The sequence below is a fragment of the Bos indicus genome, chromosome 19 (assembly GCF_029378745.1).
Source record: "Bos indicus isolate NIAB-ARS_2022 breed Sahiwal x Tharparkar chromosome 19, NIAB-ARS_B.indTharparkar_mat_pri_1.0, whole genome shotgun sequence".
Classification (NCBI taxonomy): domain Eukaryota; kingdom Metazoa; phylum Chordata; class Mammalia; order Artiodactyla; family Bovidae; genus Bos; species Bos indicus.
Genome location: NC_091778.1, coordinates 36,169,600 through 36,309,464, shown reverse-complemented (window position 1 = coordinate 36,309,464; position 139,865 = coordinate 36,169,600). Strand labels below are relative to the sequence as shown.

At 55.2% G+C, this 139,865-nt stretch overlaps 1 protein-coding gene across 13 annotated transcripts; it reads left to right on the top strand.

Moving 5' to 3' along the window:
- The first annotated feature begins 45,853 nt into the window (after positions 1-45,853).
- Positions 45,854-138,803, top strand: MPRIP (myosin phosphatase Rho interacting protein). Of its 13 annotated transcripts, none has more exons than XM_070773234.1 (26): positions 45,854-46,256; positions 68,598-68,675; positions 70,882-70,947; positions 92,117-92,268; positions 98,721-98,805; positions 102,415-102,628; positions 103,649-103,865; positions 103,953-104,219; positions 107,269-107,410; positions 108,207-108,311; positions 109,619-109,675; positions 110,670-110,738; positions 112,805-112,894; positions 114,519-114,628; positions 116,678-117,215; positions 118,388-118,504; positions 120,903-124,553; positions 126,999-127,146; positions 127,665-127,782; positions 128,695-128,854; positions 129,567-129,686; positions 129,970-130,056; positions 130,490-130,652; positions 131,352-131,437; positions 131,797-131,858; positions 134,543-138,803. In XM_070773234.1, exons 1-25 carry the CDS (start codon positions 46,134-46,136, stop codon positions 131,827-131,829), a joined length of 6,996 nt encoding a protein of 2,331 aa, XP_070629335.1. In that variant the 5' UTR covers positions 45,854-46,133; the 3' UTR covers positions 131,830-131,858; positions 134,543-138,803. The 13 variants fall into 13 exon arrangements, 11 of the variants coding, with proteins under 11 accessions (XP_070629335.1, XP_070629334.1, XP_070629333.1 ...); XM_070773233.1 differs by having other exon boundaries at positions 131,797-131,862; XM_070773232.1 differs by lacking the exon at positions 131,797-131,858 and having other exon boundaries at positions 103,956-104,219.
- The last annotated feature ends 1,062 nt before the right edge of the window (positions 138,804-139,865 follow it).

Sequence of the window (139,865 nt, the reverse complement as noted above, 5' to 3'; positions counted from 1 at the left end):
TTCGGTGACTATCACCATCCTACTCACTCCCTGTGGTGATGGGCAACCTTCCTCATTCCTCTGTGTCTCTTTCTGTGCAGGACAGGGTTGTTTAGATTTTTTGGCAACCTCACATGTGAGAAGTGTATGTTGTGGCTTTAATTTCCCGACTGCCGGTGAGGCTATGCACACATGCTCAGTGGCCATTGAGACAAGGCCTGTGGTCACTCAGGGGGAAGGAGGGGGCCTGGGGAGTGCACCTGGGCCCCTGAGGCCAGAGCAGATGCTGTGTTAGTGACCAGGGGAGCCCTTGGAGCCACCGTTAGGTGGGCCTGTGGAGGTAGTGTGCTTATTATCCTTATTATTATCAGCTCCTAAGGCTCTCACTTTTCTATTAATAATAGCACTTGCCACCCATGACTGGCTCACCATGCATCAGGCACTTCACCTAGTCAGACCTTATTTGATCCACTTGGAAATGCTTGTATTTATTATTCTGTTTTGCTGAAGAGGACACAGAGGGTCAGAGAGGTGCACCCACCTGCCTAAGGTCACAGAACTGGTAAGTGCTGCCTCCAGCCCCAAACCTTTCCCTCCACATGGCCCCTTCCACCTGCCCAACACTCCAAGAGGGGAGAAAATGGCTCGAGCTTTGTTTCCCCTCCCCTGGGCAGTGAGCAGAGAAATGGTTTGTAAATGAAAAAGTCCAGCCTTACAAATAGTTCCCAGCTTTCTAAACAGGATTTCTGGGTCAGAAGACAGAAGGCTGTCCAGTGCCCCTCCTCAGGGCAGCTCAGGAAGGAGAGGGGGGTGGTCTCCCAGTTTCTTGTAGTTTTGGGGCAGGTTATAGCCAGGTGGGGGGACAGTGCAAGGCTCCAGACACTGGTAGTGTCTCGGGTTTGGAAGCAGGAGGAACCGCTCTTCCCACTCCCTCCTGGCCCCTCCCGGCCCCTCCCCAGCCCTCTGTTTCACATGTAGTGTTGGGGGAGGGACGTTTCCAGGCACCCCCTTGACCCCCAGCAGCAGGGCTCCAGGAGCAGGTGCCTCCGCTCAGGTCCTGGGTGGGAAGGGAGGCTGGGAGGGGCAGCAGAGCGGGGACTGGCCCTCAGCCCAGCGGTGACCTCTGAGCACAGTACGCACATGTCGAGTGAATAAAGGAAGGACAAGAAGGCTGAAAATTAAGAGCAAACGATGCTTACGCGTTTGCCTCCTTCTGGTTCAGCTGGGTGGAGGGAGAGGAAGGAGACCAGCGAAGCGGGTCCTTGGTGAGAAGGTGATACCCGGCTCCACGAGTAGAGGTGGTGCCTCAGCAAGGACCTGTCCATGGTTCCAGAACTGGGGAGAAGCACGAAGCTGCACCGGAACTGGACGAGGTCCTCCTCAAGCTGCCCTGGCGTCCTGGGTCTCCTTCCTGCCTCCCAGTCTTTGTTGATTCTGGGCTCTGGTGCTGAAGGTGACACAGAGCTCCAGCGTCTGACTCCTTGGCACCTGGGCTGATGGTTTCTGGCCCTCAGAAGCCCAGGGCCATTCCCTCCCGTCGGGTCACCTCATCCCAGGCTCGTTTTGCCTGATCTTGACCTTGGTGAGAAGCCCTTGGGGACCATCTGTGCCTGTTGGTGTGGCCCCCACTCTGCCTGTGTTGTGTGTGTTGCTGTGGGTCACCCACTGCGTCCTCAGGCTGATGGATGTTGGGAAGTTCAGTTCAGGGTTATTACAAACAGCTGTGCAAACGTTCCTTTGCTGCAGAGCTTACCTGGGAGTGAAATCTCGAGCTCCGGGGAGGCCTAAGTCCTTGGCCCTGTCCCCAGTGAGGACGGCATTGCACAGACAGCCAGGCCCTGCTTCGAGCCAATGCATCCCTTCTCTGAGCCTCAGTCTCCTAGTCTGTAAAGTGAACGATGAAGACAGGTGAAATGAAGATCTTAAGCTCTTCCCCAGGAATGACCCTCCCTTCCTTTGAATCCACAGGGAAGCCGCTGGGGCCCAGTGGGCTGCGGGGGGGGCGGCGCATCAGGTGTGGGTTTCACTTGTCCCAGGAGGATGAGCCCAGAATCTTTCTTCCAGGAATGACACTGCTGGGGTCAGGATGCTCTGCATCCCAGAGTTCACACTCCCACTCCCTCAGGGGACTTTATGAGCCAACTTCCCACCCACCATCCTCTCAGGTGATGGGGACTGCTTCTGGGCCCACAGCAGAAGGGCACAGGGCCCTGCCCCCAATCTCCGCCACCCCATCCGGGGCCCCTCCTGGTTCAGGGTGGCTGACACCCAGGGCGGGGCAAAGCCAGCACCTACTCCCTCTCCACGAGGCTGTCCGCCTGGGTTAGTGGTGCCAGGAGACCCTCCTGGGAACCACGCTAGGGAGAGAAGCAGAAATGGCACACCTGTGTCACAAGCACATCTGTGTCACAACCACCCCTCACACCTATGTCACAACCACACATTTCACAACCACGCCCCACACCTGTGTCACCCTGGCCCACCAGTTGGCACTTCTCTGCCTGCAAACCCTTTAGTGTCTCACCGGCCACGTCCTGTAGTGGCTCAGGGCCCTTGCACACGCTGTTCCTTCTGCTGGAAACATTCTTCCCTCCCTCCCTATGCCTGCCTGATGCCCAACTTCCTTTGTGCATCAGCTCCACCATTGGCACGGGAGACCTCTCCCGGCCAACAGAGCTCGGGCGCACCCTTAGTCTCCGGCCCCGGCCCCACTCGGCCTCCTGTTTCAGCCCTGAGATGTCATCTCCTGTGTCCTTGGAAGGGACCTGGGCTGGTCCACCTGTGTCCTGGGGGAGCAGTGGGAGGAGACACTCCGGAAATGCCTGTCCAGTGGCCCCACATCTGATTCAGGAAGAAGGGGGACGTGGAGAAGGAGGAGACTTGCCCCAGATCCCCGTGAGCAGGAGCCCTGGTCTTGTCACCAATAGAACCACCACTCCTGAGCCCTCGCCGAGCAGACTGCTGGGTGCTGAGTGGGGATCCAGGGGATGGCACAGCCAGTGGTCAGCCTGCTGCTGCATATACAGCACTCGTGGGCTCCAACTCCCCACTTCCCTCCACACCCCCATCCGTTGAAAGTGCAGGGGTCCCTTCAAGGTGATTTTGAGACAACCACTCTGGCCTCTGGCCCCGCCTCCTCCAAGCCACTTCCCTTTCACCTGGCCTGGCCAGGTGGCTTCCACACTGGCCATTCCCGCCCATGCCAGTGACCCCGCCTGGGACCAGTGCAACCGACAGCCCAGGACACAGCTTCGTCCTTCTCTGCCCAGAACCCTCTGCCTGGGAGACCGAATCCCTCCTTCTCAGAGCCCACCACCCCAGACCCAGGCTCCCTCCCAGGCCTTTGCCTGTGGGGTTCCCTTAGCCTGGAAAGCCCTTTGCCGGGTACCTGCTCGGGTGACCCATTGGCTCCTGCAAGGCTCTGTGTGAACCTCACTCCTCCGTGAGGACAGCCCTGACCATGTCTGGCTCATGGCACAGGCCCCACATGGCCACTTTCATTCCAGTGAAATCGGGTCACAGTGAAGCCAGAGAGCAGCCCAGATGGTGCAGAAGAAAAGGCTGCAGACGGCTGCCCTGGAGGGGCAGGGAGCTGGGGAGGCAGGCAGCCCCCGTCTGCCCTGATGCAGACCCCAGGACCCCAGACTGTGCACGGCCCTGGCCCTGCTCCCCTGTGGCTCAGCCTCGCCCACTGGGAGCACAGGGGTGGGGGTGGGCGGGGGAGAGGTCCCAGATCCAAGAAAACCCATCCTGTTCCTGCTCTTGACGGGTAGCCCTGCCCCCCAGGAGGAGTCCCAGGCTCTGTGTGTGACCTCAGCCCAGGCTCTCCGTATCCTGGGCCTGTTTTCTTTCCATCAAAACCAGGGGAGGAGATGGCGTGGTCCCACTGCAGGCCCTCTGATTTGAGCAGCTATAAATACCACGCTTGGCGCTTATCTGCTAGGAAATCTGCCTGTGGAACCCGCCCGGCCTTCCAACGTGCGTGTCATTCTGAGCATTGACCACCGCACCTGCGCTGGCTGCACCCCAGACCAAGAGCAAGGTCACTGGGGCCCCCCTTCCTCTGTGGAGGGACTAGGGTTTCACATGGAGCAGCCGAGACCCAAAAATAGCAGCTGGCCACTCACAGGCCAACCGCCCAGGCCCCAAAAAGGAAGTGAGAGAAAGGTGGGCACTTTTGTTCTTTGTACAGAAGAGAAGTGTTTCGGAGGACCCGCCAGGGCCCTGCCCCCGCCCCGCCCCCCACTGGTTCTTTCTGGGTGGTTGGCTCCAGCTGTGATGCCCCAGCCACGAATGAAAAGACAGAAGTACAGAGTCATGCTCGCAAGGGCCAGGGCTGAGGCTGGACCCCGGACTCTGTCCTCTGTCACTCTGTGGATTGCAGGGGTTCAAGGGGGTCGTGCTGACAGAACTGTGTAAAGAAAACCGCATGGTGGAGCTTGGCTGGCCATCCAGTGGTGAGGATTCAGCGCGTCCACCGCAGAGGGCCTGAGTTCTATCCCTGGTCAGGGAACTGAGATCCTGGAAACTGCATGGCTGGGCCAAAAAAGGAAAAGGAAGCCCCATGGGGTCCTCCTGGTGACCCTCCAGGAGGCAACTCGGTAAATTCCTTTGTGAGGTGCCTTCATTTGTAGGTCAAAATAGTCATCGTACACAGAGTGAGACACAACTGAGTGTGCACACACACATGCACGTGTGCATACTCACAGAGACACGTGCATACACACAGACACATGCACAGGCACACACACAGATGTGCACACACACACACACACCTTCTTGGGTAGAACTAGCCAGGGTAATGCAGATTCAGACCTCCTGGTGATCTTGGAGGAGCTTCTGCACAACCCCCTCCCTGAGAACAATGGTCCCTGCAAGGACGTTCGAAAGCAGAGACTGGGGGAGGGTGGGGGGTGCAGCTCTGGCCAGCCCTGCCCACATTCATTCAGCTTCTTGTTTTGGCTGCTCCAGCTCTATGTCCCCATCTGTCCATCTCCTGCCCAGACTCTGCCTGAGGCAGCAACAGGGACCTGGGACGTGACACATCCTGGCAGTGGGATGCTGCACAGCAGGAGGAAGACGTAGATCGTGTGTGTCACCTGGGGTCTGAAGAAAAGTGGTTTAATTGGTGTGAATGTTAACACAGACCCCAAATAATATGCAGTGCACTTACACCCAGGGGTACACTGCAAAAGCTGGACTGAAAATGCAGAAACCAAACTACAAGAAAGGTTACCTCCAGGATGGGACAAGGCACCGCTGGGCTTGTTCAGAGAAAGTGGGTCAGAAAAATATGGAGCAGACACAACCAGTTGGAAACAAGGCCCCTCTGGGGATTTCGTCAATTATTTCTTGCATGGCTCTGAATATTAAAACCTTCTGGGCATTTGTTCAACTGTTTATTTTTTTTTTCTTTTATGGCGTTTTTGGTGTCGTGTCTGAAGTCTTTGCTTAACTAAGATTTTCTCATATATTTTTCTAGAAGTTTTGTACTTTTAGGTTTTACATCAAGGTCCGTGTTCCCTTTTGTGTTGATTTTTGTATACAGTGTATTAGCAATATTTTGTATTAAATTTGTTTATTTACTTGTTTACAGTAGGTCCTTGCTGATTATCTATTTTAAATATAGCAGTGTGTACATGTCAATCCTGAGCTCCCAATCTATCCCTCCACCTATTAACTTTTATGTATAAATCCAAGTTCTTCCTTTTTTATTTTTTGCATACAGACTTCAATTGTTCCAGCACCATTTGTTGAAACACTAGCCTTTATTCGCTAAGTTTCCTTTGCACCTTTGTTGAAATTCACTTGTCCAGACCCGTGGGTCTATTTCTAAACTTTCTGTTCTGTATTATTGCCCTAATTGTCTGCTGGACACCAATGCCACACTCTCCTTTTCACTGTAGCTTTAAACCGGCTAGTGTACGTTCTCCAACTTTGCTATTTTTCAGAGTTATTTTGAATATTCTAGGTTCTTTGCATATCCATATGAGTAGGATACATACACATGTACGTATTTTTCAATTCTATTGGTTCTCCTTCTCTGGAGAATATTGACTAATACACCCAGTGTCTGGCACACAGGAGGCCATAAATGCTTGCTGAATGAATTAATAAGCTTCTCTGTTTGTTCATCCCCATACCCATTAGAACAGTAAATGTGGGTGTGCATTTGTCCGGTTTAAGACCAGGAACCCACAGACAATGCTGTCCAGGGGTTCAGCTCACTCGCTGGTCTAAACGTTCTGCCTTCGTGCCCCTTCACCTGCGGCTCTGGGCCAGCTTCCCTCGGAACTGCACCACTGCTACATGGGGTGATTATGAAACCGTAAAACCACAGGAGATCCATTTATTTTACGAGGCAGCTCTCAGGAGCCATCTACGAGCTTTGCAGGTAGGAGGGTTTTGTTTTTGAAAACTGAAATTACAGAATGAGAGCCTAAAGAGGTGAGAGAGAGAGAGAGAACTTCACTATTTGGGTTCAAATTAGCAACCTGAGTATTCTGGGCTCCTGCTAGGAAAGGCGGGTGCTGTCTGGGAGGAGTGCCTGCAGGGCCGTGGGCTTCCTCCTAACCAGGCCCCCGTGGTCCTGGCACGAGAGGAGCAGCGGCAGGGAGACCAGACATCTAAGGGGCCACAGAGAGCAGGGCTCGTGGGCTAGCAGAGTGATGATGTTACTGGGATGGGAAGACCTGCTGCCTGCTGGGGCAGGGTGATGAGCTGACCCCAGAGGATCTCAGGCCCTGCTGCTGGGCAGAGCCACGGAGGGGAGCCACCAGGTGGGGCAGCACACGAAGGTGACCAGCGTCAGCACAGCCCCTAAAGTCTTGTGAAATTTACACTTCAATTCCAATTAAGTCAAGTTAAAAATTCAGCATCTCAGTTTCCTGATGTGCTGGACACCAAGTGGCTGGTGGCTGTACTCAGACTGATACAGACAGTCCATCTCCAACCACACGAGTCCCTGTGGACAGATGGTGCTCGGGGCTGCCTGTGTCTCCCCCCAGTTCTTTTCACATCCTTGGCTCCCGTGCTGCCCACCCCCAAAGGGTTGGGACTCCCCAGTTGTCTGAGAATGTCTCTCTTCCATCCTCGGGTAGAAGAAGGTGATCTGGTCTCCAATGGCTGGGGCCCGGAGCCAGGTTATCTGGCTTCTAAACTTTTGATTGAGGTACAATTTACCATTTTAGCCATTTTCAAGTGTGCATATCCGTGGCGTTCAGCACGCTCACCTGCGGTGCTCCTGTCCCCTGAGTCTGGTTCCAGAATGTTCTGTCACCTCGGGAGGAGACCCGAGGTGTCTGTCACCACCTGTGCACCCCTCCCACTCGCCGCAGCCCCCAGCAATCATAAGTCTGCTTTCTGTCTCTGTTACCTTGTCATATAAACAGAGCCATGCAATACGTGATTGTCAAATCTGGCTTCTCTCCTTAGGATGAAGTTTTAAGGTTTATTTATGTTGTAGTACTCTTGCCTGGAAAACCCCATGGACAGAGGAGCCTGGTAGGCTGCAGTCCATGGGGTCACTAAGAGTCAGCCACGACTGAGCAACTTCACTTTCCCTTTTCACTTTCATGCATTGGAGAAGGAAATGGCAACCCACTCCAGTGTTCTTGTCTGGAGAATCCCAGGGACGGAGGAGCCTGGTGGGCTGCCATCTCTGGGGTCGCACAGAGTCAGACACTACTGAAGCGATGCAGCAGCAGCAGCAGCAGGAGGAGGAATCAGTACTTCATTCCTTTTTATGACTGAATAATATTCCAGTGTTCGTTCTGACCACATTTGTGTACCCATTCATCAGTTGATTGGCGTTTAGGGGTTTCCACCTTTCGGCCACTCTGGATAATGCTGCTGTGAACACCTCGTATGAGTATTTGTTTTCAGTCCTTTTGGGTGTATACCTAGGAGTGGAAATGTGGGGTCATGTGGTAATTCTGTTTCACTTTTTGGAAAACTGTCAAACTATTTCCACAGTAGCTGTACCATTTTACATTCCTATCAGCAATGGAAGAGTTCTCATTTTTCCACATTCTTGCCAACACTTACTATTTTTCCTTCAAAAGCAAACTCTATCTTAGTGGGTGTGATATTTCATTGTGGTTTCAACTTGACTCCTTAATGACATTACACACATTTTCGTATGTTCACGTGCTTGTTGGCCATTTGTATATTCTAGGGGAAATCTCCAGTCAGGTCCTACACCCATTTTAAAAATTGGGTTATTTGCCTTTTTGTTATTGACTTGTAGGAGTTCTTTTTGTATTCTGATCGGAGGCTTCCATGATGGCTCAGTGGTAAAAGAATCTGCCTGCAATGTAGGAGACTCAGGAGACCTGGGTTCGATCCCTGGGTTGGGAAGATCCCCTGGAGAAGGAAATAGCAACCCGCTCCAGTATTCTTGCCCGGAGAATCCCATGGACAGAGGAGACTGGCGGGCTACAGCCCCCAGGGTCACAAAGAATCGGACACAACTAAGCACGCACATGAGACTTTTGCAGATATCTTTTTCTACTCCGGATTGTTTTGGCTGTTCAGGGTCCCTTGCAATTCCATATACATTTTAGGACCAGCTTTTCTATTTCTTAAAAAAAAAAAAAAAAGCCATTGGGATTTGAATCTATTTATTTGCTTTGGGTAGTATTGCATCTTAACAATATGAAGTCTTCCAATCTGTAAACACAAGATGTCTTTCTGTGTATTTATATCATCTTTCATTTCTTTCAGCAATATTTTGTAGTTTTCAGTGTACAAGTCTTTTACCTTCTTGGTTAAATTTATTCCAAAGTATTATTCTTTTGAATGTCATTGTGAGTAGAATTATTTTCTTAATTTCCTTTTTGGATTGCTCGTTGCTAGTGTATAGAAATACAGCTGATTTTTGTATGTTGATCCTATACCTGGCAACTTTGCTAAATTCAGTGATTAGCACTAATAGTTACTCGGTGGATTCTTTGAATTCTCTGTATGTAAGGTCACATCAGGGACTTCCCTAGTAGCTTAGTGGTAAAGCACCTGCCTGCCAATGCCGGAGACCTGGGTTCAACCCCTGGGTTGGGAAGATCCTCTGGAGGAGGAAATGGCAACCCACTCCAGTATTCTTGGCTGGGAAGTCCCATGGACAGAGGAGCCTGGGGGGCTACAGTCCATGGGGTCACAAAGAGTCAAATGCAACTGAGTGATTAGACAATAGCAACAACCAAGGGCATGTCATCTGGGGACAGAGATACTTCACTTCTTCCTTTCCAGTTTGGGTGATTTTTGTTTGTTTGTTTCTTTCTTTCTTTTTTTGTCTAATTGCTCTGGCAAGGATTCCACCACTAAGCTGAACAGCTGTGGTGAGGGCAGGCATTCTCATCTTGCTCCTGTCTTAGGGGGAAGCATTCAGTCTTTTCTGCTGAGTATGATGTCCTTTACACACTGAGGATGTTTCCTCTCTTCCCATTTTGGTGAGTGTCTTATCCTAAGGGGCGCTGGCTTTTGTAAATGTGTTTTCTGTATCAGTTGAGATGACCATATGGCTTTTTCCCTTTGTTCTATTAATGTGATGTATTACATTGATTGATTGGGTAGCTCTGATTTTCTAAGACAAGCTGAATCTTTATTCTTTTATTCTTTTTTCCTCTTTCTTTAAAACGTTGACATGAATTTAAAAAATTTGCATGGGGCAAATCAGGCTCAATGGACATGAGTTTGAGCAAGCTCGGGGAGATGGTGAAGGACAGGGAAGCCTGGCATGCTACAGTCCATGGTGTCGCAAAGAGTCAGAAATGACTGAGTGACTGAACAATAGCAACAAATCAGATTCAGCTGGGAGACAAAATGGCTCTGCGGCTACCAGTTTGAAATCTCTCATCAAAAAACTTAAAAATTATTTTTCCCTTTGACTTAGGAATTCCACTTCCAAGGCCCATCCAGAAGAGGTGATCCGAAATACAGGCAAAGTTTTAAGCCTACACTTGAGTGTCATTTTTTAAAAAAGTATTAAAATTTTGGGGTGTGCTGGGTCTTCACTGCTGCACACATGCTTTCCCTAGTTGCGGTGCATGGGCTTCTCATTGGGTGGCCTCTCTTGCTACAGCTAGAAAGTGCATGGGCTTTACTAGTTGTGGCCCCGAGGCACGTGGGATATTCCTGGACCAGGGATCAAACCCATGTGCCCTGCATGGGCAAGTGGATTCCTAACCACTGGACCACCAGGGAGGTCCTTGAGTGTCATTTTTAAAGCCTTAAGTTGGAAAGTTCCTGAACACCAGCAGTGGAGGTCTCAGGGTGCCATGTTCACCAGGGAACCAGGGTTTTGCCGCCACTTTATGGGGGTTTTAATAAGGACAGAGGGCCAGCGACAGACACGGGTGAGTGATATTAATGGTTGTTGTTCTGTGTAACCAGAATTGTCATCTACTTTGAATAAAAGGTTTTTTTTTTCCTTCTTATGACAAGAAGCAGAGGGCTTGCCCAAGGCCTTCCTGCTGGCCAGGTTCAGCTGCTCAGCAATAGGTCACACCCTGCCCATTTCCCAAATGTGGCACAATGTGCTGATGTAACCTTTCTTTTTAGCACTTTCTGCATTTGATTCGCTTTTGAAAACATTTTAATCTCAGGAGCATGCTTCCATTTTGCTGCTTATGTGGTCCACACCCATTTGCTGGCTGGTCATATACAGTAAATGCTTGGGCAGAAATCTGTTCCCCTGCCCCAGGCCTCCCTAACTGCCAAAGCACTGGGGGCAAAGCCATCTTGAACATGGTTTTTGACATTGCTGGCTGGCAGGGTCAAGAATTAAAAAAACATCCAGGACAACAGTGTTCCTTCTGTTTTGCTTTCAACTATTTGAACTATAGCCATTCACTGAGCCATGTGGGTAAAGGCTGAGATTTGCTTTATGAAACGTGCCACACCATGGAGATCTGATAGTTCTTTCTGTAGGTTCATCTTGTGAATCCTGAATTGCATCTGAAATAGTCTAGGTCTAATGGCATGCCACTCCAGTACTCTTGCCTGGAAAATCCCATGGACGGAGGAGCCTGGTGGGCTGCAGTCCATGGGGTCGCTAAGAGTTGGAAAGGACTGAGCGACTTCACTTTCACTTTTCTGCATTGGAGAAGGAAATGGCAACCCATTCCAGTGTTCTTGCTTGGAGAATCCCAGGGACTGGGGAGCCTGGTGGGCTGCCGTCTATGGGGTTGCACAGAGTCAGACACGACTGAAGTGACTTAGCAGCAGAAGCAGCAGCAGGCATCCATGAGGGTGCCTTAGTAAGAGGGGAAAAAAAAATTTTGTTGCAGTTTGAATACCCACCTGGGGCTGGTCCCATTCCTGCCGCATAAGAATGGTGGAGGACTGGGGAGTTCCCTGGCGGTCCAGCGCTTAGAACTCTGTGCTTCCAGTACCAGAGGGCCCAGGGTTCTATTCCAGCTGGGGGAACTAAGATCCTACAAGCCACGAGGCACAGTCAATTTTAAAAAAGGATGAGGCTGTGACTCCCCTTCCCAGAGCTGGGCGTGGTGAGGCAAGTCCAGTGCAGACCCCCCTACAGCCGAGGTGGCCAGCTCGGAGGACAGTGGCTGGTCCCGGCGGTCGGGGAAGGTTGCCGGGAGGAGGAAACATCAGAGGCTGTAATGAGTTCACTAGCGTGCACTCAAATTCACATTCCCAGGCCGGTGATGTGGGATGGAAATGGGGTCTTGGTAGACATGATCCGGGTAGGGTAAGCCCGTACTGGAGGACGGAGCAGAGATGGGGCCCAGGGGCCCGCCGCCCCCGCGAGCGGGGTTTGAGGGGCTAGGAACGACCCCGGCCGGGCTATCAGAGGGGGCTCTGGGCTCGGACTTGGAAGATAAAGCATGGTTGCTGTCATCCCAGGGCGCGGAGACTCGCCGGCAGCCGGAGGAAGCCCCGCCCGGCCCGCGCAGCGCCCTCCCAGCCGACAGGTGGCGCCCGTCCGCTCGGCGGCCGCACAGCCGGGCGTGGCCTCAGGGGCAGCTGTGGCAGGAGGGCAGCGTTTGCGGGCAGGGCGTGCGCGGTGCTGGCCCGGCCAGGCTTCCCTGATGCTGAGGCTTGACTCAAGCCTCCTACCTGATCCGCCTGCGGCGGTCTGCTCCGGGGGCCTAACCAGCCCCCCGTCCTCCTCCCTCAGGGCCGGCCCCCGAAGGACTCGGGCTCGGAAAGGAGCGCGGAGTCTGGATTTGGGCCAAGTCAGGCCCAGCGCACCCCCACACTCCCAGACTCAGTTTCCCTCCGAAACGCCTGCTTTGCGCACCTGCCCTGCACCGAGGCGGGCAAACACGCAGAGACGCACTCCGCCCACAGACCAGGCAGGCACCCAGCAGAGGCGCCTCCCCGAATGATCGTGGTGTTTTTGTCGTGGAGGGAGGGGCGGGGTTGTTGTGTTAGTATTTTTGTTATGGTTGAGTACTCTTAACAGTAGCATTTACCATTTAATCATTTTAAAGTGTGCAGCTGGGTGGCGTTGTGTTCACGTTGTTGTGCAGCCGTCACCACCCTCCACCTCCAGAAATTGTTCATCTTCTCAAACTGAAACTGTCCCCATTAAGCCCTCGCTCCCCACCCCTTCTCCAGCCCCTGGGAACCACCTCCTGTGGCTATGGATTGGGACTCTGGGTGTCTTATGTAAGTGGGTCATGCAGCCGGGTATAAGTCCTTTTGTGTCTGGCGTGTTTCACTCACCATAATGTCTTCAGCTTCATCCACGTTGGAAAAAGGGTCGGCATCTCCTCTTTTTCTAAAGCTGAGTAATGCGCCATCGCAGGTATGGACCACACTTGGTTCGTCTGTGGATAGACTTTGGCTGCTTCCACCTCTTGGTTACTGTGAATTGTGCTGCTCTGAATACTTGTGCACAAGTATGTGTGGGAGGCACCTGATCCCCACCCTCCACCCCCGACCGGGGCCTGTTTCTTAAGGACCTCCCCATAAGTGTGTATGCCCCCCATGGCAGAACAAGCCCCCTCACTGGCATCAGAAGTGGCCTGTTTGCAACGTGACACCCACACCTGGGCATAGCCAGGAGTGCATGCCCAGATGTGAGCCTGATCCACCCTGCAGGTGTCCAGCTGGGCCGAGGAGCCGGGAGAGGCAAGTTTCTGAAACAGAACCACCTCCGCCTCCCACTCTCCTTCCCAAAAAAGCACTGCATTCAAATATCTTCTCCAAAAAAAAGACAAAGAATCTTGTCACCTTGAAATCTCATCACTTACGATCCTAAAATCATGCACACGTAATATTTATGTAACTGTGTTCACATGACACATAAAGGTTTTGGAGCTGCCTGGTGCCTTCAAGGGCAGAGGAGGAGGAAGAAGTGGGAGGAATTGCTGTGCCTGGTCTGTCCACAGCTCAGCAATCCAAGACCAGCTTGGGGACAGGTGGTGACCGCTGGGTGGTCACACTGCCTGGGCTTCTGCTCTCACGGACCTGCAGGATTTTCACTGCCCCCTGGAAGCAAAGCCAGACCAGTAGAGAGGCGGGTGTTGGCTCAGGACAGAGACAAGCTTTCAAATGATTAGAGGAGTGACCTTGAGAGGTGGTGAGTCTCCTGTCCCCAGAGGTATGCAAGTAGATATTAAAAGACCATTTGTGAGGGATACCATAACAAGCAGGTGTGTGGGGGTGGTGGGGAGGAGTTCTTGGAGAACCTGGGTGGCCCAGGAGTGCTGATGCTCCTGAGGGAACAGTGTTCGCCAGGCTGCCTGGACTACACAGTCTCAGGGGGCAGTGTCCAGGAGAAGCTTCATGCAGACACCAGAGCAGACAGCAGCACTAGCTCCTGGGTGTGGGCCTGCATGGAGGGCCGTTCATGGCATGTCCTCTGGGCAGGAGGGCTGTGTTAGGAGCCCAGCTGTCTGGGTCCAGCTCCTCTGTGAGGCAGGAGGGGACCCAGGTGGAGGAAGTTGCCACGGAGGCAACAGTGAGCCTTTCCCGTGGCCAAGAAGGAAACTGCAGATGCTCCTTATTGAACCATCACCACCACCGTCATCATCCCTGTGGGAGTCTGTTGTGGGCCAAGTACCAAAGTAACTCGTCAAATCCTCCCAAGCCCTCCATTCTAAGGCAATGGAGGCCCAGAGAGGTTTAGTAACTTGCCTAAGGTCACACAGCCAATCAGTGGTAAAATCTAGTGAAGCTGGGATTTGTGGAGGCTCCAACTCTGTGACCTGTGCACAAGTCAACTACCTGCAGCCCCTACCTCCACTGTGATGGGACCCACAAGCCCTCCAAGCCTGCTGCCAGGGGCACCTTCTTGACTATGGGCTGCGTCAGTGGTGAGTCACCTCCTTCCTCCCAGAGAAGCTGGTTAACCCTGGATTCAGCCGGCAGACTAGCCCATCTCCTCCTGGAGCCGCTTGGCGGGCCTGGTCACCCGCCTTTCTGTGTGCCCATTCTTCAGGAGGCCCTGAGTTTACACACCCTGGTGCTGTGGTCATGTCTTAGATTGACTGCTTTCTGGTGACGACATGGGGGCCAGTGACCAGGTGAATCTGAGACTCATCCTGGGAGGAACACCTGGGCCAGGCACTCCACCCCTGTCTGGAGGGCCAGGCATCCCCATCTGGAGGGCTAGCTCAGGCTTTGCACACAGCTGGCCTAAGCAAGGGAGGAACGCATGTGCTGGCATAACCTGGGGCTTTGGTGACGTTCAGGGCAGGACAGCGTCTCAGCTCTGACATCTGAACAGGCTCTGTCCCTTCCTTGGGCCTCTGTTTCCTGCCCAGACCTCTCGGGGTGCTGCAGATGCTGTGGACACTTGCCTACACCTGTTGGGTCCCTTTCAACAGACCCATGCACCCCCTGAACTGCCCATGTGTGCCCCCGCCTCACAGGGCTCACTCCTGCACCCTGGCCTGGCCTCCCCAGGCAGAGCTTGTGGGTGACCCTTCTCCAGCCCATCCCAAGGGCCCCAGCTAGTGACCCATGAGAGCCAGACCCTATCTACTTCCCCGAGATGGAATTTGTGCCCTGAGCCTCCTGCAGCATCTGGCTGGGGTGGGGCTTCTCCCCAACAAACCACTCATATCAACAATTGTTGGTGTTGGGGACTGCTTCCAGAACCAGCCACAGACTCTGGCATAAATCCCCCCACAGAGCTCAGGCCCACCTGACCTGACCCCATAAGACAGCAGCTCTCATCACTCATCTTGGAAAGCACCCATGATTATGGATGATAAACCCTGTTCTCAAGGAGAGGTGAGACTGTGTGCATTCCCGAGGGGCTCTGTTTGCCTCCCTTGAAGGAGGAGGACAAACCATGTTGGCAAGGCCCATTCAGAATACTTCTCTTCAGGAATCAGACTTATTTGATTCTAGGAATGGCTGGCACTGGAGAGCCCTTGTCCCTCAATATCCCAAATAAGGCAGAAGGAAACAGGGCTTGGATGTTGAGCAGGAGCCTGCTTGTCACCTGCCTAATGTCTCATCTCCCCTTCTCCCAAGACGACCAGGTGAGCAGCTAAGACCACCTTTCCACCTCCCTAGCAAGCAGGATCGGAGAAGGCAATGGCACCCCACTCCAGTACTCTTGCCTGGAAAATCCATGGACAGAGGAGCCTGGTAGGCTGCAGTCCATGGGGTCGCTAAGCGTCGGAACGACTGAGCGACTTCACTTTCACTTTTCACTTTCATGCATTGGAGAAGGAAATGGCAACCCACTCCAGTGTTCTTGCCTGGAGAATCCCAGGGACGGGGAAGCCTGGTGGGCTGCTGTCTCTGGGGTCGCACAGAGTCGGACACGACTGAAGCGACTTAGCAGCAGCAGCAGCAGCAGCAGCAAGCAGGATGGAGAAGGCAATGGCACCCCACTCCACTACTCTTGCCTGGAAAATCCCATGGACGGAGGAGCCTGGCGGGCTACAGTCCATGGGGTCGCAAAGAGTTGGACAGGACTGAAGCAACTTAGCACACACGCATATGTGCACCGCTTGTTTTCTTCCCTTTTCTCCCTGCTTGGAACATATACATGATGTCTGGCACTCCAGAGGCCATTTCGTGACCTTGAAAAGGGACCAAATTCTAAATATGCAGAGCAGAAAGGATAGGGGATTCCTGATGATGCTCTGATTTTGGTGTTGACCATCTGGTGATGTCCGTGTGTAGAGTCTTCTCTTGTGTTGTTGGAAGAGGGTGTTTGCTATGACCAGTTCAGTTTCTTGGCAAAACTCTATTAGTCTTCGCCCTGCTTCATTCCATATTCCAAGGCCAAGTTTGCCTGTCACTCCAGATATTTCTTGACTTCCTACTTTTGCATTCCAGTCCCCTATAATGAAAAGGACATCTTTTTTGGGTGTTAGTTCTAAAAGGTCTTGTAGGTCTTCATAGGACCGTTCAACTTCAGCTTCTTCAGCATTACTGGTTGGGGCATAGACTTGGATTACTGTGATATTGAATGGTTTGCCTTGGAAACGAACAGAGATCATTCTGTCATTTTTGAGATTGCATCCAAGTACTGTATTTCGGACTCTTTTGTTGACCATGATGGCCACTCCATTTCTTCTGAGGGATTCCTGCCCACAGTAGTAGATATAATGGTCATCCGAGTTAAATTCACCCATTCCAGTCCATTTTAGTTTGCTGATTCCTAGAATGTCGACATTCAGTCTTGCCATCTCCTGTTTGACCACTTCCAATTTGCCTTGATTCATGGACCTGACATTCCAGGTTTCCTATGCAATATTGCTCTTTACAGCATCGGACCTTGATTCTATACAGTCAACAAAAACAAGACCAGGAGCTGACTGTGGCTGAGATCATGAACTCCTTATTGCCAAATTCAGACTTAAATTGAAGAAAGTAGGGAAAACCACTAGACCATTCAGGTATGACCTAAATCAAATCCCTTATGATTATACAGTGGAAGTGAGAAATAGATTTAAGGGCCTAAATCTGATAGATAGAGTGCCTGATGAACTATGGAATGAGGTTCATGACATTGTACAGGAGACAGGGATCAAGACCATCCCCATGGAAAAGAAATGCAAAAAAGCAAAATGGCTGTCTGGGGAGGCCTTACAAATAACTGTGAAAAGAAGAGAAGCAAAAAGCAAAGGAGCAAAGGAAAGATATAAGCATCTGAATGCAGAGTTCCAAAGAATAGCAAGAAGAGATAAGAAAGCCTTCCTCAGAGATCAATGCAAAGAAATAGAGGAAAACAACAGAATGGGAAAGACTAGAGATCTCTTCAAGAAAATTAGAGATACGAAGGGAACATTTCATGCAAAGATGGGCTCAATAAAGGACAGAAATGGTACGGACCTAACAGAAGCAGAAGATATTAAGAAGAGGTGGCAAGAATACACAGAAGAACTGTACAAAAAAGATTTTCACAACCCAGATAATCACGATGGTGTGATCATTGACCTAGAGCCAGACATCCTGGAATGTGAAGTCAAGTGGGCCTTAGAAAGCATCACTATGAACAAAGTTAGTGGAGGTGATGGAATTCCAGTAGAGCTATTTCAAATCCTGAAAGATGATGCTGTGAAGGTGCTGCACTCAATATGCCAGCAAATTTGGAAAACTCAGCAGTGGCCACAGGACTGGAAAAGGTCAGTTTTCATTCCAATCCCAAAGAAAGGCAATGCCAAAGAATGCTCAAACTACTGCACAATTGCACTCATCTCACATGCTAGTAAAGTAATGCTCAAAATTCTCCAAGCCAGGCTTCAGCAATATGTGAACCATGAACTTCCTGATGTTCAAGCTGGTTTTAGAAAAGGCAGAGGAACCAGAGATCAAATTGCCAACATCCACTGGATCATGGAAAAAGCAAGAGAGTTTCAGAAAAACATCTATTTCTGCTTTATTGACTGTGCCAAAGCCTTTGACTGTGTAGATCACGATAAACTGTGGAAAATTCTGAAAGAGATGGGAATACCAGACCACCTGATCTGCCTCTTGAGAAATCTGTATGCAGGTCAGGAAGCAACAGTTAGAACTGGATATGGAACAACAGACTGGTTCCAAATAGGAAAAGGAATACGTCAAGGCTGTATATTGTCACCCTGCTTGTTTAACTTCTGTGCAGAGTACATCATGAGAAACGCTGGACTGGAAGAAACATAAGCTGGAATCAAGATTGCTGGGAGAAATATCAATAACCTCAGATATGCAGATGACACCACCCTTATGGCAGAAAGTAAAGAGGAACTAAAAAGCCTCTTGATGAAAGTGAAAGTGGAGAGTGAAAAAGTTGGCTTAAAGCTCAACATTCAGAAAATGAAGATCATGGCATCCAGTCCCATCACTTCATGGGAAATAGATGGGGAAACAGTGGAAACAGGGTCAGACTTTATTTTTGGGGGCTCGAAAATCACTGCAGATGGTGACTTCAGCCATTAAATTAAAAGATGCTTACTCCTTGGAAGGAAAGTTATGACCAACCTAGATAGCATATTCAAAAGCAGAGACATTACTTTGCCAACAAAGGTCCGTCTAGTCAAGGCTATGGTTTTTCCTGTGGTCATGAATGGATGTGAGAGTTGGACTGTGAAGAAGGCTGAGCGCCGAAGAATTGATGCCTTTGAACTGTGGTGTTGGAGAAGACTCTTGAGAGTCCCTTAGACTGCAAGGAGATCCAACCAGTCCATTCTGAAGGAGATCAGCTCTGGGATTTCTTTGGAAGGAATGATGCTAAAGCTGAAACTCCAGTACTTTGGCCACCTCATGCGAAGAGTTGACTCATTGGAAAAGACTGTGATGCTGGGAGGGATTGGGGGCAGGAGGAGAAGGGGACGACAGAGGATGAGATGGCTGGATGGCATCACTGACTTGATGGACGTGAGTCTGAGTGAACTCCGGGAATTGGTGATGGACAGGGAGACCTGGCGTGCTGCGATTCATGAGGTTGCAAAGAGTCGGACACGACTGAGCGACTGAACTGAACTGATGATGCTCTAGAATTATCACATCTGTCCTGGGAATACCTGAATTCTTGGACCTGTGAGAATAGACCTCTATTTTATCTAAGCCACTGTTTCCCAGGTCTCTTCTGCTGCTAAGTCGCTTCAGTCGTGTCCTACTCTGTGCGACCCCATAGATGGCAGCCCATTAGGCTCCCCCATCCCTGGGATTCTCCAGGCAAGAGTACTGGAGTGGGGTGCCATTTCCTTCTCCAATGCATGAAAGTGAAAAGTGAAAGTGAAGTCACTTAGTCGTGTCTGACTCTTAGTGACCCCATGGACTGCAGCCTACGAGGCTCCTCTGTCCATGGGATTTCCCAGGCAAGAGTACTGGAGTGGGGTGCCATTGCCTTCTCCGAGGTCTCTGCTACTTGTAGTTAAATACCGTTCCTAACTAGTACAGATGTTACCACTGGTCTACAGTTTTGGTCCAGAGTGAAACAGGATTCTCTCTTCCTGACCTTCCTTCAACAGGCTCACCTGGTCCTGCTCACAGAGGCTTGATGACAAGAAGCAGGTAGCCCTTTAGATCCCTGAGAAAACTATGCCAGTCCTGGGACCCAGGCCTGCTGAAGACAATCAGAGAAGTCCATCCTCTGGCCTAGGACCAGAGTGGAGACAGGCAACACCCATGAGGGGGAGGGCAGCTCCTGGTTCTGCACAGGGAAGGGGGAACCGGAAGTGGACACAGTCCAGTCTCCGTCTGTGGGCCCTTCATCTAATGAATGGCCATGACAGAGAATCAAAGTGCCAGAGCAGCATGGTTCCTTAAATCGGGGAAAACCCTGGAAACAACTGAACATCCATGAGCAGTAAAATGGGTACATTGTGTGTCTTCAGCTGGGGGTGCTATGCCACTGAATGCCTGCTGCTGCTGGGGGAGACACGTGTGTGACACAGGTGTGACATCCAAGAGGAGATGCCGGATATGGTTGGTTCAGCTGCGTGATTTTATTCTCAGCGTGAAGTTCAAAACCAGGCAAAACCCATCTGGCGGTGGGACACCAGGAAGGCCGTGACCCTGGGGAAAGCAGCACGTGGGGCAAGGAGACTCTGGGTGCCAATGAGGTTCTGGTTCTTATCTGGGCTTTGGTCTCACAGGCATGTTCACTTTTTAAGGTTTGTTGAGCTGTGTACTTACAATCTGTGCATGTGTCTGTGTGGGTTGAATTTATGAAGAATAGGCAGTGATGGGCCCAGAGGAGGGTGGTGACCTGGTTTGGCAGATGTAGCAGAAATCAGGCTTAGCACGTAGTGAGGTCTCCATAAGTGGCGTCACAACTCTGTGGAACTTCTGATGTGAAGGGCTGGGTGTTCCCTTGCAGGTGGGTCAGCTTTGAAAAGGGCTTCACTCAAGAGTGACCATCCCTGTGGCATTTGGGGTGCTGGACCAGTGCAGGATGGTGGAGCCACCTTGACCCCCCCCCCAAGCTGCACCGGGGCCCTTTCCCAGCCCCCACTTGAGAGGCCTAGCTTGCTTCTGGGTCCTGCGGCAGAAGCAGGTGCTTAGTATGCACTCAGCACCCCACACCCCACCTGGCTGCAATGCACAGGTTAGGTCTCTTCAAGATAATACCCTAAACTAGTTGTTACCATTGCAGTCAGAGTGTTAGTCAGGGTTCTTTTGCTTGCAAGTGAAGAAAATCAACTCAAACTGGCTTAACAAGTGAGCCAGGAAGAGGAGGAGGGAGAGGGGAAGGGGAGAGGGAGGAGAGGGGAGGAGTCTACATAGATCCACTGTATAGCTCATAGCTGCTGTGGGCTTTCTCATCTTGTGAACGTACTATCATTCAATGATCCTTCGTTGACAGAAATCTGAATTGTGACCAACGTAACCAGGGGCCGTGTGCGTGGACCTGTGCACACCAGGGCGAACACTCCCCTGGGCTTCTCCTCATGGGGGCAGGGCCTTGGATGAAGGAGCGCATGTGTGCAGATTCCCTAACCTTGTGGGTGTCCCCCCTACCCCACCCCAGCCCCTGCTGTGCAGCTTTGCCCCCGCGATGCTCTTGCCCCCAGGGCTTTCTCCGCATGTCCTCGGCCACTGTAAGTTTGTGCTGACCTGACGGGCCCGTGGCGTCTGGTCCTGTTTCCTGCCTGTCTGCCCCAGGGTCACGTGTGGGACACATATGAAGCTTGGGATACCTGGGCATGTCACCTCTTGGTGTCCTTTTCCAGATCGCTATCTGTTTGCCTTTTTCTTGCTGATTTGTGTGGCTTTTTTACACGGTGGACGGTAGCTCTCCATCTGTTCTGTGGGGATGGTAGTGCTCCACCTATTCTGGTTGATGGGTTACGTTTCCTCAGCTGGTTGTCTCACTTGCAGCCCTGCTGATGGGGGTTTGCGTGTTTGTTTTGTCTTGTGCTCGGCGTTTGGAGGCATTTCCTCCTGTGCTTGTGTAATCATATTTGTCATTCCTCCTCTCTGTCCTTTCTGGTTTCTGTCTTAGGGATCCCCCACTCTCAGCCTCCCTCTGCAGACCACCTGCCCACTCCCTAGGCTGACACAGCCTCTGTCCCGTCTCTGGTCCTTCATGGAAAGCCAGAAGGCCATCCTCCTCCCTGCCTGGCATAACCCTGCCCTGGATCCTAACCGCCCTCCCGTTCACCTCTCTGTCCCATCCTGGCCCACCATCTAACTTTTCGTCTCTCTGGAGCCTTGGAGTGCAGCCTGCTTACCCTTCCCTGATCTGACACAGTGCTCCCACACCTGTGCATCGACACCCTGCCCAGTCCAGGCCAGGGTCTGCACACAAGGTCAGTCTTTCTCCAGAAGGGAATCAACTGGTTGGTCGTCCAGAGGATTCCGGAACGATCTAGAATCATTGTCTGTGGCTTTGCCCCAGGTCAGCCCTGCTGGTGCCTACTTCTGCCTTCTCAGCCCAACCTCAGCCTCCCCCACCCCTCCATCATGTCTGCCGTGATGGGGCACTTCACCTGCAGACCAGGCTTGTCAGACAGGCGTCCAGCCCTCCTGCAGCAGGCTCTCCTCCCCTGCTGGCCAGTGGCGGGGGCATGAGGGCATGAACGGCCTGAATAGTATCTCCACAGACAGAGCAGCTGTAGGGAAAAAGGTCGCTGTCAGCAAACCCCATCCTGGGCTCCAGGTGCCCAGGTCGGGGCTGCCTTGGCCGGAGCATCTATTTCCCTCCGTGCCCTCTGTGGGCTCCAGAAGACCCTGCCCTGCAGGTGGCAGGAAGGGGGCCCCCCACCACCGCAGACAGCTTGGTCTTCACTTTCGCCTCCTGTTTTCATTGGCAAAGGGCCCAGCCGACGTGACTGGAAGCCGCTCTCGGGTGCGCTGGCATGTGGCTGGTTCCCATTGCTCGGCAGTCTGCTGGGGTCGGCGCACATTTCTGCAGCACCCGCTGTGTTTTCTTGGTTCAGTTGGGGGGTTTGGACTGGGGCTGCAGCCTTGAGCAAAGATGGCACTTTGGACCCTCCCAGAAGTGGACAAGACAAGCTAGATTCACAAGAATCGTTGGGGGACCTCCTGTGGTGAGTGGGGCGGGGCCTGAGAAGGCACGGGGAGGGGCTTGAGCAGGCAGTGGGAGGGACATGAGCAGGCAAGGGCGGGTCCTGAGCAGGCGGGGGAGGGGCTTGAGCAGGTTGGGGAGGGGCTTGAGCAGGTTGGGGAGGGGCTTGAACAAGCAGTTAGAGGCTCTGGCCCACGGAGGAGTCCTTGGGCCCTGCAGCTGGAGGCTGTCACCTGACTGCACGTCTTGTGACAGTCTCTGGAAAGGCTGTTGGGCAGCGCTCCCCCACGGCTGCTGTCACAGGGAGATGGGAGGCAGCTGACATCTTCCCAGGGTGCAGGGAGCAGCTGGTGCCAGCGTCTGCAAGAAAGGAAACACCCCTCCTCCTGTCCTCTCTGGTGGTAAGGACAGGGACGTAGTTGTGAACCATCTCTAGTCTTGTGGGCGAGGGAAACGCCCCAGGGTGGCCAGACAGGAGCCGGGGACCCAGCTTTACGAAGCTGAGCCTCGCGCCAGCCCCTATCGGTGGACTCCGTCTGTTTAAGCCGCTGGTGTGAGGTGCAGCCGAACCTGGTTCCTAAACATAGGTGTCCCAGTCTTCTTGGCCACAGCCGGAGTCTGTGCAGCAAACAGTGGCTGGAGACCTGCACAGGCCCCAGCCCTCAGCGCGGAAGCTTAACTACGGGAGGGAGGGCGAACTACGGGAGGGAGGGCGAGGGAGGAACTCTTCTGGGGCACGTGACGCCTTTTTCTATGTGTAAAATACATATAACACATGTACCACTTTAACCATGGTGTTTAGTTCAGTGGCTTTATGTCCATTCACATTGTCCAACCATCACCACCATCATCTCCAGAACTTATTCATCTTCCCAAACTGAATCTCTGAAACCCTCACTCCCCACCCCTCCCCCAGCCCCTGGGACCCACCTTCCACTTCCTGTCTCCATGGACTGGAAACTCTAGCAACCCCCTAAGAATGGAATCATGCTGTGTTTGTCCTTCAGTGTCTGGTTTATTTCACTAATGTCCTCACAGTTCATGCATGTCCTCGCAGGTGTCAGAGTTTCTGTCCTTTTTAAGGCTGAATAATATTCCATTGTGTGGATGGACCATATTATGTCATCTATTCATATGTCGATGGCACTTGGGTAGTTTCTTACTTCACTTATTTAATTTTTTGGCTGCTCCACATAGCATGTGGGATCTTAGTTCCCCTACCAAGGTTTGAACCCACGCCCTCTGGAGTGGAAGCTGGAGCCTTAACCACTGGACCACCAGGGAAGTCCCAACTCTTGGGTGGTTTGTCTTTGGCTGAATGATGCTGCTGTGAACATGGTGTACAAGTATCTCTTTGAGTCCCTGTGTTCAGTTCATTTGGGTATATTTATACCTGTATGTCGGAGTCCATGGGGTCATGAAGAGTCAGACACAACTGAGCGACTTCACTTTCACTTTTCACTTTCATGCACTGGAGAAGGAAATGGCAACCCACTCCAGTGTTCTTGCCTGGAGAATCCCAGGGACGGGGGAGCCTGGTGGGCTGCCGTCTATGGGGTCACACAGAATTGGACACGACTGAAACGACTTAGCAGCAGCAGCATACCTGTAAGTAGAATTACTATCTAACAGGTTAATTATGCATATGACATTATAACTTGTTTTCAACTTACTTGGAACCTCACTCCTAACAAGGCTAGTCCCTCCCAATCCAGCTGGGAGGTGGTCAGTCCGGTTGTCCAGAGCTCTGGGCTCCATGGCCCAGGAGGCCTGAGGCGTGTGGCTTGGGACCAAGGCTGATGGCAGTCCCTTGGCCCTGTCTTCAGAGCTGGGGGTCTTGGTGTGGGGCCCCCTTACAAACACTTCTCCTGTGATGCTGCAGGTGCCAACAGGTATATCCCCCAGGAAGTCCAGTTACAGCTCTCCAGAGGCCGCCACCAACCACCCCACCCTGGGCTCCTCCAGGTGGAGGACAGCTCCTCGGGAGTGAGGGGCAGGCTGGGAAGATGGGGTGCCAGGTACCAGGCCTCCCCTCCCAAGTCACAGGGAGAGCACAGGCTGAGCCCAAAGGGCCCATCTCCCTCCCAGGGCCTCGCCTGGCTCCCAGTGCACCCTGCCCCTGTGAGGGGCTCTCTCTGGGGGTGAAGCCCCTGCTGACTCCCCGCCCAAGACGGGGAGAGACACAGGCGGGCAGAAAAGGGCTGGGGTCATCCTCAGGCAGGATCCCTGACTGCCGGCTGGGAGGCTGCTCCCAGAGGAAGTTGCGAAATCTCCCTCGGGACTAATTTGGGTTTTGGTTCGGGGCCAAGCAGGCCTCTCTTTATGACTCTGGGAATGTTCCCGGCGGTAGACATTCCTCCCGTGACGTGGCTTCATGAACACTAGACTCCTGGCCTCCTGCCCTTCCTGGGGGACTGCATGCTCTGCTTCCCCGAAAAGAGGAGGAACCGCCAGCAAGAGGATCAGCCCCTCCGGTACGGGTGATGTCACATCGCAGGGCTCTTGGCAGGGGGTCTGGTCCCAAGCCCTCTTCTTGGTGGCTCCCTCAGTGCTGGCAGAGGAGGGGCCTCAGGCTGGCAGAGCCAGGCTGGACCCCGGGGGCACGGCACCCTGGCCTCCCTGTGTTGTTCCTGCTTTTCCCGGACCTGCCCTCACCTGCATCCTCACGACCAGCACATGGTGATGAGAAGAAGCTGTGACAGACGGAGGAAAGCAGGCCAAGGATACAGACAGCATAGAGAAAGAAAAGACCAAAAATGGGTGCACTCCACTTGGGGGAAACAGGGAGGCCCACCTGGGGCGTGCTGGACTGGCTTGGGTCTTAATAGTTTACCACGAACCCGCAGTCAGGAAGTGGGGAGGACAGGTGCCCTGAGCGGCCGGTGTGGTGGTGGTTCACCCTTTCTGGAATGCTGGGATGCCACCAGGCGGGACCTGCCAAGTGCCTTTAAAAGCCAGCAGTATCTCCCACCCCACCCCGGCCTCCCACCTTAGAATCTCCCCAAAGAGGCTGAGCAGAGATGTGGCAGAGGTGAACGGACAAAGTTGTTTAGAAAGGTGACAAAAGAAAGAGCTAAGTCTGCTACTGAGAGCTACTCAGAGTGGTGTTTTGGAAGGAGTTTTTATTACACAGGAAAACGCTCATGATATAATGTTACACGAAGAGGCCGGCGTACCCAGTTGTGCGTCTTCAGGGAAGGAGGCCAGGTGATGGCTTGTCACCTGGGCTGTGAGCGGTAAAGGGGGCATCTCCCCAAGGACTGAGGGACCCGGTCCAGGGCCTTTAAAATTTCTGTTCTGGAATAATTCTAAACCTACAGAAAATTTCTGAGAGTAAAGAAAGAACTTCCAGGATACCATTCGCCTCGCATCACTGTGATCAGCGCCTCATCACGTTTGTTCTCTCATCATGCTTTGCGATCACATGGGGAGTAATGTGATGCTACGCTGTGTGTGTCATATGTAAGAGTTAAACAGAGCGGCGTATCACGTATGCACGTTTACTGAGGTGTTCTTCGAGCCACTCAACGGTCAACTGCACACCTCAGGCCCTTCACTGTGAAGACTTCCAGGTGATCCCTTGGGGTCCTGAGATCAAGGGCGTTCTCTTCTCAAGGGCAGTGATAGAATTCACAAAATTAACGCAAATAGACCTGGTATATGGTCCACTTCAAACTTTGTCACCAGCCCAATAACAGTCTTTATAACCCTTTCCCCCACCCTACCCCCACAAACCAGGGCCACGTCTATTTCACTTCCTTTAATGCTGAAAATGGCTCTCTGCCTTCCTTCGTTTTCCATGACGGTACAGAGTTACTTTATACAACGTCCGTCACTTTGGGTCTGTCACTTTTGGGTCAATCACTTTTCTGGTGATTAGATTCACGCGTGCACTTTGGGAACGTGGTGGCAGAGACCCCTCAGGCATCTCAGGAGCCTGAGCTAGAGGCTGGGTGTCCTTGCTTGCAGGAAAAACCCTTGCACGAGTGTCTGGGGGTCTGGCAGGTCAGGGAACCCAGGTGCCCTCAGTGGGGGCCTGCCCACCAGTGCAGCCCACCTGGGCTCCTTCCCTCCCCTTCCCTGCCTCCTTTCCCCAATCATCTATCCTGATCCCTTCCACCCAAGCCGCCTGCCCTCAGAACCCATCTCAGGCTAGGGTACCCCCAGCCACGGAGCTCGTGCAAGAGCCCTGATGCTCTCCCACCCGCCGTGGCCGGCCATGAGGTGTAACTGGACATTCTCAATCTGTAAATTCCACACAGTCCTGACCTGCCCTTGTGCTCATTTCTGGTCCCCTGCCCTGGGGGGCTGGCCTGTGGGAGGCATCTGGTGGGTGCTGCTGGAGTGTGGTTCCTGAACAGAAGGCAGGAGAGGGGGGCCTGAGGGACAAAGCACCTTTCCCCAAGTGACCTGGCCACAGTTTGGAAGGGCTGAGTGCCATCCACAGCAATCCTGCCAAACCGGCTGGAACCTGTCTGGCTGCACGCAGGGCCCCTGAGACTTGAGTCTCCCCACTCGGGGGCAGGTGGCGTCAGACAGGCCCCCAGAGGCATTCCCAGTGCTGGGCCCCTCCCTGGACAGAGCCCACTCCAGACCTGCCTGGGGCCACACCCTGTGATGGTCCAGCTCTTTTATATATAAACCCAGATGGACTGCAGAACTCGCTGGTCATCACTGAACACATCCAGTGTGCTGGACACCAGGCTGGGCAGTGGGCTCTCACGGGACTTCAGCCTCCTAGGGGAACTGGGCCTGAGCGAGTGCTCTCAAAATTCCAGTGCTGGGCAGGGAATGAGTGGGCGGCTCTGAGGGCTGAGGACAGCAGGGCAGATGTGGGGGCAGATGGAGGGTGGCTTGGCTTGCAAAGATGAGTTCAAGCAGGGCAACCGCAAGTGCAAAGGCCCCGAGGCTGGAGACCCCAGAGGGAAGCCAGAGGGGCAGCAGGTTGGGCAAGGCTGGGATCATGGTTGCTGATCAGGAGAGATTCTGGGTAGGCTGAGAGGGCCCTCCCAGGGTGGTGACAGGAAGACAGCCAGAACTGAATCTGTGTTTCTGATCAAGTCCTGTTCAGTCAGGACTCCACCAGAAGGTGCACGGGGAGCCGGGCTGTGACCGACCTCAAGACACAGGCCCTGGGATGGGTGTGGGACCTCTGCCCACTTTACACTCCAGGTAACTGAGGCTCAGAGATGGGAGGGAATTTCCCAGGCTCCCCAGCGGCACCCTGTGGAGCCCCTGACACCAGGCTGTTCTCCCCCCATGCCCTGACGTCCTCTTGTGGCCAGTGCTTCTGTCCCCTAAGAGGGAGGAGACCAAAGAGGGAGGGGTTTCCCGCATGAGCTCCGGCCTGCAGCCCCGCTCCACCTCTTCGTGTTCTCACAACTCGTTTTGCTCTATGTACTGCCCTCACTGCCCAGGAAGCAATAACACGCAAGGACAGGGGACTGAGTGGGTCATGGGGCTAACGGGCAGAGGTGAAGGAATGGACTCAGGCACCCTTCTCTGCTCATCAAGGCCTGACCCTACTTACAGAGGCCAGCCCACATGACCTTGGGTCTGAACTCACCTCCTGCTGCTGTCTCCTGTGGGGCTGCCTGACAGGCTCCGGGCTCCCAACTGGAACCAGAGGATACGTAGAGATCCTTCCAGCAGGTCTGGGCAAGCAGGGCCTGAACGCTGGCCAGTGGCTGCTGCCCCCCTCACCTGTCAGCTCCACGGGGTACCTCCCACTGAGGCCTCTGCCAGGCTACTGGGCTTCCTCGGGGCTTCTGTCATGACCCCTGGAGCTGGCACGCGAGCTCAAGGCCTCTCTCAGTAAGGAAGTTCTGTCCTCTCCAGCCTCAGTTTCCCCTGCAGTGAAGGGTGGGAAGGGTCTGGAGAGGCGGGAACAGATTCCCAGAGTCCCGGGACCGCCCACGCCCTTTGTCCCAGGATCCTGAGAAAGGCCAGGCTGATAAGGCTGTGGGTGGCCAGATGACAACATTCTTGGGACTCCAATGAGGTGGGAGGGGCCCAGGGGGCCACAGCCTGGGCCCCCGCCGGCCAGGGCGCCGCCTTCCTGGCATTTCAGCAATGCGGAGGCGCTGGCCACAGCAGGCAGCCTCAGTCTTAGGAAGGTTGAGAGTTCGAGGGCAGAATGCCCTTATGTGGGAGGGAGGCAGGGCTCCCCCAGACTCTCCGGAAAAGCACTACTGTACCTTCTCCCTGGAGGGAGGACCGCTCAGCCTGTCTGGGGGTGGGGTGCAGCACAGCACTGCCCCCTTCCCCACTACCTTCAGCCCAGCCTCACCCCTAGGCCTCCAGCTGCATTTCAGCCCATGCCTAAAATTCCACCCTCAAGGTACAGTTCTTGCCAGGTGAGGCATCACCTTGGGTGAAAAATGTAGATTTCCTGGCCATAAAATGTGAGCCGGACGGATCCAAATGTTTTCGAGGAAACTGGCTACATGCTACATGCATGCGTGCTAAGTCACTTTAATCGTGTCCGACTCTTTGTGACCCCGTGGACTGTAGCCCACCAAGCTCCTCTATCCATGGGATTCTCCCAGCAAGAATAGTGGAGTGGGTTGCCATTTCCTCCTCCAGGGGATCTTCTCGACCCAGGGATCAAACCTGCATCTCTCGTGACTTCTGCCTAGGCAGGCAGGTTCTTTACCACTAGCACCACCAGGATGGAATCCAAACGGTTTCGAGGAAACCAGCTACTCTGCCAATGCCCAGAGAAAGCTGCTGCAAACAAGCAGGCCCAACAGATGGAGTTGGTCCAGGCCCAAGGCTGCCTTGCCCAAGGGGGATCCTGAAGGCCTTTCCCATGGGTTAGGGGAGTAGGGACCCCAGATCAGTTAAGGGGAGTCCCAAGGCACCTGCACTGGTGTCTTGAGATATGGGTGTGGGGGAAACGGGAGTGCTTAGTGCCCCTGCTTGCCATGGGACCTGTGCTGTCTTTACTCCACTGAGCACCATCTTTTCGTGGGGTCATGTGGTTCTCCTCTTAGAGCTGCTGAGAGGAGAGGTGTGAAGGTGGAGCCAGGGCCAGGCGTACCCCGGGTACTTAGTAAACACTGGTGACCCGACAGATTGCACATGGTCCCCAGACACATTTGACCTCCCAACCTTTTTCTGCGGGGCGTGCCCAGTGGTGCCTGGCAGTGGGAAGACCCCCCTTGTGAGAGGTGAGCTCCCTATTGGTACGTGAGGCAGGTCACCAGAGTCTGGAGGGAATGGGCCTCCAGTGGAGGAGGAGGAGGCTGTAATGGCTGGGGACCCAGGCGGGAGGCCCTGGGAGCCTGGTGGGCCCCTTCCCACAGGACCAGGTTCAGGAAACATCCATACTTCCTGCGAGCATGGCCCAGACGTGGCCGGCAGGGCTCCTGGCGGGGCTGTTAAGTAGCATCCCTGAGGCCCGGTCGGGAGGGAAGCAGGAAGCCAAGGTTCAGAAATCCTTTTTCATTTCCCTTAATGTTAGACCATCTTTTCTTTAGTATATTAGCAACCATCATCCCTCATCAATGCTCAGAGACTCATTCTCTGCCTCTTCTGATATATATATAATATATATATTATATAATATATATGTTTAAGCATATCGGTTGTTGTTTAGTTGTCATGTTATGTTTCTCTGTGACCCCATGGACTACAGCACACCAGGTTTCCCTGTCCATCACCAACTCCCAGAGCTTGCTCAAACTCATGTCCATCGAGTCAGTGATGCCATCCAACCATCTCATCTTCTGTTGCCCCCTTCTCCTCCTGCCCTTTCCCAGAATCAGGGTCTTTTCCAATGAGTCGGCTCTTTGTATCTGTATACTGGTTAACACTAAAAATTATGATATCTTTCAGACATCCAGAAAAATGTAAAGAACATAACAAATATCCACGTTTTCACCTCTTGAACTTAACAAATGTGAGCATTTTCCCGTGTTTCAGGTCTTCTTTCAAAACAAAATTGGACTACACGTCAGATGTTGTAGACAAATGAAACGTGGTCCATCGTATAAGGGAAAATTGTTCAGCCTTGAAAAGAAGCACTGACACACACTACAATGTGGATGATACTGATCTCATTACACTAAGTTAGAGAAGCTGGTCATAGAAGGTCACACAGTACATGCTTCCACATACATGAAGTATCCAGAGCAGGCAAATCCGTAGAGACAGAAAGCAGAACAGTAGTTTCCAGGGATGAGAAGTGGGGAGAATGAGGGTCCAGGGTTTCTGTTTGGGGTGAAGAAAAATGCTGTAAATTTCTATCAGAGTGAGAGGTGCACAAGTCCATGAATAGAATGAAGAGCCCCAAATTGCACATTTAAAAAAATAATCCTATTTAGTTAGTTTTGGCTGCACTGGGTTTTCATTGCTGCTCAGGCTGTCTATAGTTGTGGCGAGCTAGAGGGCTACTCTTCACTGCAGTGCTCAGGCTTACCGTTGGGCTGGCTTCTCTTGTTATGGAGCGTGGGTGCACAGCTTCAGTAGTTATGGCTCCCAGACTCTAGAGCACAGGCTCAGTAGTTGTGACACACAGGCTTAGTTGCCCCGAGGCAAGTGGGATCTTCCTGGATCAAGGATTGAACCTGTGTCTCCTGCGTTGGCAGGCGAATTCTTTACCACTGAACCACGAGGGAAGCCTGGATTGTACGTTAAAAAAAATTCTTCGTTTATTTATTTAACTGGGTCTTGGTTGGAGCATGTGGTATCTATTTTCCTGATCAAGGATGGAACCCAAGCCCCCTGCACTGGGAGTGCAGTCTTATCCACTGGACCACCAGGGAAGTCCCTAAAGTATGTTTTAAATGAGTGAATTCTGTGATGTGTGAGTTACACCTCTGTAAAGACATGCGTTAGTCTGCCAGGGCTCTGGACAAAGCCCCACAGGCTGGGCAACTTCAACGCTGGGACCTCCTGCCTCCCGGAGCCCACGCAGGACTGGTCCTGCTGCAGCTGCGATGGGAGGAGCCGCCCTGTGCTGCAGATGGTTGTCTTCTTCCCTCGATGCCTGTTTCTGTGTCCAAATATCCTCCTTTTAAGGAGACCTGTAATGTTGGGTCAGGGCCCTGCCCTCATGACCTCATTGTAACCCCAAGCCCCTGTGAAGACCCCATCTCCAGGGAAGGAGACAGTATCATTCTTTCAGGCATGTGGTCATTGATGCAGAGACCCTGAGGGCTCCAGCCAGAAGAACGCACTTGACACATCCACGGTCACTGGAGTCCAGAGCTGCAGCATCTCTCTGCCCCCTACCCCGACCCCCAGGGACTCTGCCTCGTGCCCTGTGTTCCCAGCACTAAGCTCGAGAAGAGCCTGAGGACCCTCGACAGCCACAAAGCCTCAGACACTGGAGCAGAGCACAGGCCAGAAGTGTGAGGACAGAGAAGGAAAACCAAAACCCAGCCTCAGAGACCATCAGGGAAAGCCGCTTGGCCTCAGCCTCATTCGCTGGTGGGGAGCAAGGTCCCAAGCCCGGTGGGACCAGAGGTGGGTGTTGGGGTGCCTAGGGCGGGCGGGGTCAGCAGCAGTGCCTGGGGCTCCTCTTCGCCAAGGGTGTTCTAGAAGCGCCCTGCCCTGGAGGCGGTGCTCATTTGTATCTGGCTCTTTGCGACCCCATGGACTATAGCCCGCCAGGCTCCTCTGTCCATGAAATTTTCCAGGCAAGATACTAGAGCGGGTTGCCATTCTCTTTTCCAGGGGATCTTCCCAACCCAGGGATCAACCCCCCGTCTCTTGCGTCTCTTGCCTGGGCAGGTGGATTCTTTATCACTGAATCACCTGGGAAACACTGGGAGATATCCAACTCTATCCCCTGGGTGGGTGCATTCCATCTCCCCGAGGCCAGGACCAACCACTCATCCTGCTGAGAGCTAGCCACCGTGGCCACCAGTGAACTTGGGGCCAGGAGGGCAGCTGGGTCCTGGCTGAGGCCACAGAGAGGCTCCCTGTGCCCTGCAGGACCTTCTTGAAAGTCTGCATGCGTGTCAGGCTGTCCTGGAGGCCAGTGCCATCCTCGCCCTTCTGGTGCCCACCCCCTGGCCAGTGGTGGCTCTTTTCAGTGGGTTAAAAGCAGACTCTGAGAAGAGCATCTGGGGACAAGATTGGAACGGGGATGCTGGAGATCCTCCCACAGACTCACGCCCTCAGTGGCACCAACTGCCAGCCCATCTGTCTGCTCCTTTCATGGTGACAGGCATGGAGGGACATCAGCTGGGACAGCTCGAGGAGCCGGCCCAGGGTCCTGGCTGAGGCCGTCATGAGCTGTGCAACTTCGGGAAGTCACGTCCTGTTGGAGGAAGGAGCCGGCCTGTCAGCCCCCAGGGAGAGGCTAAGTCGGCCCCAGCACGTCCGCTCCGTCCGCTCCGCCTGCCTGGCCCAGCCCAGCCCAGCCCCACGTCCGCACGCGGAGCGCTGATGGAGCGCGTGTGAAATAACTGTCTCACAGCCCCTGGTGTCAGTCTTCCCTTGCTGATGACAACCAGCCACTGGACCTTCCTCCAGGCCAGGCCTCCCTGTTCAAGCTTTATGCCTGGCCCACCCTGCAGAGGCCTTCCCAGGTGGTAAAAGAATGCCTGCCAATGATGGGGAAGATCCCCTGGAGGAGGGCATGGCAACCCACTCCAGTATTCTTGCCTGGGAAATTCCATGGACAGAGGAGCCTGGTGGGCTACAGTCCATGGGGTCGCAAAGAGCTGGACATGAGTGAATGCTAAACGGCAAACAGCAGCAGCCGCCCTGTGAGACCCCAGGAGGGGATCCTGCCCGCCAGAGGCGGTGGCCCAGCCGGGGAGGGACGGTGTCTCCGAGGCCACCCACTTGAAGGAGCGGCAGGATTGACACCAGGCTGCAGAGCTGGTGTTTCTTTTTTCAGGGTTACCCATTTTAAAAAATTGTGTAGATCTGGCGTTGTGTAGTTCAGTGAGCATGTGGGCACACACGTGTGGCTCCTGATGGGGACCTGGCTTCGTCTCTGAGGTCCTTCCTTGCTGTTCATTCCTCAGGTTTTATCATGACCGCTGTCTTTGCAGGGGGAGGATATGAGACCTCTGAGGGAGGGAGCGGGAGATCACAGCCAGAGAGAGCTGGGACCACACACCAACCCCACCCCCACCCCGACCCGTGTGCTCCAGGCAGGATCTGGGGACCCTGTAATGCTGAGAGATGTCTGGTGGGGGCTGTGTAGGCGGAGTCCTGGCTCCCTGCCCCCTAGTTCTGCAAATGGGGTGAGTGCTCCCAGCCTCTGCTTCACCGTCTGCAGAATGGGCGTGATGGGGTCGGGAGGTCTAGACAAGTCAGGGCAGATGTAACACAGGCTTCCGCCAGGATATAACACATACTGTGTTTTACTCCTATTATAAAGTCTCGACATGTGGTCGAAAGGTCAGATAGTGCCGGTCCTCATTCCTGGAGGTGCTCGGGCTATCATGGGTGGGGGTGGGGAAGCCCTCCGCCAGTGCCTCCCCGGCCCCTGGACAGATGGACAGCCTCCACCTCCGGGTGGGGCCGGGAAGGAATCCTGGCTGATCGCTGACAATGAGCTGCATTCTTCTGAGAGGCTGCCCAGTTCATGGTCCACCCCACTAACTGATGTAAGCCCAGGGCGTGGCCAAGCACACCCAGGGGCAGGTCTGCAGCCTGGTGCCCTGACCATGACCCGGGGATCCGCACGCGCACCCACGCCTTGGGCTGCCAGGCAGCCTAGCGACAGCCACCACAGGCAGGACTTCCAGTTGCACCTCCTTCATGAACTGCAGAGTTCCCACGCTGAACCACAGGCCAGCAGCCTGGAGAGGTCACACCTGAGTCTGACCGGTCATTGGGCAAGGTGAGAGTGGATGCCTGTGGCTGAGCTGCGCCTGGGAAGTGTGCCCACAGCCGCACCAGTCACTGGCCTGTGACCCACCAGGCCTCTCCAGTTCGGGCCAGACCGAACACCCCTCTCCTCCATCTCATCCAGGACCACAGTGGGGTGGCCGGTGGTGGTGGGCTCTGCTCTCCTGAGCTGTCTATTCATTCCAGGAGACTCTGAAGCCTCCCACAGGCCAAGCAGTTTCAGAAGGAAACTCGGGGGTGGGGGGGATTTGTGCAGAAGGAAACAGGACACACATAGCTCTGTTCTCAGCACTGGCCAGGGTTTCAGAGTGAGGGTGACCACAAGGGAGCACAGTCCCAGCTCTGCCCATTGCTCAGCATGGGGTTTCCTGTCCCATTCGTAGGGCCTTGGGGGCTCCTCTGCTAGTGAAGCATGGCTATGCCATTGCTGTGTTTAAGAGGACATTCTTTATACAGTGGCACCAAAAGCCCCTTCTCTCAACATGAAGCCCCAGCTTCTTCTCTAGGCCCCCTGGCCCCAAAGCAAACTGGCTCCTCTGGCCGCCTCCGCGCCAGCTCCAAGATTGCCACCGTGGTGGGGAAGTTAATGAAATGCCAGGTGACCTAAAGCATCTTCCTGTGCACCCAGAGCAACCAGATGGGCCTGTTTTATCAGCCCGGGGATTCAGGGAGAGGAGCCAGACCCTGGAAGAGCAGCCAGACCCCGGGCACTGAGGGAGGCTGGGGAACTGGTCTGAGCACTTCCATATTGTAGGGACTGGAGGGCTCAGGCAGCCTGTGGGGGAGGGGGAGCCAGGTGGATGGTACTAGTGAGGGTGTTCAAGTCAGTGCCCAGTAACCAAGAGGAGAGAAGGGAGCCTGAGGATCAAGTGAAGCTTAGCTTCAGGTACGGTTTGCTCCAGGACCCTGAGGTTCAGGGTGTGACTAGTGACTCCTCTCCCCCATTGTCCCCCAAAGCGTAGTTACCTTCCTCCCTGGGACACAATGGCATTCTTACTAGGTCTCCCTCCTTCCACTCTCCCCTCATCCCCCACCATGTATCCATTCTCCACGCATTTTAAAAACCATACCCTTCCCCTGCTTTAAATCACTGCCTGTGCCTTCTTGGTGCCCTTAAAATAAAGCAGAAACTCCTGGCCAAGGCCAGTGGCCCCCAGAGACCTCCCCAGCCCCATCTCGGTGTCCCCTCTGTCCCCACCCTGCTCCTTCCGCCCTCACGGGCTCTGTCCCTGCTGCGCCTTGCTGACACATGACGTGGCGGCTCCTTCTCTTAGGTGCAGCTCAGGTGTCCCCAGTCCTGGGCCACCAACACTGCGGCCCCTCTAGTCACTGTCCAGACTGTGCCTCCAGCAGGAACTTCTGTGATGATGGAAAAGTCCTCTCTCTGTGCCGCCCAGCTTGGCGTCCACCAGCCACACGTGGCTAAGGCTCAGCTGAGATGTGGCTGTTGCAGCCAAGGCGCCTTTCATTTTACTGAGGGGAGCTGTGGCTGGTGGGTACCCTGGTCGGAGCCGCCTGGCGTCACATGGGGTGCGCTTGGCATGAGTCGACGTGGTCTTATTTCTGTGTTTCTTGTCTGTCTCTCTGACCAGAGGGTAGGCTCCATGAGGGTAAGGGTTGTGTCTGTCTTGTCTGTGCCTGTATCCCCAGGGCTCAGAACTGAGCCTGGCTTCAGTAGGTGCTCAATACGTGTTTTTAATATATTTATATTTATTTGGCTGTGCTGGGTCTTAGTGAACTCTTAGTTGTAGCATATGAGATCTAGTCCCCTGACCAGGAATTGAACCTGTGCCCCCTGCATTGGGAGCACAGTGTCTTAGCCACTGGACCATCAGGAAAGTCTCCATCGATACATGTTTGTTAAATGAATGAGTCACTCTTACGGGCTGTGAACCCTGGGATACCGGGCTCTTTAAAGGAAATGCTAGTCCTGCTGGGGACTTGCTGTGTGTCCTCAGGCCAGGATCTTGCCCTCTCTGGGCTCAGTGTCCTCATCTGTAAAACTCTGGGGCTCTGAGGATTCCTGCACCTGTTACTCAATCCAGCTGTTCCCGTTCACCCATCACCTCAATCTCTAACCCCTCCCCCAGCCCACACCCCTGCTCACCTGTAAACAAATTACCTTCAGGCAGTACTTTTGGGGGCTGTGTTTTAGGTAAAATACTCTCTGAAGGGCAAAGTCAAGGGGCCCCCAGGAGCCATGCTGAGCCAGGCTGGTGGCTGCATCGTGTGTACACAAAGGAGTGGACTCCTGAAGCTCCGAGCCTGGACTCTGCAGCTGGCCTGCCCTTGACCTTCTCACCCTGTGGCTGGGACTTGGGTGCTCGTGGGGCTGCTTAGACCCTACGTAGGGACTTGCAGGAACCAGGGAATTGAGAAGCTGGTGCTGACTGAATGGCCCAAACTCTGAGCCTTGATCCCAGCACTCCCACATACATGCACACATATGTACACTCAGTGGACACAACACACAACTACATACAGTAACATACACAGAGGCATGGACATGCCTGAGATGCCCAGACATACAACAGACATACAAGCAAACACAACTCAACCGATCAGAGCAGACACATAGACACAAACACACACATGCACACTTGTATGCATACACAGTGCAGACACACAGGCAGTCCCATGGAAGCACCGATATGGAGGCCTCAGGGCCAGCCAGACAGGGCAGCTGCCCACAGACACACATCAACATGGAGCCTTGTCTCACACGTGTACAGCAGAGACATAGACGTGTGCTTCTGTACAACACACACGCACAGAGTTGTGGACTGTGGGTGACATGCCAATACTCGTGTAGCATACACGAGTAGTGTACACTCGTGGTAACACACCAATACATAACATGGCCATGCCTACGTACACCCTCAAAGATGGCCAGACCCCCCAGATACACACAGACATGGACGCCCGAGGGGATGCTGGATCCATCACTCACACGCACGCACATAGAGTGACCTGCCGAACCAGAGGGTCAGAACCTGGGCACGTGGGCGGTGAGTAAACCTCTGCCCCATCCTGGCTGTGTTCATGGGTGAGGCTGGGAGAGTGGCATGCCCCGCCTCTAACCCCCTCGACAGCTGGCTGTCTTCCAGGCCCAGGTGTAGAGGGGGGCGAGGCGGGATGGCGCTGCTGGCACCCAGCTTGCAGGCCTCTCGGCTCCCCAGCCCTCTTCTCCTTGGCCACGTGACCCTGGAGGCCCTCTCCCCACAGCTGAGTGGGCCCTAGAGACTTTGGTAACAGCCTGGATTTCGATTTCTTCTGAAAAATGAGAAGATCCATCAGGACTGGTTCCACGTCCTGCAGGACGACTGGTTGGAACCAAGAGGCCGCTGCCCATTTCAGAAGGACAGTGGCACCTCTCCCCAGCCCCGGGCCTGCAGCCATGGGAGTCTGCACCCAGACATTGTTTTCCCACGTGTTTGTGCGTGTATTTTGCATATACCTCCATTCATGTATATACACACACTTGGTTGGTGACTTATTACAAAACTGGAGTCATTCAGCAAAAACTATATGAGCCTAGACACAGATTCCCCCTTTAATGTATCATGTACCCGTCCCTATGCTAAGAAATACCTACCTTCCGCTGCCTTAAAATACTCTACTTTTTGAAACGACTTAGCTTTGTAGCCGGGAGAGCACACTCTGCTCCTGTCCACACTTCACCCAGCCTCCCCGAATGCGAACCTCCCCTACTAAACCATGGCACGTTTGCCAAAACTAAAACATTAACGTTAGTAAATTATCATTCACTAAACCAGGAGCTTCATCAGGATTTTGCTAGTTCTTCCCCAGCTGTCCTTCTCCTATTCCCAGACCCCGTCCGGGATCCCACTTGGGGTTCAGGCCAAGCTGCTTCCTCTCCTCCTGTTCCACAACCTTGACAGTTTTGAAGCACGCATTTTGTAGAATGCAGGTTCATTTGGGTTTGTCTGATGTTTTCTCGTGATGTGACTAGGGTGGCGGTTTTGGGGGGAGATCCGTCTCACTGCATCACATCTGGGCACCTGAGGTCTGTGTGATCCATCACAGCTGATGTCCAGGGGGAGAGTCTGCTGGGCTTTTCCACCGTGACATATGACGGTCCCCCTTCCCTACCCGAGCCTGGGCTGCCCGCCGGGACGTTGGGCCGCACTCGAGGAAATGGGAGCATCTTTGAGTATTATCACAACCAGCTCAATGACGGGGCCACATTCCATTATGGATCTGCCCTTGTTTATTGAGCTGGGACCCTAGCGTCTTTCAGTTCTGTTGCTTTCAGTTTTTCCTTTTACAAACAAAGCAGCAGAGAACGACACTGAAGCTCAACCTCACATTCAACAAATATTTTCCAAGCAGCCTCTCTGTGACAGGCGCGGCACACCCGGCAAAACGGCGTCTGCCTCCCTCTTTCATCTTGTTTTCCTGGAATAAATTCGTGGGTCGGGATTGCTGGGCCAAAGATAAGCACATTTTTAAGTCTTTGATAAGTGTCACTAAACAAACCTCCAGGAGGATTGTACCAGCCTGCCCTCTGGACAGGCTTTCTTTTCTGTTTCAACCTTTATTATTATTGTTATGAAAAGAATTCATGTTTCTATGAGATAACTAGAAATGACTTACTGGACATTAGATGATGTTAAAGAATTATTATATTTTTAGGTGCGATCATGGTGTTGTGGCTGCTTTAAAAAAAAATAGTCCTTATCTTTCAGAGACACATGTTGAAATTTGTGTGTGTGTGTGTGTGCACCTTGCTTTACTGCAATATTCATTTTATTGTAATGGTCTGGAACCAAACCCACAGTGCCTCCAAGGTATGCCTGGGTGTGATCTTTGCACACAGTGAAGTGTTTATGGAAGAAATGGTATGAGTGGGGGTTCTGCTCTAATATAATATGGGAGGGGAGGAGGGTGCCTAAAAGGAGACTCATCCTGAGCTGGTGACTGTGGAGCTGGGAATGGGAATACCAACCTTCATCACAGGATTCTCTATATTAATAAAAACCAAATGTTTGTACACTCTAAATCTGTAGCTTATCTGAGAGTTCCCACTCTTGTACCTCCCAAGGTTAATGTCAAGTTTGGTGTCTGTGCCTTTAGACTTTCTCTGTGCAAATGCTGTGTGTGGATATATTTTCTATCTCTATCTATCTATCTATATACACTTAAGGCAGGAATCAGCACAACACACACCATTTTCCCATTAGCTTTTTTTTTAAAAGGTTTATTTGAGATGACATTGACTCCTTTATTAAATTTTCTTTTCTTTTTAAATAATTAATTTATTTTTGACTGCATTGGGTCTTCGTTGCTATACGAGGGCTTTCTCTAGTTATGATGCGTGGGTTTCTCATAGCGGTGGCTTCTTTTGTTGTGCCGTACGAGCTCTATAGAGTTTGGGCTCTGCAGTTGTGGCCCACATGCTTAGTTACTCCACAGAACGTGGGATCTTCCCAAACCAGGGCTGGAACCTGCGTCTCCTGCATTGGGAATGGGGCATCTGGACCACCAGGGAAGTCCCTCCCACCAGCTCTTTTATTTTCAAGTAAAAACATAACATTTTTTAATAACTGACTGCATGACATACCCCTACGCTTTCTTCCTACACTTACTTTTTTTTTTTAATTGGAGGATAATTGCTTTACAATGCTATGTTGGTTTCTGCTGTACAACAATGGGAATCAATCGTAACTATATATATCCTCTCCCTCTTGAGCCTCCCTCCCACCTCACCCCCCAACCAGTTTTTGGACTTCACCTTACATTGCAGAAGGCTGACCACTCTGACCCTCTCACTCCTTACTGGCTTCATGGCACTCCCCTATATCAAAAAACTATCATTTATTTATCAGATCTCCCAGAGGTGGCCAGCTGGAGCGTTTCCATGTTTCTATTCTCGAGAACAATGATGCCTTGAGCATCCTTGTCCATGACATACCTTTGTGCACCAGTGTGAGCAGTTCCACACCTGTCTTCCCAGAGGACTCACTAGGTCAGAGGGTGTGCATGCTGAAAATTTTAATAGAACAGCTAAATTTCCCTCCTGCTGGACTTTATCTGCCCAGGTCCTGTTGTATCTGAGGACTGTGGTCATTTGGTGCCTGTGGGAATCAGGTTAGAAGGAGCCTACACGCTCCTCTGACCTCCTCCGAGGGCAGCGCACCTGAGCCCCAGGGAAGGTCAGGGCCCACCTGCCCACAGCACCCTTGGCTGCATAGTGTAAAGCACTGGTTATAAATGGACTGCACACGTCTGAGTTCAGCCTCACTATTTACTGGTTCTACCACCTTGAATGAGGTCCTTGACCTCCCTGTGCCTCAGTTTCCTCATCTGTAAACTGGAAGTAATACTAACCCCAAGCGGCAAGCAGGGAGGGGCCAGCAAGATGGGTTTGCAACATTTGAAGTATAGGTCATTTGGGGTGGCTTTGGAGGGGACTACTGGAAGATGAGGGGGTACCAAGAAGTCCCACCAGGCACCACTTGGTGCTGTGGGAACTGATTTGCGTTTAGTGAGATTATATGTGAGAGAACACAGAACCCAGCATGGAGCACCCTGACAGCGTTCCATGCCCACAGAACCATATGATTCGACATGATGGCTGACAGGGGCTAGTCCAGGACCAGGGAGACCCACCTTCCTGAGAGACTGGCCACGACAGGGAGGCCCGACCGATAGGAAAAGAGGGGACTCAAGGGAGAGGGCAAACTTGGCCCTCTACTTGTTAGTGTAAATAAAGTTTTATTGGAACCCCACCTCACTCATGCATTTATGTATTGCCTATGAAGCCTCCCTGGAACAACAGTTGAGTGGGTACTTGTGTCAGAGACCATGTGGTCTGTAAAACCTAAAACATTTACTAGCTGGCTGTCTAGAGAAGAAGCTTGCCAATCCCAGCACAGGGGTTCTAGGCACAACAGTAAAAGCAGAAAGCTTCTAAGCAACTACTGTCACAAGTATCAAACTAGACACGTCCTGTGTATTAATATATTTCATCCTCACAGTAACCTATGAAGCAGACACTGTTTGTGGCAGCCAGTCTCAGGGGCCCAAGGAAGCACTCCCGGGGATGCAGGCCCTGGGGCGGTGCTGGGGCTGGGCAGTGACACTGACTCGGAAGATGGAGGGATGGTGGACCTGGTGCCAGGGTGGGAGATCCCTGCTGGTTCTGCCTCCTCCCTCCCGGACTTTGGGGATCCCTGAGCTGTGGGGAGAGGCCATGGGACAGAGATGGAAAGGGAAGGCCTCAGCCTGAACACTGTCTCACTGTGCTCTTGTGAGACCTAGCAGAGCCAGGCCCAGTCAGCTCACAGAACCGCAAGAGGCAGTAAAGCAGAGTCGGTCATGAGCTGGGTCAGATGGGTGTTTTCATGCAGCCACATGACCTCCTGGGCCCTCCTAGGCTGGCAACCTCTTGGCTTGTTACTCCCACTCTGCCTGAACCAGTGGGCCGCACCCCCCTGCCCTGACAGCAACCCCTCAAGGAGTTTTTCCAGAGGCTAATTAAATAAGAATATGTGGGTGTAGGGGCCCAGAGTAGGTGTTTTTTAAATCCCTTAAGATTGAAGAACCCCAGCTCCACCACTGTTTCAAAAATTTTCCCAAAGATCAGGCAGGCCCAGCACAGCACCTACAGCATAGCTTCCTGAGTGCTGCTGGGCCCAGGTCCAGCATCTCCGAGGGGGCCCATGAGCTGGAGGGGCAGCGTGGTCCTTGGTGAATCTCACTACCAAGTTTAAAGCAAAGGGGAGAGGATAACCAGCCCCCAGGTTGGAGAACTGTTTGTCAGTTTCCTGTTACCTGAGATACACTCTCACCAAACTAACTCTTCTTGGGTGGATCCTACAAAGCAAGTGCTTTCCTCGGCCAGAGTCAGGCCAAGGATGTTCCTATGTGAGTTACTCACCATGAACCAGACCGAGAGCATTTTCAGGGCAATCCAATCAGCGGACTCTGAGGCAGCGTTGAGAACACACGAGGCACTGACATGCATGACAACGCGGGATCTGCAGACCCACAGCTGAGTGAGGAAAGCCAGACACAGTGCAGATTCCACTCACATGCGGTTCAGGGCAAAAGAGACTCATCCACGGTGAGCCGAGATCAAAGGGTGGTTTCCCTCTAGGTGTGTCTCTACCCTGAGCTTCTGTCACTGAATCTGAGAGTGGGTACATGCACATGTGTGTGTGTGTGCGTGTGCGTGTATGCACGTGTGTGTACATACATGCATGTGTATATGTGTACATACGTGCACGTGTGTATGTATGCACATGTGTATATGTATTCGTGTGTGCATTTGTGTATGTGCTTGTGTATGTGTATATACGTGTGTTTGTGTGTATATGTGTGTACATGTATACGCATGTGTGTGTGATGTGTATGTATGTGTATGTATGTGTGTGTGTGCATGTCCATGAGTCCTGCTCCCTTATAGGATGGTGTTGGGGCGCAGAGCAGGGAGATGCCCCTGTCTGCATTTGGAGCCCACGTGAAGAGCACTGCCTCGTCATTGCTTGCCTGAGCTTTACATCATCCATAGAGATGTCTGCAGTGGACAGATTGTGAGTGGACAGCCCAAAGAGCATTCACGCGCAGTATTTGGTGTGGTCCCAGGTGCTGTTCTAGGATCCCAGAAACAAGCCAAGGTGATAAGATGCCCTGTGTGCATGGGTATTATACTCTGGTGTGGGAGACACAGCAGTGAGATGGGACAGACAGTTTTCGTCCATTCACTTCGTAAGTGCCTACTCTGTGCCAGGCAGGGAAGCTCTGGGGAAATGGAGCAGGACTCCTAACCCAGTGCTGCTCGCATGGTGCCATGGTCTGGTCCTGTCTGGAGGACAGCACTTAGAGGGTTAAGTATACCTGATTCCCTCTTGAATATTCCCGAATTCATTCTGATCATCTCCCCCTGACTCTGTCCTAGTTCAGGCCACTACCTGGGCTGTGGCAGTAGTTTCCGATCGGTTATGTTTCCAGTCTCCTCCTCTGCTTCATTCTCAGGCAAGCAGCCCTTCTTAAGTGTTCAGTCTAACAACATCACTTACTGGTTCCCAGCTGCCCAGGAAGCTCTGGGGTCGTTTGAAGCCTGTGTGCGTTTGAATCCTCTCTTAGAGGGTATGTGTTGTAACCACAGGCAAGTTCTTTAAATGCCCCGAGTCTCATGTGTGTTTTCTGTAAAATGGAGATAAAATGATGATAATAAACATCAACAACCATCTCCCTGAAGAGGCCGGGCTATAACCTATGGTAACAGGTGTCCATTCTGCAAGGGCTGAAGTTCTGTGAGCACGGTCTGCTCGCTCTTTCCGGATCACTCTTGACTCTGCCCTACTTCTGTCTGGAATGCTCGCCTTCTGCCTCATCCTGGCTGGTTCTTACTCAGCTCATGTCTCAGCCCTAGCACTGCCTCCTCCAAGCAGCCCTCCCAGAAGCTGCACGCACACAGCTGGGTCCCCTTGTCTGGACCCTCACAACAGCCCAGGTTGACTGTCTCTGTGCCCTCTGCTCTTATCTGTCTCTGCTTGCTCAGTGTGAGCTCCTCCCAGGTGGCTTGAATCACACGTCATCTTCTGCCCAGCTGCAGACCCTTTCCATTCAAGGCAGGTGCCACATGTGTGTGCCAACTAGAGCTGAACATGCCAGGCATTTTCTTTTTCACTTTTTTAAATTTTTTGGTCACCCCACGTAGCATGCAGGATCTTAGTTCCCAATCCAGAGATGGAACAGTGCCTACTGAAGTGGAAGTGTGGAGTCTTAACCCCTGGACCATCAGCAGAGTCCCCCAAGCATTTTCTTAAGGGCAGGAGCCTTTGAGTTGGCCTTCAGGCATGGGTAAGACTTTAAAAATTACTTTAAAACAAGTTGTGAAGCGAAAGTTAGTCGCTCAGTCGTGTTCGACTCTGTGACCCCACGGACTATAACCCGCCAGGCTCCTCTGTCCATGGAATTCTCCGGGCAAGAATACTGGGGTGGGTAGCCATTCCCTTCTCTGGGGGATCTTCCCAACCCAGGGATACCACATAATACCAAATCCAAAGAAACAAAAGGGCTCACAGTGAAAATTAAAAGTAGGTCACTTCTCACCACCCAGCTCTCTCCCCAGAGGCCAGCATTGGTGTCAGTTTCTGAGGATTCTGTGCACCTCTCTCTGTCCCCCGCCACACACACATTATTTTACTTTGCAAAAATGTAAACCAACAGAAATATTACAAGGATAGGACAATAAACACCCTTTGCCTAGATTCACCAATTAACATTTTGACACATTATGCTAAATATTTTATAAGGATTGTGTCATGTAATGCTCACAACAAGCACACCATCATGCCAGTTTTGTAGATGAGGTAATTGAGGCAGCCGGCAGGGGACGGCACTTGCCCAAGGTCAAGAGCTGGCCTTTCCCCTCAGGTGGCCACAGGATGTGGATCGTGGATCCACCTTTCTTCAGCTCCCTTTGGAGGGAAGTATTGTCTTACACTAACTTGAAATCCACCTCCCTGCGATGTTCATCGGATGCTCAGTGGAAAAGTACACAGCCCTGGAAGCATCTGCTGCTTCTGAAACCTTCCATTCCCTAAGCAACAGCTGCTGTCCCCGCCACTAACACATGCTTCGGTGTCACCTCCTCTGTGAGGCGAGTTGGCTCACCCCCCTGTTTGAAAACTCCGGTGGTGGACTCCTGACTGCCAGCAGAATGACCTTTACCCGTCGGAGCTTGAAACCCGAGGTCCAGGCTGCCAGCCCCATCCCGTCCGGCTCCTTCCTCCCTTACCCCATGCCCTCCCAACCTCTCACCTTCTGCTTGGATTTTCCCTCTTCCCTGAAGCCACCCCTGATCTCCCCGAGGAGCCCCCTCTCTGGGCTGCTGAGCCTTCGCCTGCGCCCCCTTTACAGTCTTCGCCAAGCGGTCTTTTGGTTAGGAGGCTGGAGAGTGGACGACTGGAGAGGGAGTTGGCCCGCCTAGCACAGCGACCCCTCCCTCCCCCAGTGACTTCGGGCCTTAATTTCCTCCAGCACGTCATGGGGGCAGGAATGCCTGGCTCAGTAGCTGGCATCGCGTCAGCCCTCACTAATCTCCCGCAATAGAACTGACAGCTCTTCCAGGCTGACGCCTCTTAGTCACCCCCTCGAAACCCTACCTCCCTCTCGTTAACTTCTCCGCTCCTTAGTATCCGCCCACGTAAAATGTGGATGGGGAGGCTGTGAGCCTCGCGCATATCAAGTACTTGGAACTGTATGGAGCCTTACTGACCGCCACGCGGGGCCCGCGCCCAGTGGGTGTCAAACTAATCCTCTCCGCGTGGGCGCGCGACCGCGAGGTTGCAGGAGCTGTTTGTGGAGCCGGCCGGTAGGCCCCTCTCTTCCCCGCCCCTCCCACAGGCCCCGCCCCGCCTTCAGGCTCCGCCCCCGCAGCTGTCAGGCCCGGCGGCCGCGCGCCCGTCCACCAAGCCTGAACGCCCCACCACTCCCCGCCTTCCTCCGCCTACACACAAGTTACCTTGCGCCAGGCCGCCTGCTGTCCCTCCCCCGACTCCCATTGGCTAGAGGGTTTCTTTGTTAGCCGGGAGGTGGAGCTGCCATTGGTCCGACGAGGCGCCGATCGCGCCGGGACGCGGGCCCGCCCCGCGCGCTGCCCCGCCCCGCGCGCTGGCCCGTCGCCTCCTCGCGCGCGCCCGCCGCCCTGGAGTGCGCCCGGCGCTCCGCTCCCCTTCGCTACGGCTGCGGGCGCCGAGGGCTGCGCGGGCACCAAGCGCGGGGACCGGCGGGGCAGTGGGAGCGGGAGCGGGCGCGCGAGGCCGCGTCCATGGGCCCGGGGTCGGCGGGCGGCGGCGGCGGCGGCGGCGCGGGCGGGCGGCTAGGGCCGCGCGCTCTCTGAGGCTCTGGCCTGCGTGCGCGGCTGGAGGCGGCGGCCGGGGATGCGGCGGCGCCCGGCCTGAGCCCGCGCCCGGCCATGTCGGCGGCCAAGGAGAACCCGTGCAGGAAATTCCAGGCCAACATCTTCAACAAGAGCAAGTGTCAGAACTGCTTCAAGCCCCGCGAGTCGCATCTGCTTAACGACGAAGACCTGACGCAGGTGAGCGGGCGGGGCGGACAAAGCGGCGCCCGCGGGACGAGCGGCGCCCTCCGCTCGCTGCCCGGTGACTCATGCGTTTCGGCGGCTCGGGGCGCCCGGCCGAGCGCGGGGAACAAAGCGCGGGGCCGCTTGCGGCCGTCCGGCTCCGCGCCCCGCCATCTCTCGCCGGTGGCTCCGGGCGGGGGCGGCCTGGGTCCGGGTCTCGCTCCGGACGCGACCCCGGGCCGCCGGCAGGAGGGGCTCGCGGCCTCCCCGCCCCCAGAGTCGCAGCTCCCGGCCGCGTCCCTCGTCCCCGGGGGGCTTCGCAGGCTTCGGCGGCGGAAACCCGCCCACAGCGCGGCGCCGGGCCGTCCCGCGTGCCCGGGCGGGGTTACTGGGACGGCCGGCCTCCGGAGCTGGGCTCTGCGGCCCGGCGGGAGCACTCCCGCTTCCTGGGCCGTCGTGCCCCCACGCGGCCTCTCCCCGGCCCCCATCTCCTCGAGGTCTCCCTGGTCTCTCTGCGCGGGGTTGGGAGCTGACCTCGTCGCGGCGGCTCCTTCCACCGGCTCACCGCTTTCCAGTGGCCGGGGTGGGCCGTTTCTCTCGCTGCGGAGTGGGTGGCCTGGCAGGGATGACGGCACGGGACCCGCCGCCGTCCCCAGCGGCCAGGAAAAGACTCCCGTTACCGAGACTCCACACCCGGGGCGGCAGAGTCAGAGCGTCAGGACCTCAGGGCCCACTCCCGGTGGTGAGTGGGCTTCTAAGGGACATGCCCTTCTCTCCACCGGACTCCTCGCCCGGGGAAGCAGTTCCTGTGACGATGAGGGTCCTGGACCAGGACTCAGGAGACCGAGCTTCTTAGGCTTGCTGTCACTGGCAAGTGTGTGACCTTGAACAAGTCCGTTTGCTCGGTATAGTTTCATTTCCTTCTCCATAAATTGGGAGCAGGAATCTTCCCTCACCAGGCTGTTATGAAAAGCGGCGTGATACCTTAGTAAACTTTTTCCTTTTACAGCTTAAAAAACAAACAAGAATCACCTGCAGAACAGTAAACTTGAATTTAGAAAGTTTCTGGTCTTGGCAAGGGTTATTCTGAGAGTTTTCTAGTTATTCTAGACAGCTGCTTAAATTGAGTGTTTACACCTCAAAGGGCTTGTTTTCTGATTCTTAAGCTTAGTTGAACTGGAATGAAATCTGCATATTTGAAATGTATCTGTTTAAAAAATGCTGATTATTAATTGGATTCGTGGGTGGATGTTGCAAATTTAAAAGTACCTTAATCTTGCAGTGTATTCACAGTTGAACTGTAGGTTTTGAAATAGGCCTGGGCCCTCCCAGGCACAAGTGGAATGGTAGTTTCTGAAATGATTGGGTTATTTGTGCCTGGAGGGATTACGCCAGGCTTCTACCTCCTGGGATCTTTCAGGAAGAAACTGCTCTTGAAAAGAGGAGGGAGACTTAGGGCGGTTGCCAACAGCCTTAGCTGCTGCTCCCTGCATCCGGCCCCCCCCTCCGCCCCATCCTCATGGCTCCATTAGGAAACCTCAGCCAATCGGTTCCCATCAGTCTTCCCCAAGTCCTTGCTTCCTGTTGCCCCTCCCGCCCCGGGCTTATTTTAGACCGTCAAGGCTGGAAGATAGATTAGGGATCATCGAGGCTACCTCCTCTTTAAGGCGTTTATCCGTTAGTTGTTCTCCTATGCATTTCTCTGCATACACACGGAGTCAAGTACAGTGAAAAAATCTTTTTTAACCTAAACTGTGTGCATTTTTGCTCTGCCACATAATTTTTTTTCTCTCTTCTTGATGATGTCTTGTAGCCATTTTCATGGTCATACATATCAGTATACCAAACTTGTTTTGCATTTTGTATCGTCCGGGATGTACCATAGTTTAACCATTACCTTATTGCTGGGCAGCAAGGTTCCTTACTGGTTTTGTTGTTATAGATAGTGAATGCTTCAATGAACAGCTTTCTAACTGCTTTTGGGTATGTGTGTGCGCACCTGCACACGCACAAGTGCAAGTATTTCTCTGGGAGAAGATCTGTAAAAATAGAATGAGTGAATTGATATAAAATATATTAAATACATACATATATTTTTTCCAGGTAATCATCAAATTGTCTTCCGGAAAAGACTGTATATCTTATCATTGCCACGACTGGGTATTATCAAATGATTTAGTTCTATAATAATTTCCCAAGTTACCAGTGAGGTTAAGCCTCTTTTAATAATATTTGTTGGGTATATTTTGTTTCTTTTGTGGATTTTCATATTATTTCCCCATTTCTCTATCAGGTTAGTCCCCCCCAACCCCTCATCCCATTGAGTTGTGGGAGTTTTCTGTATATATTCTAGGTCAGGAGTCCACAAACTTTCTGTAAAAGGTCAGATAGTAAATATTTCAGCCTTGTGGGCCATAGACCTCTGTGGCTACTATGGAGCTCTGCCACTGTACAACAAAAGCCGCTGTGTGAAGCTGCTATAGACAAGATGTAACCTAAGGGGTATGGCTGTTTCCAGTAAAACTTCATTTACAAAAACAGGCAGTTGGGAGGATTGGCCTGGAGCCATGGTTTGCTGACTCCCACTCTACATACTAATTTGGTACCTGGGTCGTCTTGTGGCGTGCAGGCTTCTACAGCACGCAGGCTCAGCGGTTGCAGTACCTGTTATATACTGTGTTTAAGTGAATGTAAGGTGTTTTCCTCTTTTTACATGTGTGTGTTAGTCGCTCAGTTGTGTCTGACTCTGTGACCTCATGGACTGTATGTAGCCTGCCAGGCTTCTCTGTCCATGGAACTCTCCAGGCAAGAATACTAGAATGGGTTGCCATATCTTTCCCCAGGGGATCTTCCGGGACAGGGATTGAACCGGGGTCTCCCACACTGCGGGCAGATTCTTTACCTTCTGAGCCACCTGGGAAGCCTTTATATGGTAGTTTTAAATATGAATGCAGTTAGGTTTCCATGTTTTCCTTTATAGTTTGTAGTTTTAATGTCATGCTTATAAAGGTTTTATTTCCAGCATTATAGAATAGCCTCTAATATTTTCTCTAATATAAGTAAGCAAATATTATTTTTATGCTTAACTTTGTTTGTGTTTTTTGGCCACACTGTGTGGCTTGTGGGAATCTTAGTTCTCTGACGGGGGGATCGAACCTGGGCCCTTGGCAGTGAAAGGAGCATGGTGTCCTAACCACTGGACCTCCAGAGAATTACCTGTGCTTAGCTTTTTAACCCATTGGGTTTGTGTTGTAGGAAGATAATAATTCTGGCTAAAGGCAGAAGCTGTAATAGATGCTCTTGAAGAAGTCCAGGTAAATGTCTGTAAAGGTCTTCTCCAGGTCAGTGCTGACACTGGGAACAAGACATTGGTAGTCGATCAGAGGTGGGAATTGAGGAAACCTGATTGGGTAAAAGTACCTTTAACGGCAGTTGAGAATAGCAGATTTGGAGTAGATTTGGGGGAGTAGGGAATTCCCGAGTAAAAAAAGCAGTACATGTGACTTCAAGGAGGTGGAGGTCCAATATGGTCCTTAGGTGGAATCACCTGCTTAGGTAGTTGTTTAGAGCTGGAGGAGGGGTTGAGGCCCGGTGGGAATTCTGATGCCATAGAAGTGAATGGAGTTGCTCATGAGGCTGTGTAGAGTGAAACGAGAAGGGGGAGGCTTGTTGGTCAGTGGGAGCAGCAGGTCTGGAACTGAGGGGTCTTGGCTTCCGGGTCCTCGTGCCAGCCTGGGTTCCTGGGGCTGTTGGCTGGATGTCTCCCTCTCCAGCTGACTTGTGCACCATTAAGCACGGCTGTTTGTGAAAGAAATCACCAAACTTCAGTTCTGGTCCCTGGTCTAGCACTGTTTTGGGACCTTGGCTGGGTTGTCTCTCTCCAGGAGAAAGAGGAGGTTGGTCTTGGTCTTTCCTAGCTCTTCAGCCCTCCTGTGTCTTCCCTCAGCCCCCTAGTCTAATTCTGCCCCTTGCTGCGCTCGTACTCCAGTGCTGGGGCCGCTGGGGCCTCTGGGGCATTGGGGTAGCAATCCCAGACATGGAGGTGGGTAGACCAGGCCTTGCTGTCCTTGTGAATCATTTCACCAGTCAGTTCATCATTTCTCTTCTGTGACTTTCTTAGATGTTCCAGGGTATGGAACTTCTTTATTTGACTTAACATTTATCTCAGAAACAACGGAAAGATTTCATGCCCACCCATTTTAGAAGATTTGTGATTATTCAGCTTGGTAGATAGTTTGGTAAAGGGTGTGTCAGAAGTCCCAGACCTTACAAATGACCAAACAAGCACATGAAAAGTGGTTAATATCATTAGTCATTAGGGAAATGCAAATTGAAACCACAATGAGGTACCACTTCATACCCACCAGGATGGCTGTAGAAGAAAAAGGGAAAGTGTTAAGTGTGGTGAAGATGTGGCGAAGTTGGAGCCCTCGTGCGTTGTTTCTGGGAGTGTAAAATGGTACAGTTGCTCTGGGAATCAGCTTGGCACTTCCTCAAAAGAATCAGCACGTGACTCAGTGATTCCATTCCTAGCATATACCCAAAAGAATTGGAAACAGGTATTCAAACAAATAGTTTTATGCCTATGTTTCTAACAGCACTATTTACAATAGCTGAAAGTAGCACCAACCCAAGTATTCATCAGTGGACGAACAGAGAAATGATTGTCTGTCCGTACACTACAGTATCATTCAGTTATAAAAAAGGGATGAAGTAATGAGACGTGCTACAACATGATTGACCCTCAAAAACTGGTATTACGTGAAAGAGTCAGACACAAAAGGTCAAATACTGTATGATTGCGTTGATATGAAATGTCCACAACAGGTAAATCTGTAGAGACAGAAAGCAGATTAGTGGTTGCAAGCGTTCTGGTTAGAGGGGAACAGGGCATACCTGCTGATGGGATCAAGGTTCTGTTTTGGAGTGATCTTAGACAGAGAAGCTGTTTGCCCAACACTATGTACTAAATGCCACTGAACTGTTCTGTTGAAAGTGGTTAATTTTATGTGATGTGAATTTTGTCTCAATAAAAAAAGTTCAAGAATCACACACACACACAAATCCTAAACCTGCCCTCTGCTTCTAGTGTCTCTGGAGTGAGTATCTGATTGTTTTGTTTCTAGAGTCTAGGGATTGGCAAATACTTTCTTAAAGGGCCAGATAATATTTTCAGCTTTGTAGGACCACAGGCAAAATTGAGGCATTTAGGTACGTACTTATATAACCATTTTAAAATGTAAAAACCATTCTTGGTCTCGGGACCTTAAGAAAAAGTAACCAGTGGGCTAGATTTGGCCTCTGGAGTGAGCATACATAGCTTTCCAACCCCCAACCCACTGCCACCCCTCACCCTGTGCCCCCCCCCCCCCCCCCCCCGTTAGACCAGCCCTGTCCAGTAGAACTGTAATGCAAGCCAGATAGGTAATTTAAAATTTTTTGGTTGCCACAAAGTAAAAAGAAACAGGTGAGATTAATTTTAATTATATTTAACCTAATGTATCTAAAACATTAATTACTGTTTCAACATGTAAACATGCTGTTACGTGCACTTTACCTTACAGCACCTGGTCCAGACTAGCCTCATTCCAAGTGCTCAGTGTCCACGTGTGGCTGGCTGTTGTCTACAGTGATGAATGGGGCGGCTCTGGCTGCAGTGGCCTGGCCCACAGCTGGGTTCTTGAGACCCTCCGGGGAAGCCCAGGGTGGGAAGGCTGTGCCTGTGGATTTTTCCTCCTCAGCTCGCGTTCAGAGTCCTGGAGCTACAAAAAGAGTATCAGCTGGGACTGACACTCTTACCTGCATCCCCTCATGGTGTGTTTTTGCCAACTTCAGGGGTTCTTTCTTTGAAAGTCACTTTTCTTTTGGTGACTCCTTTTACTGTACTTGAGAGCTCTGGGCTCTGGTTCCTACTGCCCAGCAGGGCAGAGGAGAGCAGGGTGCTGGCTGGCCCGGGCTTAGTAGACACCTGCTGTGGGGAGCGAGTGGGAGCCCAGGGTGGGTGGTGGGGGCACGTGGAGGTGGGGTGCCTGCGTCGGGCACCACCCTCTGTGTTTGCTCAGTGCTCTGCGGCTGCCTCCTCGTTGCTTCCCCAGCCTTCTAGCCTGCTGCTTGACCTTTCTTTCTGAGTTCTTGTTCCCTTGCCATGCAGAAGGGCTACAATGGAAGACCTGTGTTCTATTCTTGGCACAGACCTTGCAGGGTGACCCAGAAAGGTCACCTGTGTTCTCCTGGCCTCAGCTTCCCACCTCTAAAGCCATTGCCCACATTTTGTTCTCAGGAGTGTGGTCTAGTTCTCTAACGGAATGGATGGAGAGTACTGACCAGGCCTGTGAAGGCCACCATCTCCCTTTGTGGTAATTAATATTCCAGAAAGGATGCCAAGGGCCTCTCCTGTGGGGAACAGCCTTTGTTTGGGCTCTCTCCAGATCACTGGCACCCTGATGCTGTTTAGCTGAAATAAATTTGACTTGGAATACTTATCTTTAAGTTGTTACCAAGTTGCCATCTAGACGTGAAAAAAGAGCCTTGAGCCAGGGAGGAGAGGCTGGAGGGAACTGCGCTTCTGCTGCCTTCACCCTCGTGCTGTGGGCGGCGGGCAGGACATGGGGAGGAGGGGGAGCGCTGGGGGCTGGTTTCGAAGCAATTAATCTGAGAAAACAGGCTTCCTTTATCCTTGAAAACTTACTCTCTGAGCATCACTTTCCCATCTGAGACAACATGGTTGAACCAGGTCAGCAGTTTTCAAACTTTAAATTGCAGCACCTTTTACTCAAAGGAGTCTCGTACAGAAGCATGTATGAAGCCGGAGAAGTGACATGGTTCTGGGCGACAGGCGGTTGGCACGTGGCCTCTCAGCCGTTTGTTTGTTTCTCACACATGGGCCCTCCAGTTGTTTCTGAGAGTACGAGGGGCAGGTTTGAAGCCTCTGCCTGAGATTTTGTGGTCCCTTTGATTTTAGCAGCGAGGGCTCTGTGAAGCGGTCTGGGCTCTTTCACAGCTGCCCTGTGGCTGGGACCCCCAAACGCCCAGCTCCACTGATCTTATGTTCTCACTTCCTTTGGGGGCAGGAGAGCCAGAGGCTTGGCATTTTGTCTCTGGAGACTGGACTAGACTCTTCCAAACCACTTGCTGGTTTCCTCAGGGTCATCCCAGTTCACATGAAACCATAGCCTGATTCTTGCCTGAAGCCTGTAACCCTTCTGGCTCCTTCCTCCCCTCGCTCAGCTTGGTGTGTGTGCTGTGCTGAATGGTGTCCTGCCCCCAGGCTTGGGGTCAGCTTGCACTGAGGGTGAATGGACAGGCCTGTGCAGTCCTCCTGAGCCTGCGTTGCCCTGGATCCGGTGTTGTGAGTACCATGACCTCCTTCCACTGTCTTCAGCTGGGGAGGCGAGCAGGGCTGGGGGCAGCATGGCCGCCTATGGAGTAGGGACATGGAGAACCGGTCAGGGTTAGGTTAGATCAGCCTGAGGTCACTGAGCTGCCTAGGGATGGGCTGTGTTCCACCTGGTTCCCATGCCAGCTTATATGCGGCCAGGAGCCCGGCCTCCCTTCTCCTGGGAAGGCCACTGTGACTTGTTAACCTGTTAAGGTTTCAGTAGGAGGCCGAGGTCTGCAAACTAAGTTGAAGCTGTTTAATGGACTTCTAATTCCTACCCCAAGGAGAAGGGGCCTGAGGGGCTGGTTGATCCCCCCACCCTTAAGCAGGTGAAGGATTGTCCCCGTTAGCAGATGGAGCCACTGAGACCCAGAGAGGTTCAGCCTAGGTCACAGGAAGGCCAGTGTGGAGTTTTCAGAGTTCTGTTTGCCCACTCTGTCAGAAAGCAAATGTTAACCTTTCTGTCAGAGACAGGGCCTTGCCCTGACTTGGATTCCTTAGTTGGTGGGGGGCATAGGAAGGGCAGAGCATTTCGCAGGTCCTAACATCTCAGCTTTGGGGTATTGCACATCTCCTGGACAGGCTGCTGGCCTGTTGCAGTGACCACACCTTTGGTGAGCCTTGAACGGGAAGCACTGTTTTCCCCTGAGGATTCCGAATCAGGAAGTAGTTGTGTCCTTGATCTCCAGATCCTAAAGCCCTGGTTGGAACAGGGAGACTCCATGTTCTCTCCCCTCCCAGTGTCCTGGTGTGCAGCTCAAGGGGCCAGGCAGGGGAGCAGCTGCTGAGAGTCCCAGGAGAACCAGAGAAAGAGTCCAGGTCCCCCGGGTGCTACTCTCAGAGCCTCTCTACCTTAGCTGGCGGGTCTTCTGCTTGGGGACCGCTCTGACCTACAAATCTGACACAGTCCCACTTTTAGTTCACACGTGCTCGGGTAAGGGAATGGGAGGGTTGAGGACGGGGGCTTTCAGCTCGGATTTGGGTCTTATGCTGCTTAAGCAACTTAGCAACTTACTCAGAGTCTAAGTGTCTGCATCCTCCCTCTGAAAATGGGGGCTGCAACAAGACCCACGTCTGGGTGCCTGTGAGGATGGGGTTGCAGGAAAGAGCAAGCCTCAGCTCTGTAAACGCCTGAGTGTGTGGTGGGCACGTGGTGACCCCGAGAGGGGACCTGCCTCTGTGATGAGATTCTGCGGCATGGCTGCCCTCAAACTCTGTCTGTCTACCTGGTGCCCACACAACAGAAGCCCAGGCTGCCCCTCTCTTGTGAGCTGCTTGGCACCACTTAGCAGCTGCCCTACATCAGCCCCTAGGGATTGGAAGGACCATAGTCCGTTTGCTTGTGTGGGTTTGATTTTCAGAACATGTTTAAGTATGAAGAGTGAACCAGTTTTAAGAATTTTTAGAGTATAAGAAGCGAAGAGGCAGGGCTTCCCTGGTGGTTGGTGGCTAAGACTCTGTGCTTCCATTGCACGAGGCACAGGTTCTGTCCCTTTAGTCAAGGACCTAAGATCCCACATGCTGCTCTGTGTGGCAAAAACAACAATGACAAAACTGGAGAGGCCAGGTACGTTGGACTAAGACCTACCACTGGAGGGTGTGGGCTGCTCCAGAGGCCAGCAGCCGGGACAGTAGGCACCCCTGAGCACCTGCCGAGCCCAGAGAAATGCACACTGTCAGTCCCAGGAAGGGCAGTTGTTTAGTCGAATGGCAGTGGCACGCCCCAATTTCAGAAGTCACTTCGTGTGGAACTGTCTCAGTTGCCGTCAGCAAGGTGGCAGAGGGTTAAGAGAAGCTGCTTATCCTTCAGGTGCCCCTGGGAACAGTTGTCTGGGAATCCAAGCTTGTGCAGTGGGCCTGGGTGAAAGGGCCGGAGGAGCATAGAGAGCAGCAGCCGGGCCTGGTACTGAGTCGCTGGGCAGTGAGCAGGAGATTGGCCCAGGCCCTTGGGTCACCAGCTTCGATAACTCGCCTCAGCTGGCAGATGGGTCCTCTGGCTTTCTCCCCCACTGCCCCACATCCTTTAGGGATCACACACTCTTTCAGGGCGTGGAGCCTTCTGCCAAGGGCACCCTTCTGTGGGGTCTAAATGAGCAGACGTGGCTCCCTGTGAGAGTTTGCAGTCTAGCTTGTCAACAGGCAGGTGCCATCTCGGCAGACAGCCCGTTGACTCTCATCCCTACATCTCCCTTCCCTCCTGGAAACCTGTGAGCTTAGGGTTTTCTTCCTGGGAATGGAGCCAGCGTACCGGCCACATAGGCGTCTCTGGTGTGGTTTTCTATACTTAGGTGGAGGAGTAGTTGATGTGCTCTGGGATTATTTTCTGTGGCAGTGGTGGGATTCAGAGCTGACAGTAATTGCTGTGTGCCCAGCCACTGCTAACTCATTTACATTCACGGCAGCCTTATGAATTAGACAGATAAGAAAACTAAGATGGAACGAGGTCCTGGAACTTGCGCAGACAGTCTGACCTGGACCCTCCTCCCAGGGTTCCCAAACGGACCTGAGTGGGTTCAGGCCAGCCTTCTGGACCTTAGGTCTCTGGCCCTGTGTGGCCTCTGGCCCCTCACGTCTGGGACCTGCCCTGCCGGAGTGTGTGTGTGCTGGGAAGGGCGGAGTGGAGGCGAAGCTTGGGCTGAACTTGTTACATTTCCTGTCTCTCTCTTACTTCCTTTCATCAGACTCTCCTGTCCTACCTGTCACTTTATAGGAAGCACTGCTTTTTGAGGGACAGGGTGTGACTTTTTCCTGCAAAACCATTGGCTCCAAAATTTGTCCCATGCATTCTTCCCTTTGCCACAAATGGCGTCATGTTCCAAAAATCCTGTGGCCACGGGCTCCTAGTCAAGCCCAAACAGGGAAGGGGTTTTTTAAAGTGTTCCTTTCCCCTCTTCCTCCAGCTGCTGCAGTCCAGGGAGGAGGCCTGGGCACGGACTGGACTTGTAGGGCATGTGTGTGGGCAGAGGGGTGAGCAGGAAGCTGAGCTGGGGAATGAGGGGTGGTGGCCAGCAGGCTGGTGGCTGCGTGCCCTCCCATCTCGGGGCCTGGGATCCAGTGAGCTCTGTATGTGAGTTTTTGGGGTTTTTTTGTGGTAAAATTCATGAAATGTAAAATTAATAATTTTAAAGGGTACAGTTCACTTGGATTTAGCACATGCACAATATGCTCAATTCACCAGTACTCTGTAATGTAAACATCTCATCACGATATGCTAAAGTCACCAGCACTCTGTAATGTAAACATCTCATCACACCAAAAGAACATCCATTACTACTGAGCAGCTTTATCCCACTTCCCACCCCCATCCTCAACAGCCACCAGTCTGCTTTCTGTCCCTACAGATTTACCTATTCTGGATATTTCATCAAAATGGAATTGTAGAAATTGTCACCTTTTGTTTGGCTTTTTGCACCGAGCATGTTTTCAGAGTTCACGCGGTAACACGAAATCAGTGTGTACTGCTTGTTTCTGGATGAATATTGCATTCTGTGGCATAGAACATTTTGTTTATGTCTGTCTGTAGATGGACACTTGGGCTGTTCTGCCTCTGGCTGTTGTGAATCGTGCTGCTGTGAACACACATCTGTCTGACTCCTCAGCTCTTCAGGATGGAGACTGGCTTGTGGGGGTATTGCTGGGTCCCGTGGAGATCTGCTGTGAGCTGCACTGGGAAGCACCTCATCGGGCACGGGCCAGACCTCAGCACTGTGGACAGTGGGGTGCAGGGGCAGAGATGGCATGGGCGGGCGGAGGAGTCCAGGATGAGGACCTGGAGGGGCTGTGCCTGTGTGCAGGAGCAGCCAAGGCCACCCCCTGCCCCAACCTCCGTTCCCTCCTGAAGATCCTGTTGAGCAGGAGCTAAGCTGGGGCTTCAATGTCCTGGGGTCGGGGGCCATGGGAGCTGAAGGCCAGGCGATGCAGGGAGATGCTGGTGCACCCCTGAATGGCGAGGTGTTGGGAAGCTGCTGGGAGCTAGTCGCCAAGGGACTTGGGGTCAGTTAGACAGCTGTTGTTTACTTCTTTGATCTCTCTTAAAGGATTTTTAACAACGGTCACCAAAAAGGGGAAACAACCCCAGTGTCATCAGTAAACAAATGTGGTCCGTCCACACAACGGAATGTTATTTGGGCATGAAAAGGAGTGAGACAAGCACCCATTATAGCACAGCTGAGCTTAGAAAGCATACACTCAGTGAGTGAAGTCAGGCACAGAAGACCATGTGTTACCCGATTCCGTTCGTGTGAAACGTCCCTATTAGGCAACTTTGTGAAGACGTAAAGCAGATTAGTGGCTGCTGGGGACCCTGGGGGAGGGTGTGTGGGAATGACAGCTAAAGTGCATAGGGCTGCTTTTCCAGGGTGACGAGCTGTTCTAGACTTGATGGTGGTGATGGATGCAATACAAACCTGAATTTGTATTGAATTTTACACCTGTTGTACAACAGAGGAGTTGTATGGTACGTGAATTATGCCTCAAAAAAGTATGTTGTTACAAAAATAACCCAAAGCCATTATTATCCCCATCTCAGTTTTGGTTTCTGCTTGTTGTTTGGTCAATAAGTCGTGTCCGACTCTTTTGCGACCCCGTGGACTATATATAGCCTGCCAGGCTCCTCTGTCCATGGGATTTTTCCAGGCAAGAAGACTGGAGTGGGAAGCCATTCCCTTCTCCAGGGAATCTTCCCAACCCAGGGATCAAACCCACATCTCCTGCTTGGCAGGCGGGGTTTTTGCCAGGAAAGAGCCACCAGGGAAGCCCAGCCCACATTTTGCCAAGCCATTATTTGACATCTTTGTTTCCTGTATTTCTGTCATTTTTGGCTTGGCATTTGCTGCCCCATGTGTAGCTAACGCTGCAGATTCCACCTCCGTCCTCTGCTCCATCCTAGTTACCCCAGGTCCCCAGGAACGTGTTGGACTGCCACGGCATTGGCCTTGCTGTGTCGCACCCACGTGTGCACATCTGCACACACAGCTTGGGGCTCAGCTGTGGTCAGGTGTGTGGCAGCAGTGTGGATGTGTTCTGTGCTGAGAGCAGTTGGCGTTCGGGTGATTGTTTCATCAAGTATTTATTGTCTCTGCCTCTGTCCTGTGCTACTTCTGATTTGGCCGCAGGGTAGGCCTGTCAGAGGATTCTCGGGCTTAGAGCTCTGAGGAGGGCCCCAAAGGCTCCAGCCGCCTGGCCGTTTGGGATGCGCCCCCCACCCCCCGGGAACCCCACTCTGTAACGTGCTCCCAGGGAGGGGGCGGCACTGTGTGAGAGGCTCTGCTGCTGCTGGGAGGAGCGTGGGGCTCCTCACATGCCAGCTGGCCTCCCTGACCTCCATCTCTGCCATTGGCCTGTGCTTGCTCCTCACGGAGGTCTCTTCCACATCCTTCCTCGCTGCTCCCTGCTGCCGAGGTCCTTACCCTTAGCTCCACGATTTGTGTCTTTGTCTCATTGTAGGTATTCTCTGTGGCTCTGTTGTCTTTGCAACCTGACTTTTAGCAGCAGAGATGTGTAAACTGCGTTTCTTGTAAGTTTCTTTCTTTAGGGCCATGTGTCCTGGTGTAATTAGTAGGCTCCCTGCTCATTTCCCAGAGTGTCCCAATTTGGATGCTAAATGGATGGAGTTGCTCTACTTATGAGGCTCTGCTTTTTCTGGGCAGAGGTGGGAGCCCGTGCTTGCACTTCTGTCTTTGTGTGCACAGATAGGAAAGACTCCTTCTGAGGAAGAGCCTCATGGCCTCTGTCCGCTCCCTAAACCCCTTCACAGCCCTTGGTGCCTGGCCATGCCAGGTGGACAGCTCCATGGAGGGTGGCTTGTGGTCCATCCTGTGGTGAGCTCCTTACAGGGACCACGAATCAGGACTCCACGCAGATCCCAGGCCTCAGGTGGAGGGATGTCTGGGGAGGCCCTAGTGACAGGGTCAGGACTAGACCCCCAAGGAGAATACCCACTGGGTTCGTGCATCCTGCTGGGGTGGCGCCAGCTTTACTCCTGGGAGTGGCTCACTGATGTGGCCTCGGCCTCGCCTTGTCCCACCCTCGCCTCTGTGCGTCCAGAGGTTAGAGGCACGATACGGGAGGTGGCCTTGACTCACACTTGTTGAGACACTGCGGTTTCCTTGTATGTGAGATGAGGAAGAGTGGTACAGAGTGCGTGAGTGAAGTGGCTGGTGCAGTGACCTGCCTTGCAAGTCGTGGGTGTTGACTGTTGGCACTGGGGAGTAGGACGGCTGGGTAGCAGAGCAGACTGAAGGGCATCTCGGAAAGCCTGCCCACGCGCCCACTCGATGCAGCGTGCATCCTTAGGGCCACTCACCTCGTGGCTCCCTTTTCTCAGAAGCCACACTTTCTTTCACCCTAGGTCCTGATGGTGTTGAATCGGGTGCAGGGGCTGCCCCGCGATTGTGCTCGTCTTGGCAGTGGCCAATGATCCTCTGCTGGCTTTCAGAGGCAGATGACATGCCCGGGAAGCTCATGCCGGCAGGTGTGCCCACGTGGAGGAGTGTAGTTTGGGTCTGGAACTGAATGGCCGTAAAGCAGCAGGACAGTGTTCTCTGCTGAGGGCTTGAGACCCTTGGACGTGTCTTAGAGACGAGTCCCAGCACAGTGGCCCACGATGTGTTGGGAGGAGAAGCCTGAGGTGGGATCTGCAGGGATGGCTGACCTGGTTGCCCTGGTAGGTTTGCTCTAAGTGAGAAGCCCACGCGCCTGGGGTCTTGCTCTAGTGGCTTGTGGGGGCGTGTGCTGACCCAGGTGTGGGTCAGGCAGGTGGGACAGGCCTCCCGCTGCGGTCTGCCTAGATGGAGTGTTCTTTCTCAGGTGGCCGGGACAAGGTGAGGGCGAGGCTTCAGGCTGACCTGGACGTGTGCCCACATTTTGTGTTACTGATTTACCTCCACATGTCCCAGAAAAGACAGGCGACCTCAAAATCTCCTGTGATTTACATGCTCATAAAGATAGCCAGACAGCTGCTACCCAGGCATCATTTCTCCTTTTGGAATAGAAATGCAGAAGATATCGAAAAACCTGTTTGCTATGAGCGCATGGAAGCGTTTCCACAAAAACTTGGGGAAAAGAAGAGCAGGGAGCCAACCTCAGAAGCACTTAGCTTCAGTCTACAAACATCCCATCCTCGGAGCATTCGCTAGATCCTCACCTCAGGCCTCTGTGCAGCTCCTCATCCTCCAGCTTGGCCCAGGAATGCCCCTGAGCTGGGACGCTGGCCCCCACAGTATGGGTCTGTCTTCAAGGCTGTGTGGGACCCCTATCCTTGAAGAACTTTCATGAGGCTGGTGCTTGGAGCTGACATGTCCAGCCTTGTGTGAGGGTGCCTGTGTGGGGTTCGCATGCTTTGCCCCGCCTGACTCAGGCATCCTGGGGTCCCCTCCGGGCTGGCCTTGGATGCTCTACAGCCCTCCCTTCCACGCTGTTCTGGGGCCGTCTCGCGTGCCAGGTCCACTCGGGCTCATTCCCCTGAGCACTGCTGGCCCTAAGCCCCGCCCCGGTTTGGTTTGAGCTCCAAACCCATGCCGAGTTGCTGCTCTGTGCTGTCTCTTTAGGCGCCGTGTCTGGCTGTGGGATTGCCAGGGAGGAGCAGGGAGACGAGTTCTCTCCACGTGTGGCCGCCTGGCTGCTCCTAGAGTGCCGGCTTTCCTTTGTCGTCTCTGCTTTCTGTCAGGGCCACCATGGTGCACGTGGTGTTGGTGGGGATTGGATTCAGGAAAGGGAGGACATTTGGAGGCCAGCCTGTCCACGTGCTCCTCAGCTCTCAGCTTGTCCCTTGGTGTCGGGGATGGACAGGTTCCTCCTGGTGACTGGGCTCCGTGTGTGGAAGGTAGAGGTGTGGCCTGGGCTCACCCTGTCCTGGCTCGGAGGCCTTGCAGCAGCACCTGGAGGACAAGTGGGGAGCAGCCGAGTGCTGCCTCAGTGTGTCCACTGACTCACGTGTCAGGTGGCCCTGCTTTGCACTGGGCACCTTGCTGAACAAAGGTGGGATGTGAAAGCAGAAGGGCTGGAGATGGCGGGGGGGGGGGGGGGGGGGGGGGCTTGGAGAAGGGCCTGGGGGTAAGCAGGGCTTTGCTGCAGGGTGGGGTTTCCTCTCTGCAGAGGCCTGTGTATGCAGAGCCCCGAGGCCAGAAGACAGTTTTCTATTCATGGGAGGTGTGAGTATGGGCACAGCTTGGAGGAGGGGAGCCCCAGTAAGTTCTCGGTGAGCAGCTGGCTCTGGGTCGGTTACTCTACTTGAAGGGACCTGCGTAGAGACGAGGGGTTACTCCTGCCCATGGAGGAGAGGTACTTGTGTGTGGGGCCTTTAGGATGACAGGGGTGGGAAGGTGGTACCCGCATTTCTGCATGGATGGTTGTGGGTGCCACACTGTGGGATGTGTCTGCTTTTCTTAGGGCCCCTTGTGCTCTGGGACAGGTGAAGCTGAGGGGGACAGAAGAGCGAGCTTTGCAGCCTGTCAGAAGTCTCTAACAAACGTCTCCTTTCTTTGAGCCTCAGATGGGCCCTGTGAAGCTGAGAGCCCAGCACGTAATGCCTGGACGCCGTAGGGCTGGTTGTGATTGGACAGCTGTGTCCAGAGGCCTGGATGTGTCCCACTTGGCCTGATGGAACCCAGGCCTGCCCCGGGAGGGTGGTGCAGGGGGAGGGGGATGAAGAAGCTCGCATGGTCCGGTCGATAGCCTTCAGAAATTGCGTGTGCCTGTGGCCTCAGGAGAAGCTGAGGCCATGGCAGGCTGCTTGGCCTGGGGCTGGCCCCTGTGGACTGCAGAAGCCTTCGTGGCTAAACCTCTTTGCTCTTGGGTTGCAGTGGGTCCTCTTCTGGGGGGCATATGCCTGTGTGTGTGGAGCAAGTATCTGAAAGTAATAGGTTTTTGGTTTTTATTTTTAATTAAAATTTTTATTTTGAGACCATTGTAGTTTTGCATGCAGATGTAAGATACAATCCAGAGAGATCCTCTGTATTCTTTACCCAGTTTCCCTCAGTGGCTGCATCTTATGTTAATAAAACTACAGGGCATTTCACAGTCCTCCTGTCCTCTTACCTCTGCTGCCTCCTTAACTCCTAGCAGCTGCAAGTCTGTCTCCATGTCTAGAAATTCCATATTTCAGGCATGTTGTGTCAGTGGAATCGTACATCACGTAACCTCAGGGTTAACTTTTCCACTCACCCTAATTCTCTGGAGACTCATCCAAGTTGAGTATATCACCAATTGTTTCCTTTTAATTGCTGAGTAGTATTCCGCAGTGTGCATGGATTAACCACCCATTCGCTGAAGGACATCTACATTGCTTCCAGGTTTTTGTTGGCCTTTACAAATAAAAGAGACAGTAACCACTGACATACAGTTTTTGTGAAGTGTAAGCTTTTGTTTCTCTGGAATGTGTCCAGGAATGCAGTTCCTGGGTTATGTTGTAGTTGGGTGTTTGTTTGCTTATCTATGGCTGCTCTGGGTCTTGGTTGCTGTGCCCCAGCTTTCTCTAGCTGCTCTCAGCGGGGGCTCCTCTTCCTTGCAGTGCTTGGGCTTCCCGTTACTGTGGCTTCTCTTGTGGTAGAGCACCGGCTCTGGGTGTGCAGTTGTAGCACGTGGGCTCAGTAGTTGTGGAACGTGGTCTTCGTTGCCCTGTGGCATCCAGAATCTTCCCAGACTAGGTATCAAACCCATGTTTCCTGCATTGGCAGATGGATTCTTATCTATTGAACCAGCAGGGAGGTCCAGTATTTCATTTTTTTTTATGATTATAAGTAGTACTTTTAGAAAATACTTGTTTTGCTGTGCTGAGTCTTCGTTGCACCACGTGGGATCTTCGATCTTCGTTGCAGCATGGTAGCTCTTGGTGCGGCAAGTGGGATCTAGTTCCCTGACCAGGGATCGAACCTGGGCCCCCTGCATTGGGAGCTCAGAATCTTAGCCACTGGACCACCAGGGAGGTCCTAGTATTTTAACCCTTTTCTCCTTCCAGGATTCTGGCGACACAGATGTTAGGTCTTTTGTTACAGTCCCACAGGTCCCTAAGACTCTGTTCTCTTATTTTTCAGTCTGTTTTCTCTGTGTTGTCTGTGCAATTTCTGTTCTTTTGTTTTCCAGCTCACTGGTTCATTCCATTGTTCCCATCTTTCTGCTTTTTGATCCCATCCATTGAGCTTTTGATTTAGTTATTGTATTTTACAGTTTCAGAATTTTCACCTGGCTCTTAGAGCTTCTATTTCTTTGCTCAGGCTCTCTGTGTTTTCATTTATTCCAAGCATGTTCATAATTTCTTGTTGAACCATGTAGCATGGTTGCTTTAAACCTCCATTAGATAATTCTGACATGCCTGACGCCCTGGTGTTGGCATCGACCTTCCTGGTTCTTGGTATCATGGTGATTTTTCAACCTGGACAGTTTTGTGTCACGCCAGGTGACTTTGGGCTGTGTTTGACCTTTCTCTTTCAGTCGGGTTTTTCTAGCACTGCCCAGCAGGGGAAGCAGGGCTGCTGCCTCCTGCCTCCTCAGTGGGCTCCGTGGACACTTGAGGCAGGAGGTGCGTGGTTGCTGCCGTAGGGGGCGGGGTGCAGCCCCTCAGGTGTCCTCCTCGGATAGCAGGGAGAGGGAGGGGACCTTTACTGCTGGGGGAGCAGGGCAGTCCCAGGCCCCTGCCTGTTGTCCCAATACCTCACCCTACTGAGTAGGAAGTCTCTGGAAGTCTGGCCTCTGCTGGGGGAGGGTAGGAGTGTGGTGGTGTCTCTTCTGTCCGACTGGGGTAGGCTGGTTACTCTGGAAGAGTTCTCTGTTTTTCCAAGTTGTCCCTTCCCTGGTTCTTCGACTAGGGAGAGCCTTTCCTGAGGCTTTTTCTGTCTGTGCCTGTTGGGGCTTCCGTGTGGCCTCTCCTCCAGACCCTGATCTGGGACAGTGAGGCCGGAAGAAACCCAGGCTGTACACTCCCGGCGGTGCCTCGGCTCCTGAGCGCCCAGCCCCTCTGCAGCCTTCTCTCCCGCTTTTCAAGTCTCCTTAGGTTTGTCTAACATACAGTATCCAGGCTTTTATTTGTGCTTAGTGGGTGGCATAGGGACGTTACATTCACCCCATCTTGAAGCAGAAATGTCAAGTGAGCATTTTCGAAAGGGCTTTGGGCTGAGGAGGATGCCACAGCCACCAGCAAGCAGCCTCTTCCCAGAGGTCAGCGGAAGTGCAGCCTCTGGTTTATTGGTGTGTGAGGCGGGGCTGAGTTTAATGGAAGGGAGAGAGGCCCAGCGGGTGGTCCCAAATGGTGACTTTTGCACAGGGACTGGACCAGTGGGCTTCCTCCCTGTGGCCTGCTTGAAACAGAACTCCCAAAGTCCCATCCTTTGGGCCCTCAGTATCAAGAAGTTACCTGCTTCTCCTGTCCTCCTGCCCCTTAAAGTAAACCCCAGTCACCCAGGCAGAAAACAGCAACAAAACTACAGGCCACTAGGAGTTTCTAGAGCCCACTTCCTGTGCCAGCTGCCTTTGGGGTCACCAGAGTCTGTATGTCAGGTCACTGGGGGCTCCCAGGGGAGGTAGGCAAGAACAGGAGGGATACTGCCCTACAAAGCTCTGGCTTGTGGCTTGTAAACCTCTCCTGTGGGGACAGAGGCTGTGCGGGGCGCTTCTGGACTCGCCGGCACGGCCAGGCCAGCTGTTGCCATTTTTAGACCCTCTGAGAAACATTGAGGGCGGCAGCTGCAGGCTGGGGCACCCTTCTTGTGGACCGAGGGCAGGTGGGCATGTCTAGCTTGAGGTTCCCTGAGGAGCAGGAGGCTCAGAGCGCGTCCCCGGGTGCGGCTCTGCAGGCTTGTGGAAGGGGTTCCGGGCCTGGAGGCCTCCCTGAGAGGCGCTGACGAGTTGAGGGCGGGCGGCAGCTGAAGCAGCCCTGCTGGTGGACGGGCTCCTGCCTCTGCCTTCGCTTCAGCCGTGCCCATGATCGCCAGTGCTCCCCTCCCCAACCGCTGCCTCCTCACAGGCCATTTGTTCCCGGTTCGCTTGCTGTGGACTGTGAACCCATGGAGGGGGAGCAGTTTCTTATTTATTTCTGCTTCCCCACTGCCTGACGTAGGCCTTGGTAAATGATTTTTTTTTTTAATAGCTTTATTGAGATGAAACTCACATACCATATATAGTTGACTTATTTAAACTGTGCAGTTCAGTGATTTAATGTATTCCCAGAGATGTGCAGCTATTATCACAGTCAGTTTGAGAATGCTGTCATCCTCCCAAAAGGAACCCTGTTAGCTGTAGCCGTCACCCCCGACAGCCCGTCTGTCCCCTCTGTCCTGGGCAGCCCCGGCTGCCCTTTGTCAGTAGGGTTTGCCTTGGTAAACGCTCCTGCATAACACTGCCCACTTACTGGGCTGCTGGAGCCCTTGTCTCTTGCCTCATGCCCTCCTCTGGCCCAGCCTTCCCACCTTTCAGGACGCCCTACTCACCCGGGTGGGGTCTGCTTTGGGGTGATTCGTATAAGGAAGTCACACCAGATGAGGTGGTGCTGGTAGGCTCGCCGAGGAGATGTTCGTTGAGTGAATAATGATGCTGCTTGCAGGCCAGGTTCTGAGGGCCCTGGCCAAGCCCATGTCTCTCACTGCCCCTTTGAGGAGAGGACAGGTAGGTGTAGCTGACAATGTGGTCACCCCAAAGCCCTGGAGCCAGAAAAGGGGAGGGTGGTATGTGATGGAAGCCATACAGAAACTGAGGAGACATGGCCTTGGGCTCTAACCTCCTGATGTCACAGGCCAGAGACCTGCACCCATGGCCATGGTGGGGAGTCACCTGGCTGGGGTACAAGGGGTCAGCCCCCAGCACCAACCCGTCTGTCCTGTGTGTGCATCTCCCAGTGGGGCAGAGAGGCCGAGTGTGCTTGTCTGCCTAGGGGACGGCTGGGTGCCTCTGGTGCTTGCTGAGAAAACAGACCTCTGTTCTCTTTGCTTCTGCTTTCCCAGGCAGTATTTCATCCCACATACTCCACAGTCCTTCTGGGCCATGTCCCTCTAACTCCTGGTTCCCTGCCAGCACCCACTTACATGTTTCATCAAAGCCCGTCTTGCTTCCTTCCTTCAGCCTACTCCATACCCCATGCCCGAAACCCCTCTTTCTGTTCACAGGGAGAAGCCAGTGCTTTCCCTGGGTTTCAGGGCCCTGCAGGAGCCTAGACATGCTCACCCCCACGCTCTGTGACCTCTGGCAATTGACCTCCCCTCTGCGAGTCACAGATTCTACAGCTTTTCAAAATGAGTTGATGTGACAAGGCCTCCCAATATGGAAATGTTGAGTAAAGCGCATGCTAAGAGGACCCTAGGGTAGTCTGTGTGTAGACAGCAGGCGGAAGGTTTGGGTTTTGATTTGTTTTGCTGTTTGTGCCTCAGCTGCCGGTTCTCAGGTCTGGTGTGGCCACACAGGGAGGTGGAGTCTGGTGTCTTCATCCTTTAACCCCTGTTGAACGCCTACTGCCGGGGTCTCGGGGGAGGGGGCACTCTTTGGATGTAAGAAATACAAAACTAGCCATCATTTATTAAGGCTTTTTAGGCCAGACTCTGTACTCAGGTTGTTTTTTCCCCTCTCTTATACAATTTTTCAGATAATTGACATACCATAAAATTAAATTCAGTCTTTTAAAGCATTTGTTGTTCAGTCCCTAAGTCGTATCCAACTCTTTCGTGATCCCCCGGACTGCAGCTGCCAGGCTCCTCTGTCCATGGGGTTCTCCAGGCAAGAATAGGGAGTGGGTTGCCGTTTCCTTCTCTAAAGGACCTTCCCAGACCAGGAATCAAACCTGGATCTCCTGCATTGACAGAGTTCTCCTGTCAAGAATTCTCGACAGGAGAATTCTCTGTCAATTCATTGATAGGGCCATCAGGGAAGCCCTTTTAAAGCATACAATTTAGTAATTTTTAGCATAATCACCAGTTCATGCAAATAACTCCACTGTCTAATTCCAGAGCATTTTCATCACCCCCAAAGAAACCCCACACCTGTTATCAGCCTCTCCCCATTTCCTGCTCCCTCGACATCCTGGTAGCCACTCACCTGCCTCCTCTTTCTGTGATTTCCTTATTCTGGTCCTTTCATGTAAGTGGAATCATGTAATTTGCGGTCATTTGTGTCAGTCTTCTTGACTTAGCATAAGGTCTTTAAGGTTCAGCTGTGTCGCAGCGAGCGTGTCAGCACTTCATGCCTTTGTATCGCTGGATGCCGTTTCAGTGAATGGATGGGCCACATTTTCCATCTGCTGATGGACACTGGGGTTGTCTCTGCTCTTTGGCAATTGTGAATGGTGCTGCTGTGAACATTCACATCCAGGTTTTTATTTGAGCACTTGCTCCCAGTTTTCTTGGGTTTGTGTACACCTAGGAGTGGGATTCTGGGCCATAGGGATTTTAAGTGTAACCTTAAAGACTGTTCCCAGCGGCCTTGCCATTTTCTTCCTGTGCTGGGCTGTGTTTCACCAGTCCTCACGTGAGATTCATGAGGTGCAGATGCACCTGTTGTCATACTTACTTTCGCATGTGAAGATGAAACTGGAAAGGTTTTCAGCAAGGTCATGCAGCTGGCGAGTTGGCAGTTCTCTGGCCATGCTCGTGGCGATGGCTGAAGCAGTGTCTCTGCTCCCAGGCTTTGTGCCCTCAGGACGAGGGCCTTTGGCCGTGCTGGTCACAGGCTCTCCCTGGTGCCGGCAGCTCACGTGGTGATGAAGAATGTGACCCTGGTGGCTTGATCAGGAACTTGCGGGGCAGTGTCTACCCCTAGGAGCCTTGTGTTCTCCATTTGTCTGGACTCCTGCTGGGTTTCATGCTCCTGTCTCCATAGCGGGCGCTCCCGGCCTGCTGGAGCCTCTTGCTCCCCAGTGCGTGTCCTGCTGGGAGTGGGTGCATGTGTGGAGGGCCTGGAGCAGAGGTGGATTCTCTTCCAGGGGACACTTGTCAGCTTGGCATCAGCTTGCCCGTCGAACCTGTCCAAGGTCACTGATGACCGGCCCTCCTTCTCTCCTCTAGGCAAAGCCCATTTATGGCGGCTGGCTGCTCCTGGCTCCAGACGGGACGGACTTCGACAACCCAGTGCACCGGTCTCGGGTAAGGACTTCAGAGTGAATTCTTGGGGGAGGACTCACCAGAGAGGGTGTTCCGAGGCAGATGGACTATGGGAGGAGGGAAGTGAGCTGTGGGTCCTAGGATGGTAGGATCCACAGGAAACCCTTACTCAGTGAGCTTGCAGAGCCCACAGGAACAGCCTCAGTTACACATAGTTGTACCTCGCCTTTCATTCAAAAGAATGCTACCTGTTCTGTGAGTCAGCTCTAGAAACAGTTAAATGGAAAAGGTCAGAGGGCAGTTCAGCACATGTTTGCATTGTGCTCTTTAGGTTCCCTGTTGCTTCAGTGCTGGGGTCCTGCTCCTGCAGCCCATCTCTTCTCCTCCTTTCCTCCCCAGCTGGGGGCTCAGCAGATGAACACAAGTGAAGGGAGGTGGCCTCCAGGGCCCACTTGGCTTCTGTCCCATCTCTGCTGGGCACCCAGCCCCTGGGGGCCGGGTTCTGCTGAACACAGGCTGCTGCTCAAGCAGGTGAGAGAGGAGCAGGGAGATGTCAGACCAGCAGCAGCCCAGTCAGTGCTTATTCCTCTGTCAGAGGTCCCCTTGGATTTGGCTCCAGTTAGAGTTGGCTTTCCTCTTCCACGTATCCTCCTCCGGGAACTGCTGCCCACCCCTGCCATCCCCTGATTCCGGAGGGCTTCTTCCCCCCCTGGGTCTCTGTTGCCCCAGCCTGGGTGTCACACTCTGGGATGGGGCCGTGGTACCCGTAGAACATGCCTTGTATCTGGGGTCTTCAGGCTTCCTCTGGAATGGGTTTTAATTTTAAAAACAACTCACAGGAGCCTTCGGAGAAGGCAATGGCACCCCACTCCAGCACTCTTGCCTGGAAAATCCATGGATGGAGGAGCCTGGTAGGCTGCAGTCCATGGGGTCGCTAAGAGTCGGACACAACTGAGCAACTTCACTTTCACTTTTCACTTTCACGCATTGGAGAAGGAAATGGCAATCCACTCCAGTATTCTTGCCTGGAGAATCCCAGGGACAGGGGAGCCTGGTGGGCTGCCGTCTATCGGGTCGCACAGAGTCTGACACGACTGAAGCGACTTAGCAGCAGCAGCAGCACAGGAGCCTTGGGAATATTTCTCGGGAAGGGCCCAGGTGGCCCAGCCTTCTGCAGGCCCTCTTGCAAGGCCACGTGAGTGCCCTGTGCCTGCCACCTGGGTGTGAAGACCACGGGGGCTACTCTGTTCAGTGGCTGCAGTAACTGGGGGGCAGCTCTTTCTCCTATTTTGTATTTAGGTCACTAAATGGCAATAGAATTGCCATTTCCAGCTTCTGATGGGAAAATCATTATTATAAATGATATAATTCTGGTGCAAACTAAAGAGCCATGATATTTTAGTTCATTCTTTTTTTTTTTTAGTTCATTCTTGTGGCCTTATTGCCAGTAGAAGTATGAATTTTGCTGGACTTGTTGAAGATAGATTATGGGTCTTCGTGACGAGCTCTGAGATCTGGGGCCCAACAGTCTCATGTTCTAGACACGCCCCCTGCCCCCACACATTCAAAGGGAGGGCCTTTCTATCCCCATGTCAGTGCCATTGGGCTTCCATCAGCCCCGGTGGCCTGGCCTTTGGGTAGAGGGCAGGGAGAGGCCCCTTTTTCTGGTCAGTCCCTCCCTGGATATCAGAACCATTCCCACTGGTTGCCCCTCCTCAGTTTTGATTTTTGTTACTTCTCTCCTCCTCAGTGAATCTTGGAGCCTGGCTCACTTTCCCCTTTCTTACACTCCCTGTGGCTCACTGGAACAACCCTTTTATATCACTTTTCCAGATGTTCCCAGAAGTGGGGAATCAGTGCCTAGCAATTCACAGGTTATCCCATAATCAGGTCAGGTAATTCAACAAATTATGAACGCACACGTATTGTAATAAGCTCTGTGCTTGGTACATGAGGAATAGAGAAAGTTGATCCGGGCATGGCTCCTGCTCAGGAGAGCTCGCAGATTGAAACAGACCAGGCAGCTTTTTCAGCCTCAGTAACTGGAGACATGCTGGGTTTGGGCCTCTTGCTGGCCCAGTCCTGACTGACGAGGCCCTGCTCTTCCACCCCGGGGCCCCGGAAGTGGAAGCTGTGCTGCCCGCAGGCCTCAGCGGCAGGCCTGTCACTGAGGTGACAGCCTCAGGTGCAGGGGCTCCGCGTGAGGAGGCAGCCAGAACCCTCCCAACTCCTCTGTGTTCTGTTGCAGAAATGGCAGCGCCGGTTCTTCATCCTCTACGAGCACGGCCTCTTGCGCTACGCCCTGGACGAGATGGTAAGTGAGCTCTCCTGTCCCACTCTGCCCCAGCCTTTGCCAGGCCTCTTCAGCTCTGTGCTCTCACTGCGGCTTCTGCTCCGAAGCCTGGAGTTTTGAAGCACGTGTGGCAGCTAGTTGCAGTGGCCCTTAACAGCCCTGACCTTTGCTTTGAGGTACCTTCTATGGCCATGGGTGAGAGTCAGTGGTGAGGGAGGAGGTCCTTTCTGTTTAGGGAGAAGGAGCCCCTCAGTAAGAAGTGGAGGGGCTGCAGGGCAGGTGGGTGGGGTGGCCCTGCGTGGGCCTGTGCCCGCCGGGCTCTGCAGACCCCCCTACCCTGGCCCAGGGCTCCTCTCAGGTCTGTGGCTGTAATTGGTATCGCTTATCCGATTCATTGTTCAGAGGCCTCCTGGCTACGGGGTTGGTGTTCCTGTCGCTAAATTGGGTGTACAGGCCCCGTCCTGTCCTGCCATCTGCCTAGTTTGCTTCCTGGGCTGGAGGGATATTTACCAACCTGGTGCAATATTCTGGCTTTTCTTTTCCACTCATTTTGTCTCCTGGCCTTTTCTCTAAAGGAGATGGTCTGTCCTGACTAATCTGAAGTATGACTGAATTCCAAAACTGAGTACCTTTTCCTGTCCATTGGAACGTGTGAGTGTGTGTGCGCTCAGCGTTTTTAATTGGGACGGTTCGGGAACGTCCATTCACACATGTAGCACGGTGGACCCCACCCTTTCAGAGTGCATCTGCTTGCTGCAGGGGTGTGAGCAGAGGACGCCGCAGTCCGGTGGACACGTGGATTTCTGGTGGTTGTCACCACGGGTGCATTAGCAGGTCATCAATGCTGTTTCCACGTGGGGGGTCCTCATCATTGTGATGCCACGTGGTCACCGTTTTGTTTACAGGACACGTTAACGGGTCTGATATCTAAGGATGCAGTTGATAGGTATGGCACTTTGTTCTGTGTCGACTAGTGCCTCGTTTCCTTCTAAAAGAGAATTTTCTTTTTCTTCTTTCTTTCTGATGAAGATGTTTGTCAACAAGGATGGGCTGCAGGGGCTTTGCTGTGGCCCCATCTGTGTCCAGAGCAGCAGGAGGTACTGGGGTGGTGGCACTGTGGGGGTTGGGGTAGAGTAGAATTTGCTGGTGGCAGGAGCAGGCGAGTAGATTCACCTGGACACACACGTCCTTTGGTGACTGCACTGCCTCGTGTGTTCTCCCAACCTGGCCATCACCCCCGCAGGCACCCTGAGATGGGAGCTGGGCCCGATGCATGGGGGTTTACTGTGTCCTCGTGCCTGGCTAACTGCTCTGAAGTCCTGCGAAGACTGACCATGGGGAAGGGGCCTCGGAGTTCGCTGGATGACTTCCAGGCAGGACTGCACCATGAACCATCCTGAAAAACAGTTCCTGGACTTGGCTTGGAGACTGATGATTTTGATCAGGAAATCTTTCTTTAGGTCCATCTGGGGTTTGGTACAGGCTGTGGTCTCTTCAGCTCAGCTGCACAGCATGAGGGCGGCTGCTGGGTAGACACGCAGCGCACACTGGTCTGAGAGCTGGTCCTGCATGGCCCCACGTGCCCTCTACACTTGCTGCCACCTGCCCGTCCTGAGATGCTTGGGCAGAGGTGGGGCGTGCTGCACTCAAGAAGAAGGAAACCCTGGAAAAGCAGGGCTGTGGGGAAGGTGGTGGGTGCCAAGTGGAGGAGTTGGCCCTGCTCGTGGGTGAAGGGATTGGCTGGTGCTGCTCTCAGTGCAGGCGTACGGCCCCTCCAGGGGTAAAGGAGCGTCATTTCTCCGTGTGCCAGGGAGCGGTAGCCGTTGTGTTGAAGCACCTGTAAAGTGACATGTTTTCTTGTTGCCTTAGGAAAGCCCCCATGGTGGATGTTCTGAGAAAGCCTCCGGAGGCTGGCATTGTGGGGCTTGCAGGGCTGGAACGGTCTCTCCAACCCTGTGGTCTGTGTCAGGCCCTTTCTTCACAGCTGACTCCTGCCTCCACCTGGAGTGGGTGGCCACGGCGCCAAAGTTGCTGTGCGAGGCCTCCAGGGCCGCACGGCAGAGCTGCCGTCCTGAGGCTCAGCGGCGCCAGGTCGCACAGGCGCTGCTAGACCTCATGGAGGCCACGTGCCGCCAGACAGTGTGCAGTGCCCAGGACGGCCCTACAACCAGTGCCAGCCCAGAGACCCTGTGTGGCCTGGTCAGTGGCTGGCTTATGTCTTTTTAAGAGATTTAAGCATGTTTGACTTGCTGTCATCTCTGTTCTTACAAGGTTCAGAAGGACTTCCCATGAGATTTCCTGGGAGTGGGGGAGGTGGTGGGGCGGGGTAGCCTGCTGGCTGGGATGCTGTGTGCCAGTGGAGTAGTCCTGGGCTTGTTCTTGCTGTGGGGGGGTGGGGGGCGGTTTCTGTGGGGTGTCCTGCACATCAGGCAGCTGCAGGGCCAGCAGAGCTGCTCGTGTGGCTCACAGCCAGGGAGCACACGGGCACCTCTTCTCACGGCTGCTCAGGGCAGTCAGACCTCGTCCCCACCCCGGCCCGTGTAACAGCCATCTGGTTGTTGGTCTCCAAGAGCAGCAGCCCCACATCCAAGCACTAGCTAGGCCTCCAAGACGAGAGGAGCAGGGCCCTGGCGAGAGCAGCAGCTCTGAGCCACCCCCAGCCACTACTAATGTGCCACCGTCTCAGAGTTTAGTGTTGCCCCATCCCTTTCCAGCTAATCTACTGCATGTAATAAATTGTAGCATTTTATGGCTAGGCCCTTAACACTTAGTCACAGTTTGTTTCAAATTGTTATTTGGGCTTCTACATTTACAGTATTACTGTTTGTTTTCATTTGCTTAAGTGTGGTCTAACAAACTGGCTTTTTTCCCTGTGTCCCTAGGCCCCCGATAGTTCTTGGTCCCCCTCTCTGCACTGTCTGACCTGGGGTCTGGGAAGCACAGGTCCTGTCAAAATTGTTGAGTTGAAATCATCAACTTTTTAAGTGCTTTGCTACAGGACTTCTGTTAAGCACGGGGAGGAGGTGGGATCTGGGTACTCCTGGGGGAAGGATTAGGTGTGTACTGCCTTGAAGCTCTTAGTGGCTCCTCGGCAGAGAGAGAACACACTCCAGAGGGCTCAGAGCACAGGTGGGGACTCCGAGTGAGAGGGGACTTTGGTCCCTGGAGGGCTGCTTGGAGACACCTTTCTGTGTGGGGTCTCCTGCTGGGTCTGGGGCCTCAGGCTAGTTTGACTCCAGAGGTGACTGTTGCCTTTCTCTTCCAGGCAGCTCTGAGATGGGACTAACCTTCGGGATCACTTTTCCTTTTTTGGGAAATTTCTTTCTTGATACACCCACATACCCTGTAACTGGTGGGTGTGGAGGAGAGGCAAATTGCCCAAAAAAGGAAAAAAAATTTCCCAAACGCAAGCAGAGGTGAGGTGGGCTCAGGGCAGTCTCACGGACAAGTGGGAGCCTCAGCAGTTGGGCTGGGCCTCTGGTTCTTATGGAGAGGACAGAGGGAAGAGTCTGGAAGCCCAGCCGGCTCCCCCTCTCCTCTGCCTTTGTTTCTGCCCCTATGCTCTGCTGTTTCTGCGTCTCTGCCCTTGAGCGGTGGTGCTGGGGTCACTAGAAGGCTTTCCTGGGGGAGCTCCCCATCCAGAGGGGAAGCAGCCCCCAGTCTCAGGTGAGGTTGCTGGGCAGTGAGACTCGGGGCGAGGGGAGCCTGTGGCCAATGGGCTCTGGGAGCCTGTCTCTTGATTTCATTTTCTCTTCCTTTTCCTCCTGGAAGCCAGGCAAAAACATTTGTTGTTGTTGTTTGCTTTTAAACTATGGTAAAATATATGCAACAAAACGTACCACTTTAACAACTACAGTTGGGCAGCATTAAGCACACTCACACTGGTGTGTACCCACCACCACCACCCCTCCACCCCTCTCTGGAGCTCTTCCCATCTTCCTGGGCCAAAGCTCTGTCCCCATTAAACCCTCACCACACACCCTTCTACTTCCTGTGCCTTTGGATTTGAGGACTCCAGGGACCTCCTGTAAGTGGGGTCATGGTACTTGTCCTTGTGTGTCTGGCTTGTTTCACTTAGCATATGTCCTCAAGGTTCATTCATGTCGGAGCACATGATAGAATCTTCTTATCTGGAAGGTCTGATGCAGTTAACTCTGCTCTGAAGCGAACTGGCCGTGGGTCTCTCCTCTGTGATACCTGTGGAGAGGCTGTGCCCACGCTTCCCCGGCAGGTGTGTGGAGTCCTCCCACTGTGTGCCCTGAGATTCCTGGAAAGGCAGCCCAGACCACAGCTATGCTGAGCTGCCTTCACGGGGGCCGTGCTGCTGGCTCCTCAGTGTGTGTCACACCCCAGTCGTGTAGTGGGGAGAGCTCTGGCAGCCCTCATGTGTCTTGCTGGAGGGCAGCTGTGGGCTCATCAGTCCCCTGGGCAAGGCGCTCCAGCCAGAAGAGTCACCTCAGGGTCTGTGCTCACGGGCGAGGCGGTGGCTTGGTCTGAGCACTCCTCAGAGGAACTGAGAGCTGCTGGGCTGTGGTTCTGCCTCCTTTACAGTTTTCTTCCTTAGGACAGTCCTGGAGGATGCTTGATCCCGGGACCTTTGCCTACTGGGTTTTCCATGCGTTTGGGCCCCAGGGCAGAATGGGGAGGGACTCAGCTTGGCCCGCTGCCCGTGGGGACGCTCCCCTGCAGCCCAGTCTCCATCACACCCCTGCATCAGAGCCTCCAGATTGCAGGGCCCAGGGACCACAGTTTCAGTAGCCACCCCTGCGACATGAAGAGGCACAGGCACCAGAGCAGCCCTGCTCTAAGTGCTGGCCCTCCCTCCCACACCTCCCCCGCTCCTGGAGCTTTCCCAGGCAGACTGATTATTCTGATTCACTGGCAGCCATGGTGGCCATCATGTCCACAGCCATGGTAGGAGGCCATGTGGCCACAGGAAGGCCCCTTTCATGGTGAAGCACACAATTCGTTGGGACCCATGTGAATACAAAGCTGAACCACAGTGCACACCTTCTTCAGGGCAGTGGGTGGATTGTGGAGTCAGAGAAGCTTTCTGGAAGGAGTGGGGGCCTTGGCCACCACCCTCCTGGTCACAGGGGTTGCCGGGGTGCCATGTGCTCAGCCTGGTGCTCTGTCTGTGGCTGCTCTTCAGGCACCTCCTCTATTGTGATGTTCGCTCCAGTTACTGCTTGACAGGTACTGCCCTTCCTTTCAAAGAAGAAACCGAAGTCCCAAGAGATGGTGGCATCACTCAACTTGCGGGTGTCAGAACTGGGAGTTTGCGAGCTGGTGAGATGCCTTCTGGGAGAAGGACGGGTCCTTTCCCCGGTGGCCCCACCCCCCTGCCCGCCACTGCTGCTGCTGTGTCTAGTGGTGGGCCGCTCGGCCGCACCTGGCCACTGCGTGTGGTGTGGGGAGGGGAGCTGGGTGCAGGCTGGCTGGGCTCTTGGCCTCTGGCCCACCCTCGGGTTTGTCTGTGGCCACAGATGGGAGCTCTGTTGGTTTTCCGTGAGCCTTCCAGCTCCTTGAACTAGACTCACTTCAGGCTTGCAGTCGGGTGTGTGAATGTACCTTCAGAGGTGTGTGGAAATTGCAGTAAAGAGTTCACCCTGTGCCTCCAAGAGGCAGAGAAGCTTTCTGTGACCCCCGTCTGATGCCTTATGAATCAGTCTCACGTCTTTAGATTTATTTGTAAACCTTTCATGCATTTGGCCTGGCTTTGACCTCTGTACTTTTCCACTTGGGTTCAGCTTCCACGGCACGGAGGCAGACGTACTGTGTCAGGGCCGGGGGCCCGAGGGGTGCAGGGAGAGGGCACTGGTGTGGAGTCTGTACCTGGAGGGTTTCCTCCAGTGCCCCCTCTCTGAGGAAGTGGCCGGTTTGCCCTCCACATGACCTCAGAGGCTGTTGGACCCACAGTGACCCCTAACTGTTTTCCTTCCCTCCTCTGCTCAGGTGTCCCTCCTCAGTCCTGTGGTTGCTGTGGTAAAAATGGCAGTTCGAAAAGTAGCTTTAAACTTGGAAGTGTTTTCATCCTTATGTCAGCCTGTGAACAAGATGGGGGCTGTGAAAGAGCAGGGGCTGCCCTAGCCCTATGGGTGCTCCACGTCCCGCAGGGCTCTCTGGGTGCTGTCACAGGCAGGCTGGTGACCTCTGTCTTCTCCATGGAATTCTGCACAGAAACGTAACGGGAGCTTTAAACTGACGCAGTCTGGTGCTACTTCCGTTGAAGCTGTGCATGATCCCACTCTTCCTTCACCACCCACCACCCCAGCAGCCCTGGCTGGACTGGGCAGACCTCCCCAGACAAAATCACCCTGGTGCCTCAAGGCCAAGCCCGCAGGCTGCATGAGCAAGCCTGTACCACCTCTTCCGTGTCCGCCAGTTAATTATTTTTCCAAAATAATGAACTTAAAAAACATTTGCCAAAGTCTGAGTGCTTTACCAGTGTGAACAGCCACCTTCCCTCCCCCTCACTGCCCCCTGCCCCCCGCCCCCCCCCCCGCCCAATTCTGTGAGCTCTGAGGCCTCTGCAGGGGCTGGGTGAAGGGGAGAGCAGCCGGGCGGCGGGGAGGGTCTGCTGCAGGACAGCTCAGCAGGAGTGCTCGGGAGCCAGGCCCCAGCCAGATGTCAAGAAGGTGACTCCAGGCTTGAGGCATTGCACCCCTGCCTGCTTTCATTTTTAGACTTGAGGGCTGCAGCTGAATTCCTTGTCCTGTCTTTACTTAATCATGTACTACACGTCATTTTCACCTCTCTGGGAGGGATGTTGTCACAGTTAATTCCTTAATGACTCTTAAGTATAAGTGCATTGGGGTTGAAATATAATCTGTAAAGGGCTCTGCCTCTGGGCTTTCTGCGGGCTGCCTTGCCCTGGAGCATCCTTGGGTCAATTTCAGGTTACTTGGAAATATTACGGTGGGTGACAGGAAAGGGCATGATGAACCCAGCTGGGACTGGGAACTCCTCCCAACCGAGCCCTGTTGTCCAAAGATCAGGGGTCAGCGGTGGCACTCAGAAGTGTCACGCACCTTCCTTCCTTAAGTATGACTCCCTGGGACGCAGAAGGCTGCACCCATTAGAGTGAAGCATTCTTTGGTACAGGTGTTCCCTGGAGACTGGTGGCCAGACTGTAGGCCCTTCTCACGGAGTGGAGGAAGTAGCCTGGGACACAGGCTTGTTAAGATGTCTGAGCCTGGTGTCTACTGGAAAGTACAGCATTCTGCCTCTGGTAGCTTTTTGTTGTCATTTACCACTCTACCTGCTGGCCTGGGTGACATTTCTCAGTGTGGAACAGCTAGGGGGTGGAGGCCACCAGTGGTTACTTATGGGGCTGTTTGGAATGAAGAACAGAGCAGACTCCTGGGAGTTACAGCAGAGGGTTTTCAAGAGTGACCAGGTCCAGAAGTCCGTTTGTGGTTGGGGAAATCCACCAGTAGGTATGGGGTTACCTGGTCCTGAAGGGAAGGGCTTGCTGCTTCCATGGGGCATGAATCTGGGGCAGGATGGATGCTCTGTGCTGCCAGTGCCTCAGAGAGCAAAGAAGTTAGAGGAGAACATGCAGGAGTGAGTGGGTGCAGAGGCTCAGATAGAAAGGAGCACGTGCATACCTGCCAGGTGGGGTGGGAAGGCTCTGCAGGTAACCCTGAATTATTCAAAGAACCAAGAGAGGACACAGGCACCACTCCCGGGGGGGGCTCCTTCCTCTGTCCCTGGTCCCCGGGACGCAGATTTCCGTATGAGTCTTCCTGCACAGGGCAGTGAGTGCTTCAGGGAGAGCCTGCTATTTGCCTGCATAGACGGAACCTTAAACTGTGCATGTGGGTGTGGGAGAAGCCCGGCACCTGTCAGCTGACCCAAGGGTGGAGATCAGTCTGCCATCCCCTTTGATTCTGGCATGTCTGTCGTACGCGTTTAAGAAGCCTCTCCCTGCCCCGGAATCCTCCCTCTCTGACTTTGAGGCTCTAGTGAGAGGACCTGGGGCCTGGGGGCCCAGCGAGTGCCTTTCCATGTCCCTGTGCCATCCTGTACGTCTTCATCCCGTCCCAGTTACCACGTGCTCAGTCATAGGCAGCAGGGGGAGACGCGCTCTCGACTGTGTCTGGTGCCCTCAAGCCCAGTGAGAACCACGGTCCTCTTTCGGACTCCCCTGCTGTCCCACAGCTGTTGTGGGACACCCGTGGCTTGTGAACAGAGGTGCTGCAGGTGGTTTTACGTCCTTCTGCCCGCTTGGGGCCCCTGCCAGCCCTCTGCACGTGCACGGCTCTTACTCACAGAGATAGAGGGGGTCATGGGATGGTTGGAGCAGCAGTTCTGTGAGCTGATGGAGGGATTTCTGGGGGTCTCACCCTCTGCAGGGGTAGCAGCTGAGTCTGGGCTGTGGTGGGCATTCTTGGTGGAGGTCCTTAGAGCTGTGGGTAGACTTCTGTGGCGCTGCGACTCTGGTCTGGAGGGTGAGCATCTGCGTTAATGGGCTGGGTGGGTCTGGCCCTCCTGCAGGGACAGGTATGACTTTGGGTTTTAGGAAAGGGAGCAGCTTGGAATAATTGGTTAGGGAGCAAATTAAGTAGCAGTAGGGAGAGAACTGTCGAAAAAGAGTCATTTTATGAGCGTCAGCAACAGGAAACATTTGGGGTCCAAGAAACAAAGCCAAGTGACTGGTATTGGTGTGTGCGTGTGTGCACCCATGGTGCCCCCACACATGCCTGTGCAGGGCCGAGTGGCTCAAGGCCAGGCTGCAGAGTCCTCCAGGGCACAGCCCTGCACCCTGACTTCTTGGGACCCCGTCATGAGCCCAGCCCTCCCTGCCTGACCGTTTTTTTTTTTTTTTTTTTTAACTTTCCTGGGAAACAGGCAATATAAACAGTCTGATAAGCCAACCCATGTAAGGTATTAAATGGAGGACTAGATCAGTAATGTTTATGTTATTCTGACCCTGTGAAAACTGCCACTTAAGCCACGTAATGACCATGGCTGTGTTTCCTTCCACACTTGGTTTCTCTTGACGTTTATGGTTGCCCTCCCCCATTTGTTTTGATTTATATTTAACTAACCTTAATTGAACTTTACACTTCTGACAGAACTACAAAGTTCTCCTGAGTGTGGGCAAGTCCTTCGGTCAGAGAGTCGTCGTTTTTTCGTATTCACATCCCTCATGGAGACCTCTCTCTGCTTGTCCCATCTGGCCTGGCTCTTCTCCAGGCCTGCTGCTTAGCTCTTGACCTGGGCTTCCTTCAGCTTCCTCCTGAGGGTTTTAGATTGATCTCTTATTTTTGGTTTGCTTCTCTACTTGGTAAAGCCTCTTGAGAATGGCACAAGGGAAAGAGTTTTGAGACCTTGCGTGTCTAAAAATGCCTTTTTTGCCTATACTCTCGATTGGCAGCTGGACTAGTTATGGAATGTCAGGCTGGGAACAGTTTCCCCTTGGAGTTTTGAAGGCACCATTGTCTCTCATTTCTACCATTACCGTGGAGAAGTTCACATACGGTTCCTGACCCCATGCTGAACGAAGGGAGTTTTCTCTCTGGAAACTCTGAGGAGCTGCTCGTGAGCCCCTGGGCTCTAGAAATGCATGGGCTGTGCTTTGCTGTGGGCCTGTTTTCTCTCGTTGAACCAGAAGCCTGTGTGCTTTTCAATGAGGAAAGTTCAGTTCTTCTGGTCCAGGAGTTTTCTTGTATTTTTTTTTTCTTCTGGTAATTTTTTGTTTCATCTTCCCTGGTCTTTACTCTCAGAGCTCCTGTTATTTGGCTCTTGGTTCCTTTGCACAGTCTCTAATTTTATTATCTTTTTGCATGGCTTTGTTGTTCCTGAGACCTCATTAACCTTGCTGTAAACCCTTCTATTTCTGATCCCAGTGATCCTGTTTTGTTCTATTCTGGTTCTTATGTCAGCTGTGATACTTATAGTTTCTTGGGGCTCATTTCTTGTTCTCTGTGTATCCCTTTTTATAGCATCTTATTCCAGTTTCATGGACGCAGTACTGTCTCTTATAATTCCAGTTATTTTGAAATTCCATTCTGTCTCTGGTCTGACTTAGTTCCCTCCCTGCCTGTTTTGTCTTGGGCTTTCTCAAATGACTGTGACCCATAGCTGTACATTTGTATTCAAGAACGAGGTTATGTGTGTGCAGGGCTTATGTGGTGATTGGCTGGCCTTGTCTTAGAAGGACAGTCAGGCTGGGAACTGGAGAGCCCCCAGATCCAGGTCCTCCCCTCTCCTGTCTGGGGCGGCCTCAGCTTTCAGGATGATGACTTTCATGGAATCTTCCACCTCCTGCTCCCCGCCCCTACCCCGCCATGCATGCACACCCCCACCACGCCCCCCGACACGCGCCCACCCCGCCATGGTGCTTCCTGCCCTGAGTCCAGAACCTCTTCAGAGAGGTCCTGTGGGTGCTGCCCATGGGAGCCTGCCCTGTGGGCTGGTGCTCCTTGAATGGGGACTGCCCAGCTTTCCTGCCCGTCTCGCCTCTGAGGTTGGCGGAGGTGCTGGGCCAGCCCTGAGTGTGAGGAATTCTGGGACCGCTTGAGTCTGCTCCCCCGGGTCCCTCTTCAGGTGTGCACAATTTATTTACTATCCCACATCTGCTGCTCTCTCCTGTTTTTTGTCTTTGAGAGTTAACCTTTTAAAAATCTGTGGTCATTTTTTATCAGAGTTTTATCAGCAACTTGAATGCGTCTCCGTGTGATTTTGGCCGTGCTTGACTGGAGGCCCCTCATGCGTTTCAGGAGTCAGTGTCCACCCTGGGCATCCCCCTCGTGAGCCCTGCTCCTCTGTCCTCTCCTAGATCGTCTGTGGGGCAGGTTGTTGCCCTGGGTCTGCACAACTCGTGTGCCTGGTGTGGTGTCTTTGAGAGTGAGCGTAAATGTGCCTGCTCTGGGTGTGTGTTCACCTCCTGAATTAAGGCTGCAGTGCCTTTTATGAGAAAGAGATACTTTTCATCTCTTAGGAAACAGTTCTTCTGGTCCAGGAGTTTTTGGATCAAGATGAAATTCTTGATTCTCTGGTTGGAAACCCCAGGGTTAACGATGACCACTGTTCCAGAAAAGTTAGATGGAGACTCCGTCTAATCTCCCTTTGGTGAATAAGGCCCTTGACTGACTGGGCCCAGGCCCCTACTTGCACCAACAATAAGACGCTTGTTGGCAGGGGCTGGGCAGCTCCTGTAACCGAAACTCTGGCCGCCGTGAGAATGGCCATGGGGGTGTGTGGCGCGGGCCTGTCCTCCCTCTGGGCTGCGCGCGCTTGTTCCCTCTCCCACACCGTTTGTTTTCCTCACGGTGCTCCCTGCGACCTGAAGGAGCCAGGAGAGGTTGATGCGTTCATCCACTTGCTGTGTGCCGTGGGCAGGCTGGGAGTTGGAAAAATGAAGATGAGGAAGAGTCCTGCCGTCCAGAACCTCACAGCCGATATCAGACAGGAGGGTTAGCCGGCACGGGGGCACGGCGCTGAGAGACACATGCCCTGCCTGGCCCCAGAAGTGCTCCCTGCAAGCTCCGGATCGCCCTCGGGAGGGACAAACTCAGAGCATTCCAGAGGTGGGCGTTCAGAATTGGTCAAAGCACACAGATGGTGGTAGAAGATGGGACTGAAGAAAGAGGGATTTCTGCCCGCCAAAGCCAGAAATAAATATTTCATGGCAAAAAAAGATTGTTGTGTTTAATGAAACTATTCTAACGGTTCCCTATGTCACCCTTTGCAGCACAGTCTTGAACAGCTACCTGTTAGGTCACCAGGTAGCTGTGCTTACTCTGTTCCATACTGCAGGCATTCAAGTCGCTTTGAAGTGTTTTCTTTCTTTTTTTTCTTTCTTTCTTTCTTCCCTACTCTCTTCCTTTCCTTCTCTCTCAGTATAATGGTTCAGGCGACGATCCCAGAAGCAGAGTTGCTGGGTCCAGGCTGTGAACCGTCTTGAGGCAGTTGATAGTTACTGCCAGATTGTGCTCTGGAAACTCCGTGCTCCTCGGCTGGGAGGAGGGTGTCCTCTCCATTTTCCTCCCTCCATGTCCGGATCCCCTAGATTTGTGTGGTTGTCCTGGAGGTTGTAGAGGGGTACTTTCTGAGCGAGGCACCCCACAGACGGTTAGACCGTATTTGTAGTCTTAAAGAACTGATACATCCTGAAGCATTGGAGCCCTGATGATAGCTGAAAAGCCTCATTTTAGCTTCCATTTCATTCCTCCACAGTCAGACCAGAACCAGCAGCAAAAGGAAGTTGGAGTGGTTGGCATCACACCTCGGCCTCTTGCACCTCCCCATGCTTCTGAGAGCTAGGGGACTGGAGCAGACAACTGAGGGGTGGCCCTGCCAGGAGCCGGGCACCACTGTTCCTTGCCACAAAGCTGCTGTGTGGCCATGACATCTGCCCGGCTTACAAAGCGTGGCAACAGCCTGGAGGGGTGGGGTGGGGTGGGGTGGGGTGGGGTGGGACGGGGCTGCAGAGCCCTCTGCTCCTGCTTGCTTCCTTTTCCCTGGAGTCTGATGCACCCTCCCTGCCTGCCGCACGTTGCCCCAGGCCCTTCTCTCTGTCACCCACTGGCCTTTCAGAGTTGGACCGAGACAAAGGTTTCCGGCCCCAGAATGTCCCTACTTGCTTAATTCCCATGCTCTAAAAATATCCGTACAGAGCTTCTTCCTGCCCAGTCTCCAGTCTCCTCCCTACAGAATCCGCCTGGCTCTCCCTACCCCTCCCCCAGGGAAGAAATAAGATCCCCGTTTCATTGCTCTTTCTAGGCTCAGAGTGGAATAAATAAGAAACGCTGGGTTTCCACAGTTAAAAGGGGAAAACTGCCTTTGTTCAGCCTGGAGGGCTGCCACCCGCCTGGGTCTGGGTCCACACTCTGAAGGTCCTGCCTCCTGCTCTGGGAAGGGCACCAGAGAGGAAGAAAGGTGGGGGGGACAGGAGCCCACGTGGGGTGGCGGAGGGAGGCCAGCCTTCTGCAGCCGACGGGCCTCCTGCAGTGAGTTGCTGTGGGAGTGAGGCCGGGCTCCCAGGCCCCTGCCTGCCTGGTCAGCGTGGACCAAAAAGGAGTCTGTGGGAAGCCTCCACCCTGGGAGGCTGCGGAGGCTCCTGCAGCTTTCTCAGGCATTCCTGGATTGGGCTGGAGCCTCAGCCCCTCCCCCCACCCCCAAACCCTGGATGCATGCCTAATTGAGGCTTCATTTATTCCCCCATTTTCTCAGCTCCGTAGAAAGAGACAGGCAAGTGGGTGAGGCCTCCCGATCCTCCTCAGAGCATGGGGGTAGTAAGGGGCTGGGGGAGAGAAGTACTCCAGGGTGGGCCTCCTCCATCCCAGAGGGGCTGTGGAGGGGGGAGGGGCAGGGAGGGGAGCCAGGGCAAAGGGGCTGCCAAGCTCGGCAGTGGTGGGAAGAATTTCTTTTTTTCTCCCCACTCAGAAACCCAAAAATAGCCATGTCAAAGGCACAAGCCTTGCAAGCTTGAAGCCAGCTGAAAGCCATTTGCTTCTGAGCCCTCCCTCTTTTCCCTCCTCTTCCTCACAGGCCCTTTCTTTCCAAACTCCTGCCCAGTCACGGGAGGACGGGACCCCCCCACACACACCACTAGCCGCAGGAAGAATGGACATCCTCTCTTCCATTGCTACCCCAGACTGCGCCTTCACTGGTTCCCACAGGGAAGTCTAAACCCACTGCCCTGTACCCTAGTGTAAAAGGTCGCCCCTGCATTTGCTTTTCTTGTAACTTTGAATTTGCTGATTAAGATTTCTTAAAATGAAGCAAATCTGTGGCTAAAATGTAGACAATTAAAAATATGTAAAGACTGGATTGGATCTTGAAACCAAGGGGAGTGGTCATATGCAGGGGCACAAATGCCACAAAAACTGTTTGCTGTTACATCTGTTTTCCCCAATCATAAAAGTAACATACTCATTGCACAGATTTTGTGAGAACAGGACAGCACAAAGATGAGGTGATAATCCGACAATTTAGAAAATTCTCTGATGTGAACTTCTGGGGTTTATATGATGCGATGCCTTTTCTGGTTTCCTTGCTCAGAGTTACTCCTGCTGGGTATCACATCTCTGCTGCCAGCCTGTTGCTCAGCCCTCTGCAGAGAGCAGAGTGGATGTCCTTCTGCAGGGGCACCCGTTTTCAGGGGTGCTGCAGTGGGGGCTGACCTCCATCTGGGCAGCTGTGGCTTGACAAACAACACGGTTTATTTCTCAAGTCCAAGATATGCGTGCAGCATGGCCGGGTTTTGGTGAGAGCTGTCTGGTGAGAGCTGTCTTCCAGGTCCCCGACTGCTCCTGTGTCCTCACGTGGCGGAGAGCAGAGTGGACCTCACAGAGGCCCCACCTCCTGGCACCGTCTCATTGAGGGGTAGGGCTTTAGCGAAGGAGTTTTGAGGAGATGCTAAAGTTCAGTTCATAAAGAGGCCCTCCAGTGACGCTGGCCAGGCTCTGCCAGTGCCCTGCAGTGTCCTGGGTGTAGGGTAATGGCCAGTTAGCCTGGAGACCTGGGTCCCTGCATTCTGGAGGGACTCTGCCTCGAGGTCCAGGTTGTCCGAAGCGTCATCAGTCTGGCCAGGGAGAGCACAGCACCAGCACAGGCCGCCCAGGCTCATGGCTTGTTTTAGGCTGCACTTTCTCCTCTTGGACGGAGAAGGCGATGGCAGCCCACTGCAGTGGTCTTGCCTGGAGAATCCCAGGGATGGAGGAGCCTGGTGGGCTGCCGTCTGTGGGGTCGCACAGAGTCGGACATGACTGAAGAGACTTAGCGGCAGCAACAGTTCCCGTCTCGGAACTCGTCAAAATGAAATGAAACTGAATTGGCCCGTCCTCGAGCAGCTTGTCAGAAAACACCTGGGTGGTTGTGTGTGGGCTGACTTCCAGCTCCGCCTGCTAGCTGACTGGTCACTTCTGTAGCCTCAACGACATCTCTGTGTTCTCAGTGGTGTGGGGAGAGGAGCAGTGCTTTTCAGGATGAGCGTGGATGCTGGATGCTCTGGACGAGACTGCAGCTTCGTGGCCTGTCTTCCCACCACCCTCCTGTCTTGCTGCAGGGGCGAGGTCGGGGAGGGTCTGGCTCTGTTGTCAAACAAAGGCCTGCTTCCCCAAAGGAGCCCCTTCCTCTCAGGTTTAGGGACATCTGTTGCCTAATTAAGAGATGAACGTTTTGAGATAGTACATCTAGATTTTTTTAAGTGTGTATTTTCTGTGTTTTGTTTTTTTTTAAAGAAACACACTTGAGAACCATTTTGACAGTAGCATGGACACCAGCAGGGACTCCAGTTGTGTGTGTTTACTTGTTTTTGAAGTTATTTTCTGCAGTGGTGACAGCCACCACAGGGCCCTGGTGGGTCCAGGAGACCCGGGAGGGCAGGGCGGTGCAGAACACATGTCTCCAGGGTGCACACCTTTGTGGCTGGGCGGCGTCTGCAGATAGCACCTCTCCCTCCCCATCCTCTGTGTCCCGAGGCCGCTGATGGGTCCAGAGAACTCGGGTGCTCCCAGGCCTCCATGAGAGGCTTCTTTGAGGTTTCGCTGGGGGCAGACATCTGCTGTCAAGAACCAGGTGTGGGTGCCAGGAGAGCCAGCGGCAGTGGCGGGGCTCCAGGGGTGGGGGTGGGGCAGGAGAACTGGACCTAGAGGAGGTGAGGCAGGAGCAGATTGTAAGGTGGACGTTAAAACATCACCGGGTCAGCGCAGGGCCCAGGAAATGCACACCTCCAAGCCCTTGGTTGGGAGTTTCCAGGAGGAGAGAGAAGTGAGAGCGTCCTTTCTTAGACAAGGCCCCATCAGCCTGCCAGGCCTCAGCTTCTCACAGCCCTTGTTGGGCAGGGAAGTCTTTGCACTTCCCTGAGGCAGAGAGCCTTGCTGTCAAGCCCTTCTCTCTGGAGGTTTTCCTCCTTCTCCCGCTGTTGGGAAGTTTAAGCAGGAGGACATCGGCACTGACGTGCTCCAGGCTTCCTACCCTGGGAGGGAGAGGGTCTGTACCTGTGGGTTCTCTTGTGGACTGCGGAGAAGCATTTGAGTCTGGGAAGAACAGGGTGCTTGTTCCAGGGCCCTGGACTCACTCCAGGAGGCTCCAACCCCTCTGCTGATGAGCCCCATGGATCCCTGGGAAGGAGCCTAGGAGCCTGTACAGGACGGGGTTTCAGTCCTGTGGCCGGGTTTTGTGGGTCAGAGACGGGAGGGCGGGATGCGTTGCTCAGCACCATGGCATTTGGGCACAGGCCTGTTCTGAGACAGGTTGGGGATGTCAGCCCTGGGCTCACAGCATGTGTGCCCTGGACCTGCACTCTTGCTGCAGGTAGATGCCTGTGGGCACCCGAGTGTCCCTGGAGCCTGCGGTCCCTGAGGGGCGTGGGGAGGGTTGGGGGGCCGTGGCCGTGCCTGGCCTGTGTCCAGGCTGGGAGTCCCCTTCTGGACACTCTCGTTACTGCTCTGCTCCCCTGTGTTCTAAAACTTGGACAGCAGAGGAGGCCCAGTGACTTCTGATGTGGTGTGGGCTCAGAGCAGACTTTCTCGATTGTGTGAATTCTCAGAATAAATCAGAGAATTTCTCCATAAAAAGGTTATTTGAAGTCCTTTGGGCACCCACCTTGGATGGGTTCTGCCTAGCCATATTCTGTAGTAGCACCAGCCCCACTTGGTTTCAAGGCTCAGCAGCGTGGTTGACAGGAGGGTGTGTGTGTCTGTGTGTGTGTGTGTGCGCGCGTGCGTGAGCAGCGTGGTTGACAGGAGGGGTGTGTGTGTCTGTGTGTGTCAGCAGTGTGGTTGATAGGAGGGGTGTGTGTGTGCGTGCCCATGTGACCCGCCTGCATGCTCTATGTGGCAACAAGCTCCCCCGATTCTGTGTTCCAGCTGGACGCTTACACTGGGTAGGAGCCAGAGGAGCTGGACCTGGCGCTCAGGGCCGGGGGATGGAGGCGGGAGCCTGTGCCTGTGTGGGGTTACCTGGGCTCCACTGGGGACAGGGACTCTCCTCTCATCACAGGAAGTGTGGCAGCCCCACCATGGCCCTCACCTTCCCGTGGGTGGTAGGGTTGCCTGGCGTGGTCTTCACCTTCTCAGTTGGTCGAGGGCCTCCTAGGGTCACCCGAGGAGAGGACCCATGTCCCTCCTCCTCCCCTCAGGAGGTTGCCTGAGGTTTCGTTTTCTTTCTCACTGTGGCTGGCAGGGCCTTTGTGGGTGCTAACCCGAGCCTTGGGTGCTGGGGCCTGACGATACCACGTCTCCAGTCGTGCCCCCTCTCTGTGAACCCTGCTGGCGCTCACCCGCAGCGGGCTCGCAGCAGCTGTGTTTTCTCTCTGTCCCCTCTGTTCTGCTTTCATCAGGTCCTCCCTGGCCCACCACAAGCTGCCTAGTGACCTGGTGCAGCCGGCCAGGGCCTGGGCATCCAGCCCGCGGTGCTGGGCCTGCTGCGGCTGTGAGCAGACTGGCCTCCTCTCCAGGCGGTTGTTCCCAGCCTCAGCGTTAGAAGCATGAAGGGGCTTTTTGGTAATTCTGATTTTAAAAAGCCCCACCCCCAGAGAGTTTAAATCTGGGCATGGAACCTCCATTTAGTTATCTTTTCAGGTCATTCCATTATTCAGCAAAAGTTGAAAACCATCGCGTTAAGCACTCAGGCCTTACAGTTTAGGACCTTTTGCCTTCTCTCCAGCCTCTCTCATGGTTCCTGGTCCCCAAGAGTCTCTTCTGGCTGCTTCAGACCTCAGCATCGGGGGTCTTTCAGCACCAGGGTGAGCAGGGGCCCCTGCAGGAGGGCTTGCTGAGTGCCACGGCCCCAGCAGCTGCGTGGCTTCCAGCCCACCCATAGCAGACGATGGTGTGTTCTCTCCCAATCTGCCTGGAGCCGCTGGGCAGACCAGCACTGCCTTCCACCCGGGCACGGCACCCTGCAGACCAGAGCTGGGGCGTGCATCTCCACAGCAGGGCCTGCTGCCTGTGTGCCAGTGCCCCCTGCCCTCTGTGAGCAGCCCCGGTCTCCATCTCGGCTGGAAGAATGGCTTCTGCTAGGAGGTGCCTTGAGCCCCTGACCTTTCCCCTCTGTGCCCGCCTGCCCTCCCTCTTCACCCAGCATGCCCTGGAAGAGGGGGCTCCGAAACTTGTGCTGGAGGCAGAAGGTGTAGAACTAGTGTCTGCTCCCCGACAGGGCTCTCAGATATACAAGGAGCTGTGATGGGTTCTTCTCCAGGGCTTCCCTGAAGAGTCCAGGTACGGGTGTGTAAGGTGGTGTGTGCCCTTGGACATGAGTGGAGTCTGTACAACTGAAGGAGAAGGAATCGTGCTGGGTGCCTTGTGCACAGCGGTGGAGTTGCCTTTGGAGCACTGGTTCACAGTCTGGGCCACCTGGTGTGCTGGGGCCCAGGCGGGCGAGGGGAGAGGCTGGAATGATCCACATGGTCCTGGATTCAAGTGGAGGACACATGTGTGTTTAGCTTCAGAGACACACACTCAGGAGAGAGACCCCGCAATTGATAGATGGGAGTAGGTGGGGGTTGGGGAAGTCAGTGTAGATGTGACTCTGCACAGGTTATACGCACCTGTGTTTCCTGGCCCGTCATCTGAGAAGGCCTGGAGGCAGCAACGCCCCCAAAGCAGTGAGCATACCTAGTTCCTCAGTATTGATTTCTAATTCTGTTCTCCAGTGAAAGGAACCAGAGATCCTTGGAGAAATGGCTGATTCTAGGATCAGGGTAGGTACATAGAAGCTGAGCCTGGGGCACCTTGCCCTGCAAACAGTGGGACGTGTGCGTGCTGGTAGGCCACACGGGCGAGGCCAGGACAGTTTGAGCCGCAGACCCATCGTGTAGTACTGGGTTATAGTCTGTACTATATGGGAGGCACATTGAAGTCGAAGGGGCCTGTGTGGCTGTTCCTGTGCTGCTGCTTCCCGGGCTTGGTGGGGTGGGCGCTGTTGAGACCAGAAGGGCTGGCCCCTGTGAGCCTGGACAGGTTTCCCAGGTTTCCTGTCTCTCGTTCCCTTGTCTCTGTGTGTGACAGGATGAGGTCACGCCTGCCTCATGGGAGGTCATATTTAAGGAAGGATGAGAGAGACTATAATTGGGTGATCCTGGCTTAGAGGTGGTGGAGAGAGGCTCGTGCCCTTCAGCCCTCACCTGTCACATCTCTGCCTTTCGTGGCCCTTCTGCAAACTTTGTGGAGGAGGTAGCACCTTCTTATCATGGAGAGGTTGCCAAAAGTCTCAGGGTACAGTTGGTGCCTGAGTCCCGAGACCACACGGAGCTGCGGGGCGACAGGGAGCACTCGATATGCAGAGGGACCAGGGAGCAGCTTGGCCCCCGAGCCCTGGAGCAGTGGCCTCTGAAGAGGAGCGTGTGTCGCCCGGGGCCCTCTAGGTGGTCCAGTGAGGAGAAAATGCTAGAACTTCTGATGATGTACTTTATGGCCCTTGCTGAACTTACCTGTGTGTGTTGCATGTGTGTAACACAGGGTGACTCATCAGGGCCGTGTACCTGCCCCAGCGGCACGAGGGACAAGGGAGGAAGTGCGGGATGGGAGGAGAGCAGAGCAGGGTGCTGGGCCTGCCTGCTCTTACGCTCCTGCCTCGCTCCACGTGCTGCCCTGGTCCTTCCTGAGGCCCCGCCTCCGAGAGGCCGTGTGTTTTGTCGGGGCCAGTGGGGATCAAATGTCCTGCCTGAGGGAGTCTGCCTTTGGAGAGGGCAGAGACCACCACCCAGGGAGGGTTCTGCTGGGCACTGGCACGATGCGGGGGAAGGAAGCAGGGCCTGGAGCTGAGGCAGGAAGGTGGGAAGACAGCGCTCATCCTGAGGGAGGTGGGGGCCCTGGGCCACTTCCCTCGTCAGCTGCTTGGTTGAGGACCACCCACCAGACCCCCTGCTCCAGCTTAAGGGCTGGTCAGGGGCCTCCAGGAGAGGTGCTGTGAGGTTGTACTTCACTTGGGACGCGCTCAGCTTGGCGTGGGTGTGGCCCCTCTCTCATGCCCACCTGGGAGCACTTCTGAGACAGGACACACTTTGAAGACACAGTGAAGGTGCATGCTGTTCTGTGGGCACATGGCTGCCCTCCTACCCTGCCGCCTCTGTCCTAAGCTGGGCCTCAGGAGGACGGGCAGATCCCAGAGGCTCCACGGAAAGGCTTCTTGGAGTGGGGAACTTACTCCCTGCCTTGCAGTAACCCCGCGAGCTGGCGGCTGTGTCAGGGCGAGGACTCCGGAAAGCCACCACCTCTGGGGTCTGGCTCCTGGGTGGGGCCCCAGTGGACAAAAAGGGAGCTGGCTGGTGGTGGGTCAGCAGAGCTCGGCATCTCATCTTCAGACCAGATCCCCTTCCTCTGTGTTGCAGCAGGGGACTGGCAGGTGGAAGGGAACCCAGGCACCACTGTGGGCCTTTTTTGCCCCTGCTGCTGCTCCAGGACCAGCCGGGAAGCGCTGGGCCCTTGGAATGGGCCCCTGGTGGAGGTGGAGGTGGGGTGGGAGTTGGAGCTTGGGCTCCCCTCCCTTCACGGAGTCTTCGCGCCTGGTGTGGTGGCCGCCACAGCCCCCTGCTTCCTTCCCCAAAGCCTCCTTGCATTCCAGGAGGGTCCTCACTCATCCGCTCAGTATCTTGTTTTTGGATTTCTCTCCCTAATGTCAGTGTCTCATAGCTTTGACTGAGAAAAGGGGGGAAGTGCTATAATTTGTCCCAGCCCTGGCCAGGCAGCCCTGAAGGAGGCCTACCTCTGACGACCCCAGGTGCGAGGCTCCGGGCTGCCTGCCCCAGTCCGCCTTCAAGGTGTGCTTCTCTCTGGTCCCTCCTAGCCTTTAAAAATAGCCTTGCAATTTCAAAACCACCTCCTGTAGCTTTTCTCACTGCTTTCTGGATCAGCCATCCTCTGAGATCAGGCTCCTGGCTGCCTCTGTCACCCCCGCTGTCCTCGAGAGGGTCTGCTGCCTGTTCCCCCCACACACAGCCCCTGTCCTCCCCCAGCACTCCTGGGCTGTTCTTCAGTGGGAAGGAACATGCAGCTGGTTGTCCTCTGAGAAGAGCAGGCCTGTCACCTCTCTCCCCCGGGGTGGGTCAGTAGGACGCGGGGCTGTGAGGGCCAGACTAAGGCAGCCCGCCCCCATGCTCCGCGTGGCAGGGGGATCTGCACAGCTGTGAGGCCCCAGTGCTTGTGGAGAAGCCAGGAGGGTCCGGAAGGACCTGGGGAGACAGGGATGTTCCCTCTGCCCCTACAGTGACTCCTGCCCTGTCTTCCTCTTGCAGCCCACAACCCTCCCACAGGGCACCATCAACATGAACCAGTGCACGGACGTGGTGGATGGGGAGGGCCGGACGGGCCAGAAGTTCTCCCTGTGCATTCTGACCCCTGAGAAAGAGCACTTCATCCGGGCTGAGACCAAGGAGATCATCAGCGGGTGAGTTTGCTACACGTGTGTTGAGCCGAGCCGCCCCACCTGCCGGGGTCCTCGGACTGCCTGCGCCCCGTGTCTGCTGAGTTCTTCTCTCCACCCACCTTTGCTTCATCCCCACCCTCAGTTGCCCAGCTGCCCCTGCACGCCTCGCTCCCCTGCCGCCTCCCTCTGCTGGCGTCAGCACATCTTCCAGGCCTCTCTCTGGTCTCCCAGTCCATCCTCACCTCACTCTGGCTTCTTCTCACTCAGACAGGAGGGTCTTGGTCTCCAGAGCTCATCCAGCCTCACCGGCCTCCTGCCTGAAAGGCCCTGGGGCCCTTCCCAGCCCCCACCTGCAGCCCATGCACTGCAGCTCTGAGCTGCTGGCCACGCACGCCCCCTGCTGCCTCTCCCCTGCCCTCCCTTCCGTCCTCCAGGCTGTGCGGCCCCCAGGAGGCCTTCCCCACGAGGTGTATGGCTCTGTCAGCTGGCGCCTGTGAAGGCTGGGGTTTGCCCAAGTGTGTTGTCCTCCTCAGCCAGCGGTCAGCCCTGGAGCAGAGGCCATGTCTCCCTCATGACCCCCGTGTCTGCACTCAGGAGTCACCACAGGGTGACCACATGCACTGCTTTTCTTGTCTGCATGACAGAACAGAGTTCTGGGCCACCCCACCCCCAGCATGCCCTGGGTGGAGGCTGGGAGAAGCCCTGGAAAGTAGAGGGACCCAGATTTCCAGGCAGCTGCCAGCGCAGGGGGCTGAGCTCCGTGCTCTGAGCCCTGTCACATCTGCCTCCTGGGGGCCCTGCTCTTCTGTGCACGCAGCTGCACAGGTATGTGACATGGTGCGTGACAGCGAGCAGGTGCCCCTTGGCCCAGCCAGGAGCTCGGGCGCTGGGTCGTGGAGAAGCTTGTCATTCCTAAGGTGCAAAGGAGAAAATAAACTCTCTGGGTTGAGGGGCTGGGCTGATTACTGCACAAGGAGAAGGAATTAGGACATCAGGCACCTTGTGTTCGGGAAACGGAGGTGGCTTTGAGGGATGGGCTGGGCTTTGGGGCCCCATCAGCTGCAGCTGGCCAAGACTGCCGTGGGAGGAAGTGAGATCTCGTTTTCACTGAGGTGGGTGTGGAGCGGGGGCCAGACCCATGCTCCTGAGGGGTGGGTGGCTTCTTCCTGGGGTGCCAGCTCCCTGCTAGTCATCCTCCTGTGGGGAGAGGCAGGATTTCGTTTCTAACACCAGGGGCAGACGGGAGGACCAGTTTCACTGTCTTGCCTTAATCCTCCTCTTAGAATGTCATGGATTCTAAGAGAGCAAAGCATTTTTGTTGTTGTTCAGTCTCTCAGTCATGTCCAACTCTTTAGACCCCACGGTCTGCAGCACGCCAGACTTCCCTGTCCATCACAAACTCCCTGAGCCTACTCAGACTCATGTCCATTGCGTCAGTGATGCCACCCAACCATCTCATCCTCTGTTGTCCCCTTCTCCTCCCGCCTTTAGTCTTTCTCAGCATCAGGATCTTTTCCAGTGAGTCAGTGCTTTGCATCAGGTGACCAAAGTATTGGAGTTTCAGCTTCAGCATCAGTCCTTACAATGAATATTCAGGACTGATTTCCTTTAGGGTGGACTGGTTTGATCTCCTTGCAGTCCAAAGGACTCTCAAGAGTCTTCTCCAACACCAAAGTTTGAAAGTATTAATTCTTCAGCGCTCAGCCTTCTTTATGGTCCAACTCTCACATCCATACATGACTACTGGAAAAACCATAGCTCTGACTATATGGACCTTTGTCAGCAGAGTAATGTCTCTGATTTTTAATATGCTGTCTAGGTTGGTCATAGCTTTTCTTCTAAGGAGCAAGCATCTTTTAATTTCATGGCTGCAGTCATTGTCCGCAGGGATTTTGGAGCCAAAGAAAATAAAGTCTGTCACTGTTTCCATTGTTCCCCTGTCTATTTGCCATGAAGTGATGGGACAGGATGCCCTGATCTTCGTGTTTTGAATGTTATTTTAAGCCAGCTTTTTCACTCTTTCACCTTCGTCAAGAGGCTCTTTAGTTCCTCTTCACTTTCTGCCATAAGGGTGGTGTCACCTGCATATCTGAGGTTGTTGATGTTTCTCCCGGCAGTCTTGATTCCAGCTTATGCTTCATCTAGTATGGCATTTCACATGATGTACTCTGCATATAAGTTAAATAAGCAGGGTGACAGTATACAGCCTTGATGTACTCCTTTCCTGATTTGGAACAGGTCTGTTGTTCCATGTCCAGTTCGAGCTGTTGCTTCTTGTCCTGCATACAGGTTTCTCAGGAGGCAGGTCAGGTGGTCTGGTATTCTCATCTCATTAAGAATATTCCAGTTTGTTGTGATCCACACAGTCAAAGGCTTTAGTGAAGTCAGTAAAGCAGAAGTAGATGTTCTCCTGGTATTCTCTTGCTTTTTTGGTGATCCAACAGATGTTGGCAATTTGATCTCTGGTTCCTCTGCCTTTTCTAAATCCAGCTTGTACATCTGGAATTTTTCGGTTCACGTACTGTTGAAGCCTAGCTTGAAGGATTTTGAGCATGACCTTGCTAGCATGTGAAATGAATGCGGTTGTGCAGTAGTTTGAACATTTTTCGGCATTGCCCTTCTTTGGGATTGGAATGAAAACTGACCTTTTCCAGTCCTGTGGCCACTGCTGAGTTTTCCAAATTTGTTGGCACATTGAGTACAGCACTTTCACTGCATCATCTTTTAGGATTTGAAATAGTTCAGCTAGAATTCTATCACCTCCACTAGCCTTGTTCATAGTGATGCTTCCTAAGGTCCACTTGACTTCGCACTCCAAGATGTCTGGCTCTAGGTGAGTGATCACACCACTGTGGTTGTCTGGGTCATTAAGGTCTTTTTTGTAGTAGTTCTTCTGTGTATTCTCAGCTTCTCAGGTGGTGCCAGTGGTAAAGAACATGCTTGCCAATGCAGGAGACATAAGAGATGTGGGTTCAATCCCTGGGTCCGGAAGATCTCCTGGAGGAGGGAACAGCAACCCACTCCAGTATTCTTGCCTGGAGAATTCCATGGACAGTGGAGCCTGGTGGGCTACAATTCGTGGAGTCAAAAAGAGTTGGACGTGACCAAGCGACTAACACTTTCACTTTTCTGTGTATTCTTGCCACCTCTTCTTAATATCTTCTGTTTCTGTTAGGTTTGTTCCATTTTTGTCCTTTATTGTGCTTATCTTTGCATGAAATGTTCCCTTGGTATCTCTGATTTTTTTGAAGAGGTCTCTAGTCTTTCCTATTCTATTGTTTTCCTGTATTTGTTTGCATTGTTCACTTAGGAAGGCTTTCTTCTCTCTCCTTGTTATTCTTTGGAACTCTGCATTCAGATAGGTATATTTTTCCTTTTCTTCTTTGCCTTTCACTTCTCTTCTTTTCTCAGCTATTTTTAAGCCCTCCTCAGAGAATCAGTTTGCCTTTTTGCATTTCTTTTTCTTGGAAATGATTTTGATCACTACAGTGTTACGAACCTCTGTCCTTAGTTCTTCAGACACTCTATCAAATCTAATCCCTGAATCTATTTGTCACTTACACTGTATAATCGTAAGAGATTTGATTTATACCTGAATGGTGTAGTGGTTTTCCCTACTTTGTTCAATTTAAGTCTAAATTTTGCAATAGGGAGTTCATGATCTGAGCCACAGTCAGCTCCCGGTCTTGCTTTTGCTGATTGTATAGAGCTTTTCCATCTTTGTCTGCAAAGAATATAATCAGTCTGATTTTGGTATTGACCATCTGGTCATGTCCATACATAGAGTCGTCTTGTGTGTTACTGGAAGAGGATGTTTGCTATGACCAGTGCGTTCTCTTGGCAAAACTCTGTTAGCCTTTTCCCTGCTTCATTTTGTACTCCAAGGTCAAACTTAGCTTTTATTCCAGGTGTCTCTTGATTTCATACTTTTGCATTCCAGTCCCCTATGATGAAAAGGACATCTTTTTTGGTGTTAGTTCTAGAAGATCTTCTGGGTCTTCATATAACCATTCAGCATCAGCTTCTTCAGCATTACTGGTTGGGGCATATACTTGGATTAGTATGATATCGAATGGTTTGCTTTGGGAATGAATTGAGATCATTCTGTCATTTTTGAGATTGTACCAGCATATTGCATTTCAGACTCTCTTGTTGCCTCTGAGTGCTAGTCCTTTTCTTCTAAGGGATTCTTGGCCACAGTAGTAGATCATCTGAGCTAAATCTGCCCATTGCTGTCTATTTTAGTTCCCTGATTCCTAAGGTGTCAGTGTTCACTCTTGCCATTTCCTGTTTGACCACTTCCAATGTACCTTGATGGACCTAACATTCCAGGTTCCTATGCAGTATTGTTCTTTACAGCATCGGAGTTTACTTTCACCACCAGTCACAACCACAACTGAGGGCTGTTTCTGCTTTGGCGTAGCCTTTTCATTCCTTCTGGAACTTTCTCTCCTCTTCTCCAGTAGCATATTGGGCACCTACCGACCTGGGGAGTTCATCTTTCGTTGTCATGTCTCTTTGCCTTTTCATACAGTTCATGCGGTTCTCATGGCAAGAATGCTGACGTGGTTTGCCATTCCCTCCTCCAGTGTCAGTGGTTCTGCAGCTGGAGACGGACGGCCAGAGATGAAGGGAACCTGATCTCCCCAGGCACGAGTGGCAGCAGAGCCACTCGTGGGTCCTGGTTCCCACCTGCTGCCATGGCCTGTCTGGCAGGCACCCTTGGCTGAGGTTCCACTGCCCAACCAGACTCCTCAAGGAGATTTAGGCATCACACACAGAAGCACACACCTGAGTTGGGAGGGGTCTGGGTGACGTAGGACAGGAGGGGTGTCCGAGGTCCCAGGGCACTAGGAGTATGGGAGCTGGGGCCCAGGTCAGCCCTACACAGCCTGGCCTCTGACGGGACCTCCCTCTGGTGCTTGGCAGGGGCTTCAGGGGCTCTCTCCAGTCAACTGTGTGGCCATGGTGCAGGTCTTCTCTCCTTTCCCCTCAAGGCCCTGTCGTGTGGGGCGCACAGGTTTACCCAGCTCGGTAGCATTACTAGTCGAGAGCGACAGGGCCAGTGTTCATGGGTTCAGGGCTCCCTGACTGCTTTGCACATGCCTGCCGCAGCCCTGTTCCCAGGCCCTGGAGGATGACGTGACTTCACAAGCAGTCTCTTTTCCCCTCCCAGGTAGAGCCTGGAGAGGGGCCCTCTGCAGGCGGGGTCCTTGGTGTGAACTTTGCAAAGGAAATGTGTTCCCTTTGGCAAGCTAGAAAGCAAGTCTGTTAACCCACAAGCACTCGAACTCCTCAGGGTAAATGGGTGAGCCCTTGGAGCCTGCTCGTCTGCTCTTGTGCAGAGTGAGCCGTCGTCTCCTCTTGGCTTCGGGGCTCTGGGAGCAGAGCCTGTGCTCAGATCTCTTCATGCAGTGCACTCGCTCGTGCACTCTCAGGCCAAGAAACCCTGCTCTCATCTGACTGGGCCTCAGCTCCACTGCTGGAGGGGTGCACTCCACATGCAACCCCTCTCCCAGCTGCTGGCAGCATAGCCACCCCAGTGGCATCCCACACACAAACACATTAAAGGAGCACCTCTGAGAACTAAAGACAAGCCCTTCTTCCTGCCCTGCGCTTGGGTGCTGGTCTTCGCTGCGGCCTCAACCAGTATGCTGGCGCTGCAGACCCTGCCTCCCTCAGCAGTTCAGCCGTTGCTGCCAGGCTCTTGTCACAGGCTGGCCGCAAGCCCACGCAGACCCTTGTGTCTGGGCAGAGTTGGCCCAGCATCCCCTGCAGTACTGTCCCCTGTGGAGAGAGCACCACCCTTCCACCCCACCACACCTCCTCCTCCCACCACACCTTCTCCTTCCCCTCGCTCCGACCTTCCCAGCTCCCACGGAGCTCCAGAGAGGCAAGCAGTACCCCCCTGGTTCCAGAGATGAGAGGCCAGAGCCCCGAGGGCTAGGAGCTGCCTGGGTCTTGGTTTGAGGGAAGCAGAGCCAGATCTAAGTCCATGCTCCTGCCTGCTTTCCCTGCTGCTGGTCCAGAGTGAACCTTCCAGTGTGTGGGCCTTGGTGTTGGTCCCTGGGAAGTTCCGCTAGGCCTTCCCCAAAGGTGTTTCCGAGGTGCCCCCAAGGGCGCCCTCATTGTGCAGTTGGGGCCCAGAGGTGAGCCTCTCCAGAGTGTGGGAGGTCAGCTGCACAGTGCCCAGAAGTGACCACTGTCGGAAAGTTTGGCAACGACTCCTAGGTTCTTGCCCCAGTGGTCCTCGGGGCTTCCCAGTCGCAGCGTGTCTGTGCTGGCCAGCCGCACTCCAGGAGGGCAATTTTAGAGTGGAGTGTCAGCCCCAGAGGAAGGCTGGTAACAAAAACAGTGCCAAGCCCTTACCAGGCCAGTGGTCAGCCTGTCCATGTTCCAGCTGTGCAGCTGGCACTTCCTGCCCTGGAGTGGCAGCTCTGGTCTGACTGGTGCCATACCCTCCTCTCTTCCAGGTGGCTGGAGATGCTCACAGTCTATCCCAGGACCAATAAGCAGAACCAGAAGAAGAAGCGGAAGGTGGAGCCCCCCACACCACAGGTGAGGCATCCCCTCAGTGGAGCTGGGGCAAAGAAAAAGCACCCTGGGAGATTGGGGGATTCAGGACCCAGCCTAGAATTGGGGGCAAGGGAAGGAAGGGGTGATGCTAGGGCTGAGGCAGCCCTCAGCTCAGGGGTCTTCACCTGCCTTCTCCGAGTCTGTGGGCTGCCTTCTGCATGCTCCTCTGTAGGCCCCAGGGCAAGACCCCCACTTGGAGAGGTTGGCCTGCTGTGGGGCTGCCCCAAGAAGCGTCATTGCACAGTGCCCATCCCTCCCCTGACCATCCCGCCAATTGCTGGGAGCCAAGAGCATGCTGGGAGGAGAGGCTCAGTTCAGCTCCACCTTCCGCACAGACAGTTCTACAGACAGCAGGCTGGGCAGGGGGCCAGGAGGAGTGGTCCTGCAGTGCCTGGCCGTGAGGGGCTCTCAGGGTAACCATCAATGGAAAGCACTGGCACAGCCTTGATTCTGTGCTCCTACCAGCTCCCACGAGGCCAGAGTGGGAGGTGGCTGGGGCAGTCCCCCGGGTCCAGGGCTTCCCTCCCCTGGCTGGTCTGCAGGGGCTCAGGGCACCAGGAGGGCTCAGGGCCTCAGCGGGCTGATTTGTGAAACGGGCCTGTTGAAATCGAGTTCTCAGCTTACTATGAGCAGTGGCAAAAGCGCCAGGCCCCTCCTGGGTGCTCAGTACAATGACCCTGGAGCTACACAGGTTTGCACTCTGGGAGTCCACTTTGTGTGGATTGTTTTCAATAGTAAATCCCGCAGGACTGCACGCTCCTCAGCTGGTGGAATTCATGGGTATGGAACAGTGGGCACAGTGGGCCAACTGACTGTGTGCCTTAGGGGCCCCTATAGAGAGAAGAACCCAAGACCCAAATCTAGCCTTTTTCTTATTGCCCCAGAGTTTTGGGTCAGACTAACAGGGCTGGGGGTGTCCCTTTGCTGTACCCTGCCCTCCAGGAACTCAGGCAGGCAGGGGGCCCAGGGTCCTGCTTCAAGGAGGGTGTTCAGGCATCTGGGAGTTGGGGCCATGGAGTGTGCAGGTACCCCTCAGGCCAGAGGGAGGTCAAGAATGGGGCTGTGGGGGAGAGCACACACCCCCTCGACCGGGGGCTGGGTTGCAGCAGAGCCCAGGGCAGTGGGGAGACAGGCTGGCCCAGACCTGTAGAGCTGGAGCCTAAGAGGCATGGGTTCCCAAGAGCCTCTTCCTGCTCTGGCTATTTGAGGAAGGGCGTCCTGGTACCCAGATGCCTAGAGAGGAGTGGTCATCCACTCAGGGTGTGACCAGGGGTTCCCCACTCCATCTCCCTAGACCCCAGAGCTGGGACTTGGGTAAGGCCAGGGGCTGTGTGTTCACCCAGCCCAGTGTGCAGGCTAGGGGCACACATCCTTGGGTGGAGCTGTGGGAGGCTGGCTCCTCCGTCTGCTCACCCGCTTGGGCTCTTGGCCCCTGCTTCTTGGTCTTTTTCAGGGATGTATAAAACAGCAGGCCTCTTGCTGTGATTGAGGCTCCTGTCAGGCCCTGGTCCGACCCACTACAGGCCCACACGTTTGCTCTGAGCTGCCACCTCTTCTCAGGCATCTTGTTTACCCGTTGGGACCTGCTGCCATGCCCACTCTGGGTCAGAACCCTCCTTCTTACTGGCCCTCTGCTCAGCTCCCATGCCCCAGGGGTAGAAAAGGTGGCTTTCTGTGGGAAACTTGCTCACAAGGGGCCTGCTTAGCATGTGGAGGCTGCAGAAGCCCTTTGACTGGGCCTCCCTTCCTGCCCCATTTTCTCTTTGCTCTCAGCTGACTTCTTTATGCTACTGACAGCCCTGGGCCTGCAGCAGTCCTGGCCACACAGAGAGGAGCACCCTGGGGCCCTGGGCCTTTCCCCCACCTTACACAGGCACCAGGACTCTGTTGGTGTGAGTGGCAACACCCCCCAGCACGGTGCTGACATTGTGGGGAATGGGCGTGTTGCCATGTGCCCTGGCCCCGCCCCTGCCAAGTCTGCTTTCCACCCATGTGCTCTGGAGGAGAGAAGTGACTACCCAGAAACCAGCCCCTGCCCTGCCCCTCTGCCCCTGCTGACGCAGTGAGGCTGGGCACACAGGCAGGAGACAGCATGGCTACCACGGGAGACTCACCATGGACCTTGGCGCCTCCAGGGCCCTTTTCCTCTGGGCTGAGTCTTAGGACAGTCAGGGGCCCAGGAGGCAGGCCTGGAACTGCCTGGTGCTAGGAAGCCCTGTCACTGACCCTCACATCTCAGGCCTGGAATTTCCTCTTGGAGAGCCTCACCAGCACCCTGCCCCATGCTGGGGTCACCCCAGCATCAGGAAAGTGTGCATGTGCCAGGACCCTACTCTCCCGGGCACAGCGCTGCCCTTCCTCCACAGCCCATGTTGGCAGCCTCTGTGTCCCTTGGTCCAGCCCCCCTCCACAGAGGGGACGGACTCGTCAAGCATGGTCTCCAGGTAACGCCCACACGGCTCCACTCTGAGCCCTGCAGAGCCATGCCTGGCCTCAGAGTGTGGGCCCCAGGTTATTGTGGGGGCACAGCAGGCCACCCAGAGAGACCTCTGCTCAGGGCAGCATGGCTGTTGGGTGTGGAGCCAGGGCGCCGCTGACCACAGGCTCAGGGCCTCAGGGCTGGTGTCCTCGGGTCGTTGGAGCTGGTTCTGTTGGAGCCTTGGGGAACCGTCAGAAGCCACGTTCTTCCAGCCACCTCTTCTCGGTGGCTCAGGTCACTCAGGAGCCTCCAGCCAGGGAGGCAGGGCTACTGATGGCTGTGACAGAAGGGGTAGTGGGCGTTCCCAGGCCTGCGGGAGAGCCATCCCAGCTTCATCTGTCCCAGGAGGCCCAAGCCCCTTGTGGAACTGAGGAAGCTCTGGACTAGGCAAAGTGCTGGCTGTCTCACTGTGGACGCAGGTGCCCACCCAACAGGCAGCCCCCGTCCTGGGCCCGCCTCCTCTCCCAGGGGCCCCTGGGGGTGCCAAATGCTTAGAGCCCCACTCTGCCTCTTACTGGCCATGCGAACGTGGGTTGCCACCTCCTCTCAGCCGAGGTGAGCTCCCCTTGTAGGAGCTTTTGGGGTGGCTGGTGAGGACTGGAAGGTGTGGTGCTAGTCAGAGCCCAGCAGGCAGTCTGTTTTTGGGAAGGACCGCCAAGATGTGCCTCACTTTGAGGGGTGCCCAGAGCCATCCTGCTGGTGGCAGGTCAGGAGCAGGCACCCCAGTGCCTGGCTGGGCAGGAGCTTGGGCCCGGGGCATGAGCAGGTGCCATAGGCTTACAGTGTGGGGTTACAGTTCTCTGTATGCTCTGGCTAAGTACCTCGTACACAAATGCTGTCCCTTGGGGCAGCACCAGCTCCAGCTTGGGCTCCCACCTGGGCTCCAGGCTCCCATTCTGCATGCCTAGAGGCTTTGGGTGCTGGCTGGGGCTGCAGAAGAAAGAAGGCTTCCAGCCCAGCCGGGACATCTCTGTGCTGAACCTTGCTTTCTGGCATCTGGGCCTCTGACACTGCAGCTGACCTTGGTAGCCAGGTACTCGGGCAGCCCAGACCCGTGCGCTGGCTCGGGCAGGGTGTTCCCAGGCTTGCATGGACACCACTCTCCCCTGCAGGAGCCAGGGCCGGCCAAGATGGCTGTCACCAGCAGCAGCAGCAGCATCCCCAGTGCTGAGAAAGTCCCCACCACCAAGTCCACACTTTGGCAGGAAGAAATGAGGGCCAAGGACCAGCCAGATGGGAGCAGCCCGAGTCCAGCTCAGAGTCCCAGCCAGGGCCAGCCTCCTGCGGCCAGCACCCTGAGGGAGCCAGGGCTTGAGGGCAGAGATGGTAAGTGGTAGCCAGGGTGGCCACAGTGCCTGCCTGTCTTGGTGCCCCACCTCCCAGCACTAGTTCTGGCCTCCTGACAGAGCGAGCTGGTGCTGGGGCTCAGGTGCCCTTGTGTGTCTGCTGGCCTACCAGCCTTCAGTCGCTCCCGTGCCCCAGCCTGGTGTCAGGAGAATCTGGATGCTCTGTAGTGAGCTCTGTGTCCAGAGGAGCCTCTGCTCCCCGTGGCTGCTTTGTGTTCAAGGCCTGGTTATCTGAAGCCCACTGTGTCCTGTGAGTAGCATCAAGGGTTGTCGAGTCCTTCTCCCACTGATGCACCCTGCCCAGGTGCTGGCTGAAGCAGGGGAACATCTGGCAGGAACAGCTGGCATGACCGCATGTCTCCTTCCAGGACTTGTAGTTGTCTGAGCAGAGTGGGGCAGCACTTGGTCTCTGTTGTCCAGGCCTAGAGGGCTCTGCATGAAGGCCAGCTTCCCTGTTTCCACTAAAAACACATGGACAGCTGAGACTGTGCCCACTCAGGCAAGATGCAGCTTGTTCAGGCTCTGGGCAAAAGGCCGCTCGGTACTCCCCAGCTGTGGGTGCCCACCACATCCAGGACTTGCTCTTCCTCTGCTCCTCCCGGGTGTGCCTCCCTACCCCTTAACAATGCACTGAGAGGCTGCACGGCCTCTCATGATGTACTCTGTGTCATGATGTACTTGGTTTCCAGCTTGGCTGTGTGGTACTGGGGATCTCAGTTCCCCAACCAGGGAATTGAACCGCACCCCCTGCAGTGCAGCTTGGAGTGTTAACCACGTTCCCTGGGTTCTCCTTGGTGTTCAATGGGAAGTGGTTGTTGGTGGGATGTCCCTTCTTGGGGATCCTGTTGTCCCAGCTGAGCCTCCAGACTAGAGCTTAGGGACCCCTGGCCATCTGGCATAGAGGTACCCATTACGGAGAGGCAGGTAAGGATGCCCCATTCCTTTCCTGGGAAAGGGCTCTGCCCTAGGGTGGCCTTGGACCTGCGTGCCTTCTCCAAAGCTTGTAGAACCAGAGGTGGCAGCAGGCCGAGCACGTCTCTTGTCCCTCGTCTTCCAGAGGAGAGCACCACAAGTGGTGACCGCGTGGACTGTGGCCGCAAAGTCCGGGTGGAGAGCGGCTACTTCTCCCTGGAGAAAACCAAGCAGGACGTGAAGGCCGAGGAGCAACAGCTGCCCCCACCGCTCTCCCCGCCCAGCCCGGGCGCCCCCACCAACAGGTACAGCGACTCCGGCCCACCCTCCCACAAGCCTGGCCATCCCCTTCCTCCCCCAGGTCCTCAGCTCCCTGCCCGAACCGTCTGCAGCAGCTCCTTCAACTCCTTGGATGTGGCCAGCCATCCCCCTGCCCATGTGGACTCCGGCAGTGCTGGGGGGCGGGGAGCAGAGAGACCGGGGCGTGCCTATGCCTTTAAAGCCAGCAGGCAGTATGCCACCCTGGCCGACGTCCCTAAGGCCATCAGGATCAGCCACCGAGAAGCCTTCCAGGTGGAGAGAAGGCGACTGGAGCGCAGGACTCGGGCCCGGAGCCCTGGCAGGGAAGAGGTGGCCCGTCTGTTTGGCAACGAGAGGAGGTAAGGGCCGGGGGGACTGGAGCGCCAGGGGCTTGCACACATTCTGCCCATTCCTGCAGCCCCTACTGTGCACACTCAACATGCTCTCTCATACAGGTACCCACATGTGCACTCACAAACTCGTACATTTTGTGACATTCTGTCACGGATTTGGAGATGGGCCAAGGCCAGGTGGAGCTGTGGTCTGAGGCGGGGAGGGCCCTGCACTTGCGGAGAACGAGGGAAAGAGCATGGTTCCATCTCTGAAGCCTCCCAAGTCCAGGCCTGGACCAGAGTGCCCCAGTGCCCCTTCCAGTAGAAGCTTCCAGCCCCACGTGTAAACAGAGCCTCTGTCCAGTAGCAGGGCTCGCACCCTCGCATGCGGTGGGTCATGCAGGGGTTCAAACCTCCCAAAATGATTCCAGAGCCTGTAACATGCTCTGGGAAGAGAAAATCGAGGTTTTCATTCATTTCCAAAGAAGCTGCTTTCTGAGGAGATTCAGACCCACTGTTAGTGCAGTGTCCTCGGCCCCACCCCCAGACCCAGCTCAGAATTGGAGCGAGTGGGCACATTGGATGACCCTTTGCAGAGCTCCGGTTACTTTGCTCCCCTGCTCCTTCCACCCACCTGCCCTCCAAGCATCTCCTCCAGCACTAGGAAAACACACTTAAAGAGAGAAGCAAACAGGAGGTGTCTCAGTCCTGGAGGGGTAGGGGACACACCCTCCAAACAGCCTCTCCACCTGGTTTACTAGTAACCCTTTGAGGCGTGTGAGCACTCCATACTCAGGGCAGAATCGGGATGCAGGAGCAGGGCTCCTCCTCACGGGAACAGCCTGGGACGGCAGAGCTGGGGCAGGGCCGAGGTTGTCCTTAGTGTACTAGGTGTAAGTGAAGGGACTTGCTAGATGTAGGAGGCAGTGGCCTGGGCAAGGGGGCTTCTCACCGCGTCCTGGAGGCCCCCAAGCAGGCAGCCACACCTTGGTTTGGCGGGGACCAAAGAATTAACATTCAGCACACCTGCTTGGCTTGGAGTTCCCTCCCGGCTATGGCTGGGACAGATGGCACCTCTGGGGCTTTGCTTCGCCTGCTCTGCAACCATGGGGAGGGGCTTTGCCTGGTGCGGCTCCCCTGGGGCCCTCTCCTCTGCATCCTAACCCTGCCACATTACTTCTCACTGCCCTTGTGTCCTCTGACTGGCTGCTGTCCTGTCCAAGGCCTGCTCTCTGATCCTGAGCCGCTCCTGGTGCTGGACTGGATCCCTGTCTTGTGGTGCAGAACAGAGCCCCAGATGGGCAGGACACCAGCCACCATACCCAGGGGGCGGCTGCCAGAAGCCTGGCTGAGAGGCCTTAGGGTGGGTGTCCTGACCAGTCCTGGCCCTGGAGTGGTCTTTGGACTGGCCACAGAGCCTCCCCAGTGTTTCTCAAATGGTGAGCTGTGCCGAGCAAGTGTGGAGGGGGTGGCTGGTTGAACCACTGGTGACTGAAACCAGGCCCAGCTGCCAAGGTCCTACCTGCCGCTTGGCTGGGAGTCTGGACCAGGCTCACTGGGATGCCTTTGCTGTCCCAGCTGTAGGACTATAGGGACCTGAGCTGAAAAGGCCCCACTTTACAGACGCCTGAGGTGGACTCCCCCAGATCCCTGGCAGGTGGCACTTCCCTCCCTCTTCTGACCTCTCGTGGCTGGCCCGGCCCGCAGCATGCAACTGGCCTGACTCACTGGCCCCTACACCTCGAGGCCATCGTGGGGCTTTCTGGTCCTGAGGTCGGTTGGAAGAGCTCTCGTTCTCCATGTGAGCGGGTCTGTCCTCTAAACCTAGCAGGACACTTGGGACAGGCCACCTCGGGTCTGCAGCCAGCCCGAGCACTGGCAAGAACTCCCCGTGGTTCCCAGGCGCTCCCACGCCGCCTGGCTTCCTGCGCTCGCTCGCTCGCTCGCTCCCCCGCTGCAGCTGCTGCTGGCCTGCAGGAGACTCCACGGGAGCAGAGATGGCTCCACAGGGAGCTGGTCCCTGGGAGTCTGCCTTCCTGAGGAAGGACCCTGAGAGCCCCTTCCGCTGGTCCCCTCCCAAGGACGAGCTGGCCTCCGGGTTCCCCTCCCCTTCCTCGTGAAGTTAGGCTTCAGGCTACTGGGCCCAGTGGCCCTTCACTTGCTGCCCTCGACTCTGCTGCTAGTCCGATGCAAGGACAGCCCTCCCTGTGAGATATCTCAAGGGGAACAGGGCTCTGGCCTGGGCACACGTGGGCAGCTCATGAGGGTGCATCCACCAGGCGGATGCTCATGACGCGGGGACAAGATAGTCTCCCTCCTCAGTAATTGCCTTGGGTTTTTGCTTTAATTCTTGGGATGATTTTGATTTACCATATTTGATTTTTACCAGCAGTTCTTTCTGTTTATTCATTCTCCAGCCTTGTTTTCTTCCAGGTCTTGCCCCTCTCCACTCCTCCTGCTGTGTCGCTGTGACGTTACTCGCCCCTCCTCCGCCTGCTTCGCTCCCATCTCAGCTCCGTCTCCAGCCGTAGATGGCCTGATGATGCCGCCCGCCCTTTCACACGAAATCAACTTGCTTTGTTTTTAATTTGGGTTTTGATTCTTTTTACTGTTGGCAGAAACAATGTTAATTCATGGGTCTTTTTCTTGCTAAATTTTGGACGCCCTGGGGTGGGGGCTGCATCCGGTCTGCTGAGGCACGTGGTGAGGCCAGGGCGCCTGAGGTGCTGGCTGCCTTCCACTAGTCTGTGGCTCAGGAGGGGGCCGCTGGCGTGTGAGAGCCGACTGTGTCAGCCCGACAGCCTGTGCGGCGTCTGCAGTGCGGGGCTGGGAGGCAGAGAGCAGGGCCATGTCCAAGAGCTGCCACGTGTGGAGGTGGGAGAGGAAGTGGGGGCATCAGGCGAGCTGGCCGAACCAGGGGTGTATGCGGCTAGCACCCACGCGAGGGTGGCCCAGGAGCTGGGGTGAGCTGGCTTGGGGTGCTGGCTGCAGGAGCCCCTCAGACTCCGGACCACGTCCCCTTAGGCTCCAGGGAACCCTGTCTCCCCGCTCAGTGGCCTCGTGCCCTCTCTTGCAGGAGGTCCCAGGTAATAGAGAAGTTTGAGGCCTTGGACACAGAGAAGGCAGAGCACATGGAGACCAACTTGTCCACCGGGCCCTCAGCCTCAAGTGACACTCGACAAGGCCGCAGCGAGAAGAGGGCGTTCCCTAGGAAGCGGGTGAGCGTCCGGGCTCTGGGCAATACTGGGGCGGTGCAGGCGGTGGGGACGGGTGGCATATGGCCCCCCATACAGCCCATTCACATGTGGGTCCACTTCTGCCCAGCTTCCTGCTCTTGTTTCCTGGTCGTTTCTTGCGTCTCTCACCTTCTTCCCTGAGTGAACTTCTTGAGGGTGAGGCCCATCTTCCGCATTTTCCTCTTGGAAGTCCATCCATCTCTGCTCAGAGCTGCTCTCATGCGCCTTGGGTCCCAGGTCCTAACTAGAGCCACTCTCTTCCTCTCTGAGGCCGTCTGGTCTCCTTCCTTCTTGTCTTTTCTGGCCATGGCCAGAGCCCTCGTTTCTCTCTGCTGAATCTCCAAGGTGGATTCTGCTTCTGAAACTCCTCTCCAGGGCCCCTACTTCTTGAGGCTCCGCTAAGTCCACCCTCTGTCTTCCTCCCGTTCTCTCTGGGCTCTCCTGCTCGCTGCACAGAGCCCAGCTTCTTCCCTCTGTGAACCCACGAGGCCCAGAGAGAATGGGGACCCGGAGAGCCGAGTGGCTGGTACGTCTGCAAGAAAAGGCTGCCCTGTCCACCAGAGTGGCTCAAGCCCCGGCAGGCAGTTGGAGGCTCAGGACCAGGAGTCTGGGCATGGGTCCCATCTGCACGCAGGTCCTGTCCGCGGGGGCAGAGGTGCCGAGGCACCAGACAGCAAAGCCCCACTCCTTGCCCGCAACATGGCCCTGAAGCCCACCCTCCTGCGGCTCTAGCGGATGAGGGACTGGCTGGTGCTGACGGGACTGCTCTCTGCCACAGGACCTCCCCAGCGAAGCTCCTCTCCCAGACGCCTCGGCCTCCCCCCTGTCTCCACACCGAAGAGCCAAGTCACTGGACAGGAGGTCCACGGAGTCCTCCCTGACGGTGAGCCCGGGCGCCTGTGCTCTGAGGCCTGGAGACGTCGCCCCTGCTGCTTGTCACGGGGCTCTGTCTGCTGGTGTCCGTGCTGACTGCCCCCTGTGCACGGGCCGTCGTGTCTGTGTGAGAAGCAGATGCTGTGTTTCTGCCCCTTCTCTGGGCTACATGGGCATCCTGAGCTCTGAGATCTCCGGCAGAGGAGGCCGCCAGGACCGCAGAATTTTGGCTCTGGGGGCTGGGGCCACAGCACGAAGCTCTGTTCTTCTCGTTTTGAGTGTTTGTCTCTGTAACGTCTTGGAGGCAGGAGCCCCCTTCCCACTGGGCACGTCTCTTGTTCATGGGGTCATCACGGAGGGGGCTGGCCTTCGTTCCAGGGCATGAGAGCTGTGGCCGTTGAGTGGAGGTAGGGAGTGATCAGGCAGGTCTGGCGGGACCACCGCCCCCTCAGGGAGCCCTGAAAGGCAGATTAGAGCCCCAGGAGTGAAGACAGCGGCTCACATGGGTCCTTCATGCCTTCGTCCTCGGCCTCCTGAGGAACCAGGGCTGGTCCAAACCCCCCCAGGCGTGGGGACCCCAGCGACTCCCAAGCTGGGCCAGGGCACATGCTCTCTCACCTGGAGTCTGGACTTTGCAGCAGAGGCTCCAGGGCACCCATGGCTGATGTGTGTCCCGCCCCGGGGCCTGTGTTCTCTTAGCTCTCCTTCGGTCCTTGGACGTTGCAGTGCTGCATCTCTGTGCACCTGGCCTTGCCACACCCACACAAGACACCAGCCAGGCCCAGGGCTGCGAGAGTCCTATGGGTGCTCTCAGGTGCTGTTAGCACCTGCTGTCCTGGCTCTGCTGCTTGTAGGGAAGCAGGGGCTCAGGATCATCCTGGCAGGCCAGTGGCTGGAGGGTCCTGGCAGCTCACTGCTGCGTCGTGCTCACACCAGATGCTGTCAGTCTTCCCGTGGCCTTTATGAGACTCTCAGTCTCAGCCATCACTGCTCATCTTCCCTCCAGTGAGATGCCGGATGGCTCTGTCTGGACTGTTCTTTGCTTCCCGGCAGCCCTGCTGTGTTACTTATGGGCCGAGGGGGCCGCACCTGTGCCCGGTGCGCAACCTTACCCTCCTTGGAGATGCACACCCTGGGAGTGGCTTGGGCAGCCCCTGCCAGGGCAAGGAGCCACATGTGCTCATCTGGCACGTGGAAAAGCCCCCTTTCCTAGGGCCCCTCACTGGGAGAGAAATGCCTGCCTCATCAGTCTGCTTCTGCACAGATCCAGACACCAGGCTGCTTTTCTCTGAGCTGTTCTTTATTCCTCTCTCTTAGCCCGACCTGCTGAATTTCAAAAAAGGCTGGCTGACCAAGCAGTATGAGGATGGCCAGGTGAGTGGCTGGAACTGCCGTGGCCCCAGGCACTGGGGAGCGGGTGCAAGGTCTAGCTGGCCTTGTCCCCATGGGTGTGGGAGCGCTGGCCCTTGTCTACCACCTCCAGGACTGTGACCACGACCCCGTCTCCTCAGAAGTGGGGGTGTGGTGGGCAGTGGGTGCACCAGCCTGCCTGCTGCCAGCATGTGGACTGCTTCCCCGCTCCTGGTGGGCATCAGCCTCAGGCCTGGGGATGCCCTTCAACCTGAGCTTCCCGCCTGGCCACATTCTGCAGAGGTTTCCTGAGAGCCCAGGTTCCCCAAGAACAGGCTCCCTGGTTGTGAGGTGGTAGGCAGCAGCTGAGATGCAGCCACAGGTCTGGGAGGAGCTGGCGGACTTGAGCAGAAAGAACGAGCCACTAGTGGCTGCTGGGGTGGAGATCAGGCCTCCAGGAGGCAGGAGAAGCCTCGGGTCCCTCTGCGAGACCCCCGGATGCCCCTCCCCGCCCTCCTTCTCTCTCCCTCTCTCTCTCCCTCTCTCTCTCCCTCTCTCTCTCCCTCTCTCTCCCCCTCTCTCCCCCTCTCTCTCCCTCTCTCTCCCTCTCTCCCTCTCCCTGCTCCATATCCACCCCCTTGGCTCTGCCTGCAGACTCAGCACCCCTGTCGATCCTCACAGTGAAGACTGGGAAGTCTGGCTGGTTGTGATTGGGTCACCCCTGCTGGCAGCAGGTGGCCACAACTCACAGGCTGCCTCTTTGGGCTTGGGGGGCCTGGCTCCCCTCTGCAGCCACACCCCTATGGGTGGAGTGCCCACACCGCCTTATCACAGGGGAGAAGGCGTGTGCATGTGGCTGCCTGTGGCCTGAGCAGAGTCCTGTGTGTGTGCCCCAGCCAGAGGGGCCACCTACTGTCTGCGTTCCCTGTGCTCAGGGAGGTCCCCCAGGACCCTGGCTGTGGAGCGCCTTGGAGCAGGAGTGTGGAGTTCAGTCTTGACTTTTCCCCTTCTTTTTTAGTGGAAGAAGCACTGGTTTGTCCTTGCTGATCAAAGCCTGAGGTTCTACAGGGACTCGGTGGCTGAAGAGGTGAGTGTCTCAGGTCCATGCTGTGTGCTGACGGGTGGCCCAGTCCAGCCCTGGGGCAGACTCTGATGTTCTGGGACTGGCTTCTGCTAGAAGTAGGCTCTCCAAGCCCTGCTTCAGCACCTGGGATGGGGGGGCTTCAGCAGCTTTTCTTGTCTGTGTTCTGTGAAAAACACTGAAAGATGTCTCATTTTAAAACTCAGGATGAGCAGTTTTCTTCTTTCTACACGGAAATATTGTGGTGAATTGTCTTGCAAAGAACCAAACTAATTCATCTTGTCCCTTGTTTTCTGGACAAGGATGGGATGTGGCAGGTGAACTTGGCAGCCTGGTTGAGAGCCCTGGTTCTGTGGTTGAACACCAAACAGAAGGGCTTTTTCTTCACCTACAGAAAAACCTCTTCTGCGTTTGGCATTCTGTTCCTGTACCTTTTCCCTTGCTTCCCACTCCAGGAATCTCCTTTGGGAGATACACTCCCAAATGTGAATGACGTTAGTGGTTCTTGTGCCTCTGTACGCCCAGGCGACAGAGGCTGGTGGGCAAGCAGATGGGGAGTAGCGTGGGTGCCAGGGGCCGCAGGGGCACGCGCAGGTGCTGGGCTGTTCTCACAGTGTACTTTATGGGCCCCTGGAGGCCCGTCCAGGGTTTTATAACAAAAATAGTGCTGGAAGGCTGCGATGCCATTGGCCTCTTCCCTTGTGCTGGCCTTTGTGCTGATGGTGGGTGCCTTAGCCAGCCAGGCTACGGGAGCAGATAGCCAGTGTGTCCTTCACTGCCACACGTTTACCGCCTTACAGAAAGCGCCTTCACAGGACAGGAAAGTGCTGATTTACTAGGCTCAGCCTTCAGCACCCACCGGAAGCTGGCAAAGTCCCTTGTGCTGCTTGTCCAGGCGTGACGCCACCTCGTGGGGAGCACCCACTGCGACCACGCTGCCCTCTGCCATCCCCCCTCCTCGCGGCCCACCATCTCTGCTTAAACGCCAACGCACAGATGCTCACTCGATTAAATAAACCGAGTCTCTTCCTCCAAGGAAAACGACCGAAAGAACTGTTATCAATGATTCAATTTGAGATTTTAAGAAAAACTGGAACTTTGGAAAACTTGTGTTCGTCGTCTCTCACCTGACAGCGTCCCTGAGCCTAGATTCCCTGATGAAATAGGCAGGGATGACAGTGGATGGCGTTCGCTCTGCAACAAGGAGCACGCCAGTGTCTGGGGACTCTCCCAGGAGCGGCACGTAGTGCCACCAGGTCACGCGTGGGTGAGAGGTCCATGCACGGAGCAGGGTAGAACCATGGATTTTAACATAACAGCAAGGACAGAAAGATTCCACTATGCAGTTCATCTTTAGGAAACTACCACTTTTCAAAGAAGAACAGCCGCAACTGTCTGAAAAGACTTTTTCCAGCCTGAGTCTGTGTGAGGCCAGGCCCTCCTTATACACTTCAGCCAAAAGCTGCCAGCAGACTAAGTTCAGAGACCCATGTGAGAATCTAGCTGTCCTCAGAAGTTAGGCATTAAAGGCAGGTGCAAAAATCTCTCTGATTTTTTTCCAAAATTTTTTTGATGTGGATCATTTTTAAAGTCTTTACTGGATTTGTTACAATATTGCTTCTGTTTCATGTTTTGGTTTTGACCACAAGATCTTAGCTCTGCAACCAAGGATTGAACAAACACCCCCTGCATTGGAAGGCAAAGTTTTAACCACTGGACTGCCAGGGAAGTCCTGCAGGTTTTTTAAAATAATAACTTTTTATTTATGAAATGGGTTTGTGCTCTTAAATGACTAAAAATTTTTATTTTTCATTTTTTTTCAGTTTCTAATATGGCAAATATCAATAGATAAAACCCCCATGAGCAAAAGCTCCTTGGGGCCCTCAGTTTTTAAGAGGGTAAGGGAGGTCTGAGAGCCCCAGCCTGGGTGTCCCAGCAGGATGGGGGTGGGGGCGGCACGGATGCTTCTAGATGGTGTGTGGTCGGCAGTGCCTGCGAAAACACCTGTCCAGTAGCCATAAAGCTCGCGGGACCCTGACCTTTACCTTCTAAATCTCTCATCTCCTCTGCAGGCAGCCGACTTGGATGGGGAAATTGACTTGTCTACGTGCTGCGATGTCACAGAGTACCCAGTGCAGAGAAACTATGGCTTCCAGATCCACGTGAGCGGGGTGGGGCTGGGCAGCAGGCTGGGCGTGAGGGGAGGACCGTGGGCCTGACGGGCGGGCATCTCATCCTCTCCTTTTCTCTGCCCTGTAGCTCCCCACCCCATCCCCACTCTGATCTCAGCAGAAAGCAGACGCCAGCATCGCTCCCTCGAGGCTGTCTAGAGCCTTTGTAGTAATAGGGTCTTTCTTTCAGTAGAACAGGGACGGTTGGAAAGAGGTGAGGTATGGGGAGTAAGAGCGAAGGTGTTGCTTCTTCAGCTCTCAGGGCACTAGCTTCCCATGCACCTACTCTTTGCTCGATGTAGCCACTCACCAGAGTCTTTTCTGCCCCACAATCTTGTGAAGGACTCCAATGTGCAAGGTGCTGTCCCATTCTCAAAAAAATTACTTGACTGGACAGATGGAGCAGTTCTCACTGGCCACTTTATCAGAGATGGAGGTTCAAGGACTATTCAGGGGTAGCCAGATGAGGTGAGGGCACAGACCCCTGGCTATGCCAGCTGGCTGATGCCCAATGCAAGTCTAAGGGTGCCCCAGACCCCCCACATGTCATATAACTAGCCGGGAGGACTCAGAGCACAGGGAACACTCTACTTAGAACTGTAGACACACTCTAGCAAAGGGTACAGACTGGGATCAGCCTGAGGAAGCACCTTGTGGAGAACTGTACTGAACACGAAGTTTTCACATCCTCGGGGACAGTCTCCCTGTTGGTGCTGACGTTTGGTAATACACAGAGCTTCCAGCCTGGGGAGCTTGCTCAGGCTTAGGCCTGGCACCAGGCCCAAGTGTGTCCAGAGTGTTCATAGCAGCTTCATAACCCATCAACTGGATCATTGTCCATGTGGTCAGGCAAGCTCCAGCAAGCTCCAGCCCTTCCCCCAGAGGCCAGCTGACATCACACAGCCAGGCGTCTCCCTCCCACACGCCTGGTCCTTCTGGCCTGGCTAGCCCCACTCTGAACCACAGTGGTGCAGGGCAAAGGCCAGGCCTGTCCCTGTGTGCTGTGCTGTGTTTAGTTGCTAGGTTTCCTGAATTGCACGTGGATTCTTTACTGACTAAACCACGAGGGAAGTCCAGACTGGTCTCTGGGAAAAGCTAATTCTTCCCTCCTGAGAGCGTGAGGTGTGTGACGGGCACCCAGCAGCCTACCAGCTGCCACCCTGGGCTCCCGGGCTGGGACTCCTCTCCTGACCTTTGGGCCTAGATCCAGCATGTGGCAGTGACCAAGGTTAACCAAACTCAGAGAAGACCGAGTTCCGACCTGAAAGCCAGTGAATTCATTAGAAGGAGAAATCCATCCCCCAGTCCATTGGGCTGCAGGGCATCTGGCAGGGCACTCCAGCTGTGACTTGGGGGCTCCGATGATTCCCTGTGCCCATGTCCTGCAGGAGGGAGAGGCATACTCAGTGAGCTAGACCCCTAGCCGCCTCTGCGGACAGTGCTGGGGATGGTGCTAAGTTCCTGCTCTCTGGGCCTCGTGCTGAGACCCCCTTCCCTCAGCTCCTCCCATCAAGAGCAGCTCCTCTGGGAGGGGCATCCTGGGGGTGAGTCCTTCCTGCGAGCCCTTAGGGGTCAGCGAGGGGCACTCATGGCTAACGCCTTGTCTTCCATGCAGACGAAGGAAGGTGCCTTTACCCTCTCTGCCATGACGTCCGGAATCCGGAGGAACTGGATCCAGACCATCATGAAGCACGTCCACCCGACCTCTGCCCCGGATGTGACGAGGTGAGCCAGTCAGGTGCCCAGGAGGCTCAGCGCAGCCGCCCTGTCCCTCTGTCCATTACTTGCACTGCCCCCACCCCCTGCCAGCCCTGCCCAATGCATGAACTCCCTGGGGCCTGGGTGTAAGGCATCTCTGGCCGCTGAGCCCTGGGTGGTTAAGGCAGCACCAGATGCTGTGTCCACAGGGCACCTCAGCGTTGCCTTTTCTTGGTCTTCTGCCTCACTCCTACATCTCCAGGATGTCTTTGCAACCAGGACAGATGTCCCTTTGGAGCTTTTGGTGCAAGGGGGCTAAGCTGGGGGTGTTCCTGTGTTCATAGCCATGCTCTGGGAACCTCATCATTTGCCCCACACTTTCCTCCTGCCCTGATGGTTAGAAACCTGCTGTTTTCATTTCACAAAAAGCAGACAAGACAGGATCTCTGCATGCAGCTGGTTCTGTGACAGCCAGAAATCTGCTGCCTTCACCTCCTGCCCTCAGTGTTTTCACTGGTCCTGAGAGTTTCTCCCTTACACTTTTCTCTCCTGTAGTCCCAGTGCTTCTCAAGTGCCTCTCTTGGGTTGGAGGCCATGCCTGGTGGGTGGCCCTCGTGCCCACAGAGCACTCACGTCTCTTCCTGGGGGTGGCTTCACACCTTTGCCAAGTCCTGCCTCCCGGCTGGTGACGTACATTTTTGAACAGTCGGGAAGGGATCCTAAAGAGACTCTCCTTTCTACTCCTTCTGTCCTGTGCTGACTCTATTCCTTCTTCTGTTAGACGAACAGAATATTTGTTCCTGAGTCTGTATGACCGGGAGCAGAGGCCAAGGCCCTCTCTGGACTCTCTGAGGGACCCCACGTGGCCGGTCCAGCTCCAGGTGGGGGGACGTTGGCCTCGGGGTGTCACAGAGCAGGTGTGGGGCTCTGGCCTCAGAAGCAGTGTGGAGGACGTGCTCAGGCCCACGTGGCTCGGGACAGGTGCCTTCCCTCCACATCAGGGCCGCAGCGTCCTCCTGACAGGAAGAGACTCTAGTGTCACTGGTCTGAGCCGAGGTGCTTGCCTCAGTTTGCTCTGTGTGGGGGTTTTTACCCTTTGAGGAAAGAATGATTTTTTTAGTGTAGCTAAGCCATGCACGTCCCAGGAAGGTATAGACACCAGAAGTTTAGCTCAATCCATGTGCTGCAGCCCCAGTCTGGTGGGGTCGCAGGGGCTTCCTCTCCAGAGAGAGTGGCAGAGAGGTGGTGTGATGTCCTGACCATCACACAGTTGGGGCCCTGGGCCAGCTTGCAGTTGGGTGTTATTGAAAGGTCCATCCTGGAGAAGTGTGTCCAGGCATGTGGTCCTGACCTGGAAGCCCCCAGGACAGAGGGTACCTCTTCTGGAGGCTCCTTGTCTGTGTTCCCTGGAGCCCCCCAGCCCTAGCCCTTGCCACTCAGGGGCTTCCCACCCTGTGCTGAGGGCTTCAGTGGGACCAGAGGCTGAGGGGGAAGTCTCGGGGTCTTGTCCTCAGCCACAACTTACGGTTGTGGGGGAGGGGGTGCACCCGGCTGCTGGGCAGGCAGGGGTGTCCTCCACCGTCCAGCCCAGGTGGGCCACCCAGTCTTCTTGAGTCCTGACCAGTGAGCCCCTATGTGGTGCTGGCTGGTGGGAACCACCTAGGTCAGCCAGCTCACTGGCCCACAGGTGGTCCCAGGGCTGTCACACCAGCCACCAGAGTGGTTTTTTAAAACACAGACGTGACTGTGTTCCTTACCTGCTTATTGAAAACCCACAAGCCTTGAGGAAAGTAGCTGCTCCTGTTCACTCTGTCACCGCCGGCCCAGCACACGCTTCCCTCCCATATGGCCTGGTTTGATGGTGGCTGTGCCCAGCAAACCTGACAAGGCTCTCAGACCCTAGCATCACCCAGCAGGAAACCTCTGGGCCATTGTCTGCGGCTCCTCTGTCGGCAGGGCTGAGCCCCTTGGGATTCCCTCTAGGGACCGCGGCTGAGCAGGAAAAGAACATAATGACAGCAGGGGCTGGGCCTGGTGGTGGGGGCCCCACCTGACCACTGTCTCCGGCCCCTGCAGCTCGCTGCCGCAGGTGAAGGCCCGGAGCAGCTCCCCCTCAGAGACGAGGCCGCTGGAGAAGCAGGACGGGGAGCTTGGGGAGCCCGACCCTGAGCAGAGGAGGAGCCGTGCACGTGAGCGCAGGCGCGAGGGCCGCTCCAAGACCTTCGACTGGGCCGAGTTCCGCCCTATCCAGCAGGCCTTGGCCCAGGAGAGGGCCGGTGGCCCTCGGGCCGAGGTGGAGCCCGGGGAGCTGGAGCGGGAGCGCGCACGTCGGCGGGAGGAGCGGCGCAAGCGCTTTGGGACGCCTGACGTGGAGGGGCCCAGTGCAGACGATGTGGCCCTGCGCATGGAGGTTGACCGGGGCATGGGGCCGCCCACAGCTGCGGAGCTCAGGACCCAAAATGTGCATGTGGAGATCGAGCAGCGCTGGCATCAGGTGGAGACCACCCCCCTCCGGGAGGAGAAGCAGGTGCCCATTGCCCCCCTGCACCTGTCCTCTGAAGACGGCAGCGACCGACTCTCCACGCCCGAGCTGACCTCGCTGCTGGAGAAGGAGGTAGCGGCCAGGACGGGTGGGCAGGCTGGCTGACTCCATGCAGCCCCCTTCCTTGGCCCCCTCTGTGCCCAACAGTGTAGGAGCCATGGGCCTAGGCCCAAGGGCTTGTAGATCCCTCAGCAAACCAGGCACACAGACAGGTCCCAGATAAGTACTGGGGGGAGGGCTGGGTCAGGGGGAGGTGCACACCAGGCTTTTTCATAGACAAGAGGGGTGGGTACTGCCATTGAGAGCCAGCGGTGCCAGAGGTGGGGTGTGTGTTTCACCTGCCTTGTTTCTGGGGCACACTGGCGGAGAGGACAGTGAACAGGCAGGCTCCTGTGTGGGCACAGCAGCCTTGCACCCTGGGTAAGCCCGGAGGGGTGTGCATGGCCGGCCTGCCTGCTGATTCCGATGTGCTCTTTACTTTGGGGTCTGATGAAACCATAGGCTGGGCCCTTGGCCTGCCTTCACTTCTCGTCTTATTTTGTTAGATTCATGAGGCTGGTATTTACCACTAGCATCAACATTTTTCTATGACTGTTAATACAATAATAGAGGCAAAACACAGTAAATTAACAGTCCAAAATCAGATTGCTCTAAACAGCTGGACTGCAGGTCAGCAGGCCACACACACTAGACTCTGAGACTGTTTCAGACAGCAGGGTTTGATACGAAGGTCCTTGTGCCAGTCAGCACAGCCTGCAGCTGGAAGGGGCAGGAGGTGATGGCTGGACTCACAGCTGCTAGGAACCACAGTGAGGGGCCGCTTGCTTCTTGAGGACCCATCCTCACCAACGTGATTTTATACAAAATCCATCGTGTCCAGCTGGTCGAAGGGGGTTCTGTAGGAGCTGAGGTAGAGCCTTGGACAAGGCCTGCCTGGAGCAGCACAGGCCTTTTTGGTCATGCTGAGGACACCCAAAGGACCCACTGGGCAGTCTTCCCTCAGACACAGGCATGGAGTCCTTGTTCCTGTAGGGCCTGGCCTGGTGCAGCCCCCAGCAGCTGGAAGCTAGTGGCGCCCGTGCTGACTCACAGCCTGAGCTGAGCCGTTGGTGCAGTGTAGACCTGACAAGCGCGCCTGCCGGCGAGCTCCACCACGCTGGACCAGGAGGACCGCAAGGGCCATGCCGCGCTGCTCCTGACCGCTGCTGCCGTCCCGGTTCACACGTGTGTCTTTTTGCCTGCAGTTGGAGCAGAGCCAGAAGGAAGCCTCAGACCTTCTGGAACAGAACCGACTGCTGCAGGACCAGCTGAGGGTGGCTCTGGGCCGGGAGCAGAGCGCCCGGGAGGGCTATGTGCTGCAGGTAGGGCTGAGGGGCTGCCACCCTCTGGGCACCCACGGGCTTCATGTGCAGGACCCAGGCAGGCTAGGAATGTGCAAAAACCAGTGCCAGGCTCCAGGGTCCTCTGTAGCAGGAGCAGGTGCTCTGGACAGTGTGCTTCTGCTGCTCATGTAACATTGGGAGAATCTGATGAACCCTCTACAGCTAAGGCTTTTTTGTTTTTTAATAAGATAACTCTGTTGTCTTTCTTTTCAGCTCTCAAAGAGCCCAACATACATTTATTAATGAGTGTCACATGTTTGCAAGTCATTTCTAACTTCACAAGAACAGTGTTAGTCTCATTTTACAGAAGAAACTGAGGAACAGGCAAGTGCCTCCTTAGGATCAGCCTGTGGCAGAGCTAGGACTGGTCCCCTCCCCCGACCGTGTCTGTGCCCCACCCACAGGGCAGCCTGGGACTGTCTACTCGCCTGGCAGCCCCACTTCTTACTCTCTGCCGAGCCTGAGGTTTGAGGGGGAAACATGGCTGCCCAGTCCCGAGCCAAGAGTCCAGACCCATCGTCTCCCGCAGGTGTCTCTGTGTCAGAGTGCCAGTCACCAGGTGGTCTCAGGGAGCCGCAGGTGTCTCACCAGGCAGGAGGGCATCTGGGCAGGGCAGGCTGGTGTGAGCTGCGAGTCCTGCAGTGCTCCAGGCCCTACTCCAGTTCTGGGGTACAGCACTCCGCTGCCCCCTTAGCAAATATGTGGTGGTGAGAGGTAACAGACAGATGAGCTCCAGGAAGAGCAAAGCAGGATGGTGGGACTGAGAACGTGAGTCTCGTCATCCAAGGCTGAGGGCGCCAGGTCCTGCACCCCGTCCCCCAGCACCAGGTTCCTTGTCTGTGTAGACCAAGACACGGTCCCAGAGGGCCCCCCAACTCTCCAGGCCCGAGTCGCTGTGGTACGTCTCTGCATTTGCAGACTGCAGCACTATGGTTTCCTTGGTCCGGTGGACCTTCGGGGCAGTCTGTCCTCCTGCCCCCTCTGCAACACCCTCTGGTGGACATTTTTTCTGCTTTGCTTTTTCCCGGCTTTGGCCTCAGCCCGAGGTGCCCCATGTGCCCTGGGCCCTCCTCCCAGCCTTCAGCCATGGTTGTTGCCATGCCCAGTTCAGACCCTGAGGCCCTGGGACCTGGTATGGGGGCACCCCTCTTTCCTGCGCATGTCACTCCAGGACTTTCTGGGACATCTGTGCAGAGACCCTGCAGGTTTGGGGAGCACCTTTTAAAACCCCGGTTGGGCTGCTTGCCGACATCAGGCCGAGAAGATACTGGCAGCAGATTTTGCACATTGCTAACCTCAGAACCCACCTGTGTCTGACCCCAGGCCAGACATGTTAATACTTCCCTGCCAGGTCAGAGGGCGGTTATTCTTAACCTCCTCTGCTTTCACTGTGCTTATGATCTCAAGTCTGGGTGAGCGAGGAGGGCCTCTAGGGTTACGGGTGAGGACGGTAATGGTGGCGGGTGGGCGCCGTGCTGCCAGCCGGGAGGAGGAGCTGGCACGTGTGGCTGTGGACTGTCTCTTAACTTACATAACTGAGTGTCACACCTGTGGCTTCCCCGCCAGCATACCTCGAGGGAGCCATGGGCAGGCCAGTTCTCAGGCTGAGCTGTTCTCACTCCCTTCGTGTTCTTGTTTTTCCCTCCGTTAATTAGTTCTGTGTATTTTGCATGCCTTTCAGTTTGAGGAGTTTCGTTTCAATTGTTTTATTTTCTGCACGCTTCACTTTGTTATTTTGAACTCCACAAAGGTTTGTTTGTTTTGTTAACTCTCACGTTTTTCTCCATGGTTTCCGTTCCCCCTCGTTTTGTCTTCTTGCAGGTAGAGGTTAGTTCTTCCTGTCACTGTGGAGGACGGGCGCCACCTCCCACACGAGTGTCTCGGATGTCACCTCACTGACGTCCACCAGCGGTGCCGCCCTTCCTTCTCCTGTCCCAGAAGGAAGGGGCAACGTGTCGGGTGCTGCGCTCTTGTGGGGTTTGTGGTCTAGAGCCATGTGCCTTTTGTTTTGCGAAACAAATGATGCTCTGCTCTGCTCCTGCCCCCGCCTCCTGCCAGAGTCTCTCGTCCCGCAGTCTTCGTTTGCTTACCACTCTGCTCCATTATTCAGTTTTGTTTGGTTTATTTCTCCTAGAAGCTGTGCAGTTAGAGCTGTTTTGATGTTACTGTTCATGTTTTCTGTTTATCTGGAAACAGCTGCTTACCAAAAAATTGAGATGATTTGTTAGTTTTTTTTAAATGGGGAAAAAAAAATTGTGCAAAGGATAAAAGACAGACCCACAAAGGAGCCTTTCTGTGGTTGACCCTGGCCAGAGGTGTGACACTCAGAACTGGGAGGCCGAGTGTTACTAACACGTGTTTCATCGGTTTTTTTAAGACCGAAGTGGCCACCTCCCCGTCCGGCACCTGGCAGAGGCTCCACAGAGTCAACCAGGATCTGCACGGCGAGCTGGAGGCCCAGTGCCAGCGCCAGGAGCTCATCACACGGCAGATTCAGGCCCTGAAGCGCAGCTACGGGGAGGCCAAGGATGCGATCCGGCATCACGAGGCCGAGATCCGGAGCCTCCAGGTGCGGCTGGGCAACGCTGCCGCCGAGCTTGCCATCAAGGAGCAGGCGCTGGCCAAGCTCCAGGGCGAGCTGAAGCTGGAGAAGGACAAGGTGCGAGAGCAGCTGGAGGAGTGGCAGCAGAGCGAGGCCGCGCTCAGCGCCCAGCTGCGCACCAGCGAGCGAAAGCTCCAGAGCGCAGAGGCCCTGCTGCTGGGGAGGACTCAGGAGCTGCGGGACCTGGAACGGCAGCAGGCGCTGCAGCGGGACCGGCACAAGGAGGTACAGCAGTTGCAGGAGCGCATCACCGACCTCAGCCAGCAGCTGGGTGCCAGCGAGCGGGCCCAGAGGCTGATGGAGGAGAAACTGCAGAGGAACTATGAGCTGCTGCTGGGGAGCTGCGAGCGGGAGAAGCAGGAGCTACTGCGGAGCCTGGCGGAAGCAGAGGACAGGGCCCGCGCCTTCGAGGGGCGGCTGCAGGAGCACGAGCACCGGGTGGAGGCGCTGCAGGAGGAGAAGCTGAGCCCCGGGTCCGAGGGCAGCGAGGCAGTGCAGCGGCTGGAGGAGCAGCTGGAGATGAAGGAGGCCAGCATCCAGAAGCTGGCCGAGCATGTGCAGAGCCTGCGCGATGAGCGCGACCTGACGCAACAGCGCTTCCAAGAGCTGCTGGGCCGTGTCACCCTGTCCGATGGGGATGTAGCTGCACTGCAGGAGAAGCTGAGGGGAAGGGAGGCTGACTACCAGAGCCTGGAGCACTCCTTCAGGAGAGTGGCCGGCCAGCTCCAGGGCGCACACACGAGGCTCCAAGAGAAGGAGGAGGAGCTGCGGCGCCTGCAGGACGCACACGAGAAGGCGCTGGAGAGGGAGGGGCGGGGCCTGCAGCAGGCTGTGCTGGGGCCGTCCACCCTGGGGAGCAGCCTAGATGAGGCAGACGGGAAACTCCAGGCAGAGGGAGAGATCGAACAGCGAGTGGCCACAGAGTCTTTGGAGGATGTTGAGGACAGCCTTGCTCGTGTGGGCCTGCAGTGCCAGACTGCTGTCATGCCTCCGGGCCTGCCCTGCTCGGGGCTGGAGGACGTGGCCCCAGGGGAGGAGGAGCTGGGGGACAGCAGCCCCAGCAGAGACGAGAACACAGTGCCCCTGAGGTCGGAAGTGTCCTCAAAACCTGACCAGGGAGCACCTGGCATTAAAAGGCAAAGAATCCGATTCTCCACGATCCAGTGTCAGAAGTACACCCACCCTGACGGGTGCGAGAAGACCGGAGCCAGCAGTGTGTCCTCAGACACCAGTCAGGAGCGCTCACCCTCGGAGGAAAGTATGTCATCGGAGGCTACCCCCAGCTCACTCCCCATGCCCAGTGACCCGGACGCTTACCTGTCCATCATCCACTCCCTGGAGACCAAGCTCTACGTCACCGAGGAGAAGCTCAAAGGCGTGACAGCAAGGCTGGAGAGCCAGCAGGGCCAGAGCCAGGAAGCGCTGCTTGTGCTACACCAGCAATGGGCTAGCACCGAGGCGCGGCTCTGCGAGCAGCTCCGAGCCAGCCTGCTCCAGGTCACCGCGCTGGCCGCCCAGCTGGAGCAGGAGAGACAGGCCAGGGCGGAGGCGGTCGAGAGCCATGTCGGGGAGCTCAGCGACTTCCAGGTGAAGAACAGCCAGGCCCTGGCTTGCCTGGAGAGCTGTCGAGAACAGCTGCGGTCCCTGCCAGGGGACGCAGGAGCGGGGTCCTTGGCTGGTCTGGAGAGCCTGCTCGTGGGTGCTGTCCAGGCCCTGCGTCCCCAGCCAGCTTCCACGGGGGAAACAGGCTTCTCGGAGGAGGAGAAGGCTCCATCCCAGCAGTTGCCACACATGCTGACACTGAGCGAGCAGGAGCAGCTGCAGCTTCTCTCTGAGCAGATAGCTCTGGAAGCCGCCCTCATAGACCAGATTGCAGACTCGCTACGGAACACAACGTCGGACGTGTCGCAAGTCTTCCTGGAGATCTCTCAGTCAGATCGGTGGCGGCTAGAGTCTGAAAGTGCTGTGGTCTGTCCGGGGGCCCCAGCAGATGCCTGGGCCAAGAAGGTGCTGGTGGATGGAGAGTTCTGGAGCCAGGTCGAGTCCCTGAGCCGGCACCTGGGCGGAGAGGCAGCCAGCGCCTTGGGAGGCAGGCAGCCGTGTGCCCGGCCAGCCCCAGCCCCTGCCCTGGCGGATGCCACATGGGTCAGGGCTGAGCTCAGTCTCGCCGCGTGCTCGATGAGGGAGTCCTTACACCGCAGGCTCCGGAGCGTCCAGGAGACCCTCCAGGGGACACAGGCGGCCCTGCAGCAGCACAAGTGCATGCTGCAGGAGGTCCTCGGGGCCTACCGGACCCCTGCCTTTGAGAGGGTGATGCAGCAGGTCTCGGAAGCCCTGCAGCTTCCACTGGGCACCAGAGACGGTGACCAGGTGTCCTGGGCCGGGCACCCGCCGGTAGAAGCACCAAGTCATCAGGGCCCAGCCGACTCCCTGGCTTGTCCCTTGTCCAGCCAGAGTTCTGGAGTCTTAGCTGCTATTCAGGAGGAGCTTGCCCTGCAGCTTAAAGATAAGGCCAGTCTCCTGGGGGAGATTTCTGCCTCCCTAACCTCGCTTCCCTCTGTGGAGGCACTTGGGGACTGTCGGAAGCTCCTGCAGGCATCCCAGCATCTCTCGCGCCGTGCTTGTCTGGGAGGCCTTGGCCAGTATTCTTCTTTATTAGTTCAGGATGCAGTTCTTCAGGCTCAGGTGTGTTATGCAGCCTGCAGGATCCGGCTTGAGTATGAGAATGAGCTCCGGGGCTACAAAGAGTCCTGGCTGGGCCAGGGGGCCCCCTACCAGGGGCATGAGCAGGCCTTGGGGGCCCTGCAGGGGGAGTCCGAGCTTCTCCGCAAGCAGAAGGGCGAGTACTTGGACGAGATCGCCTTCACCCAAAGGGAGAATGTGGAGCTCCAGACCAAGGTCACCCAGCTGGACCAGCAGCAGAGGCATCTGGAGTTGGTGCATGGCGAGCACTGCGCGAGCCTGGCTGCCCCACCAGAGCAGTCCAAGGAGGAGGTGGTCCCAGTGGAGGGCCTGCTGCGGGCCGCATGTGGCGGGGTCTGGGGCCAGCCTGAAGCTGGGGCCAGGGCTGAGCAGGACCTGGGGGGGCGGCCTGTGGAGCAGGTGCAGGCCCTGGAGGCCAGGTTCCAGCTCAAGGTCCGGGAGCTCCAGACCATCCATGAGGAGGAGCTGCGGGCCCTGCAGGAGCACTACTCGCAGACCTTGCGGTGCCTGCAGGAGACTCTTTGCCACTACCAGAGCCACCCCCCTTGCGGCTCACTGGCCGAGGGCGAGGGCGAGGCCGAGTCCGTGGCGCGGCTGAGGGAGCGCGTCCGGGAGCTGGAGGCACAAGTGGACGTCCTGCGGGAGGAGCTGGAGCATCAGGACCCGGCGGGCGGTGTAGCCTCCCTGCAGGAGGAGCGCCAGAGGGACTTGGAGAGCCTCAAGGTCTCAGCGCGGAGTGGTCGGGGTGCAGCTGGGACAGGGTTCTCAGCTCCAAAGGCGCTGTTCCCCCTCGACCGCCTGTGGGCGTAGGGGGTCGCAGCAGAGCCCAGTGGGGGCCCCCCTCACCTCCAGGCCATGCAGACCTAGACTTGGCAAGGTTCCTCTCCTTCTAACTGTCCTGGGAGCGGAAAGCCGGGCTTGTCAAAGGACAGGGGTGTTTGCCACACAGTGTCAAGGGCCACTTCCCACCTCCACCCTCCCCAGGGGCCGCATCCAGTGGGGAGCCTTGTCTGGAATGGTGGTTCTCTCAAGGAGATGCAGCCTTCTTTTCTCCACAAGGTTAACACATCCATCCTGTTTCACACCCCCATTGGTGGGCAGGACGCCATGGCCCTGGCCTGTCCAGGTGACGTTCCCGGCCCTGGAGCATTCAGCTGTGTGGAGCTGCCTGGGCTTTGGGCTGCCTGCTCTTGGGCTTCTTACCACACGAATGCAGTAAACGCCAGGTTCCTCACATGTTCCCCTTCCTCTAGCCGGCACCACGTCCAGTGCTGAGGTGGCTCTGTGCTGCTGTGATAAGCACTTGGGCATTAGCAGGCACTTTGGCACCTGCCAGGCTGTTTGCACTGCCTTTTCCCAACTCAGTCCAAACCTTTTGAAAGCCATTCTGAATCCCAGGAGGTTTCAAGGTTTGATGGAAAGTGCTGCACGGTCCCGTGCGGTCAGGGCACACCAGCCTGGGTTTGAAAGTAACATCCCAGCTGCTTCCCCTGACACTCAGGGTCTGCGCAGTCAGCCTGAAGTCAGGAGGGAAGAAGCCCCTGTGCTGATGTGGGTGCATGCTGGGCCCCTGAGGGGATGTAGGCCAGGCTGAGGATTTGGGTAGCATTCTCTGTCCTGAGTCTGTTCTCGTTGGGTCCTCTGAGACATAGAAATTACAACCAAACTGCTTTCCTGGGTGCCGGGCTGACAGCAGTCACTTGAGGGAGACTGGAGTCTCTCCTGATAGCTGCAAGCTGGTGCCTTTTCTGGCACCTCTGCACAGTAGTCATTGAGGAACCGATTGACCCCAGGGTTCACTGTCTAAAAAGTTAGAATTGTGTTTACAGATTAACATATGCTCTCCAAGGAAGTACCTGAGTGTTTCTGTAAGAAGAGTTCTGACTCTTATCTTGAAATACTCTAAAACATTCCCATCAAACTATGACTTAGACCCTCCCCCGTGTGTTGACCGAGAGGCCATGCTGAACCAAAGCATGTGGGAGGGCAGCTCTGGGAGTCTCCAGGTGTCCAGGGGTGTGAGAGCTGCAAAGAGGAGACAGGGGCTCCATCTGGAAGCCACTGTGAGGAGGAATGCCCAGTGAGTGGTGGACAGCAGGTCTGTCTGCTCCTGTGGGAGTCAGACAGGTGCCCAGACACAGACTGGGTTCCTGGTATCCTTCCTGAATCCGGGCACAAGAAGATCCCCCAGATTTACATCAGAGGTGACGTGGCCACATTCTCGCAGCTCTGAAAGAGAACCGAGCAGCATGGTTCCTGCGCCTTACTTAGCAAAGCCCTCTCTTTTAGAGAGGTCCCAATGTGCCTCCATCCACAAAAGAGCTGCACAGACCAGCCCTGACGGCCACAGGCACACTCACCCATCCCGTGCAGGAGACTAACCTGATACGCCAGGCCTGGGGGATACAGAGTGGGTGTGTGGGGTAGTCGGACCACTTCTTAGCTCCCCAAGCCCACATCCAGGTCATAAACCAAGCCAGGCTGGAGCAAGGCTCAGACCAGGCCGGTGAGCGGTTCCTCCGTGACCTCGATGCGATGAGCAGAGGCGCCTGGTGATTAGCACCCCTCTTTGTACTCCTTCACAAGGAAAAGGAAATGTCCCACACCCTAATCTGATTCTTTCAGCGCATGCCTGAGAAGTTCAGTGACCATCTCAGAGTGGCCAGCTGGGCAGTGGCAGGGCTGGGCCCCCAGCTCCATGTTCTGGGTCACTGTCATTCACAGGGTCTCTCATCTCCTGAGAGCTGACCAAGACTCATCTCTGTTCACAACTGTGCCCAACGCCCGGGGTATGGCGGTTCTGAGCACGTCAGTGGTTAACTCAGACCAGGCATGCCAGCCTCTGCCCATGCTCTCTGTCGTCGTCCTGTCAGGCCTACCTGCCAGTCACTCCATAAAGGGCCTGGCTGGGCCGTTTTTAATTCCACGGCAGCCTCCTCCTGCCCACAGTACCAGCTCTTTGCAGAGAAATGGAACTCAACCACAGGAATCAGGCAGGACTCACCGGGTGAACACCCTTTTCTAACTGGGAGTGAGTTGGTGCCGGGCTCTGCTCCAGAGAGCAGCTTCCCGCCCGGGGGCCAGGCAGGGTGGGGCTGTGGTCCTCTCGGTCACAGTTTGCTCAGGGAGCTGAAGGGAAGTGGGTAAAGCCCCTTGTGCACCTTTCAGGCCACGTGCGAGCGGGGGTTTGCAGCCATGGAAGAGACGCACCAGAAGAAGATCGAGGACCTGCAGAGGCAGCACCAGCGGGAGCTGGAGAAACTGCGGGAGGAGAAGGACCGCCTCCTGGCTGAGGAGACCGCAGCCACCATCTCAGGTGGGAGTCACTCTCCCCAAGCTGGGCACCAGCTCTAACACTTCTCCAGGGGGACGGCTGGCTTAAGGAGCCCTTCGGGAGCTCATCAGCCCCGAGCCAGTCACATCTGTGCACCGGAGGGGCTGTCTTCGTCTTGTCAGCCTCTGCTGGTGCTTCTCTGATAGCAGACACTTCTGCAGGGCCTTGGTCCATCAGAGCCTGGAGAGTCAGCACCAAGCACTGGGTCTCGGCGGGCGCTCCCTCCTTTGTGTTCCACAACAGCTTTGGGTCTTAGCACCGAGAGAGAAGACAGGCCAACCCGAAAGTCTGCTTGTTCTATATTGGACATTTACGGAATCAGTTTTTTTTTTTTATTTAATATTAAAACCAAACCCCACCTGATCCCTTTTGTCGGGGAGTTCCCGGGGAATCTTCCTGGCCCAACTGCCAACAGGCCAAGCCTCAGCAGTGCGGGATATCCCCTTCCTGTTGGTCTCGCCCCAAGCTGCTCAGTACTAAGGGCCACATCCTGTCCACAGCTATCGAAGCCATGAAGAACGCCCACCGCGAGGAGATGGAGCGGGAGCTGGAGAAGAGCCAGCGGTCCCAGATCAGCAGCGTCAACGCAGACGTTGAGGCCCTGCGGCGACAGTACCTGTGAGTTGGGCCAGCTGGCTGGGCGGGCTGTGCCTTCCGCCTGTCTCTGTACAAGCCTCTGAGACGTGGGTCCCGGCAGCGCGGGTGGAGGCCCAAGGCACTGAGCCCACTCGGAGCCTCCTGTTCAAGGCGCCCCACGCCACCCTGGCTGGCCCAGCACTGCTCTCACGGCCCAAGTGGTCCCATTACTGAGCTGAACAGAAGCCAATCAGTAAAACAGAGAGAGTAAGATGCAGCAGAAGAGGTCTTACACAGTCATATCTTAAGGACCCACCTGGGAGAGCCCTGGATCCCTTCTCTCCGTCAGCTGCCGCTGCTTCAAAAGCTGGGGGGTGGGAGTGCAGATGCGGCCACAACCCCCACGTCTTCAAACAGCACTCACTGCAGTGCTGTCTGCCGAGGCAGCAGGGGGAGGCGTGTCCACCCCACAGCTGCTGTTGAGCTCTGCCGTCAGGGGAACCAGCACCCCTGGGAGCTTTCCCCTCGGCCACCGCAGGCCATGCAGAGCCGCCTTCAGGGGGGCCGCATTCACGGCAGAGGTGGGTGGGCGGCGGCAGCAGCTCACCTCAGCTGGAGGGGGTCTGTAGCCTCTTGGCCTTGGTTTTCCACATCTGCGTAGAGCTGGTGTAGGCTGTCAGCCAGGGCCAGAAATGGCCCAGTTCTGACCTCTGCACCTCTGAAAGAGCGCGTTTTGGGTGTGAGGGTGAGGCTCTCCCAACCCCGAACCCCAGGAGAGTTCAGACTACTGCGGGATGGACGGAGCCACTAGGCTGGGCACACACCTGCAGCTGTGACGGGGCACGGGGCTCTCGTGGCTGCCTGGCCTGGTGGTGTCCCATTGTCCCTTGAGTTCGTGAAGGGGATACTGGGCCCAGGGCGTGGCCAGAGGAGTGAGCGGTGCCCTCTCCCCAGGGAGGAGCTGCAGTCCGTGCAGCGTGAGCTGGAGGTCCTCTCAGAGCAGTACTCGCAGAAGTGCCTGGAGAACGCCCACCTGGCCCAGGCTCTGGAGGCCGAGCGACAGGCCCTACGGCAGTGCCAGCGTGAGAACCAGGAGCTCAATGCCCACAACCAGGTGAGCCTCACGGGGCCCTGCTCTGCAGGCACCACCCGATGTCCGGCTTCACCAGGGTGTGGGCAGAAGTCACCGCTGCTGCTGGCTGCTAGCCTAGGGCTCTGTTTCTCGTCACTGTGTGGTTGGGGCCCAGGGCTTCATCCCCAAGGCTGGGACTGTGTTTAAACACCTCCCAGTCAAGACCATACAGTGCTCACATGGGATTTTGTCAGATTATTCTCTTAAAACATGCCTGCTGCTTAGAAAACTGGGGCACACTTAAAATATTTGCTGATGGAACAGCTCCAGGTAGGTCTAGTCTGAAGACAGCTGCTCTGTGTGCACTGGACCACTCATCCTCCCAAGGCACCGAGCAGACAGGCCTGTCAGCCTGGCCCCCGGCTCGAGACCCTGGGGCCCGCAGCTGTTCGCCTGGTCACTGCAGTCGCCCAAGGTGACCACCTGTCAGCTGGAGAGAAGGAACACGAAGTGAGGGCTGAGGGCAGCGAAAGGCCCCAATCCTGCAGAGACAGGGACACGGAGCTGCTCAGCGCCGGCTGCGGTGACGGGGCTGGGAGCGCAGCTCCTGCCGGGGCTGTGGAAACCTCTGGCCCGTGCACACGGCTTCCGCACAGGTGTCACAGCTCACGCGCTCGCTCCGACGCCCGGCTGCGCCGTGACCGCAGCCCTAGGCCGCTCTCAGAGCAGCCTGTGGTTGTGTCGCTGTCTCCAGGAGCTGAACAACCGCCTGGCTGCAGAAATCTCACGGCTACGGACACTGCTGACTGGGGACGCCGGTGGCGAGGCCGCTGGTTCGCCCCTCACACAGGGCAAGGACGCCTACGAGTTAGAGGTATGGCTCGGAGCCAGGCCCTTCACCAGCTTGCGGCACACGAGTCGCACGTGGGACCAGGGGTGGCCCCAGCTTACGGGAAAACCCAAGTCACGCCAGGACACAGAGAACAGTTAGCCGCCAGACAGCATGGGACCTCTCGAGGCCCCAGGGACCTTTACATTTAACCCACCCTCACTCCCTTGCCCCTCTCCCTGGTTTCCACCACATCACAAGTGCTGACCTCCAAAACGGAACACTGAGCAGCTGCGTGACACTGCAGCTCCCTCATTTCTCTCTCTAGGTCTTGTTAAGGGTCAAGGAATCAGAAATTCAGTACCTGAAACAGGAGATCAGCTCCCTCAAGGACGAGTTACAGACAGCTTTGCGGGTAATGCACGTCCCATGAGGGCCTGGAGGGTGGGGCCACGTGGGTCGAGATCACACACACAGGCTCAAGTGCGTTCACTGTCAGGAGTATTCTGGATGCTGGCCCTCGGGCGGGGCAGCGGACATGAGGGAGGGCAGTCCTGCCCCCGCCTGGCGGGGCCCAGGGCCCCAGCACACGGCCATTTCCTGCGGGTGCTCCTGGAGGCGGACTCACTTGGGGTGGCCAAGACCGGGGTTTCCAGCCTGAAGCACAGAGGTGCTCTCAGGGTCAAGGCAGCACCAGCCTGCCCAGAGCCGGGGCCCTGCCATGCCTGTTGTACTTTGTGTCTGGTTTCTGCCTCCGCAAGGTGTGGTCAACCTGCTTCCTCTGCTTCTGGAGGCATCCCTAGTCCAGCCTGTCTGTAACCACTCTCTGCTGTCCTTTTGTCCCCAAGGATAAGAAGTACGCCAGTGACAAGTACAAAGACATCTACACAGAGCTCAGCATCGTGAGGGCGAAGGCCGACTGCGACGTCAGCAGGTTGAAGGAGCAGCTGAAAGCCGCCACGGAAGCACTGGGTGAGAAGTCCCCAGAGAACCCACCTGTGTCCGGATATGGTGAGTCCTGCAGCTCTGGATTCTCTCTCTCGAAATTGGGTGGTCGGGCTGCTGGCCCTTGATCCAGCAGAGGAGCCCTCTCTGTGTCAGACTCTCTCCCTGGCTGCATGGGCAGGGCGTGGCGGGTGCCAGCTCACAAGGGACAGTCACTCTTCAGTACACATGTTCACGACAGCAGGCCATGTTTCTCGTTTTCCTGACGGACTCCCAAAGCAGGCAGGCCACAGGCAGCAAAGTTCAGCTCAGGTGTAACACCAGCTGCTTCAGAGGAGTCTGGGGGCCAGAGGACTTGGGTTACCCAGAAGCGCACGCATCCTGTGACCTGGCACTTCACACAGGAGCACAGAGCTGGCTCAGCTTCCACAGTCGCGGGGCTGGCCCACTAGTCACCACGCAGCTCTTCACAGGAGACGGGGAGCGAGCCTTCAGTACAGAAAGCTAGAGCCCGGGATCTTGGGAGGGCAGGCAGCAGGGGCCCAGCAGCAGCGGGGCCGCAGCCAGCCTGGGGCCGCAGTCATCCTCCATGCCTCCCTGTGCCTTGTTCTGAGGATCTTATGACTTACGGTTATGGGCTTGGCGTTCCCCTGGTTTGTGATGGAGATGTCACGTGGGTGACGATGCTAAGCTGGGAAGCCCTCAGACTTGTGTGTTCTGGGGGTTTTACAAAACTAGCACCGTGTGCCCTCTTCATCTTCTCAGACATCATGAAGTCCAAGAGCAACCCCGATTTCCTGAAGACAGACAGGTCATGTGTCGGCCGGCAGCTCAGAGGCCTCAGGTCCAAGGTGAGTCTGGGGGTCTTCCCTGGGTGTGCAGAGCCCACCAGGGGCTGCACGGAGGGTCCCCAGGGTGCCTCAAGTCATGCACATCCCACTGGGTCGGTGCTGGGGCTTCAGGCCAAGTGCCCCTTGCACAGCAGCAGGACTGTTTCCTCGGTGACGGCAGGGCTCCCGGGGGCCGTCCTGCCATCTGGACCGCGCCTCGCACGTCTGCAGTTCACACTGACGCCGTCCACTCAATTTCCTCCACATGGGCCCCTGCCCCCTGCGCACCCCTCGGGAAGGTGGGCGGAGGGTGGGGTGCCCAGCTTGTTGCACTTAGGATTTACTGTGTGTGTGTCTTGTTTTTGCTCTTCCCCTGACAGTCCGTAATTGAGCAGGTCTCATGGGATAACTGAAACGACCCGCTTCCTGGCCCCCCTGTCGTGTAGGTAAACCTCCTCTCACGCCACTCGCCTGCTGCCCGCGAGGAGCGCTGCCTGCATGCACTGCTCACTCCTCCACAGGAGCTCGTTTTCCCGTCATTCTTGTTCCTCCTGCTCAGCAGCACAGACAGGATCCATGTGAAGTTTCTTAACTTCTTCCGGGAAGTTAACTGTAACCTCTTAACAGAGGGGTGCTCCCCCAGCCTGGTGGGCTGCCCAGAGCCACATCCTGGGGGGCACAGGCATTGTCAGCCCTTCATCCCGCGTGTTGAATGGTGTGTGCTTACGTTCTCTTGGGACACCTCTTCCCTCTGTCAGGAGGCAAACTTGACAAGAACCTCCCATCGCTGAAGTAGTTCCCACTCCCCACCCCCAGGATTGACAGGCCAAGGGGGCTGATGCCTCATGCCTGTAGCTTGGCAGATGCTCAGCAGAGCACGGGGACCACAGGCGCTAGGGGCTGAGCGTTTTCCAGCCCGGAGGACCCAGGCACCTCAGAGGACAGGAGGCAGGGCTGAGCACTGGCTGCCTGACTCCCAACACTGTGCCTGTTCACTCCTGGCTCCCACAGGGCTGGGTGTCCAGGGCCCGAGTCACTCCTGAGTGGGTTCACCAGCTCAGCTGAGCTGAGCTTGTTGATGCCCCGGTGAGGAAGCTGAGGGCAGCGGGGATGCTGATGGGGCCTCGGGGCCAGACAGCAGGTGCCAGCTTGCCAGGCTGCAGGGGCCGCCTCGGGAGGAGCTGAGCCCAGCGGTCTGTCCTCAGCCCACTCTGTTCCTTATAGTCCTGAGCCGCTTCCCACCAGATGTGGTTCATGGTCAGAATCTTAGTTGGGGCTTTTTTTTTAAAATGTGGAAGCAGTTCTGTTCAGCAAACCCAGGCTGCTTCTTTGGTTTCTGGTTTTCTTATTGACGAGTCTTACTTCCTTGTCTGAGGCTGGCCTGTCTTTGCTACAGGTTCACCGTGGGTGCTGTGGGCCTTCTGCCGGTGCCTGTAAACAACAGGCCCCTCAGGGAAGCCTTGATCCAGTGAGCCCGCCTCCTCAGGTGGACTACATGCCAGGGGAAATAAAGTACTTTGCAGGACTTGCCCAGCAATCCAGTGGTTAGGACTTGGCACTCTCAGTGCCAGGACTCAGGTTCAGTCCCTGGTCGGGAACTAAGATCCTAAAAGTAGTACAGCAAGAAAAGGAGTTTGGGCTCTGGACAAAGGGCCAGATCTCTGTTCACAAGGCCTCTGCAGAGGTGTGCTGGGAAGGCCTTGCTCGCTGGTGAAGGCAACGGCAGGAAGCGAGGGCAGGTCTGTCTGGGGCTCTCGGCAAGGCTGGACCAAGTGAGTTGGGGGAAGCTCAGGGACAGGGTTCCCTAGAGTCACGTTGGAGTAGGTTTGGCTTGGCAAGTTTTCGACATAAGAACAGGGTTCTTGCTGGCCCAGGGACAAGCTGGGCCCTTGCTGTCTTCCTCAGGGACACCACTGGCCATGGCACTGGGCCTATGACGTGCTGTCAACAGCCAGCCAGCCAGCCACACAGGTCCCGTGTGGCCCTCTGTCCTGATGTGTTTGTAACACCCCCACCCCCGGCGGGGAGACAGGAATTAAGTCACCCAGAAGCTAACCGTGTCCCTGGGGCTTTCTGAACCAGGGTCTGCTCTGTGAATGTCTGCCTTTCCTGTGGGCGCTCTCTGTACCTGCCTCCCTCAGGGACGGGAGGGCTTGGCCCCGCTGGGTCAGCAGCTCCTCGTCTTAAGAACAGCCGGGCTTCTCTGGGACTGAAAGCAGACGGGACATGTCCAGGCTCCTTGGGGGGAGCCCCGTCTGGGCGGCTGCACGTGGAGTCACAGAGGTGCTGGGTGGGCAGCAACTGGCCCCTCCCAGCCTGTGACCGGGCTCGGAGGCCTCTGTCCTCGGGTCTGGGTAGTTGGCGGTCTGCTGCCACTTAGGGAAAAGGAAGGTCCCAGCTAAAACTGTGTGGGTGGCAGGTGCCAGGGCCAGCCCCTGGGTGAAACTGGGTGCTGTGGCACTGACCTGAAGCAGGCATGCTTGGGAGCAGAGTCTCGAGAGCACGTGAGGCCCTCGTGCACATTAAAGCGCGTGTCAGTGAGACGTGGGCTTATCCCCTTCCTGACTCGGTGGCGGCAGAATTAAAAAACAGGCGAGCAGCACTGTCCTGGGTGTAGCTGGGGCCCCAGGGAAAGCGGACCCAGACCTGCCTCATGCTCAGGGAAGCCTGCACGTGCCACGAGGGTCTGCACGTCCTTCACCTTTACCAAGGTGCACACGCACACGGGCAGGCTTCCGTCCTGAAAGGCTCAGGAATGGCCTCCATGTCCCCAAGCCCCAAGAGAAACCAGCAGGGCCCGTGAGGCCCGGGAGCAGGGAGGCTGTCCATCCTGGAGCATGCTCGGGGCCTCCCGGGGCCAGATATGGGCACAGAAGGTGCCTCCTTGTTCTCCGCAGGGTCTTCTCTGCAGCGCCACTGGTCTCATCCTTGCTTGTTGACAGAGCCCTAAGCTCAGCATCGGTCTTGTTTCTGACTTTTTCTTTCTCGTCCAGTAACACCACTTCCTCGGGGGCCGTGACCCTCCTCGCACACCCACTAACCCCCTGGGGCCCCGCGCCGTGCCTCACCACCGGCCGCCTGCGCCATGCAGGGCTGAGGCCAACAGCCTGTCTGTTTCTCCACCAGAGTCTGAAGGAAGGCCTGACGGTGCAAGATCGCCTGAAGCTCTTTGAGTCCCGGGACCTGGAGCGCGACTAGTTGCCCCCGTGCAGCTTGGACACACCTCCTGGCCACAGCCCCCGTGCCACTCCTGTCCACCTCTTTTTTTATTGTCGTCCTTGTTCTTGGTGTCGTCTGCGTTGACTGTGGTTGGATGCATGAGAGACTGGCCTGTGGGTGGCTCGCTCCACTCCCTGTGGTCTTCATCCAAGCTTTCCCTGGTTTCTGCAACCTGCCCCGCCTTGCCCTGGCTCTCTGTCAGTATTACGGCCCAGCAGCCTGGGATAAGCTAGCTTTGTCTCACCCCACGTGCAGGTGGGGCAGGAGGGGCCACAAGGCTGTGCTGTGGGTCCCGTGCTGACAGCTCGTAGCCCAGGGAGGCCCTGGAAGCCCAGGGTGGGGCTGAGCCTGCACCTGCCCCGTGGGCTTGGGGCGAGGGCAGCAGCTCTTACACATCCACTGACACCGCTTAGAGCCGCACCCCAGACCGCCATGGTAAACCCTTCACAGCCTGGGAAATGCTGAAAGCAGCCACTCCTATTTTTGTCTGTTTTTTATTAAATCTTGCACAAAACCCGGCCCCTCTCATTCCTTCCTATGCTCATTCTCTCTTGGTCACCAGGAACCCTACTTTTTTCACATGAGGTGGACACTGCCCTGCAGCCTGGGTTCCAGACTGGACTCACAGTGACAGCACGTTTCCTCAGTGTCACTGCAGGAGGAAGCTCGCTCACCCCTCAACCTTTCTGGAAAGAAGCCCCCTCTTGCTTTGGGGAAGGTTGACCGGAGACCCTGTTATGTCAAGAAGGCAGAGAGGATGTTGGAGCTAGATGGAAACCAGCCGTTGGCACGTGTGCTCACTTGAGCTGAGGCCCAGGGCACCGGGGCACCCATGCTGGGCTGCACCCGCGCTTCTGTGTTCTCAGTGGCTGCCACCAGGCATCGTCCAGCACTCCATAGGAACTAATCCTGTGTGGACGGGAGCAGGGACACAGCCCCAGGGGGAGCCTGTGCGGCATCTGGTCGGCACTTGGGTGAGGGCCACAGTCTTGGGGTACGCAGGTACTTTGGGGGTGAAAACGTACATATCGTTGTGCAGTTTCTAGATGAACCATGAGGCCACGTGGGGTGTCCCTGAAGGCAGGGCAGAGGCCCGGGGGTGTAGAGCACGCAGCCCTGCCCACCTTCTTGCTGCGACAGCTCAGAGCACCCGGCTGCAGGGCCTTCCCTGTTCCTAATCCTGTGCTGGCCACTGTATCGCTGCTGTTGGTCCATGCTTGCAAAAGTTCCTTAACCCTGCTCATCAGACACCCCCTACACCAGCACGTCTCAGAGCCGCCTGTGTGGGTGACAGCGCCGAGGGTCGGGCGGGGGCGGGGGCGGGGGCGGGGGCGGGGCCCGGGCCCTCTGGGCACTGAGACTGTGCCACCGCTGCCTCCTTCCAGGGTGCAGGGTCTGCACGGAGCTGCTCTGTCTGCCTGTGGGCCACATGCTGCCACTCATCCGGGCAAAGGAGCTTCTAGCCCCGTGTCTCCATCAGTCAACCTGGGGTCTGACCTAGCACTCCACAGGGGCCCCCGCACCCAAGGTGGCAGGGCTTGCCTCTCTGGAGGCGGCCAGGAGCCACACTGCAGAAGCTTGGGCCACAGGGGCTCCCCAAACACCCACCCTCTGCCCCGGGCAGTGCTGGCCATCGACTTAAGGTGAGGGCTGTGCATGGCTGGAGGAAGCAGGCTGGACACGGGTCCCTGCTCTGCAGTGTCCTTGGCACACCCCCTACAGGCACCCCAGCTCTTTGACGGGGGTCAGCAGACCCCAGCTCGACGGGGGCCCGCCACGACTGCAGAGGAGGAAAGAGCACAAGTGCGGGGCAGCCTTGGAGGTGGTCTCTGTGCTGGCAGAGAAAGGGTGCCTGGGGGGCTGTGGACAGGGAGGCACGGGTGACCCCAAGCCCAGGGAGCTCCAGCCCTGACCCCACAGGGAGAGCGTCCCCATGTCCCCAAGGATAGGAGGAGACCACTGCGTCTACTCTTCCTATAAACATTCACTCCTTCCCTGGGGATCTGCAGGCACCTGCATCTGAGCCGCCACACCTGCCTAGGGGACAGCCGGACAGTGTGGTGTCACCTGACCGCTGTGTGCCTGCACACCTTCAGCACAAGTGCCAGGTTCGTGCCTCCTCCGGTCGTGCATTCCGCCAGCCACCGGCAGGGCTGAAAGCCAGCGTTCTGGTGACCATGCTGGCTGCAGTGCGACACTCGGGCTTGTGCCATTGGGCGTCAGAACCAGTGTGGCTTTGTGGGGGGAAGCGATGGCCATGCTGGGGAGACCGGTGGAGGCCGAGCTGAGGCTCAGCAGGTGGGAGGAAGAGAACGCAGGAAGGCCCAGCCCCCAGCCAGAGACGTGGAGCCTGTCACTCGCAGCATCCAGACCCACGAAGAGCGGGAGCAGCAGTTTGTATGAACGCGCACTTGTGATCCTCAGGGTCTGCCTGAGCGAGCCAAGGCCAACACCCACAGGGCCACTGTCCTGCGAAGGGACCGCCGCCACCTCGCTGCGCCCACCCAGCGGCCCCGAGCGCAGGGCGCCTGGGACACTCCTGCAGCGGGCCTGCCGTCCTCTGGCGGCGCGGGGCTGCCCTTCTGTCTTCACACGTCCACACTGTCGCCAGGCTCTACCCTCCACAGCCCGAGGGGAGGCCTTGAAACCACGCGTTTCGATACCCTGATAGAAGACGGGACGGAAACCCAGGAGGGAAGCGAACTCTCAGTCTCTCGAGAGCACCAAGTTCCTCTGTAAAGGGAAGGCCTGCCCTTCCCTGAGCACACGGTGGCCCGGACACACAGTGCCCGCCCCTCCAGGCCCCTCAGGCGGCTCCCTGCTCCTCTGTGTGCAGAAGTGGGACGTGCAGAGCAAGCGGTGTCCACAGGGCTCGGGGTCACTGCAATGGATTTCTGTGTGGGTGGGTTTTTTCCTTATACAAGCACCGCTTTTTAAGACAAGAAGAAACAGCTTGGGTACGACACAGTTCCAACCAACATGACAAGGAAACATTTTTACTGACTGACCTACCTTTTATAAAGCCTGAGTCATTTAATAGGTGGTTCTGTTTCTTCCTGAAAGGTCTCAGTAATACCTGTTCCTCGTTCTTGGAAAGTCACTCAAAGTCTTGAGGGAAAACCAAGACTGCACCCAAGAGGGTGCAGGAGCGCCTCTCTGCCCAGGCTGTGCACGGCAGGCCGCGCCGGCAGCCGCTGCCTCAGGGTCTGTCGGCACTGCGGCTGCGTGGAGGCCACGCGCTCTGGGCCTCGCGTGGCGGCTTCACACTGCCGCCCCTCCACCACACGGACCCGCGGGCCCGGGGCTGAGCCTCCTGCCATGCTGCCTGTCCGCCAGATGTCCCTGCCGCCCACCCTTACCTCTCCACAGCGAGCCGCAACACACGTCTGCGTTTTATTTCATAGGAAGTTGGGAACAGAGTACAAAGAACACAAAACTCATTCTTGTTTATGTTTGTATCACAGCCAATTGATTTTAGGATTTAACCTTAGTAACAACGTTATCTACTGACTGTTAGGATTCAAAACCAGTTAAGTGATAAGAGTTTTCCTAAGTAGTATTTATAAAATATAAGGTTCCTCAAAGATTTTCCTCACAGACACAGTTCCATCAGGGTGACTGTCTCAACCCAGACTCGAGACAACACATGCTGTGCCTGACTGCTGGGCCCAGGCAGTCCCCAGACAGAATGGGGACACGGAGACAGTGGCTGCCGCTGCGACACGTCTGTGGATGATCCCTGGCGGCAACCATGCCTACCCCCACCGGCTGTTCATTCAGGGGGCACGTGCTCAGAGAACGAGCCTGCATCGCTCTGTGCTGATGCTAAAAGAGAATGCTCATCAGACAGGGCTGCACTCAGACCCCGAGAGCCCGCCCTTGGAAGGCCCAACCCTCGTGGGGGCAGCAGGGGCCCCAGGAAAAGAAGAGCCCGGTCAGCTTGCTGCTCTCTGACAATTCAAAACTTTTACCATTTAGTTTGAGGCTCCTTTTTAAAAACAAAATTTCTGATCAGGTGTTCGCTAAAACTTAAGTGTTACTTTGTCAAAATATTTATTCCTTTGTGTGACATGCTAGATTCCCATGGATGTAGCTGATCATTTCTACTGTAAATATTACCTAACTTTACATAAACGATGTCATAATAAACTATTTTTGCATCACCCTTTGTATGCTGTGAACAGAGGTTTTGTTTAACGGAAGGACACAAAGCAAAACAAGCATTTAGGCCAAAAGTCAGAATCTGGGTCAGGAACCTAGAGGTTTATAATGGAGTTTTGGTTTAACTTTTACAAAACCCATTTTTTTAAGTTTTGGGTGAGTTGTCAACATTTTAAAATCAGATTTCACATGTTCACACACAGTGAATAGTTAAAAATATTTTACACCCATAATCTAATTAAGACACACTGGCTCAGTTATAGGAACTTTCAAGGGGCCAAAAGGATGGAAAGAAATACCAACCAGAAGAAGGAACTAACTGCCCCACCCCTGCCCCCTTCTAGCAGCTTTATTTGCAGCAGCTTTCCTTTCCGTTTAAAAAAACACGCACCCTACATTATGAGCTAGGAGGCACGCACACCCAGCCACAACCTGCGTCACAAAAGAATGTGCCCTTCCTGGGACATACTCTCAAGTCTCTATCCCACTGCATTTTTAAAGTTCTGGCTGTGACCTGCTATATAAATTTAAAATAAGAAACTGCCTCCCCCACCCTGACTCCCAGCAATACTAGCGCTGTTGGAATAAAATGTGTGAAAATGTGGGGATCCAAACTTTCACTCAGCTAAACACTAACTAAAGTTTGAATATTAGAAATCAACTGTGGTATCTGTAAAAGGTAACCAAAGTAAACTTAAGATGCAAACATTTCCAGCACTGGTTCAACTGTTGACAAGATGTTTCAATAGTCTTTTTACCCATTTAAAAAATTATTCTGGTCAAACAAATGTACACATGGCTTTGGGACACTGATGTAATACAGCGATGTTCAGCTTTAACACACATTGTATTTTAAAGCAATATAAGTACAATTTTAAAAATCAGTTGGCAGTTGGGAAAGTGATAAAGACACTCAACAAATGAGGCACAGAAGAGCGCACCCTCAACATTTCAGGACAGCTAGGAAAAACCCAGTTGCCATCACACTCGACGGGAAGACTGAAAGCTCCCCTGTGCCCAGGAGCAAGACAAGGATGTGTGTTCTTGCCATCTCTGCCCACTGCGCTGG

Excerpts from the sequence above, each read along its gene's own strand:
- MPRIP (XM_070773230.1), top strand. The coding sequence starts at position 46,134 with ATGTCGGCGGCCAAGGAGAACCCGTGCAGGAAATTCCAGGCCAACATC. Across the intron at positions 109,676-110,669 it reads AGCAGTATGAGGATGGCCAG|TGGAAGAAGCACTGGTTTGT; the intron begins GTGAGTGGCTGG and ends CTTCTTTTTTAG. Across the intron at positions 117,216-118,387 it reads CCTCGCTGCTGGAGAAGGAG|TTGGAGCAGAGCCAGAAGGA; the intron begins GTAGCGGCCAGG and ends TTTTGCCTGCAG.